Here is a 144179-nt window from a genome sequence, read left to right on the forward strand (position 1 = left end):
GCGACTTGATGAGACAATCTTCTAGGTATGCGAAGATTTGTACACTTTGAAGCCGGAGATAAGCCACTACTGGGGCCAAGACTTTTGTGCAGACACGAGTGGCAGAGCGTAGGCCGAAGTGTAGCACCCTGAATTGAAAGTGTCTCCGCCCCACTCGGACGCGCAGGTACTTTCTGTGACGAGGAAGAATTGGCACATGGAAATAGGCATCCTGGAGGTCGATGGTGGTCATGAAGTCGTCCTTGCAGAGAAGACATAAAATCTCTATCAATGTGACATGCGGAAGGACTGGCACTTCAGGTATTTGTTCAGGGCTCGCAAATAGAGTATTGGACGCCAGTCGCCTGTCTTCTTTAGGATGAGGAAAAACCGGGAATAAAATCCCATTCCGCTTTGAGAATTGGGGTACCACTTCGATGGCACCTTTCTGCATCATGACACGAATTTGCTGGAAAAGTTCTTTGAGGTGCGCAGGAGGCGGACCAGTTGGAGGAGTGTGAGGAGGGAATTTTACGAAGTCCAAGGCATGGCCCTTTGATACAATATCTCACCAATAATGTACCTGCCCTATCCGCCTCCGAGTGTGTTCGAAGTATGTAAGCATCAAAATACAACAGAAGCAATCGCTCTAACAATTCCAGCCATAACTGAGCTGACCAGATCTGAGTAAATTGATTCAGTGAGAAACAAGAAGTTACAACTAAGAGTCTGGTCACAGTGAAACTAGTACAAAAGGCAGTGCCTGTGAACATATTCACCAGATCACCGTTCAATAAAAGGAGGGACTGAAGAAGAAATTACATTGTAAAGAGAAATTAGAACAAGAGAAAATAGGGACTAACACTCTGATTTGTACAAGGAGTGAAAATGAGAGAGGCTGAGGTTACATGTAGTGCTGATGACCGCTCGCTCAGGAGTGTGCACATGCACTCTGTTGCATATTGAAGGATAGGCATATATGCTGAATAGACTGAAACTACTAATATGACAACACAGGAAAAAAAGATCACATTGACATTTGTGTTTAAAAAGCAGCCATGTCATGACAGGGTAAATATGTGCCCTTGTCCGAAAGTATGTAAATCAAGCAGGAGTGGACATGAGCATCTTCATCCCACTCTCCCCTGGGAAAGAATGAAGTGCATCCCATCCATTTATCATATTTGCTGTCACACACGAATGCTTGTTTAACACAGGGTAGTGGTGGTTCATCTGTTATCATTGACAGACTTGAAAACCCTCCATTGAGTTAAGAAGAATTATGTCAATCCTTTACCCATCATTCCTCTCTTCTTTCAGTTTTCAAACTTAAATGGGGTAGTTTCCTCTTCTGATGGTAAATGGTTTGAATGGCAAAACAAGTGCACATACTCTGTCACTATCTATACTTACATTGTTGATCATGGAGACTAATTTCCTCTTCAGAAAGATCATGGAAATACTTAAGGAAATGCTTACCTTGAATTCTCATCCGAGAATGGCATCACTTTCGCAGAGTGAATTTTATAAGGTCTGTTTAGAGAGTGAAAGAGAACAAACACAACTTTAACATGTAGTTTTATTTAGCAGTCAAAATACGAAAATAGGTTGTTGCTCATCGACTGCTGCTCCCTGACATAATGAAATTCATTCCCCGCCATGAATGGATTTATAGTATGAAAATCCTATAATTACGTAACTATGACCATCACACAATATTATTGTTTCTTTTTAAAAAAAATCATTGGTTGTGTTATTTGACCATAAAATAAGCCAATAAATTGACATTATGGTAATTCCAAGTGCTTGCAAACTCCCACTGACTTCATACAGTATCAGTATGTATCAAAAGGTATATGCCCTGCGCACACCTCTCCCTCTACCTGGAGCAATATGTTGCAACACATAAATAGCTAGTGCCCTTAGGCAAGCTATAAATAAAGTTTGTTTTAAACCCTTCACTCTTGTCATTCTTCTGCAACCCAGAGCACAAAGTGGGAATAACACGACTCATGTTGCATTTTGTTTCTTAAGCTTCAATTTCTGATGCTAATAAAAAGACAATGCCCATAAAGCAGTGCTCTTCAAAGTTTTTAATGTTGTATCCCTTTGTGTATATAATTATTCCCCCCCATTTGATGAGATTGTATTCTTCATAATTATTCAATAATGCATTAAGAAGTTCTGACAAATACAGACAAACTGATTTGCAGGATTGCTTTTAAATTTCTAACATTAGATTTATAACGACTATAAAATTGGAAGCAACCAAAACATTTCAACTAATGTCTCAGTGTACATGGGTATATTAAAAGAATTGACTAAAATCAATATTCCATCCTTCTTTTTTTCTTTCAATAAATCCCATATGTAAACTGATAAAATATTGCAAGCATAACAGCCAAAATGTGTGAGAAACTTTAGAGGGATTCACAAAATCGTGACAAATTTATTGATATTCATTTGCCAAAATGCCATCAGCACAGCCTTTAAAGGGCAGAGAGGAGAAGCACCTCAAATGCAAGGGTGCAACTGCATTTCTGGTCAGTTTCCTCCATCTCTCACCAATGCCAAATTGAAGCAGTGTTAATGTGAAGACACATTTCTTGCTCATCCACACATGTATTGATCACAAACTTACCTTAACAAAACCTGCACTGCGACATGGGGAAAAACAATTGTTACTTACCTGTAAACAGGTGGTTCTCCAGCATTGGTATCTTTCATAGATTCACATGCTTGAATATTCCCCGTCGCCAAAGTGGGAGCCTCACGGTAAATAAAATAGCAATAAAATCCCAAGAAATATACGTATGTAAAAACATAACACATAAAATACACAATAGAAATAGTTGCAAAAACCAGGCAATAATTTCCACATAGGAATACATGGAGAGAAAGAAAGAACTTTGCAACATATCACTGTCATTATGTTAGTCCAAACTACAGCCAATCAGGCGTAAGCACCCCTCCAGAACCTTCTCCTCAGAGGCTCAGGCCCTCAGATTTTCATAGCACAGAAGTGACAAAAGAGTCTAGGAGGAGAAGCGAGCCTCTGAGAGGAGGCGGGTGGGTCGCATGTGGATCTATGAAAGACCCCAATACTGGAGAACCACCTGTTTACAGGTAAGTAACAATTGTTCTTCTCCAGTATTAGGGTGTATTTCATAGATTCACATGCTTGAATAGAATAGTGATTCTTAAAGGGGGTGGTGATGGACAGAGCATCTGAATTAAGCAGAACACTCCTACCCAGTCAAGAGATCAGGGCTTGATCCATCACCATTTTTTAGCTCACTGCACCATCCCAGTTCAGAACCTTGCTACATGCAAATTAGTCTGTCCCTGGCCCAGTGCATCATGGGAACAGGGCAGACCAAACTACCAAGCCAATTCTTTACTGGAAAGGAAACAAGCTTCCGGGGACCGGTTTCTGGCATCACAGCCGTCTTCGGCCCGGCTTGCTTGAATCCTGATGGTGCAGTGAGCAAGGGACTCATGTCTGAGCATACCCTTCCACTCCTATAGTGGCCAAAACGATTCATAAAGGGGGTGGTGATGGACAGAGCATCTGAATTAAGCAGAACACTCCTACCCAGTCAAGAGATCAGGGCTTGATCCATCACCATTTTTTAGCTCACTGCACCATCCCAGTTCAGAACCTGGCTACATGCAAATTAGTCTGTCCCTGGCCCAGTGCATCATGGGAACAGGGCAGACCAAACTACCAAGCCAATTCTTTACTGGAAAGGAAACAAGCTTCCGGGGACCGGTTTCTGGCATTACAGCCGTCTTCGGCCCGGCTTGCTTGAATCCTGATGGTGCAGTGAGCAAGGGACTCATGTCTGAGCATACCCTTCCACTCCTATAGTGGCCAAAACGATTCATAAAGGGGGTGGTGATGGACAGAGCATCTGAATTAAGCAGAACACTCCTACCCAGTCAAGAGATCAGGGCTTGATCCATCACCATTTTTTAGCTCACTGCACCATCCCAGTTCAGAACCTGGCTACGTGTGTTACAACAGTTTTTTTTTACAATCCAGTATATCCAGTGATAACTGTTGTATTTTAGATAGTATTTTGGTATTCTTCGTTGGTTGATCACCAATTTATTTATTTTTTGTTAGTCGTTGTTTTTTGGGTTAGTCTTATCTTAGTTGATTGTGATTATATTTTCTTATCCTTTTGTGTCTGGTATGTTAAATGTATATTTATGTATATATATGTTTGTAACTCTTACAGCCCTGACGAAGTTCCTAAAAAGGCAAGAGGAACGAAACGCGTTGGCTGTGCCTATGCTTCATGAACAAAAAAATATTTTTGAATAAAGAAGAAGACACTTTAAATTACTATTTTTATTGACTTTGTTTGAGTGCACCTTCCGTTTCTGCTTTTTGTAAACCAAAAAGTGTGTTCATGGCACCTGTTTCACACAAGGTACTTGATACCTTTGAAAATCTCATCAAACATGATTTTGCTCAGCTTAACTTGCACCCTCACGTTCACTCTAATTTAAAGAAGGATGCACTCAACATCCTGAGACAACTAAGTAAGGATGAAACTGTAACCTTTCAAATGGCTGATAAGGGCGGCGCCCTTGTGATTATGGACACTAGTTTCTACGAGCAAAAAGTTCTAGAACATTTATCGGACTGCACCACATACATCAAGCTAGACTCTGATCCAACAACAATGATAATAGATACCCTTATTCAAATATTGGGTCACGCAGAGAGCATGTCCTGGATCAACAACAACTTACTTATTTTTCTAATTGTCTCACATCCTAGAAGACCGAAGCTGTATATACTTCCCAAAATCCATAAAAGTCTCAGCAGTCCTCCATTACGTCCCATTGTTTCTGGGTTCGATTCTATTTTCGCGCCCGCTGGACGTCTGGTTGATCATTTTTTGCAAAAATGTGTACAAACTTGGCATAGCTATATTAAAGACACTACTCATTTTCTCTTTTTTTAATTTCTTTTTATTGTTTGAAGAATGGAAACTCACACAGCGGGCCGCATTTTACACATATAACACATGCAGTATAGCCAGCAAAGATCTTACAATCGCAGTTTCAGAAACAAGGATGCATGTTTTGTAAACAGTATAACAACGTAGGCTGTCGGTCGTACCTCAAGAATGAAACATGTATAGCACATCTTAAATAGCAGAAACATGGTACAAAAAACTAGGCCATCAGTGGTCAAGTGTGCGGCATGACATCAAATAATCAAAGCATAGATATACAGGCTTGTCGGAAGGCAAGGGGGTATCCCATGAATGCACAAGACAGAGAAAGCAATGTAATCACAGGCAATGTAGTCAATATGTGAGTTTTTAAGACGGCCAACTCACCAGAAAGGTCAGCCTCGTCATTGTGCCCAGTCCAACACTCCACCCCCAGACAGCCCCACCAATCTATGATGTGCCAGCGGGCCCAGGAGATGTCGACATTTCTCTATCTCGCACCCACTGGAGGAATGGTTCCCAAATGTCTCGAGGGCGAGAGGCAGTCGGCATAGACTCTGTATGTATGTATGTATGTATAGGCATTTATATAGCGCACTACTTACCCGTAGGGTCCCAAGGCGCTTCGACCGCTGCGAAACCCTTCCTGGCTTCCCTGAGAGATGGTCCCTTAATGGGTATCTCCAGGGTGAGACCAGGCATCCCCGGCGGTCTGGTGGGGCCGTTAGTGAAGATGAGGCAAGCTAATGCCCAGAGTTGCCGAGTGTGAACGCTGATCAGAGTGGGCACCGAGGCGAGAGAATTATCGAGTCCGCCGACCCTGGTCCAGAAACATCTGACAACCAGTCTGCGAATTTGGTCAATAGATGGGAGCGCAGACTGGTAAAAAAGTGCTTTGTCAAGGCAGTCGGAATATTAACAAAGAGATACAGGAATTTCGGCAAAACCACCATCTTCACTAGGGCAATTCTGCCTGCAAGAGACAGCGGCAATCTTGTCCATATGGCAACCTTCCCCTCCAGCCAAGCAACCGCCCTGCCAAAATTAAGGGTCCAGATGTCCTGGAGTTTGCGGCTTATGCATATTCCTAAATATTTAACTTCATCTGCCTCCCAGCGCAGAGGGAAATCGGACTGCACCTCAGGGGTGTTGTCAGTTAGTGGAAAAATGACCGACTTGGCCCAATTTATTGCGATGCCTGACAGTCCAGCGAATTTTACAAATTCGCGAGTAGCGGGTTCAAGTTTTCAGCCGGTTTTGAGACATACAGGGTCACGTCATCAGCATAAAGTGAAATCAGTAGGCTGCGGGTGCTAAAGCTTATCCCACGCGCAGTGTGGTGTTGCCGCACTCTGGCCGCCAATGGTTCCATTTCAATGGCAAACAGGAGCGGGGATAAGGGGCAGCCCTGCCTCGTGCCTTGGGAGATAGAAAATGGGGCAGATATTATGCCGTTCCCCCTCACTCTCGCTTTAGGTGCCGTGTAGAGTGGGCGAATCAGCGCTATAAACATTGGGCTAAATCCCATGCGTTCCAGTATTCGGAAGAGATAGGGCCATTCAAGAGAATCAAAGGCCTTAGTGGCATCTAGAAATATCGCAGCGGCTTGCATGTCTGGATGGAGGTAGTGCAGCACTGAGAAAACAGTCCTCAAATTATGCGAGGTTGCGTGGCCCGGTATGAACCCCGACTGGTCGGGGAGGGCTATCATTGAGAGCAGTGGCAAGAGGCGGTCCACAATTATTTTCGCATATATTTTACCATCAACATTTATGAGAGACAGAGGCCTATAGGAGTCTAGGGATTTGCTGTCTTTGCCTGGCTTTAAAAGCGTAACTATGAGGGCTTCTCTCATTGATTTAGGCAATTTCCCCTCCACTAGGGTTTCGGTAAAGACAGCATGCAACCTCGGGGCCAGCTCATCTGCAAAAGCCTTGTAAAAGGTCGTGGTCAGCCCGTCAGGGTCTGGGGCTTTATTCAAGGGCAGACCCTTACTAGCCTTAGCTATGTCCTGAACTGTCACCGGGAGGTCCATATATTTGTGATGGGTGTCGTTAAACCAGACTAAGGCGATGGAGTCTAAGTAGGTTTCGAGCAGTTCACTAGTTTGCGACTGTGTGGATTCATACAACTTGGAGTAGAATGCGGCGAAAGTCGACAGAATCTCCTCTTGGCCCACAACCACGTCACCCTCGGGGTTAATGATGGTATGCACGTGGGTAGGCACTGCCACAGTAGAGATGAGCCTGGCTAGCGTCTTACTAGGCCTATCCACTTCACCATATCTGCACGCCTCTGCCTGTTTGCCTAAGAATTTAAGCTCACGTTGTGCTTCCTCGGCATAGTCCAATAGCTTGGATTTTATTTGTGTCGTGAGTTCAGGTGTAGGGCTGTCACAAAATGCTGTTTCGAGGTCTTTGATATCTTTTTCCAACTTGCTAAGGGTACCCCTAATAGCCTTAAGAACATCTGCCTGGCGTGCTATGCACTGCCCCCTAATCACCGCCTTAAATGCATCCCACAATACAGATTCCGTAGAGACTGACCAAGCATTATTATCAAAGTAACTAACTATATCCGCCCTTATTTCTTTGGTGAAGGCAGCATCCAGCAAGGTGTGTGGTGGCAGGCGCCAGGAGAAGGCACGGGTGGGGGCACCTGGGATTTTTAGTTCTAGCAGACAAGGGGTGTGGTCAGACAGTGAGCGGGCCATCCCCTCCACATTAACAGTCCAAGCAGCAGCATCAGGAGTGACCAGCCAATAGTCTAGTCTAGACCAGGCCCCGTGACGACTGGAGATGCATGTGCCTTCCCTCCCCATGGGGTGCCGCACCCTCCAAATGTCTATCAGCGAGCCCTCCTTGAGTATGTCATTTAGGGCCGTGCTTGCATGTGGGTGTGGAGGTCTAGGGGCACCTGTACGATCCAGAGAATCATTAAGCACCTCGTTAAAGTCTCCAATGCATCAGTGTAATCTGGGCCCATACCTTCCTGAAAAACTCTGGATCATCCACATTGGGGCCGTAAACAGCCGCCAGTACCACTTGTTTACCCAATAGAGTCCCATGCAACACCACATATCTTCCTTCCATGTCACAAATCACCGAGTGTTCCCTCCTATCAAGGCCTTTCCTTTCAAGTATCGCCACACCCCGGGCATAATTTGAAAAGTATATGGAGCCCCATCTAGTATGTTTGAGTCTGGGTGATGGAGAGGCATTCAGATGTGTCTCCTGTAAAAAGCATATGTCAATGTTGTGCCTTTGCAGATAACCATGCAACAGTCTTGCCTTCCTACTGTCCTGTAAGCCTCAGATGTTCCACGTTAACACCCTGGTAGCTCCCATTTGCCTATTTCAAAGTCACGGTGTTCATCTTCCAGCCCAACCACAATATGACCATGTATAGTAGCAGTGGAGCATATATCATCGAAGCATCGACCTACAGCCAAACTATCCCGTCCCCCAAGCCACCCTCCACCCACGCCAACCCCCCAATTAGGTTGTGATGAATTCCCCCCCAAATCGCACAAGGCGTTTAAACAATCAAACAAGTAAACAGTGGGAGACACCCCTCGGGGCTAGGCATCTCGAGCATACAACCCCATTTTCACAGGGTGACTGCGAAAATTCAAGTACGATCCAAGGCACTGAATCACAAAGAGTATTAATGTCCACAGTGGCGTAACAGGAGAGACACCCAGCTCAGGCACAGCTTAGAATAATTTCTATTGTATGCTATACGCTAAGCAGCAGCGGGATATCGCAATACAGGGTGAGGTTTACAGTAAAATATTGCGCCCAGATAGCCAACAGAGTCTTCCACACAAGATGCGCAACTGCAAGGGACTACTAGTGTTTAGTCATTATCGCTTAATCTCGCCTCCGTTTCCCCATCCGGCACAGTCTTCTTCCTCGATTTGGAGCCACATATGTGCTTCGCAAACTTGAGTGCGGAGTGAGCATCAGTAAAATAATTGACTGTCCCCTCATGAAAAACCCGTTGTTTTGCGGGGTATAGGAGGGAGTATGGAAGGCCCGCCTGCAGCAGTAGGCGCTTCGCCGGCACAAATTCTTTTCTCGCCGCTTGCACCAGGGGCATGAAGTAAGGGTAGAAGGAGAGATGATTACCTTTGTGTGTTATTTTACCTTTCTCTCGCGCCAGTCTGAGTATGCGATCTCTGTCTTGGTAGTTCAGCAGCTTTACGAGGATGGGTCTTGGTGGTTCGCCAACCGGCGGTTTCTTGCCCAACGCCCTGTGCGCCCTCTCCACAGTGAACACAGGCGATAGGTCAGGGTCGAATAGTTCATGCAGTAGGTCAGTGATGAAGACCTCCATTTTTCCGATCGCCGTAGTTTCCGGAATCCCTGTGACCCGGGCGTTGCATCTCCGAGACGCGCTTCCAAATCATCAGCTTTGGCGCGCAACTCCTCAATTTGTTTCTCCATGTTTGTGAATCGTACCTTCGAGTCACGTTGGAATTCGCAGCACTCAGTATTGCGATTTTCTAGGCAATCCAGTCTGGTCTCGTGCGTACTGACCTGCGCCCTCACCGAATCAAGCTGGGCGGTCATTGAGTCCAACTTCGCATCAATACTCCGCAAGCTAGATCGCACCTCCAACATCAGTGTTTTCACATCAATATCCTGTTCGACTCCATTCGCCCTCGACTCCGCACCACCAGAGTCTTCAGTTGGCTGCATGTTTTGGCGCTTTTGTTCAAAGGTGAGGCGCGGCTGTCGGGGGTCCCCTTTGCCCATCCTTCCGGTCGGCCGATGCACCAGCCCAGTGACCACAAAACCCTGCGCTCAATGACCTGGGGATATTAACAGGGCAATCAAGGATTGGCTGAGTTCTAGGTCCATAGGTCACAACCGGTCCACACGAGTACAGCAAATAGGCAAGTATGTGCTTCTCCGGACCCAACCTCTATAAATGACGATCTCTCGGCCCCGTAGACAGCACCACAACACATGCAGGAGGTCAGGATGCCAAGCCAGTGACATGCTTTCGCTTAGGGTCACAGCAGGCGGCCCGCGCAGGCCAAGAAAGTCCACAGGCCCCTCAACCAGACCCCAAAGGCGGCCTAAAGATTGAAGGCGCAGCGCGCAGTATAGTTAGCGTAGCGTTCCTCACCAGACTCCTCTCAGAGCTCACCCAACATTTCCTGGCCGCCGGTCCCTTCCTCCCGCCCGCAGCAGCTGACCGCCATCTTGACCAAGCAGCCCGGGCCAAATCAGACGCGTCGCGGCAGACGACAGTGCACCCCCTGGAATTCGTGGATCGTTACAGTCTCACTTGCACAAATGGTCACGGCACCACGGGGGTATTGCAAATGCCGGGGTGAGATATAGGCAGTCAGCGCGGCGTTGCCCCGCACCGTGAATGAGGGAGCAAAGGCCCCGGGCATGAAGATCGTCCCAATCCAAAATGGCGTCTCTCACCACACGGCTAACTCCGACGCTTTAACTTGCAGTTTTCGGGCAATTTACACCTTTGCGCATCACCGTTATCAGGTAGGAGGACCGCTGTGCCATCACCGCTTGTCCGGTTCGAGTCCGCCGTCTCTGCCAATCCAATGTGTGGCACTACCACTGCGGCCCTCTCGTCCCCGGGCTCGATTTGACACAGGCGCCCAGACAGGATGTCACTTCCCACAGCTCTCGCCACTGCCCCTTCCCGGTGTCGGCGTCCGAAGCATGTAGCCCCCAAACCGCTCACGCTGCAGTCGGATAAAAGGTACCTGCTGGTCCCTCTCGCCAACCGCAATCGCGTCGTGCAGATTTTTAAAGCTGTGCCTTAGGATCTAGTAGGATAAATACAGGATTATTGTCTCAGTCGGCGGAGCTCGCTTATGCAGCGGCCATCTCGCTGCTCGGCCAGCCACGCCCCCCCCCACTACTCATTTTCTTAATCGTCTCCAATCATTGCAAGAAACATTTTCATCTTCTTGGCTCATGTGCACAATAGATGTCACATCATTGTACACATCTATTCCATTGAACGATGGTATAGAAGCCTGCGAATGGGCGCTACTTCAGTTACCTGATGTTAATCTGAATAAAGTTTTTTTACTGGAGCTTTTGACATTCTGTCTCCAACACAGTTACCTACAATGGAAAGATGACTTCTATTTGCAAGTCAGTGGGACTTCAATGGGCATTTCTGGGGCCCCATCATTTGCTTATACTTTCATGTCTCATTTTGAGAACGAACATATTTTCAAAGAAGAACGTTGGAGTCGTAACTTGGCATTTTATTTGAGGTTTATTGATGACATTTTTCTGATTTGGAAGGAGTCTTGTGAATCTTTGGAACAACTCATTTCAGAATTGAACATGAAACATGAGAGAATTAAATTCACATACACTGTCAGCCAAGAGTGTATTCCTTACCTTGATGTCTTGATACACAAAGGCAATGACTGTTTTGACACTTCTGTGTACACGAAGCCAACAGACAAGAATAATCTATTACTGTTCTCCAGTTTTTATCCTCCAAAATTGTTACAAAATTTACCATACTCACAAATGTTTAGGATTAAGCGGATCACTTCTAATCCGGACAAACTTGTTGTCAACTTGGGTGAACAGTCTAATAAATTCAAACAACGAGGTTATCCACACGTGGTAGTGTCGGCGGCCACTACCAAAACAGAGTTACAAGACAGGAGTAACTTACTGAAAACCAAAGATAGGAGTGATAAACCTAGACATGTTTTTGTTAGCAAGTTCTCGACTAGATCTAATGTCATCAAAAACATCATCAAATCCAGATGGGAAGTTCTCCAACAAGAAGCAGACTTCAAGGGACTATTCTCGGATCAACCACTTTTTGCATACACATGCAGTAAAAACATCAAAGAATTATTGACAGCTACACAAACAAAATCACAAACATACCGCGGTATGCGCAAATGTTACAATAGCGTACATTGTAACAATGTGATTGAAGGGAATGTCATTCAACATCCACATTCTGGCAAGAATATTCTACTCAGAGACACAATGGAGACTGTAATTCCAATAATGTGATTTTCACCATCAAATGTCCCTGCGGTCTTTTGTACGTAGGTAAAACATCACGTAAAGTCAAAGTTAGGATTACAGAACACAAAAGTACGATTCGTAATCGCAGCACCAAGACTCACTTCACAACACATTGGACAGAACAACACCATTCTAATGCCCAATTACGATTCACCATCTTAGAAACAATAGTCATTAAAATAGGCCAAGATAATGACAAATTTCTATCTCAAAGGGAAGCTAGGTGGATCAAACACTTGCAAACTTTAACCCCAAGGGGACTCAATGATAGAATTGAACTGCTATTCTTTCTCTAAAGATGTCCTGTCCACACTGCAGTATTGTTGTTGTCAGGCTTTGTTCCCAGTAGTTTGTACGTGTGACTTTACTCAGTCAATAACAGTGTCACATTACCACTCTCCAATTTCTCTACTTGGCACTTTAATACTTATGTTTTCATTTCTGAATGTCTTCACCTTCATCCTTGTGTTTCATTTGGACTGAGTGGGAGGATTACTCTCCTTCTATTTGTGCCCTATTTCGTATTTCCATATTTATGTTTGGTGTGGTTTTGTTTTCATACACATTTCTACACTTTCAACTTTTTTCATTTTTCTATTCCATCCACTTTCCGGATTCTGCATATTTACCACGTTCAGATTTACATTTCATGCATCTTCAGATTTAAACTTAGCATTTGCACATTTGCACAGTCAAAGATGGCGATCGCGGTTGTCCACTTTCGCTCTCTACCTCAGCGTTTTTCATTCACCGCTCCTATCGGAGAGACTCACACGCTTCGCGTCTCGGCAGAACAGTCGCGTTTTTTATTGAGGCTGGTATCTCTAGCCGGTCAGTTTCGTGTTGAGGACTGTTCATTACGAACAGTTCCAGTGTCTTTTTTGATATCCATGTAAGACTTTGCTCTGTGCATTTAATTTTCACAGATGGCTTACTGAATCCAGTGCACGCCACATTATTGACGTCCATCTCTGTTTCAAACAGTGCACGTTTTTTCAACTCGGAGCACGTCACGCTTGCTCATTCTCAGGTAAATTTATATGGCACATAGCACACAGTACACAGTCACTTTTAGAGATTATATTGTACTAAATCCACACTCCCGATTTTTAACAGTGACTACGCGTTCCAGTTTACATTCAGTATCAGTACCAGAGGTCTCATAAGTAGTGGCACAGTAAGTTGAGCATGGCAGCAGCGTCCTTGTTTTTTCCAGTATGTTTCCTCCTATACATAGTCAATTTGAATACTTCTCTCCTTCTTCAGTGAGTGGAGTCACATGCAGAAGACTCTACAGATTTGCCCGGTAGCTTTGAGCTTCTGGATTCCTCGTGAACACATTTCTTTTCATTCGACTCAGTACACTAGTGAGTGTCTTCTTGTTCCACACATCACTAGAGTTTCTCACTCGCCCTGGTTTCTAAATCACAGAGTTTGATTCCACTTTCTCGTTGAATGTTCCACATGGTTGCTTACATTACTGTACTGTTTGTTTTCACACTCTGGATTCGGGTGCGCAGACCCTTTATAATTTTTCAACACGGTGGTGGCTGTTCTGATTAGCATGTTTTGTGTTTTATTGACTAGTAATTGGTACACCAGAATCTTTTCCGCACCCTGTAACTGAATTTTGGACATTGTCATTTTTTCAAGTTCATTGTTTGTATATTTAATGCATCACTATGCCAATGTTTTCTTTTCAATTCTTTCATCAGTGCATCTGAAGAAGGGAAACCCTCCCGAAATGCATTGGGCATTACTGAGTTTGTAGTATATTTGAACATACTTACGATGTAAATTTGGATACGATTTAATTATATTTGTGATTTGCAATATCTCACAGTGTTTGTATGTAAAGTCAATACAAACTGTTTTCTGATTCTTCATTTCGTGTCTTCAAGTAATTTGTGTACAGTGCAAAGCATCATAGACTTAAGTTTCCTGTTTTCTTGTCTAAACTATATGTTGAATTTTTTGTACTAATTGTTCAGCACAGAGAATTATTTATACTTTAATTCTGCAGTGCACCTGGTATACTAGTGGTGTTCCTCTAGCTTAATTTCTTTAATTCTGGGCTGGCAACCCTCCAACCAGGTTGCACGCAACCTTTGTGTACATTTAGATGATACTGGTCTTCATCGTTCAACAGGGTGTGCACAGATCTCCTAACTCACAGTAATTAGTACACATTCGCCATTTTTCGGTCAGTTGCACCCCGCACTTGAGCTAATTAATAATGTCTTTCAACAGTATTTCCAGTCTCACTGACAACAGGGCAGATACTCGTTCTTATACTAATGCACAGGTACAAGATATTTACTCTTTAATACAAGATGCACCATCATTCAATGCCCAAGGCAGTTCAGTTACGCAACAAATCAAACAGCTTGAGTTTATCACACATCGAGCTCTGAGTCAACGCCTGCACGCATCATCCCTCATACAGTACCACAAAGTGCAGAGAATCCCTTGTGGCTTACGTCTACCTATCAAGCCACTTTTATATAAATTCCAATTTAACAAGGCTTTTATGGAAAAATGGCAAGCAGTGCTCAACAAGTGCTCGCTTGATCTTATCCTACTATTGATTGAGAAGTTGTCCAAAACTATCAAAGAATTAGAGGAATAAATCAACGTTATTAAAGAAGATGTATCTAGTAGATTCGAAACAGAATTTTGGCAATCTATACTTGAAGACCTAAATACCAAACTTGAGAGTTATGGTAATGATATACAAGAAAGAAAGCTGAGAAAATACAGACGTGATACTATTGACTACAAGTTAAACGAGGTTTATACTTGGGCCGAGGTATACGCTAGACGTCGCCCATATCAGAAACCAAATACCTCTTCTCAAGAGTCAGTAGTGGCAGATGAAGATCTTGATCCATCTAGACCACCTGTTGTTATACCAACTGAACCTAGCACTTCCAGTTCCAAGGAAGGAACCGGTCTCTCTTCTAAACAGGCACAATCTTCACATTCACAACCTGGTCCTTTTTTAGAGAAGGGCCAATCGGGAGGAAGACTACCAGACCTAAAAAACAAGGAGGAGCCAGAGACAAAGGACAGGAACAGGAGGCCAGTGTTAGGGGTGGTCAGATTTGACCACATAAACGAGTGTTCAACATAGATTCTCCGGGGCTAAATAGGAGGTCTCCTTACCACATTCCTTATGAACTCCATGAGGTCTTTTGCGACATTCCCTAAATAGCATGCTGGATTGTGTGGCGAACTTCAAGACGCTCCCTAACTAAGTGAAAAGGGAGTCTCACCCGCGAATCAGTGCTTGGCTTACTGCTTGGTTAGTGACCACGCCCCCTTTACTCAGCGTCCTGCTTTGTGAGGTTCCCGTAGCGTTCTTGGTTCCTGTCTGCCTTCGTGTTCCAGTTTGTTCCTTTGAATTCCTGAGCCCGTGGTATTTGTCCTTGGTTCCCCGTTTGATTCCCGATATCCCTTCACTTTCCTTTCCCCGCCTTTTCAAAGTCTATTCTGTTCTCAATACTTAGTTTGCGAGCTCCCATCCACTTTCTCCTTTCTCCCCGGTGCCTTGCACCATTTTTTGCCTTTGCAACTGGTTCTGTTCCCCACGCCCCGTTTTCGTTTGGTTCGTATTCGAGCCATTCCTTCCGCTCTGTTCCACTCGGGCTTTTGTTATATGAGTGGACAGAGGTGTTCTTTGTGCATTAGCGTTGTTGTGTTTGTATTTGTCTACGCGCTCCACTCTGTCTTCAGTTTACGAGTTGGACGCCTTGTGTGTAATCAGTGGATTGTATCGTTGAGTGTACACCCGCACCGCTCCGTCATAAGTTTCAAGAGTCGGACGTGGTGTGTGTGTCTTTGTGCTAGTTGTGTGTTCCATGTTTACCCACTCCGCTCTGTCTTTAGTTTACGAGTCTGAAGTGGGAGTTATTGCTGTGTCACTTTGTTCTTAGCTCCATAAGTGATACGAGTTGCCATCTGCTGCTCCGGTGGCCCAGTCTTGCTCTGTTCTCAGTTCGAGAGCAGGACTGGAATTGTTTACCTTCTTGCTTGGAGGTATCTCTTGCTGAGTGGTCATCCAGGTTCCCGTCCTCCTGGTTCATGACTTTGACTGCTCGCTTATGCTCTGACGCTCACCTGGTGAGGTAAGTGGAATTCTATGTTGAACACTTGTGTACTAGTCCTGCTAACTATTAGTGAGTTTAGTATTGTTGTATGTTTGATTCCAGCTATCTCCTGCCATCGAGACTGCAGCTACATCGTCCCCGCTGGGGGAGAGTGGTATACTCCTTGGGAAATTCCCCCCACACTTTTAGGGAGCTTCTGACTTTGAGTGAGTTACATCTTCTCACTTGGGTCGGTGCTGTTTGCAAGTGTGTGGGACATTCATCTTTGCTCCTGTGGACATTCATCCTCCTCTACAGGGGAAAACCCTTGACAGCCTAAGACGCAAAGGGAAAATCTCGTAATCAATATATCATCTCGTGAACTTACAACAGCTCAAATTAACATTTTGAACAAAGGCACATCTTTCGTTCCGATTTACCATACTAATCATTTGGAATTGGAAGTTTCTACTTTCAAATTCATGCGGAATTTGAGGCTAAAACATTTTTTCACCAATGTTGTTCCCATTCTTGAGGATACCACGAGGCCTTTACAAGAAGTTGATCCTGAACTTCAATCCTTCAAACCAAAAAGTGTGTTCATGGCACCTGTTTCACACAAGGTACTTGATACCTTTGAAAATCTCATCAGATATGATTTTGCTCAGCTTAACTTGCACCCTCAAGTTCACTCTAATTTAAAGAAGGATGAACTCAACATCCTGAGACAACTAAATAAGGATGAAACTGTAACCTTTCAAATGGCTGATAAGGGCAGCGCCCTTGTGATTATGGACACTAGTTTCTACGAGCAAAAAGTTCTAGAACATTTATCGGACTGCACCATATACATCAAGCTAGACTCTGATCCAACAACAATGATAATGGATACCCTTTTTCAAATATTGGGTCACGCAGAGAGCATGTCCTGGATCGACAACAATTTACGTATTTTTCTAATTGTCTCACATCCTAGAAGACCGAAGCTATATATGCTTCCCAAAATCCATAAAAGTCTCAGCAATCCTCCCTTTCGTCCCATTGTTTCCGGGTTCGATTCTATTTTCGCGCCCGCTGGACGTCTGGTTGATCATTTTTTGCAAAAATGTGTACAAACTTGGCATAGCTATATTAAAGACACTACTCATTTTCTCTTTTTTTAATTTCTTTTTATTGTTTGAAGAATGGAAACTCACACAGCCGGCCGCATTTTACACAAATAACACAAGCAGTATAGCCAGCAAAGATCTTACAATCGCAGTTTCAGAAACAAGGATGCATGTTTTGTAAACAGTATAACAACGTAGGCTGTCGGTCGTACCTCAAGAATGAAACATGTATAGCACATCTTAAATAGCAGAAACATGGTACAAAGAACTAGGCCATCAGTGGTCAAGTGTCCGGCATGACATCAAATAATCAAAGCATAGATATATAGGCTTGTCGGAAGGCAAGGGGGTATCCCATGAATGCACAAGACAGAGAAAGCAATGTAATCACAGGCAATGTAGTCAATATGTGAGTTTTTAAGATGGCCAACTCACCAGAAAGGTCAGCCTCATCATTGTGCCCAGTCCAACACTCCACCCCCAGACAGCCCCACCAATCTATGATGTGCCAGCGGGCCCAGGAGACGTTGACATTTCTCTATCTCGCACCCACTGGAGGAATGGTTCCCAAATGTCTCGAGGGCGAGAGGCAGTCGGCATAGACTCCCAGTACGTTCCAAGCTGAGTGTGGCCACAGGTCACATCTGACAACCAGTCTGCGAATTTGGGAAGGGTTCTGCGCCCCCAACGGACAGCCACCTGGCGCTTAGCATATAGTCACAAGAGGGCATGTAGTTTGTGACATTTGGGTTCCGTGTCAGCCACCCCCCCCCCCCCCCCCCAATAGTCCCAGCAGCGGGGAAGGCGTGTCGGCTCTCTTAATTATCTGGTTTATTGCAACGAAGGCTGCCGTCCAATAGCTATGGAGGAATGGGCAGCTCCATGCAACATGGAGGAAGGAAGCACCCTCCGCGCCGCACTTCTAGCACCTGCTGTCTTCTCTGAGACCCATTCGATGCAGAGAAACGGGGGTTCGGTAAAATCTATGTAAAAATTTGAAGTGAATCAACCTGAGTTTATAATTAGGGGAAGGTCCAACAATTGCCTACAGCAAAACGCCCACTGGTCTTCAGATAGTTGCGGGTCGAGTTCAGCATTCCACAGTTGCATAGAGTTGGGAGTGACAAGGGGGGACTGCTCTTGCATTGCATTATACAAGCGCGATACCAACTTTTTCGGGGAGGCTCTTGCTAGTATGTTTTGGAGAGCTTGAAGTGGTGGAGGTTCCTCAGGGAAGTGGTCACCGAAGGCCTTCAGGAAGATTTCAGATTATGGTACATGAACTTGTCTGCGAAGGATAGGGCCGGACCATCTTCCGTCAATTGCATGTCACGGAACATGCCATTAGGATAGAGATCAGCAAATGTGTGTAATGTTTCACCTGCCAGAGAAATGTCTCCTTTACTTTCCGCTAGGCATGGCATCAGCGGGTTCTGTCCTAGAGAGATTGCCGGCACGTATAGGATAGAAAGACCTGCCCGCCTTCGCAATTCCTGCCACGCCCAGCGCAGCATGTTCGCAGTGTCCACGTCTAGTCATGGTCTAGGAGCCTTATGATATAGGGCCACACCCAGCGGAAGCGGAGCCACCGAGTCCATCTCCACCGCCACATGCGGTTGATAGGAAGTGGGGTAGGCCCAAAAATGTACAAACTGGGCCTGTGCGCACAGGGCATATAAGCGCATGTCGGGCGCACCCATGCCACCCTGTCGCAGCGGCAGTGTCAGGAGTGCCCATGACAGTCTTGCTTGTCCGCCTGCCCATATCAGTGTCAATAGAAGGGAGCGCAGACTGGTAAAAAAGTGCTTCGTCAAGGCAATCGGAATATTAACAAAGAGATACAGGAATTTCGGCAAAACCACCATCTTCATTAGGGCAATTCTGCCTGCAAGAGACAGCGGCAATCTTGTCCATATGGCAACCTTCCCCTCCAGCCAAGCAACCGCCCTGCCAAAATTAAGGGTCCAGATGTCCTGGAGTTTGTGGCTTATCCATATTCCTAAATATTTAACTTCATCTGCCTCCCAGCGCAGAGGGAAATCGGACTGCACCTCAGGGGTGTTGTCAGTTAGTGGAAAAATGACCGACTTGGCCCAATTTATTGCAATGCCTGACAGTCCAGCGAATTTTACAAATTCGCGAGTAGCGGGTTCAAGTTTTCAGCCGGTTTCGAGACATACAGGGTCACGTCATCGGCATAAAGTGAAATCAGTAGACTGCGGGTGCTAAAGCTTATCCCACGCGCAGTGTGGTGTTGCCGCAATCTGGCCGCCAACGGTTCCATTGCAATGGCAAACAGGAGCGGGGATAAGGGGCAGCCCTGCCTCGTGCCTCGGGAGATAGAAAATGGGGCAGATATTAGGCCGTTCACCCTCACTCTCGCTTTAGGTGCCGTGTATAGTGGGCGAATCAGCGCTATAAACATTGGGCTAAATCCCATGCGTTCCAGTATTCGGAAGAGATAGGGCCATTCAAGAGAATCAAAGGCCTTAGTGGCATCTAGAAATATCGCAGCGGCTTGCATGTCTGGATGGAGGTAGTGCAGCACTGAGAAAACAGTCCTCAAATTATGCGTTGTTGCGCGGCCTGGTATGAACCCCGACTGGTCGGGGAGGGCTATCATTGGGAGCAGTGGCAAGAGGCGGTCCACAATTATTTTCGCATATATTTTAACATCAACATTTATGAGAGACAGAGGCCTATAGGAGTCTAGGGATTTGCTGTCTTTGTCTGGCTTTAAAAGCGTAACTATGAGGGCTTCTCTCATTGATTCCGGCAATTTCCCCTCCACTAGGGTTTCGGTAAAGACAGCATGCAACCTCGGTGCCAGCTCATCTGCCTAAGCCTTGTAAAAGGCCGTGGTCAGCCCATCAGGGCCTGGGGCTTTATTCAAGGGCAGACCCTTAATAGCCTTAGCTATGTCCTGAACTGTCACCGGGAGGTCCATATATTTGTGATGAGTGTCGTTAAACCAGACTAAGGCGATGGAGTCTAAGTAGGTTTCGAGCAGTTCACTAGTCTGCGACTGTGTGGATTCATACAACTTGGAGTAGAATGCGGCGAAAGTCGACAGAATCTCCTCTTGGCCTACAACCACGTCACCCTCGGGGTTAATGATGGTATGCACGTGGGTTGGCACTGCCGCAGTAGAGATGAGCCTGGCTAGCATCTTACTAGGCCTATCCCCTTCACCATATCTGCGCGCCTCTGCCTGTTTGCCTAAGAATTTAAGCTCGCGTTGTGCTTCCTCGGCATAGTCCAATAGCTTGGCTTTTATTTGTGTCGCGAGTTCAGGTGTAGGGTTGTCACAAAATGCTGTTTCGAGGGCTTTGATATCTTTTTCCAACTTGCTAAAGGTACCCCTAATAGCCTTAAGAACACCTGCCTGGCGTGCTATGCACTGCCCCCTAATTACCGCCTTAAATGCATCCCACAATACAGATTCCGTAGACACTGACCCAGCATTAATATCAAAGTAACTAACTATATCCGCCCTTATTTCTTCGGTGAAGGCAGCATCCAGCAAGGCGTGTGGTGGCAGGCGCCAGGAGAAGGCACGGGTGGGGGCACCTGGGATTTTTAGTTCTAGCAGACAAGGGGTGTGGTCAGACAGTGAGCGGGCCATCCCCTCCACATTAACAGTCCAAGCAGCAGCATCAGAAGTGACCAGCCAAAAGTCTAGTCTAGACCAGGCCCCGTGACGACTGGAGATGCATGTGCCTTCCCTCCCCATGGGGTGCCGCACCCTCCAAATGTCTATCAGAGAGCCCTCCTTGAGCATGTCATTTAGGGCCGTGCTTGCATGTGGGTGTGGAGGTCTAGGGGCACCTGTACGATACAGAGAATCATTAAGCACCACGTTAAAGTCTCCAATGCATCAGTGTAATCTGGGCCCATACCTTCCTGAAAAACTCTGGATCATCCACATTGGGGCCGTAAACTTCCGCCAGTACCACCACTTGTTTACCCAATAGAGTCCCATGCAACACCACATATCTTCCTTCCATGTCACAAATCACCGAGTGTTCCCTCCTATCAAGGCCTTTCCTTTCAAGTATCGCCACACCCCGGGCATAATTTGAAAAGTATATGGAGCCCCATCTAGTATGTTTGAGTCTGGGTGATGGAGAGGCATTCAGATGTGTCTCCTGTAAAAAGCATATGTCAATGTTGTGCCTTTGCAGATAACCATGCAACAGTCTTGCCTTCCTACTGTCCTGTAAGCCTCAGATGTTCCACGTTAACACCCTGGTAGCTCCCATTTGCCTATTTCAAAGTCACGGTGTTCATCTTCCAGCCCAACCACAATATGACCATGTATAGTAGCAGTGGAGCATATATCATCGAAGCATCGACCTACAGCCAAACTATCCCGTCCCCCAAGCCACCCTCCACCCACACCAACCCCCCAATTAGGTTGTGATGAATTCCCCCCCAAATCGCACAAGGCGTTTAAACAATCAAACAAGTAAACAGTGGGAGACACCCCTCGGGGCTAGGCATCTCGAGCATACAACCCCGTTTTCACAGGGTGACTGCGAAAATTCAAGTACGATCCAAGGCACTGAATCACAAAGAGTATTAATGTCCACAGTGGCGTAACAGGAGAGACACCCAGCTCAGGCACAGCTTAAAATAATTTCTATTGTATGCTATACGCTAAGCAGCAGTGGGATATCGCAATACAGGGTGAGGTTTACAGTAAAATATTGCGCCCAGATAGCCAACAGAGTCTTCCACACAAGCTGCGCAACTGCAAGGGACTACTTGTGTTTAGTCATTATCGCTTAATCTCGCCTCCGTTTCCCCATCCGGCACAGTCTTCTTCCTCGATTTGGAGCCACATATGTGCTTCGCAAACTTGAGGGCGGAGTGAGCATCAGTTAAATAATTGCCTGTCCCCTCATGAAAAACTCGTAGTTTTGCGGGGTATAGGAGGGAGTATGGGAGGCCCGCCTGCAGCAGTAGGCGCTTCGCCGGCAAAAATTATTTTCTCGCCGCTTGCACCAGGGGCGTGAAGTCAGGGTAGAAGGAGAGATTATTACCTTTGTGTGTTATTTTACCTTTCTCTCGCGCCAGTCTGAGTATGCGATCTCTGTCTTGGTAGTTCAGCAGCTTTACGAGGATGGGTCTTGGTGTTTCGCCAACCGGCGGTTTCTTGCCCAACGCCCTGTGCGCCCTCTCCACAGTGAACACAGGCGATAGGTCAGGGTCGAATAGTACATGCAGCAGGTCAGTGATGAAGACCTCCATTTTTCCGATCGCCGTAGTTTCCGGAATCCCTGTGACCCGGACGTTGCATCTCCGAGAACGCACTTCCAAATCATCAGCTTTGGCGCGCAACTCCTCAATTTGTTTCTCCATGTTTGTGAATCGTACCTTCGAGTCACGTTAGAATTCGCAGCACTCAGTATTGCGATTTTCTAGGCAATCCAGTCTGGTCTCGTGCGTACTGACCTGCGCCCTCACCGAATCAAGCTGGGCGGTCATTGAGTCCAACTTCGCATCAATACTCCGCAAGCTAGATCGCACCTCCAACATCAGTGTTTTCACATCAATATCCTGTTCGACTCCATTCGCCCTCGACTCCGCACCACCAGGGTCTTCTGTTGGCTGCATGTTTTGGCGCTTTTGTTCAAAGGTGAGGCGCGGCTGTCGGGGGTCCCCTTTGCCCATTCTTCCGGTCGGCCGATGCACCAGCCCAGTGACCACAAAACCCTGCGCTCAATGACCTGGGGATATTAACAGGGCAATCAAGGATTGGCTGAGTTCTAGGTCCATAGGTCACAACCGGTTCACACGAGTACAGCAAATAGGCAAGTATGTGCTTCTCCGGACCCAGCCTCTATAAATGACGATCTCTCGGCCCCGTAGACAGCACCACAACACATGCAGGAGGTCAGGATGCCAAGCCAGTGACAAGCTTCCGCCTAGGGTCACAGCAGGCGGACCGCGCATGCCAAGAAAGTCCACAGGCCCCTCAACCAGACCCCAAAGGCGGCCTGAAGATTGAAGGCGCAGCGGGCAGAATAGTTAGCGTAGCGTTCCTCACCAGACTCCTCTCAGAGCTCACCCAACATTTCCTTGCCGCCGGTCGCTTCCTCCCGGCCGCAGCAGCTGACCGCCATCTTGACCAAGCAGCCCGGGCCAAATCAGACGCGTCGCGGCAGACGACAGTGCACCCACTGGAATTCGTGGATCGTTACAGTCTCACTTGCACAAATGGTCACGGCACCACGGGGGTATTGCAAATGCCGGGGCGAGATATAGGCAGTCAGCGCGGCGTTGCCCCGCACCGTGAATGAGGGAGCAAAGGCCCCGGGCATGAAGATCGTCCCAATCCAAAATGGCGTCTCTCACCACAAGGCTAACTCCGACGCTTTAACTTGCAGTTTTCGGGCAATCACCGTTATCAGGTAGGAGGGCCGCTGTGCCATCACCGCTTGTCCGGTTTAAGTCCGCCGTCTCTGCCAATCCAATGTGTGGCACTACCAGTGCGGCCCTCTCGTCCCCGGGCTCGATTTGACACAGGCGCCCAGACAGGATGTCACTTCCCACAGCTCTCGCCACTGCCCCTTCCCGGTGTCGGCGTCCGAAGCGTGTAGCCCCCAAACCGCTCACGCTGCAGTCGGATAAAAGGTACCTGCTGGTCCCTCTCGCCAACCGCGTTGTGCAGATTTTTAAAGCTGTGCCTTAGGATCTAGTAGGATAAATACAGGATTATTGTCGCAGTCGGCGGAGCTCGCTTATGCAGCGGCCATCTCGCTGCTCGGCCAGCCACGCCCCCCCACTACTCATTTTCTTAATCGTCTCCAAGCATTGCAATAAACATTTTCATCTTCTTGGATCATGTGCACAATAGATGTCACATCATTGTACACATCTATTCCATTGAACGATGGTATAGAAGCCTGCGAATGGGCGCTACTTCAGTTACCTGATGTTAATCTGAATAAAGTTTTTTTACTGGATCTTTTGACATTCTGTCTCCAACACAGTTACCTACAATGGAAAGACGACTTCTATTTACAAGTCAGTGGGACTTCAATGGGCATCTCTGGGGCCCCATCATTTGCTTATACTTTCATGTCTCATTTTGAGAACGAACATATTTTCAAAGAAGAACGTTGGAGTCGTAACTTGGCATTTTATGTGAGGTTTATTGACGACATTTTTCTGATTTGGAAGGAGTCTTGTGAATCTTTGGAACAACTCATTTCAAAATTGAACATGAAACATGAGATAATTAAATTCACATACACTGTCAGCCAAGAGTGTATTGCTTACCTTGATGTCTTGATACACAAAGGCAATGACTGTTTTGACACTTCTGTGTACACGAAGCCAACAGACAAGAATAATCTATTACTGTTCTCCAGTTTTCATCCTCCAAAATTGTTACAAAATTTACCATACTCACAAATGCTTAGGATTAAGCGGATCACTTCTAATCCGGACAAACTTGTAGTCAACTTGGGTGAACAGTCTAATAAATTCAAACAACGAGGTTATCTACACGTGGTAGTGTCGGCGGCCACTACCAAAACAGAGTTACAAGACAGGAGTAACTTACTGAAAACCAAAGATAGGAGTGATAAACCTAGACATGTTTTTGTTAGCAAGTTCTCGACTAGATCTAATGTCATCAAAAACATCATCAAATCCAGATGGGAAGTTCTCCAACAAGAAGCAGACTTCAAGGGACTATTCTCGGATCAACCACTTTTTGCATACACACGCAGTAAAAACATCAAAGAATTATTGACAGCTACACAAACAAAATCACAAACATACCGCGGTATGCGCAAATGTTACAATAGCGTACATTGTAACAATGTGATTGAAGGGAATGTCATTCAACATCCACATTCTGGCAAGAATATTCTACTCAGCGACACAATGGAGACTGTAATTCCAATAATGTGATTTACACCATCAAATGTCCCTGCGGTCTATTGTACGTAGGTAAAACATCACGTAAAGTCAAAGTTAGGATTACAGAACACAAAAGCACGATTCGTAATCGCATACCAAGACTCACTTCACAACACATTGGACAGAACAACACCATTCTAATGCCCAATTACGATTCACCATCTTAGAAACAATAGTCATTAAAATAGGCCAAGATAATGACAAATTTCTATCTCAAAGGGAAGCTTGGTGGATCAAACACTTGCAAACATTAACCCCAAGGGGACTCAATGATAGAATTGAACTGCTATGCTTTCTCTAAAGATGTCCTGTCCACACTGCAGTGTTGTTGTTGTCAGGCTTTGTTCCCAGTAGTTTGTACGTGTGACTTTACTCAGTCAATAACAGTGTCACATTATCACTCTCCAATTTCTCTACTTGGCACTTTAATACTTATGTTTTCATTTCTGAATGTCATCACCTTCATCCTTGGGTTTCATTTGGACTGAGTGGGAGGATTACTCTACTTCTATTTGTGCCCTATTTCGTATTTCCATATTTATGTTTGGTGTGGTTTCGCTTTCATACACATTTCTACACTTTCAACTTTTTTCATTTTTCTATTCCATCCATTTTCCGGATTCCGCATATTTACCATGTTCAGATTTACATTTCATGCATCTTCAGATTTAAACTTAGTATTTGCACATTTGCACATTCAAAGATGGCGATCGCAGTTGTCCGCTTTCGCTCTCTACCTCAGCGTTTTTCATTCACCGTTCCTATTGGAGGGACTCACACGCTTCGCTTCTCGGCAGAATGGTCGCGTTTTCTATTGAGGCTGGTATCTCTAGCAGCTCAGTTTTGTGTTGAGGACTGTTCATTACGAACAGTTCCAGTGTCTGTTTTGATATCCATGTAAGACTTTGCTCTGTGCATTTAATTTTCACAGATGACTTTCTGAATCAAGTGCACGCCACATTATTGACGTCCATCTCTGTTTCCAACAGTGCACGTTTTTTCAACTCTGAGCACGTCACGCTTGCTCATACTCAGGTAAATTTATATTGCACATAGCACACAGTACACAGTCACTTTTAGAGATTATATTGTACTAAATCCACACTCCCGATTTTTAACAGTGACTATGCGTTCCAGTTTACATTCAGTATCAGTACCAGAGGTCTCATAAGTAGTGGCACAGTAAGTTGAGCACGGCAGCAGCGTCCTTGTTTTTTCCAGTATGTTTCCTCCTATACATAGTCAATTTGAATACTTCTTTCCTTCTTCAGTGAGTGGAGTCACATGCATAAGACTCTACAGATTTGCCCGGTAGCTTTGAGTTTCTGGATTCCTCGTGAACACATTTCTTTTCATTCGACTCTAGTGAGTGTCTTCTTGTTTCACGCATCACTAGAGTTTCTCACTCGCCCTGGTTTCTAAATCACGGAGTTTGATTCCACTTTCTCGCTGAATGGTCCACATGGTTGCTTACATTACTGTACTGTTTGTTTTCACACTCTGGATTCGGGTGCGCAGACCCTTTATCATTTTTCAACACGGTGGTGGCTGTTCTGATTAGCATGTTTTGTGTTTTATTGACTAGTAATTGGTACACCAGTATCTTTTCCGCACGCTGTAACTGAATTTTGGACATTGTCATTTTTTCATGTTCATTGTTTGTATATTTAATGTATCACTGTGCCAATGTTTTCTTTTCAATTCTTTCAACAGTGCCCCTGAAGAAGAAAAACCCTCCCGAAATGCATTGGGCATAACTGAGTTTGTGGTATATTTGAACATACTTACGATGTAAATTTGGATACTGATTTAATTATATTTGTGATTTGCAATATCTCACAGTGTTTGTATGTAAAGTCAATACAAACTGTTTTCTGATTCTTCATTTCGTGTCTTCAAGTAATTTGTGTACAGTGCAAAGCATCATAGACTTAAGTTTCCTGTTTTCTTGTCTAAACTGTTTGTTGAATTTTTTGTAGTAATTGTGCAGCACAGAGAATTGTTTATACTTTAATTCTGCAGTGCACCTGGTATACTAGTGGTATTCCTCTAGCTTAATTTCTGAGATGGAACTGTACCAGTCAAGGTATTCTAAGGTGATTCAGTAAGATGAATAAAAGATAGTACAATGATAAAATAAAAAGTATCACAAATCTAAGCAATTTTCTACCTGTTTTCCCTGGGAATCCAAGGGACTATCAAAACGCTCCTGATATGCTACCAGCACAATGAACAACAGACAACTTCAGAACCTTCATGGGCAGCCATGACATCATAATCAGTAGGTGACAAGTTCTCTACATCACAAGGGAGTGCATTTGTACAGATCGACTGCAGTCTTCTCCCAAAGGTACCATTGTCCCAAATATCAGTTTATATTTAAGAAGCAGCATTTGGCTTTTCAAATATATGTTTTTAGAGTACACAGACTAATATTGTTTACCTCTCATACTTGCTTATAATGTTGTTCTGACTTAAAAAATACAAACACCAGTTCGCTCTATAATCAAGAGGTACCATCATTAAGGTACATCACTATCAATATTCTTATTTCATTATTCTTGTGAGTTTTTCAGTAGGAACCAGGACAATTCTGGTGTTAGAGTACCTCATACTTTCAGACAGAGGAGATGCCAGTGGTCTTGACTAGTATTGGGTATTTTCCCCCTGTGCTAGAGAAAAATGAACATAATACCTGTAATTACAGAATGAAGAACATTTATTAATTATATTTAAACAGAGCTGACGTAGCAACAGGGTCAATAAAGCACTGTACTTACAACCAGAGATTATATTATAATATCCTAAAAACTTGGGTTACATTGAGGAGAGGGAGAAGAAATAGAATCTCAGTTAGACTCTTTATACGTTTATGAAAAGAGTAGATTGTTGATAAGCTGGGCATTCTCTAGTAAGCATTTCCAGAGTCTAGGAGCTTCAGATGAGAAGGCTTGGTTGAGTGTACCAGACTTTTTCACAGTTAGGATTTCGAGAAACGGGCAAGATTGTATTCTAGTCTTTCTCCTCCTGTAACGTGTAACATGTTTAATGTGAGTGCTCAGTGACTGGTATATATAATTTTGAAGAACATTCTGTGTTCCAGGAGAAGAATCTCCAGGAAGGGGTGTGATCTGATTTTCTCGCTCCATGCATCAGGAAAGCTGCAACTGGGAGGGTGGCTTTCAAGGTAGCAGGAGTATATTTGGGGAGGTCATTTAGCTTCACATTGCAAAAGCATGAACAACTGCTTTGAAATTTGCTGGAGGGATGGAGGGCCCCATTTTCTTTGGAACATTAGTCAGAAGATGGTTGATTTAGTAATTCTGGACATGAGTGTTGTTATTAACATATTTTGGTCTATGACGAAGCCTACTGATTTGTCAACGAAACCAACAAGGAAGAAATGGCAAGATCTGAAAGGGTGCCAAGCCATTTTTAAATTCCATATTAAGATGTTTTAGAATGCAGTAGGAGGAGGATTTCCATTTTAGTTGGAATTGATTGAGAGAAAAAGTATATCTAGCATATCTGTTTTTCTGTTGAGTTTTTACAAGAATACTAGAACAGGATTTCAATTCTTAGGCAAAGTTGGGTATCATTAACTTTATAACGTAAAGAAATCCAATTACCCAAGAACAATGGCTCCAGTGTTTCATGTATAGACTGAACAGGAAGGCGATAAGATAGAACATTTAAGTACAGCACATTTTAGAAGCAAGTGTGAGATTTGTAGTCACGTAGTCATATATTTTACAAACTTGGATTGTGCACTAAAAGAGGATTTAAAGCATTTCAGGATTAAACCTTCTATTCCCAATCAGTGAGAGAGGTTGTTGAGAACTCAAAGATAAAACTAACTATTATCTATAAAGGAAAAAATGTTATGAGGAAACTGGAGGAGTGCTGTTTGAAGGCTGAATTGTGGATAGAAACCAGATGTTCACTCTTTCTCATAAAGTACAAATATATCTCCATATTTAAATGTCCATACTGTCCGTTATGTTAATAAGATGATCAGAGTTCAAGAAATGAAGGCAATCAATTTTGGGACACCAGGGGTCACAGCTATGACCCCCGACGTGCCCTGTGAGACCACGGGCACTGCCTTTGCTACCCCTGACCTCAGAGGTGTCAAAATCAGTGGTTAGATCACTAAGGTGCCTCTCATTATCACTCTGACAGTTGCTGATTGACTGGCCAGGGGAGAGCCACATATTTCTACTCAGGTTTACTTTATTCAATAAATAACTTATTTACTTCATCACTACTCCTGCCTTCTGATAACTTTATTACTTACTACAGTAATCTTATTTTGGGGTCAAACCCTCAATACTATATCACCTATTCTCATTCTTCTATTTTGTTTCTCACTAAACTTGCTTTTAATTACCTCGATCTCTCATCTTTCATTTTTGTTCTTCACCTCTCTCTTTTTTCCGCTTATCTTTCTCTTCCTATGTCAGTCTGGCCCAAAATTGGAATGTATTGTAGACAAAAAATGTCCATAGGTGTCACATATTTATAGCTACAATATTTCAGTCTGATTTAGTCAATTACTACCGTACACATTTTAAGTTAAAACAATGTACAATAAATGTGATGGACGGATGGATTTTGTGGATAGATGGATGGAGGAGGGGGTGGAAAGGTGGTTTGGTGTGAGGATTGATGGAATAAGCATAAAGAGAATGGAATGCATTGAGTGGTGTAAGAGGGAGAAGTAAATAGGGATGAAAACAATACATAGAGAAACATCTTGTTCATAGGCTGAAGCTGGTACAGTGAAAAATCCCTACACTTCATGGTCTGCCACAGATCTCAGAATCACTATGTTTTGGAGCTGCAAATCACCTGTGTGCCTTCCATAACATTATGTGCCATTGTATGTTTCACAATGGACAAATATTTCTGTGAAACTCTACACTTTCACCAAAGACCTTTTATCGCTTTCTATTATTTTTGCCTGAGCTCTCACAGTAGAGATTAACTATGGAAGGTACGAGCATGCTTGTAGCGGGAGATCATATTTTAAGCGAGAGTTTAAATAATTTTGATTGCCCAACATTTGAAGAAGAGGGGAGGAGCAAATCTGTTTTTAAACAAACATTAAATACATCAGCCAACCTATTATCGATTGTCATAGATAAAGATGAGCTCAGAATAAAGCATCATTCTTGGTCAATTCCAAACTCATTTATTAAAATAGAACCCCAATCATACTTGTTGACCCACCTAAAATCATTCTTACGGGAAAAATGTTTGTTATTGTGGTTTGGGAGATACCCCACTAAGGACTGAATACCTAAATGGGAAAAACATTGGTCCTCTAACCTTTGTAGGTTATGTGGTTCCTATGATGAAACTTTAATACACATTGTGACTACATGCCCCCATTTGCTAGAAGAACGGAAGACTCTGTTAATACCTATTTTTAATGAATTGGGGGTGAGAACATGTCGACACGCCATTATTACTTCTCTCATTGGGTCAACGCCTTGCCTGATCTCCCAATTTGTAAAGTTTATCTTTATAGCCGAAAAAACTACTAGCCGATACCGATTCTAATTGTTAGTTCAGTAATATGCTGTTAATGCAAAATGGTGATGAAAATGAAAAATGTGTTTTTAAAATCCACTTTTAATAAGCCATGCACAAATTTTACACTATAACTGTTACAGGATTGATCAATTTTAAGACTAAAGATGATGTGTTTTATAAAATTTTATGATAGGGTTTGGAAATTGTCTTCTAGCAACTTTGCACAAATGCATCTTATTTATTGTTGCCCTCTATTAATGCTGCTAAAAATTCTCAGTGTAAAGCTGTATACAAATATTGTTTTTTTTACATACTGTGTTTTGTCTCTGTTTGAAATTATTTTTATTAATCAACAAATAAAGCACTTACTTACTATGGCAATGGCCTTTCTTGTTGACTTCCAAATACCCATAGCCAGAACATTCCAGGTGCGTGCAGAGCCAGATAACAGGCAGAGCAAAAGTATCAGCAGCAACAACTTCACACACTCACAACAGCACAACACATTCAGTAGAATTGCAAGCTTCACAAATAAGAGATACAGTTGAAAAGCTGTGCAGGCTTCCTTCAAATAAACTAAGATCTCCATGGTGGCAATGCAACCTTCCAAACACCAAAACACGTAAAAGGTACCTACAATTAAATTTCCCTCACACAGATGAGGCAATACGAGGGCAGTTAAAATGCAAATGGTTCCCACGCGGAAAAGGCTCAGCTCTGGGAGAAACTTTGAACCTATCTCTGGTACAGCACAGGCAGCAGTTGGACAAGTCTTGCTTCCAAAATTCGGAAATCGGTTGTGAAAAGCTTGCTCACAAAACAGGTAGAGCTATCTATGCCTACCTTAGAAAACAATTATTTAACGGTAAAGACATGGGAGCACCACCCTCTCTTACACTAAACAAGAACAGTATATGGAGCATTTGTTTAGGCAATTCTCAGAAATGTGGTAACGCTTGGGAATACCTTACAAAATACATATTTACAAAAAGCAGCAATGCATTACTCCTTACAAAGTTGTATATAATGGGAATAGGTATCCAAACCAGGTGCAGCATGGACAGCAGTTGTGCAAGCTTTCATCAAAAACACACACTCCACAGGCAATTGCTCTGCACACCTTTATGAAGCCTGGACAGCAGCTTTAGAAACTACTGGAAACTACACTGCACTTTAAAATCCTGAGCAGCAAAGCTCCCTGCCTAGAAGCTGCCAGGCTTAACTTAATGGCACTGTGTTAAATATGTATGCAGCACACAAACAGTAATAAACGGAAAACACAACTGTTGGAAAGTGTGTAATTAGTGGTGGTAAATATGCATCCACCACTGGCAATAAGGCCACTAACACAGTCTAGAGCTCAGAACAGGTCTCAGTAAATTATTCCCATGCTCCACCCCTTGGTAGTTTGGCTGCAAGCAAGCAGGCTTAATTTAAGAGACAGGTATGCAAAGCATTTAAAAATACCTATTCAGTAAATAATTAAGACACAACACACAATAAAAATCCCACACCAATTTATACAAATAGGACACAATTTTTCTGCTGGGGTCTCCAATGCTCTTCACCAATGTAGTAAGGGGTCAAGAAGAATTCTGCATATTGAAGTAGAAAATATATCTTCAAGTTTATTAGATAGATACTCTCAATAAGAAGGAGACCACAAAGAGAGTTGTAGACTGAAAGCTGGCCAGTAGAGATCTCATCAATAGAAAGTTCTAAATGATATGCTAAAGTTCTAAGAGAAAGAATCTACATATTAAAGGTACATCACAACTAGAAACATAACATATTACATACCCCCCCTTATAAACAGAAATTAATTTAATACATAATCCTCAAATCTGACAGGCATTTTGCAAATACGATGGCCACGTATAATTGGACTGGCAGAAGAATTTTCTGAACATCTAAGAGAAATAGTCTGTTGTGAAGGAATACATTCAGAATCATTAGAGTGATTGACCACATCAAAACCAGGTCCAAAAGTGAAATCATTATCAGTTTCATCTCTTTTGTTAGCATAAACATCGTTGAAAATGTTTACTTGGTTGTCTCTAACTTTAACAACATTGTTTTTATTCCACCAACTTTTATTGTTCAATTGGACAGAAGATTTAGTGACTTTGACCACTTGAACAGGTAAAGTAAACTTTGATTGACGCTTAGGAACTTTGTGTGGTTTTTTAAAAAGGACCCAATCATTAATCTTGATGTCAGGACAAAATTAACTTGATGTATTGTCATAAGCCTTTTTCTGCATGTTTTGTTTGACAGCTACTCTATCTCTAATAGTTTGAGTGTCAATTTGAGTGTTCCTGTCTTTAACAAGTTTTGTACCAGCCATTAAATTAGAAAAACATTTTGGCACAAGTTTAGTTCTAGCTTCACGACCTCTAAGGGCTTTGAATGGCGAAACGCCAGTGGTTGAATGTAGTGTTGTAAGGTAAGCCCAAATTTTCTCTTGTATAAAATTCCCCACATCAATATTCATTGCTAATGCCGTTTGAACACCTTCTTTGATGAACCTATTTGCCCTTTCCACCAGTCCGTTCGAAGAGAGACTGTAAAGAGCAACCTGGCAATGTTTAATTTCATGGGTTTTCATAAAGTCAGTTACTTATTCAGATACAAAATGTTGTCCATTGCCAGAAATGATGCAACTAGGAGTGTCTACAATATTAAACAACTTTTGAAGGAAAGAAATTACAGTCACTGAATTAGCGGCTGGCACAAATGCATATTAAATCCACTTAGAGTAATAGTCTATAGCCACTAAACAGTATTTTTTGTCAGATGGAAGAAGGACAAAAGGCCCAGAAAAATCTAATGCAATATTCTCCCAAGGAGAATTTGGGAATGGAACAGGCAATAAAGGTTTTTTGTAAGTTCTCCAGTGTTTATCTGAGACAACACAACTGGGGCATTTGTCAATAAAAGATGTGACCTGTTTGTCAATCCCTGGCCACCAATAAACATCTTTAATCCTTTTACATGTTGCTGAAATGCCTAAATGACCTTCATGACCAAATGTAATGATTTTATTCTCTGAGCAAACTGAGAGGAACAAACAAACCATTTCTAATGCAGATCCCATTTTCAAAAGATAGTTGTTCACTAATTTGAGAAAATTGTCTAATTTCCTTGTTAGAGTGTTTAATGATGGGCTATTTACTCTTGATAAATTTCTCAACTTGTTTGAGAGTGTCATCAGCCTCCATTGCAGATAACTATTCTTCTTGCGAAATGGCCCCCTGAGATTTAGAGATCACATCAATGATGCCAACTACACAATCTTTGTTAACATCAGTTTCACCTTCACTAAAATAGGGTAGCGGAATTCGAGAAAGGCAATCTGCTCTAATGTTTTTTCTACCTTGAATGTACTTGACATTTAAATTATATTCTTGTAGCTTGGACAAGAGTCTTACCAACCTCGCTGATGACTTCCCTAAACTATTTCCAGAAAGTAATGATACCAACGGTTTATGATCAGTAAAAATATCACACTGTCTGCCCCAAATGTATGTCTTGAATTTCTGGACAGCCCAAACTATCGCTAAAGTCTCCCGCTCAATAGTGCTGTAATTGCACTCTGTGGAAGTAAGAGAGCGGGAGGCAAAAGCTATAGTGTTCTGTTGTCCACCCACTGACCAAATACTGCCCCCAAGCCTTGTTGACTGGCATCTACTGATACAAAGGATTTGGCATTAGAAATAAAAGGTTGTAATGTGGGAGCTGATATGACTAATGATTTAACATTTGTAAAAGCAGTGTTAATATTCTCATCCCAAACAAATTGTGCACCTTTCTTAAGTAAGTTCCTCATAGGTTGAACCAGTTGTGCATACCCCGAAACGAATTTTGCATAATATTCACCAAGCCCTAAAAAGGACCTTAGTGAATGTTTGTCCGTAGGATGTGGAGCATTCTGGGTGGCTTCTATGTTAGAGAACTTTGGTTTGATCCCTTTATCAGCAATTGTGTGGCCCAAATATTCGACTTTGTTTACTAGAAGTTTGCACTTATTTGCTTTGACTGTCATAACTTTGTCTTGAAGCGTTTTGAGAACTTTGTTGAGTATCATTAAGTGTTCTTCTTTTGTCTCCATGTAAATTAAGATGTCATCTTGAAAGGCTTGTACCTGAGCAAGATCACTGAAAAAACTGTCCATACGTTTTTGTAAATACGCTCCCGGCAGATGCAAGCCCAAAAGGAAGTTTCAAGTACTTAAAAGTACCAAAAGGTGTTAAAAAGGAGTCAGTGCTTGACAATCCTGGGATAGTGAGATCTGGTGATAGGCCATATGTAGGTCTGTTGTAGAAATTGTTTTTGACTTGCCAATATTAGCTAGCATTTCTTGTATTAGGGGTAAAGGGTGACAATCTACTAAAATATTCTGATTTAAGGATCTTAAATCAACACAAAGTCTCAGGTCACCATTGCTTTTTTTCCGTAAAACGACCGGAGAAACCCATCGGGATGAATCAATGGGAGCAATGGTGCCTTGAGACTGAAGATCTTGAAGTAAACTTTTGAGATCACATCTGATGCTGAGTGGTATCGGTCTAACTTTGTGTATGACCTGAACTGCATCGTTCTTTAAAATGATTTTGTGTTCATATCCTTTAACTGTGCCAATCTTGACTTTGAAAACGTCTGGGTAATGTCTAATTAAATTCTCAACAATGTCATCTGAGCTAGATTGATCAATAGACAAAACTGAAGGAGGTAGGTCACCTAGCACAATTGGTGGGTCTTGTCCAGGCCTTAAAATGATGCCTAACTTTGCAAGATCTTTCCAAGCAATGATGTCCCTGCCCTTTATAGCAACGTATATTTTGGTTTTAATGTATCTCCCCAAATACTCTAAAATGTCCCAAAAGAAACCTATGAGATCAATATATTGCTCTCCAAAAGCTTTGGGATTTATGTCAGGAGCTAATAATGTGAAAGTGGAAGGCCAAAATGTATAAAATGTAATATCTGCCAGTATAGTTATGGGAGCCCCTGAGTCAGCCATGGCTAAAATTGTTATTCCGTTGATTGAAATGTCAGTCAAAGGCTGTCATCCTGATCGGGGACTTCCACTGTGACAATCAAATTAGAGAATTTGGAGGTACAATCTTGAGTACTTTCAGTATCAAGAGTAACAGAAGAAATGTTTACTCTGTTAGTAGGTAAGAAATTAGAAGTACTCCTGATGAAGCTTCAAAATGTCTGAATTTCAAACATTGGGTGAATGTTTTCTCTAAAGCAGGGTAGCTGGGGTTGTTACTTATGTCATTTGAAACCACACCTGAAACAAAATGATTGAGATCTCTGCGATTGATTCCTGTATGACTTCCTATTGGATGGTTGTCTATTGTTAGTATTATTGGGGATTTGCTTAGTACTTATAGTACAAATATCATTCTCTTCCGAAATAGCATTCATATTTGTTAAATTTAAAGGTTGATTAGAAATCTCAGCAGTTTGGACAACACGAGTGGACAGGACTTTGGAAGTGACTATTGATCTCTCTATGCTTTTGGCAATGTCTATAGTTTCAGCCAATGTAGGATTAATAGACGTAAGGAGACGCTCCTGTATTTTGTTTGAGTGACACCAAAAAACAAATTGATCTCATATATATATATATGTATATATATATATACATATATATATATATATCTACATTCGTGCCAAAATGAGATTTTTCAGCCAATACTCTGAGTGATGCTATATAATCTTCCACTGATTCCTCAGGAAATTGTTTACGCAAGGCAAAATTAAAACGTTCTAATAAAACACTTGTGGCATCAGAGTATTGTTTGCCGATACGTAATTTGGCCTCAATATAAACGTTCCATGTGGCATTTTCCTCTAAAGTAGGCAGATAGTGTGGGAGGTTTTCGAAAACCCTCCGACCAGCTGTGCTCAAATGATTTAAAATTATTGCCATTTTCCTTGAAGCTGTGTATTCATTGGCATCAATGGCTGTGAGATAATTCTCACAATCTTTCAACCATTCTGACCATTTTAATTCTGGTTTACCTGGTTTTTGAAGAAAAGGTGACGGTTGAATGACTCCCTCAATAGTACCCCTTATGAAAAGATTATCTCACATATGAAAGTAATGAACAATATTCCCACCCTTTAAAATGTACTATAGTAATAATATATATATTGTATTCACTGTACAACTGTATTAAAGAAATGTCCTAATCTTTGTAATCCTGTAAAATTACTTGGTTATTAAAAGGTAAATATGTTAATTGCACATATCTATTTAATAACACACTAGTTGTGAAGGTGCAGGTAATTATAAACCAACTCAAAGTATAAGGTGTGCGGATCACCGAAGAGTGAACCGCATTAGTCAAATGAGAGTACTTGTAGAAGGTGTGCGAATCAACGAAAATGTAATAAAACCAGTGTCGAGGACACTTCAGTGTTAAAAGATGAGGTCAAATTCGCAAAAGCAGCAGGTGTGTGTATCACCAATGAAAACAATGTATAAAATTCACCGGGACTCACAGTTTCCAAATGCGCATAAGATTTAAGGCCGATGATATTAATCTGGACGAAGTCTCAAAAGTCGTCGTAGATCTCTGTCAAAATCCTGTAATGTAATGATTCAGGAGAAATCCCCGACGAAATACAGTGGAAACCGGTGTTGGAGCCTGATCCAAAATGGCCGCTGCTTGCGTGTGATGTCACGGCGTCACGACATCTTCCCAGCGTACCCTGGAGTTCCGACAATGACGACGAGAGAAATGGTCGAAGGGGAAGATCGCCAAGGTTCTGGAGCAATAGAACGTCTCCCTTGAGGCAGGTAGGCGATGTTTGAATCACAAACCAACGGTTGAAAGTTTTGAGGAGAGCAAATAGTCCAATTATATAGTTGAAGTTCAATAAAATATGACCGACCTTAAAGCCAGGCAAAAGTAGATCGATGACTGAGGTTGAGTCGGTAGTGTGGATCGATCCGGTGGGCTCCTTAAGAAAAAACGATTTTGCCAAGCCAGAAAGAAAAAAATGTATTTCCATTAAACCCCACTCCTGGTACCAAAATGTGTAGTAAGGGGTAAAGAAGAATTCTGCGTACTGAAGTAGAAAATATATCTTCAAGTTTATTAAATAGATACTCTCAATAAGACGAAGCCCACAAAGAGAGTTGTAGGCTGAAAGCTGGCCAGTAGAGATCTCATTAATAGAAAGTTCTAAATGACATGCTAAAGTTCTAAGAGAAAGAATCTACATATTTTGTTGCCCCAAGATTCAAAGATATTGAAGAAGGGTGGTGCAGTGTATGCAGGAGGTATGGGAGATGGAGATTCGCCCAGAGGCCAAGAGATGTCTACTCAATATATGGGAGCCAACGGACCTGCCGCCGAAAGGGAGACTTTGGGTTATGCTCGGACAAATGATAGCCAAGCGGAACATTGTCAGGCTCTGGGGTAGTCCTGATCCACCTAAACTTACAGACTGGCATAGTGATATGGACTGGTGTATGCTACAGGAAAAGACTGTGTATGTGGCGAGAGGGTGTCCCCGAAAGTGGGTGGAAGTATGGTCCAACTGGAACGACTTCAGGGGGGGCATTTGCGAGCCTCCATCCATCACGCAGGCGCGCACAGAAGATATGTAAGGACTTTTCCGACCTTTTGGTTCCCGATGCTCCGGAGTTGGGAACTTGAAATGCATCGCCAGTACAGAAATGGACTTCCCGTACTCTACGGGGTGACCATGTTGTTTGGGGGGGGGGGGTTGTTCGATTGTTGGGCCTCATTTACTACATACTTGAAACATGCCTTTGTCTATATGGCTATACAAAAGAGAAAATTAGACCTTCACTATCCTCCTCTAAAATGTGCGACACCTACACTTTATCACGCCGCCGTGCCCCCGGGATGACGGCAATGGGCTGTGTAATGTTTGAAGCAATACATGTGCTCCGTACCACGCAGCCAGCCCAGTGGGTTGTAGGCTGGAAGCTGTGTAACATGGAAGATCAAAATAAAGGTCTTTAAAAAACAAAAAAAAAAAAAAAAAAAGAATCTACATATTAAAGGTCCGTCACAACTAGAAACATAACATATTACAACCAGGCCGGGTTTGGTGAGGATTCACCAGATTGCTTTCCTGGGATCTCCCACTCAAACTCTGGAAGTCGTACCTCCTGAGATTTTCAGTGGTGTGAACCAGCATTTGTAAATCTAGATTCAGTCAGGTTAGTTTAGCATCCATTCTTTCTTACATATATCTAGTTCCAATCAGGCACCAATATTTCTCTTTGAATCATCTTTTCATCAGACAGAGGAAATATCTTGAGTCTTTCAATAATCCTCATAGTCAGGCTCTGTAAATAGACTTTTACAGTTCTTAACCAAATGAGGCTGCTTGCGTCTGGTATTCCTATTACTTCTTTTAATGCTCCTTTGTAAAAGGAGAGCTTATGATTGGACCAGGTCTATTCCCAGAAGACTAGTGGCTTCAGCGCCAGCCCATGAATGATACTACGAATTCCAGCATCCAACAAGAGGAGCAACAAGAAAGGTTACAATGGGTCAGATAGTGTTCACTTCAAAATCTGCCCCTCAGCGCTAACTAACACTGCAGAATTACTCAGCCCCACACCTCCGCTTTCTGAGAGATTGTTGAGACTACTGAGGCATTATGACAGTCTAAAGTGGCACCAACTTCTTCGCTGCCTCAGCTTCTTTGATATGTTAGTACTTTCTACATATGTATCATTTTAGATTTACCAGGCTGGTCTTTCCAGATGCTCTCATAATTAAACCCCTAACCCATCCAGTGATAAACATATATTCCTTCAAATATGCCACCTTTTAACCATAATGACAGTCTACTCCTTCTTTTTATCTACTATTCACCACCAGACGTTGCTACTCACTCATTAAGATGATTGGTGGCCACGTTTTTTGTGCAAGAAAACAAGATAATAGATTATAATTAACTGAAAATAGAACAAAAAGTATCAGGTCAACTTTGAAGAAAGGAGCATCATGCTGGATCGAAGTCAATAAATTTGAACTCAGAGTTAATAAAGAAATTAAGGAACTGCTCATCCTTCACGGATTTTTACAAACATGCAGAAAATTTAAAGGGTAAATTGAAAGATAGGGGATACCCAAGGAGACTAATTAACCATTCCTTTAAAAGAGCGAGATTTTATAATCGCGATAGTAAGTAAGTCACATGATAATGATACTGCAAAAGAAAAACCTGATAAAATTGTGTTTGTAAGTCAGTTTTCGAGCTTAATCAACAAGATCAAAAACATAATTAACTCAAACTGGGCTATACTTAATGACAATGAGCAAACTATACTGAATCTCCCCATGTTTGCCTTTAGAAGAAACAATAACCTTAAAATGAATCTGGTACAGACCTATAGGGAATCAGGTAACCTCAGACAATTAGATATAACAGGACAAAAAGCCGTGGGTAACTATAGGTGCGGCAATTGCATGATATGCGATTGCTGTACTGAAGGCAAGAGTATTATCTATAATAATCATACCATTATGGCCAAAGATCTCAACAATTTTAGAACTAAGAATTTAATCTACTTGCTTATATGTCCATGTCAAATGGGCTAAGTGGGCGAGACTGGCCGGGAATTAAGAACCCGCATGTCCGAGCATCAATCAGCTATCAACAATAGAAAAATAAACGCCCCTTTATTGAACACTTTACATCAAAAGGTCATACATTTGAAGACATCAGGTGGTTTATTATAGAAAGAATATCTGGAAGCAAACGCGGTGGGGATATCACAATGAAAAGGAAACACCGCGAACAGTGGTATATATCTATATTTAACACTGTAAGAAAGGGGTTAAACTCCAAAGAAGAATGGGAGCGCATTATAGGTACAGTTTAAATTGCAACATAGGTATAGTTCCTATTAGTTCAGAAGTAATTACCCTTTTTTTAAAAAAAGTATTGCCCGGGTGGAATATGGGGTGTTGCACCGGTTTACTGGTTTAAGGGATGTCGTCCGGCCGACAGTCCCGAGGGTCAGTGGTTCGGTGACACAACATAGCCACTATTAATTGATGACTTGTAGGTGATATACATAGAGAGATATTAGCTAGAAACAAAGTCACAATGGATAGTAAGTAGTAATAGAGGGGCACAATGTAGAATAAAGATGTTAAACTTATGCCAAGGTTCTATAACCAAACCAAAATTTTAGTAGTGACATAATAGGCCCTTTTTTCCTAGACGTATGTGGGAGGACTGTGGGCCCCCTGTTTGATGTGACACACGATCAGTGTGTGAGCATCAGGTATTTTATATCATGATTATATAGTCTGGAAATGTGACCAAATCGTGACATTCTCCTATATATACATATATATATATTCACTGAAAAAACCATAGGTTATAGACCATATATAGTTAGGAATTAGCATTTACAAAACCTTGAAAATTCACTGAAAAAACCATAGGTTATAGACCATATATAGTTAGGAATTAGCATTTAAAAAACCTTATTTTACTCACACAAAACCATTGAAATTCCATATATAGTTAGTTGCACTAACTATATATCGCGCACCCGCAATCCACTGCTGATCATGTCACATATTACATCATTCATGACATGGTCAGTGACATCACTGATGACATCACTGATGACATCTCAAATGACATCACTGATGATATCTCTTTTGACATCAATGGTCACATCAATGATGATATCATTAATGTGACAATACAATGCATCTCCTCACACTTTAATATAACCTCTGTTACACCCAGTGTTAAATACAGAGTATAATTTTTGAAACCATTGACACACCAATACTAGTTACTACATACGTACTCACTGATTCCTACGTCTACACACACATTCACTCATTCACCCATACAATCATTCATACATACAATCACTCATCTTTACAACACTATCATATGCACTCATACACCTATACAGACACTCAGACTCTGCCACTCATCCATGGAGTTACTCACACACCTAGTCAGTCCTGTAAAGAATCAATCACACTTCCATTTTCTTGTCTATACAGTTAAACATAGAGCACCTTACATTTTCAAACATATACTAACACATACTTACTTTCTTATACAATCATTGATACAAGTACACATTGATCTGCACAGAGTCACACACCTCTCAGCCAGCCACACACACACTCAGTCTCCCATACAAATACTTGGACAATCAATCAATAACCCATATAGTTAATCATATAGCTACTGATCAACACATGCAGCAGTTTACAGAACAACAGACATAATGATGCACAAATTAAGACAGTTTAGTCACTAACCCATGCACTCAGTGAGACACATTTAATCACTCACTCATACATTCAGTCATGCACCTACTAAATCCTTCGTCCAGACACTTATACATCTACTCATTCTTCAATATGTAAAACATATTTAAACTTTACAGAAACACACAGTCACTGGATGATGTCATCAGTGATCTCATCAGTGATGTCATTTGAGATGTCATCAGTGATGTCATCAGTGATGTCACTGACCATGTCATGAATGATGTAATATGTGACATGATCAGCAGTGGATTGCGGGTGCGCGATATATAGTTAGTGCAACTAACTATATATGGAATTTCAATGGTTTTGTGTGAGTAAAATAAGGTTTTTTAAATGCTAATTCCTAACTATATATGGTCTATAACCTATGGTTTTTTCAGTGAATTTTCAAGGTTTTGTAAATGCTAATTCCTAACTATATATGGTCTATAACCTATGGTTTTTTCAGTGAATTTCAATGGTTTTTTAATAGCAAATATCATAAGCTGTCGAATGTCAAGTACGTGGTAAGTGAAAACATTTTCGTGTTTATGCACACTGATCTGCTTTGAATGGTGCCCCCCCCCTCATTTCTATTAGGAGTACTCTCTCTTTGCACATAGTGAAGGGTAGTTAACGCAGGCCTTTGCCCCCGTTGTAATACGTCGTGCCTGCTTCTCTCTCCATTTGATTGATTGTTATCCAAGTATTTACTGTTTTAGAATTGGTTCTCTTTGGTTCATTCTCTATTTACAAACAAACACAGAGTCGCAATACTCTGTTTAGTCTTCGCAGATAACGAAAAATCGTGTAAAAAAAAAAGAAAAGGAATCGAGCAAAATCAGTAGGCCACTAATGGGATCTCTTTTTGACCTCGCTAAAATAAAAACATTAAGAACAACCCCTCATGACAAATACAAAACTAGTGAGATGAACTGAACTCCACACAATGATGGCTGCAAAACAGCTGGGCTCCGCCACCCACCCCGCCCAAAATAACGATAAAGAGCGGCTGCCATGATTGGTTGCGGAATGGCCACGACGGAGCTACGAAATGGTGCTGCTCTCATGCTAACCCCAGCTTCAGTCTGAATATCCAGAAACACTGTAGACTACCAATTCGATCAGTTCCGGTAGCGCCCCAATGTAACCCGGTAGAGAAGAACTAGCCCTCCCCTCTTTGACTGATGGTTCTTGTTGCCTGTCCCTTCTGTTGTCATTTAACAGAACTATTTAGCCTGCTGAAAGGGGTTGTGTTCCAACCGCTGGTTGGTGGAGACATTTTGACTATATTCTGGACCTGCGTTGTCGCGTAATGCGTCATATGACGCGCCGCGTTAGCGCATCCGGAAGTCATCCGGGGCGCGCAGCGCGTAACGTAAGCATAACAAGTCATGTGACTTGTTAATAAAACTTTTCATTGGTTCATTTTACTTTTCTTATTCTAATGATGAAAGGCTTGGTCATATGACCTAAAAATTACGCTTTTTATTACTTCCGAACATTATTTTTTCTTAAATATATGTTATAATGTTCCAGGCTAATGTACTTTCCCGGAAAATTTACAACTGTCCTGCAAGTAAAATATATTCTTTTTTCGAGAAAAAGAGCGTTTCTTCGTCCCATGACGGAGCCGTTGAGCAAAAGAGGGTCGACCTGCTGTCTTAGTCGCCGATACGCCTGAATATGAGATTCTTATCGATCACTTTATGTTGCAGGAGTAGAAAACACAACAGCCCTTGACCATTTATCTTTACTGCGTTCCTTCGAATTATACCTTTTACCCTTCATGTAATTGGTCTGCTTTATTTCACTTGCCTTTTACTGATTCTAAAACAGTGACTATTATTAAAAACTTTACCAATGTATATACTACTACCATGTTTTCTTTTAAAAACCTTTATTGTGAAAATTTCATTATACAAATACGAGCCTATAACCACGTGGGCCGGCCACGGAGCAAACTGTAATCGTATATGATGAGTAGACATTTACACTGTAGAGGAACGTAACGGGCGGGCCATTAGGTTGCAAGAACTAAGGTGTCTAACAGTTACGGAATCGGTGGACGTACATTTTATAATTAAAATACGACAGGGCCAGTTACAATAAAATTATCTAGATATACATTTGCGGGCAAGTACTATCGGTGACGTTAATTCGAACTTTCAATAGTACAGTAATCAATAACACATCAGAACTTAATATCAATAGGGATGTCGAAATATTCAATCAATTCTCGTCCCCGCCCGCCATGTGCTTCAAAACTGCATACGTATCTCGTGAATTCAAGGTTCTGCAACCAGTACACAACAAGGAGTTACGAGTCCCATTTATTCCGGCGCCATTTTGGGCGAGGACGGACAGGTCCAGGATATAGTCAAAATGTCTCTACCAACCATCGACTATGATGATGTTCATATGCTGTATTTATTAGAGTAACACTCATCTGTCCACATGAAATTAATTTGCCACAATCTAAACATGTCATTTTAATCTTTCCAAAGTTCTTCTAAATATTTGGGACCGTTTCCCTTGCCTCTGATGCTGTCAGTGCCACTTCTTTGATGAATGTACTAGCAGGTCAAGGGTTCTCCTCCAAATCTCTCTTTTATGCAGCACTATAATTAATTGGTGCCACCTCTCCATATGACGATGCATGGTATAGTTACCATAACTATATTTTTTTCGGTTCCTCTGGAGAGTTCATCGTGGCAGATGAAGCGTGTAACGTACCGGGCATTTACCTTTTTTTGCATGTACAGGAAAGGAAAAAAAAAATCGAGCGTCCGAGTTCTAAGGTGTCCCAGGGCCATTTTAGTGGACCAGGCCCAAATCCAAAGAACAGGCCGCCATTTTGAGAGTCCTCTTGCAGCCGCCTGTCGCTGTAGCATCAAGAGCAGCCGAAACTCAGCTGAATGGCAACTGAAACGGTAAAGGGGCGCCCCACTACAGCAGACGAGCCTCCACCTAGGAAGGCCCGTTCACGCCGCCTCCCCCCCCCCCCCTCGGGCACCCCACGCCGTTATTCGGAGCAGTATTGTAGGATGGCCACACCAGTGCGGCAACTTGCTAGACATCACCTCGGTGGTAACCGAATCTCAACGCCTTGTGGTGTCTTCTATTCAGAAAACATTGTTATGCTGCCTTCGACCTATTCGCCGCAAGTGCGCACACAACTCAACTGCATAGCTTCCTAGACACCACCTCGGTGCCATCCGGATCTTGGAATCTCAGCGCCTTTTGGTGTCTTCTCTTCAGAAAATATTGTTGCGCTGCCTTTGGCCCCATTCGCACATCGGTCCGCTACTGACGCCATCTCACAGGCTAATGGGGCGCCCCACGCCGACTTTCAGCATTGTAGGATGACCACACCAGTACAGCAACTTGCTAGACATCACCTCGGTGCCATCCGGATCTCGGCGCCCCCACTGCAGATGAAGTGCCTCTCAACTATGAAACCACCACGGTGACATCCGGATCTTGGCGCGTTGTGCTGCCTTCGGCCTATTCGCACATCGGTCCGCTACTGACGCCATCTCACAGGCTAATGGGGCGCCCCACGCCGACTTTCAGCATTGTAGGATGACCACACCAGTACAGCAACTTGCTAGACATCACCTCGGTGCCATCCGGATCTTGGCATCTCAACGCCTAGTGGTATCTTCCATACAGAAAATATTGTTGCGCTGCCTTTGACCCCATTCGCACATCGGTCCGCAACTTAGACATCACATCGGTGCCATCCGGATCTTGGCATCTCAGCGCCTTGTGGTGTCAGTCAGAAAATATTGTTGCGCTGCCTTTGGCCCCATTCGCACATCAGTCCGCTACTGACACCATTTCACAGGCCAACAGGGCGCCCCACGCTGACTTTTACCATTGTAGGATGGCCACACCAGTGCCACAACTTGCTAGACACCACCTCGGTGCCATCCGGATCTTGGCATCTCAGCGCCTTGTGGTGTCTTCTATTCCGAAAATATTGTTGCGCTGCCTTTGGCCCCATTCGCACATCGGTCCGCTACTGCCGCCATCTCACAGGCCAACGGGGCACCCCACGCCGACTTTCAACATTGTAGGATGGCCACACCAGTGCGGCAACTTACTAGACACCACCTCGGTGCCATCCGGATCTTGGCGCGTTGTGCTGCCTTCGGCCTATTCGCACATCGGTCCGCTACTGATGCAAACTCACAGGCCAACGGGGCGCCCCACGCCGACTTTCAGCATTGTAGGATGGCCACACCAGTGCTGCAACTTGCTGGACACCACCTCGGTGCCATCCGGATCTTGGCGCGTTGTATTGCCTTCGGCCTATTCGCACATCGGTCCGCTACTGACGCCGCCTCACGTGCCAACGTATTTTCTCCGCATTTTATACCCTATGCCGCATAACAGGTCATGTGACTTGTTTATAAAACTTTTCATTGGTTCATTTTACTTTTGGTTTCCTAATGATGGAAGGCTTGATCATATGACCTAAAAACAACACTTTTCATTGGATGAAAACTTTTTTTTTTTCCCAAACGATGAAAGCCCCACCTTGTTTCTGGATGTTTCAGACTGAAGCTGGCTTCAGCATGAGAGCACCACCATCTCGTAGCTCCGTCGTGGTCATTCCGCGAGCAATCATGGCAACCGCTCCCCACCAGAAGCCTACAGGAGTCGGGGGCCCCCAAAACTTTTGATAAATCCTCAAGGCGGATGGGACGCTTTCGAGAATGGGGTCCAAGACCTAGCAGACAAGCGTCCGATTTCCAAGGTGTCCCAGGGCCATTTCAGTGGACCAGGCCCAAAAAAGAAACAGCCTGCCGCCATTTTGAGAGTCCTGTGACAGCCGCCTATCGCTGCACCGCAAGAGTGGGCGCAACTCAGCTGAATTGCGGCTTTTGACACAGTGGACCAAAAACGGACGGAATGGCAACTGAAACGGTAAAGGGGCGCCCCACTACAACAGATGACACTCCACCTGGAGAGGCCCGTTCACGCCGCCTCCCCCGGGGCGCCCCACGCCGTTATTCGGAGCAGCATTGTAGGATACCAAAACCAGTGCGGCAACTTACTGGACATCACCTTGGTGCCATCGTTCTGCTGCCTTGGAACTATTCGCACAACAGTTTGCTACTGATGACCCACCCCCCGCGACGCCCCACGCCAGAAATCTGGACGTTGTGCTGCGTTGGGACTATTCGCACAGCCGACCGCTACTTCGTTGTTTTTCCCTAAAAATGTTTATATGTTATTACTGTTTTTGTTTTCTTGTATATATTTATAAGTTATTAAAGTTTTATAATCTTACTACTTTGTTGGAGTGCTATATATTTTTAATGTGACACATAATTGTAAAAACTTTGATGTACAAAGAGTCATCCCTGGAATCTTCCGCTTCAGGCTCGGTCCCCTCCCCAATCACAATACAGGATGGTTTTCAGATAATAGGAACGCGTCTGCTGTGACGGATCTCATCGAGTGTGGGCCTTGATCTACTATAACTCCTTTGAAGAGGGGTGATTCTTTACAGCTGGGGCCATAAACTACATCTGCAGGGCTAGCTGATACCCTAGGACCGGCCTGGACAATCGGACACAGAGGAAAAGGAGTGTCAGAGGGTGCGGTAGTGAATAGGGCGAAAGGGAGGTGTCGGGCGGGCACAGGGTGTGATTCTCAGGGAAGAGCAGCGCAGATGGGGGGTGGTTTATTACCCATGCATAAGACAGAGAGCGGGGGTGACCACTGCCTGGGGGAGATGCTTGCGAGGGTGGGGAGTCATGCTAAGGATCGACAGCGTGCACAGAGTGGGTCTGGTGAAGGCATCTAAAATGACTGCCGTGCACGACAAAAGTGTGGCATTTGAAAAAAGGCAAGATGGCGCAGACAATGTTTTTCAACACTTCCTGATTTCCTTCGAATCGAACGTTAACAGACGTTGGGGCATATTACCAAAGTTAAGCGATATTTATCCCTAACGATGCTTAGCAACGATTTTTTTACCGCTAAGCATCGTCAGAAATTATCGCAGATAAACCTTGCTATTATCAAGGTTTATCGCAAATACGATAAAAAACGACCGCAATGCATTAATATCGCTGAAAACTCAGCGATATTCATGCATTACCGAGCTAATGCTCTTAGCCATGTTATCCACCTCCCATTGGATAACATGCCTTAGAACTGCTCAGGGCAGGTGCTAGCTTTTGGAGATATTCGCGCTTATCGCGAATATTTCCAAAAGTTGATAATAGGAGATAGCGATGTTAGCGACTGTTTCCAGTCGCTAACATCTTGGCATGCCCACTTTGCATGTCATTAGTGATAAATATCACTCACATGCAAAGTGGGGCCCAAGATGGTCGCTATCTCCTACTAGCCGTCGCTAACTGGTGTTAGCAACAGCTAGGTAATACAGATATAATTTTATCTCCGCGAAGCGGAGCGCTGTTACAGATATATATCTTTTTTTGAACGTTAATTTCTCAAAATCCACTGGAGCACATATATTGAGACCTAGCAAAGGCACATCGGACTACCAGTCCCTACAATTTTGCCAAGTTTCGTGCAAATCCATTCAGCCGTTCGATTATTATTATTATTTTTTTTTTGCCTCGCGGGGCCCTTTTAAAACCTCCACATCAAACCTAAGAGGTCAAGGAGGATCTACTATGCCCCCTTATGGTCATTTGCCCCTTCGCTTTGGCCTCCTCTTGTCTCTCGATCCTACCGAGAGACAAGATGGCGGCCGCTACGGACTGTTTGGAATGTTTACAGACGCCGGAGAACCAATCAGCTTCGCTTCACAAAGCTCCGTTGCGCGAAAAGTACGCGAACAGGAGCGCTGCCCGGTCCGCTGTTACAGATATATATCTTTTTTTGAACGTTAATTTCTCAAAATCCACTGAAGCACATATATTGAGACCTACAAAAGGCACATCGGGCTACCAGTCCCTACAATTTTGCCAAGTTTCGTGCAAATCCATTCAGCCGTTCGGGCTAAAAGTGAGGCCAACCGCCCTATGGAAAACTCAATGTTAAAAACACGTTTTGGGACCCCCCTTTTTTCTCGGCCCCCCCTTGACGAACCCCCCCCAAATTTTCAAGGGCTGCTCAGAAACAAAATGTGCCATTTTCCTGAAAATTTCTGCCAATTCCGTCCACAAACGCCAAAGTTATTAGACATAGAATTTTCAAAAATCCCATAGAGAAAAAATCCTAACTATATATACCTACTGGCGACCGCCAGTAGGTAATATGAAAACATCCTTATTATGATAATGACAGGTTAAGGAGCAGCGTTATGCTTAAGGAAGCTATCATACACTGCTTTCACCTTAGTGTATTAGAGACATTACGGTAAAGGCACAGCAAGAGCATAATGATGCCATGCGCTGGTCACGTGTGCTTGAGGTGGAAGTATTGAGAGTGAAATAACACCGGCAGACAATTAAGGCCGGCGGTTTTCTCTGTATATAAGAGATTTTGTGGAGAATACGCCCGTTTCATTTTAAAAAAACGGACTCCGTGCAGCTCACCACTCGACCGAGATTCCAGGTATTTACAGGGTGTGGGACCGCGTACTAGGTTTAGAATACCGCGGATGTGAGATATAAAGGGTGGAACTCTTATATCACTCGAATTACGGGGGTGAGAAGTTAACTAAAAAAGCCCCCCTCGATATTTATATAGCAGTTTTATAGTTTTTTATACTAGGTTTAGAATACCGCGGATGTGAAATATAAAGGGTGGAACTCTTATATCACTCGAATGACGGGGGTGAGGAGTTAACTAAAAAAGCCCCCCTCGAGATTTTACGTAGCAGTTTTATAGTTTTTTATTTGATAGAGTGTATTTGAGAACCACTCAGAGGAGCTTTACCCATAATGACTACAGGTTTGGGTTTCACCATACGATATTGTGTATTTTATCACCCCATGCAGGGTCTTCCGTATATGGGGATTTTGTGTACATAAGGAGCAACTATCCTACGAAGTGGCGCTCAGAGCTTTAAGAGGGGCTACAGAATTTGGTGGAGCAATTGTGAATGATTACAACACGTACCCGGAGATCAATTCCAGGTACATAAATGAGCTTTATTTGATACATGAACTAGCTGATTTTGTTTACAAAAAATTACGATTATAAGGGTCTTTATATATTTTTAGGTTTAGCGGCTCATAGATTTGAGACCTGCAATCCGAAATAAGAGAACCCGATTCAGGAAATCATCAGTTGATGCCAAGAACAGCATAACCGTGCCCTTTCAGTGGGTTAGTTCGTGTTAGCCTCATGCAGGTAATTATATAATTTGATCACAAAACTAGGAGACCAACTACACTGAGACTGTGGTCTAATTTAAGTCTGTTAGGGGCAGATGTATCATTGTTCCCTTTTGCGATTTCTAAATAGCGATTTTTAAGGAATCGCTATTTAGAATTCTCAAAATGGAATGTATGTAAAAAATTGCATTTTTTTTTGCGATTTCTTAGTCTTCCTTATTTGCAAATTCACACTTTGCGAATTCGCAAATAAGGAATAATTTCCCATGCATTCCTATGGGCCAGGAGGCCCATGGGAATGATTGTGCATTATTTGTTAATTTGCGAATCGCATTTTGCAAATTCGCAATTAAAGAATAATTTCAAGGGTGCAGGGGTGTCTCAAAGACACCCTGCTGCACCCCTGAAATGTACATGTGTGCGCATATGGCGCACATACATGCCCTATGGGCATGTATGTGCCTCACATGCCACCTTCACAAATGTCAAATAGGGCATTTTCAAATGAAATTGCAAATTATCACCAACTACAAGTTAGTGGTAATTTGCGATTTCTTAACCCAAAATCGCAATTTTTAAAAGCCTCATACATCGCATTTAAGAAATCGCAAAATTTGCGATTCCTTAAATGCTTAAGCAAAATAAGGAATCGCAAATTTTTGCGATTCCTTATTTTGCGATTTTTTCATGCATTTCAGAAAATGCAAAAAAACGTTTGCGACTCGCAACACCCGAAATTCGCAGAATTTTGGCCTTTGCGAATTGCAAAAGGCTTGATACATCTGCCCCTTAATGTTTTATAGATGTTCGTTGGCTTGTCAGAAGGCATTTGGAAATCCTCTATATAGTGACCATTACCCGGCACTATGCAAGCTCTATGGTATGTGAATGTATGCGTGAATAATGTGTGGATAACATTTCTATGGTTGAGAACGTATGTGTGGGATGAATGGAGTAATAATGGTTATGAAGACAACTACTAAAATGCACATTGAACAATATGTTTTAATGGGGGTAAATCTGATTCAATGGTGAACAGGATGTAGAAAATAGTGTTGTACATAGCAAGACTTATTGAGTTGCAACCCTTTTCATAACACCCAAGTCCTTATATTGTCATTTGTTTCAAATGAGGGGTAAACCTGAATTGATGATTAATAAGATGTAGAACACAGTGTTGTAGAGAGTAAAAGTGAATAAGGTGCAAATGTGGTTTGATGACATCCAAGTTTTTGAATTACCATTTGTCACCCCTGGGGGGTAAACAATATGTGAATAAAGATGGGATGTAATGTAATGAAATACAATGTAGGATATAGCCTGAAGGTTTTTAGTAATGAAATGTAATGTAATGTATGAAGGTCATAGCCTGAAAATTGCTTATTAATCAATGTGTAATATTGTTTTTATTTTTTGTGTTTGTTTAGATCAATTTTAACCAAAATGTTGATTGAGAAAGAGACATAACGCAAATATTAGTCTTGATAAAGGTGGTGCGTATAGAGCAAAACACCGAAACGCGCCGACGCAACTTTTTCAAGTTAAATTCACGGAACAATCTGTCAGAACGGATCTATATGACTCTGACCTTCATGTAAAGATTCCCATGAATTAACATCCCGATGTGTTAGATCTAACATCACAGGCTTTCAGTCTCTCTCCCGTTTTAAGATTGTGAATATTTTCTTTATGTGTTAATGTACAAATTGAATTGTTTTTAATGTTTTTAATTGACACTGGATTAAAATAAATTTACACATTGTGATAAATAGTAATTTCAGGTTTTTATGATTAAGGGGTGTTTGTATTGATAACCATTGCATTCGTTTATGGTACCATTTAGGACCACAGAGTGGAGTGTGAATGAATGACCATAGAGTGGAGTGTATATGAATAAAAGTGATTATTGGATGAACCCAAGGGATTATTTTCTTTTTGATTAAGTATGTGAATCCGCATCTTCCTGGGATGATTCGGATTACAAGGTTGCGTACGTTTACGCGAGTTTGCAAATGTCTGTTTGCACTGAACGCAAAATTTCTGTGTGTTTTTGAGTCCAATTAGTTGTTTTAAAATCAGGTTTGAGTAGTTCGTAGAGAGGTTTAACCCTGTCTGCGTAATTTAGAATGTAAGTTCTTCCAAAATTTAGGAAACCTAAAATTGACTGTAGGTTTTCCAGCGTTTTTGGAGGTTGGAGCAGCGCACACTTTTCTAAAAAGTTGGCTGCCAGGCTTTTGCCTTCACTTAAAAGTTCGTATCCTAAGAATAGGACGTTGAGGTGGGCAATTTGTGATTTCTTAAAATTTAATTTGTACCCTTCAGATGTGAAGCCAAGTGTTATGGTGTTGACTCTGTTCAAGTGCCTGTCGAAGTTATTATCTGTTAGATAGATGTCATCGACATAAGATAATGCCTTATCATCATACGTTTATAGTAACTCTGTTACTCTGGCTGAGAATAACCCTGGACTATTCTTGAATCCCTGGGGGAGACGACAGAAGTGACGCTGTGCCCTCATAATTGAGAAGGCGGTCAAGTACCTGCTTTCTGGTGCAATGTTTTGACAGAAGAAACCGTTAGAAATATCTAATGTCGTTTTATATTTTTTGCGCATGATGTTATTCATCAGTGCTGCTGTGTGTGCATTTTGTACTGCAAACGTTTTGCAACAAGAGTCTAAGGGCCCGATGTAGGTAAATCTTTTTTACCACTTCTTAAATACCGATTCATTCCGAATCGGTATTTAAGAAGTGGTAAAAAAAGAGGAGGGGAGATGTAGGTATTTCAGATTCGGTAAATACCGAATCGTTAAGATTCGGTATTTACCGATTCTGTAAATACCGAATCGGTATTGCCCATTGATTCCTATGGGCATTGAAGCCCATAGGAATCAATGTGCATTACCGAATCGGTATTTACAGATTCGGTAAATACCGAGTTCAGCAAGGGTGCAGGGGGTGTCACTTTGACACCCTCTAGCACCCCCAATACAGGCATGTGTGCCATGTGACACACAGACATGCCCTTAGGGCATGGCACACATGGCACACATGCCCTTAGGGCATGTCTGTGTGCCACATGGCACAGGTGTGCATGCACAGATGTGCATGCACACCTGAATTCGGTATTTTACCACCCAATAGGATTGGGTGGTAAAATACCGATTTCTGAAGGCCTGTAGCACTGGAAACAGTGCTAGTTACATCTGGGTTTTACAGAATCGGTAAAATTACCGATTCGGTATTTTACAGATTCTGTAAATTTACCGTTTCGGTAAATTTACTGAATCTGTAAAATATTGGCCCCTACATCTCGAAAACCAATTACCGGTCGGTAACGACGGAAATCGGCCGTTACCGACCGGTAATTGGCGACCTACACCTGGCCCTAAATGTCTGTAGCCCAAAACTAGACAATATGTATTGTCTGGTTTGGAGACAGGAAACAAAGGATTGTTCATTGACGAGGTGCATGTTTCAATCATCCCTTGGTATTCAAGTTGGTCTAAGATCTCCCTGACCTGTTTTTTAGCTTCTTGTGTAACTGGGTACTACCTATGAGCAGTTGGTTGATTTTTTAACTGGATCTTATGGTAAGGAGAATCCTCATCCCATCCCACATGATTTTTATATAATGCTGGAGCTTAGGCTACAGCCCATTTTCTGGCATAGGTGTATTTTAAGTGAATTGGAATATGATCTGAGAAGGCTGGCATAATGATGTCTTCGCCATGTGGGCACTCCTGAACAAATGTAGGTGGCCAGTCTTTTTCAGCTAGAAGAATGTCATAACCCTTAGAAAGCTTTTCCCAAAAGAGTGCTCTTATTTTCCTAGTTATGTCCCCCTCCATCCAGAGCGTTATTTCATATAACTTATGAGGTACACTAACTCTGGTATCGGCAGTTTCAACTTGAATGTACTCATTCAAGTCCACTGTCTCCAGATGATCCTTCAAGATTTTGCGAGCTATGGTAACTTCTGCTGCGCTGTCCAGCATTGTTTGAGCCCACTCCCCGTTCTTGAGTTGTGTCCTCAAGATCCTCGGCATGTCTGATTTTTAGACCTGCTACCTTCTTCTTGGTGAATTGGTGTTTCTTATTTTTTGGAATGTGTTGATCGTCTTTGGACTTCACGCGTTCTTCCTTGTGTTCTGACCGTCCTCTTTTTTCCGATTTCTGTGAGGACGTCTGAAAGGTACGAGAGGAACATGTATCAGTATCTTGATATCTATCAGGTTTTCTCAAATTATCCCTGTTCCTGAGGTTATATCTCTTTTCAGAGCGCTCCTTTTGAGGAGACCTACCTCTGGACTGAGAACGCTTCTCTTTAGAAAATGTCTGTTTAGTGTTTTCCCACTTCTTTTTAGGAGTAGTGAGAGTGTTTTAAATAAAAACCTTATCAGGATTTTCTGTGAGTTGGGGCTTTACTGGTTTCCCACCCAAACTATCTCTTCCTATTTCTTCATAGGATTTTTCAATTATTCTGGCCAGTTCATACGGTTGCTAAGTTACATCAAGTTCTTTTAGTTTTTGGCGTATCGCCACAGATGCTGCTTTACCTTTAATATTAGCTAATATTATAGCTGAGACCTGTTTGAAATCTTTAAGTAATGTCATACCTAAATTCAAAGCAGGCTCTGCCCTGTATTAATTTTGAATCTGTTTCAGGACGTCTGGTATTACCGCCATAGACGGAACACCATGTGTTTTTGAGTAGATTGCAGCAAAGGCTGTACCCCAAGTGACGCAGTCCTCCAGGTGTGGTGCGATTCCCATTGGAAAACAGATTGTTAGAATCCTGTGTTTCTCATGAGGTGTACTATCAGGAAATACTGCCTCTATTTGAGTAATCTTTTGAGCTAACCAGAATGGAATTTGTTCCCGTTTTGTGGGTAATTTACCAATGACTGATTGTATAGTCTGTGGTGTAATTTTATTTGTGTTCCCCTGATGAGGGGTCTGCTGTGGAATCCTTATAGGAGGTTTGACTGTTAAAGTCCGCATGACATACTGAACCAATGGTCTATGTATTTTGATTAGGTGTTTCAGTTGAACTAATAGTTCTGGACCTGTTATTCCTTCAATAGCAGGATGTGGTGTTTAGCTGGCTAGTACCGGCCATGTTGCTCCTGGTCTACCTAGTGCACCGAGCCTGGTAATGTGATTTTGATGTTGCAGGGGCCTTTAAACCAGAGGGCATATTCTTGGTATGTTAATGGAATTTCAATGTCCTTGAAAGGAATGTATTCCGCTGGAGGTTCCTCTATCTTGTAGAAGTGGACCACGTGTGTTAATGGAATTGCTTCTGGGAAGATAGTCCATGAATAGAATACCTCTGTCTACCGATATTCATGTGCCTCTATGACAAATATCACACTACCACCTCTCGATGATAGTCCATTTGTTATAAGCTTCATAGTGAGGGTTTTTCTTAAATTTTCCGGGATGATTATAGCATCCGCCGCGTCTTCATTAAAACCTGTAACGTCAAAACCTGGTCGAGCTGCAGTTCCTGCAGCTCCACCGGTTGCGTTGTTGTTTCTTGTAGGTCTACCGATCTCGGTATCGCTATCCGACATTTTGTTGACTGAAAGTTGGCAGAGCAAGCTTCAAGGAAACAAAGATAAGGTGCACAATATTTTGGAACACTGTATCCTTCAACGTTGAACTAACCAAAAACTAATACATAAGATTTTCGTCCTACTCAGTTATAGCAGATATTATCCTTTCACCCACTCCAGACGTCTATTGGAGTATTTTATGGGAAAAAGGGGTCTCTGTGAAAAGCACGACTGAGGTACTCTAGTATCTAGCATTAAATTAGTGCCTTACCAAACATTGGGCGCCATGTAGTGTAGTTCCAATATTCACCATAGGCTCTGCGCATTGGAGTAATATATCCTATAGAATTGACGTAGGACTTAGGTCGACTGGGTCTCTATCGAATATATTAAACTTAATTGTGAGTGGCAGCTAGCTCAGAGGTCACTAGAAACTTTCTCAAATAAACAAGAAGGGATTCGTTTATGACAACCGCATAAAAAAGACAACTTTGTTTCCCCAAGATAAAACGTATCTTCAGAGTCGTGAAAACAATAGATAGATATTTAACTTAGTCAATCGTGCATGCTTCGTTTCATCAGAGGTGCAGAGAAATAGAGAGACGGGCGCTTTCAATAAAAGTATTTATTGAACAGTCTTCTTTCTCATGCAGAAGAAATGAACTGCTACAATCGTAATACTGGCTGTAAAGTATAATGCATACAGCAAGAAGAGTATTATAAAATAATACTGTAAAAGCATGGTATGGTTTCTAAGCCATAAAATACATACATAAATACCAAAGACTAAAAGTACTCAACTGGTGCTTCTAAAATACGCCTATCCCAATGTACCTAACCTAGGTCTAGTACGAGGGAAGAAGTAAGTATAGTGGAGCATAGGTTTAGTTTCTTTGCCAAGAATCTATCCAAGATTTCTCTTAGGGTCTAATCAGCTCCGTACCTTGGTTTAGAATGAAGGAGGTCTGGTATCTCTCTGTCTCGGGGCTCGATTTCCCAACACCCCGCAAGGGGAGCTTGGAAACACTGGAGCTGTATTTCTCGGCAAGAGAAAAGACAGTGTCTCTCTCAGTGCGTCAGCTGGAGGGTCGGCACTTGCTGTAGCGAGCTGCGTCCGGCAAGTAGATAGTCGAACTGCTCCATACCACTGTGTGTTTGCTAGGGCAATTGTGGGCTTATTTATACCTTGAAGGTGCCTGGTTTGATGTAAAGTTGGAAATAATAACGTCACCAAAGAACTCCAAGGAAATGGCAGTTCTTTGAAAACTCCATGAGTTCTTGGACAAATCAATATTCGAGCAAGGGGGAGTCCCTGACTGCCGAAGCCGAGTTTTTCAAGAAATTGTTGTGGCTTTTCGGAACTAGTGGATGTATCCATACCTGTATTTGGACTGCATGGGTTATGTCTAAATATGGTTATGATTTCTATGTCTATATAAGGGCAAGGTGATTTGTACCTATATAAGGGCATGAATCGGGAAAATTACACTAGGGTCCTAAAATGCTATACAACACATTCTGTTCGTAAAGTTCTATCTTCTCCAAGGACAAGAATCCACTGATTATCTCATCCACTTCTGCTTTCAGTCTCACTACGTCTAGTAATTTTGCCTTCACTGCAGCTTTAATCGTTCCCTGACTTGAGACGCTACTCTGTCCTTCTCTTTCACTACTTTAATTCCTTTGTCTGTTTTCCAGTGCTTGATTCTGCAAACTTGCTGCTCTCCAGAAGCTCTCTGGTCTGCTCTTACCTCTGATATCTTTCACATGGGTCCTCTAACTGGAACTTCCCACCTTCTCAAATCAAATTCCCCAATGACACACTCGTATTGTACAAGACCCAACATGGACCCTTGAAGGATCTGCAGTTGCTGGTAATGGGGTATTCGCTTCAGGGGGCACCAAAAATGGACTGTTTCCATTCATTGTCACATTCCCCCTTGGTTGACCCTGTCTCCCAATCATGATGTTGACTGACATTTTCCCCTAAGCTTGGATCATACACAGACGCTACAGGTCCGATGGTGACTGGTATCGTAAGGGCTTCTGGTAACCGTATAGCAGCATTGATGTCACTTGACTCTGCACCTCCAAATGCTGGTATCCCTGTCCCTTCAGCTCCTGTTGAAATCTTTCCTACTCCGAGTGTCTCCCTCCTTTACCAACTGTGGATACAATCTCTCTCCCTCAATGGTGTCTACTCTCTATTACTTCTACTGTGCATCCCATTGTGCATGCTGGAATGCTTTCATTGCCCTTCTCATCTTCCCCTGACATTTTTCTCTGTTCTTTGACTGAGCTGCTCGCATCCAAGCATCCAGTGCATCAAACTGTGTTGGTCTAGATGGTGGTCGTAATGAAGATATCACTCCCCTCAACTGATATCTTACCTCCAATTGAAATGAACCATAACGTGGAAAAGCCAAATCTCCCTCTTTCTCAGTGATCTTATGCCAATTTATAAGCCAAACAATGCTATGGAGTCCTATGTTCATTACCATGTAGTGTGCTGGTGTATCCTCGGGTGATGCTTCCTCACCCACTCGAATCACCACTCCCCTATATCCCATGCAGAGATCACACAATACCTTAAAACATCGCATGATCAAGCCAACATTTCTTTTCAACCGACAAGATTTACTCACTTCAAATTCGGGATGATCACCAACCAATCCCAGCGTGGTGTTACATCAACTGACCTATTGCAGCGCAGCACTCCATGAAGTCAATATTTCCACCTCGCAGCGGTTCATCCTCCTTCACTATCTCACCATACCCATAAGCTCTCGCAATCATCAAAACAAGTAATTGTCTGCCTGTCTAAAAGATCAATAGAAATCAATCACTCAAGCACGTTCACACACAGTGACTCTCGACCTGCGCTGGTCACTTGAATCAATATAGTCCACCTATGTGCACGAGTCTTTCCAAACGATCCTAACAAATCCAGTCACACAAAGTTCCCCGTCCCAGCCTTGAAGTCTCTGTCTATATCCCTCCTGCTGTGGGGTCAGGCTGCCATTTTAAAAACAGGCAGGTCGCAGCTCCCAGCTATTCTGCTTCTCTGCTCCGGTACCGGAGTCACCCACAATTGTGCCGTGGGCAGTCAGCAGTTACCGGAGCAACATCCCCAAACTGGTGGGACCCCCTCCCATTGTGGACAGGTGGGTAGTTTTGCCTGGGCACTTCAGGTCCTGATGCCACTTGTCAGCCGATCCGGTCCGTGTCCTCTGTCCCCACTCACTATCAGTTATCTGTGGCCACCAGTTTTCTCCTGTGGCGACAGTCAGTGCAAGGGCGATGAGCCCCAACTGGAGGGCAGCAGCGGGTCTCTGCAGCATGACCTGTTCTCCGAATCTCCAGCGATGGCACCCGGAAGACATTAGTTCCCCATCAATTCTCTGAAGGGGGTAGCGGAGCCGTCATGGAGCATGTTCTCATAGCCATCTTGGCTGCCAATGGCTCTCTTAAAAAATATGTTTACCAGTTTTGACTCACCTGAGCTTGGACTCCCTGATCCAGGGACCATTGAGCATTGGATGCAAAGAAGTAAGTTGCTAAATTCACTGTTTAGGAGAGAACTTTCAACTTGAAAGAATGATGAGTTGTTTTGGGCTCTGGAACCTTACTCTTGCCAACAAAGTTAGATACATAAAGGACTACCTAGCCACCAACTTGAATTTTGTGTAGACTTGAAGGAGACCAGGCTTGGCTTACAGCATAAGTAAGCATTGTTAGAGATCACTGGTTTACTGTCTTCTTGCACAAGCTGTGGACAAGCCTGGATTTATGAAGACCTCTGGGCAGTGACCTTTGGGGGAGGGAGCACAACTGCTATTTCTGCCAGTTTATTAGTTGTCCTGACTGATGGAACTGTGCACACAGGTGGAGAGTGATGGATCTGGGTGGAAAACATCTCAATGACCTGTAACCACCTTGGACCAAAGGATCCCTGCAGCACAGCTGACCTACATGAATTGCTTTGGTCACAGAGGTTCAAAGACACTTTTCTGCAAACATTACATGAGGGCCTTCAGGTCCTTCCCATTGTCCTTAATTTGTCTATTGCTGATCTTTAAATTCCCTTAAAGACTCACCCTTAACTCCTAACCCCTCCCCACCAACCTTCATACCCAAGTATCACACATACCTTCCTTTGAAGCCCTGGCCTTCCTTCCTAACCTTTTGCCTCAGCAGGTTATAATTATCAGCATCCAAAAGCCCCAAAAACCCTGTGTTGTTTTGGACATGTTAGGCTTCTTATAATTCCCATTGTGATTGGCAAGTACCAGGTCCTACGAATTGTTGAAAGTATTTGTGAGGTATAGAGTGCTGTGTGCCAATGTATCGTTGTCTTGGAGTGACCAACATCTCTGAATCCAGACCTCCTCTGTAGGTATCTGATCTTTCCCCCATAAAGCCAAGATCATTTGCCTTGCCACTAAATATAGATGTTAAATGGCTTTGGCATTTATAGAACATAACACATATAACTAATGGGGTGTTTACCCAAGGAAAATTGACTCTGAGCATCGCTCCTCAGATGGAAACACAGTAACAGAGTGGCAGGTAGCAGAATCGCTCCCCTTCAGCAAGAACATATTCCGCTTTCACTTCTTCAAAGGATTTAAATTTTCAGTTGTTAAACAGATCACGCAATCAACAGCAACCTCTTTCTCCCATGCTGAAAATCCATTCCTAGGCAACCAGAACTAAATGCAGTATGTCCAAATAAAGACAGAATAGTGATGGCATTGCAACTAGTCATCTTTTCTTGGCCACTTAGTTCCAAAGCTTGAATGTGGTTATTATGGCTGGGGAGGCACAGAGGCTGCACCCTAACCCCTGATATCTTAGGACCTAGGGGATCTCTTCCAGTGAGCGCAAAGCAAGATTCTGGTCAATAAAGCACCACCATTTATTTGATTCCCCAAGTCACCATTCAACAAATATCGAAGGTAGAAGCTTTGGTAGTAATGCAGCAGATGTGGTACACCCAACTCACCCAATCTGGTATGAGCTAAGCACCTTGATAGAGCACAGATTTTCCTCTGTCGGATGTAGGAGTGCATTATAATCCTGAGTAGCACCCGCATATATTCTTTTATTGTGCCAATATTGGGTCATTAGTTTATGTAATGTAATAACGTGAAAAGTGAAGTGTAGGTATATTTCAATGTCAACATCAAGAAATAATGTGAAATGACGTGGTTAGATGAAAATGGTAACGTGTAAAGCTCATACGTGTGGTTAGCAAAAACTTTCACAATTAATATGCTTATGTAACGTTCTAGTGAACATACTCGGTAATAATGTTCATTTATACGCGTGCTCTATGGAAAATATGTGTCATTTCTTATGTTGGCTGAATTCTGTAGGCCTAAAGTGTAGTTCTCCTTGAGACTCTCAGTTAAGATTTTCTAGTTCAATTCATGTGTATGCAGGATTTGTCTTTCTCATGTTTTTGTTGCATGTGGAAGAAATTCATCCTTGTTAGTTTGAATAATTCCTTTGCTTTAGAAGTTAGGCCTAGGGAGGGGAAGATACATTGAACGGCGATGCTGATAATGTGGGATGGTGTTCTTTGTCACCGGAGAAGAGCCAGGGAATCAAGATCATTGAGCCAAGGCCTGGGAGCATCGTTGCCACATGGAAACTTAACTAAGAGGAGGTTCGTTACAAGGATGGGGTGATGTTACGTAGATTTGTGTGACATCTTTGCACAGGTTGATCTATTCAGCCTAGGGGAAGAGTCCGGGGGACTTCTGACTTGCCATGAGAAAGAGAGCATCTTAGAACAAGCTCTGTAACTTTATGCTACTTGATCCATTCTAAGTGAATGGACTTCTTTGGAAGCCTTCATCTGCTACCACCTTTAATGAACTTGCTTGGGGAATGCTAATCAGGGATGTAATATTAGTAGTAGTATGGGGACAGATCAAATGCGTTTTACTTGCGAATTATTAACATCTGTGCCGTTATCTTCTGTGTTTGGATTTTGTATGCTGCACCAACTTAATTTCACTAGTAGGTTTGGCTTTGTATTAGTTCCAATGTATTTCTACACTCTCGTTTTGAGGTGTTTGTATGTCCAACTGTTTTTGGCTTTGTAATAAACTAACTGAAGTATAGATCAGACTCTGTGACTCTTGAGAGTCATGGTTCATTGGAAGTGTAATGTGTAATAGGCTAATGATTTTCCTCTCCTCACTTTCAAGCAGACAAAAAGAGTCATCGGCCAAGGGGCCCTGAGCAGATCTAGAACATTGAACGCAGCTCCTTCAGTTGGAAGCAGTATTGGATGGGTGTCTTTTGAAGTGAGGGGAGAATCTAAAAAACTCTAAAAAAAGATTTAGACCCATAGAGCCCCTAAAGAGGCCCCAATGATCGAGAGTGGAGAACAAGTGGCTTTTGCAGAGACCGACGGAGATTGATGCTGTAAAAAGAACAGCAGTGAATAGAGTGAGTATCAATAGGGATGTGTTGGGTGTTAGATTGTGGGAGTGTGTTGATCGTGTGATGTCTTGTGGAGCTGGGATGAAAGTTGAGTCAATGTGGTTTTCAGATTGGACGTGGTTCCAGCTCAAGAGTAGCCTAAGATTCCTGGATTTATTTGTGGTATATATAAATGTAAATGTACAGGAATTTATATAGCGCAAATCACAGAGCGGTTTCTAAGCGCTTGCTTAGGGAACCCGTCCTGGTATTCCCCTGTGAGATAACCCCGGCAGGGTATCCGCAAGGTGAAAGCCAGGCATCCCGCCGCGAGGGGCCGTTGTGGAGATTAAGCAAGCTATTGCCCAGAGTCGCAGAGTGTGAACCCGTGAATCGAGTAGGCACCGGAGCGAGAATTGTCAAGTCCATGGATATTTTAGGACTCAAGACCCCGCCGAGCCGAGAATTGAACCCTGGTCCCGGGCTGACCTCTGCTTCCAGGTCTGCCTCCTCTAACCAGTGAGCCACACTTCTCCACTGACATGTTGTAATTGTCTGTACGTTGGTTTGTTGAGAAGTCGTGAAGTGCTATCGACAACCCGCCTGAGACGGGGAACTTTGTGTGACTGGATTTGTTAGGATCGTTTGGAAAGCCTCGTGCACATAGGTGGACTATATTGATTCAAGTGACCAGCGCAGGTCGAGAGTCACTGTGTGTGAACGTGCTTGAGTGATTGATTTCTATTGATCTTTTAGACAGGCAGACAATTACTTGTTTTGATGATTGCGAGAGCTTATGGGCATGGTGAGATAGTGAAGGAGGATGAACCGCTGCGAGGTGGAAATATTGACGTCATGGAGTGCTGCGCTGCAATAGGTCAGTTGATGTAACACCACGCTGGGATTGGTTGGTGATCATCCCGAATTTGAAGTGAGTAAATCTTGTCGGTTGAAAAGAAAATTTGGCTTGATCATGCGATGTTTTAAGGTATTGTTTGATCTCTGCATGGGATATAGGGGAGTGGTGATTCGAGTGGGTGAGGAAGCATCACCCGAGGATACGCCAGCACACTACATGGTAATGAACATAGGACTCCATAGCATTGTTTGGCGTATAAATTGGCATAAGATCACTGAGAAAGAGGGAGATTTGGCTTTTCCACGTTATGGTTCATTTCAATTGGAGGTAAGACATCAGTTGAGGGGAGTGATATCTTCATTACGACCACCATCTAGACCAACACAGTTTGATGCACTGGATGCTTGATCTCTAACAATGCTTACTTATGCTGTAAGCCAAGCCTGGTCTCCTTCAAGTCTACACAAAATTCAATTTGGTGGCTAGGTAGTCCTTTATGTATCTAACTTTGTTGGCAAGAGTAAGGTTCCAGAGCCCAAAACAACTCATCATTCTTTCAAGTTGAAAGTTCTCTCCTAAACAGTGAATTTAGCAACTTACTTCTTTGCATCCAATGCTCAATGGTCCCTGGATCAGGGAGTCCAAGCTCAGGTGAGTCAAAACTGGTAAACATATTTTTTAAGAGAGCCATTGGCAGCCAAGATGGCTATGAGAACATGCTCCATGACGGCTCCGCTACCCCCTTCAGAGAATTGATGGGGAACTAATGTCTTCCGGGTGCCATCGCTGGAGATTCGGAGAACAGGTCACGCTGCAGAGACCCGCTGCTGCCCTCCAGTTGGGGCTCATCGCCCTTGCACTGACTGTCGCCACAGGAGAAAACTGGTGGCCACAGATAACTGATAGTGAGTGGGGACAGAGGACACGGACCGGATCGGCTGACAAGTGGCATCAGGACCTGAAGTGCCCAGGCAAAACTACCCACCTGTCCACAATGGGAGGGGGTCCCACCAGTTTGGGGATGTTGCTCCGGTAACTGCTGACTGCCCACGGCACAATTGTGGGTGACTCCGGTACCGGAGCAGAGAAGCAGAATAGCTGGGAGCTGCGACCTGCCTGTTTTTAAAATGGCAGCCTGACCCCACAGCAGGAGGGACATAGACAAAGACTTCAAGGCTGGACCTTGGCTAAAGGTCCTGCTGATACAGACAGAGGGCCTGAGCGGGGGGCACACTACTGAGGAAGGATTAAGACTGTGGAGGAGCGGCTCCTGATGCCTCAGCCTAACATGGCAGCCTGCTCTATGACCACGGGCCAGACAGAAACTATGGAGGGGGGTCCTTAGTGCACCCCAAGGGGACTTATTCATACGAGCGAGCAGTGGCAAGCATTGTCCAGAGCTGGGCTAGAAGTGCACCTTTTAAGCCTCAGATCGGTGGCAGACTTGAGGTGCGGTGAGAATTCACGCTGAGGCGGGGGTGCTGGAAGCCACCTACTGGGTCCTGATACGCCACATGTGACCCTTTAATAGCTTTCAACGGGGATCAGACGGTGATCGTAGGGCTGTTGGGGAGTAGGCCCCAATTTGAGTGTGGGCGGCACCATCTTCACGCCATCCACTGTGGGCCCTACCTGAGAATCACCTATTAGAGGATTTCCTAGAGTTGAGGTGCCCATCCTACGGACCTTAAACTCTCTTTATGCTGCTGAAAAAACAAAAAAGTATCCATTTATTTACCCCCATGGGCCGATCGACTGCAGAACAGAGCAACATCATGGCTCTCACAAAAGGAAACCTCCTTTACTCATTGCACGATTTTAAGAAGGAGTTACGAGAGGAACTCAAAGCTGATATGGCCACCTCCCTGGGGACATTAAAACCAGACTTAAATGGTAAAATGGTTCGCTCCATGGGTAGTAGAAAGCTGGGTGTGAAGGCTAAAACACGTGCTCTCAATCAACGCACGGAACAAATGAGATAACTCACGCAATCTCTCCAAACGCAATTACAAGCCTCCATATTCAAGAATGAGGTTTGAAAAACAGAGAGAACATTGCCCATGAGGTCAAGATAGGGAGAGGGCACAGGGTAGGGAAACCATTAACAGGTGACAGGCGGCGCACGAGGATGTATTGGCTGAGCATTCTTTTCAAGGGTCTACCTGTGCACTCTATCAAGATGTAGCTCCAGTGACTCTAGTTGTCGCCAACAATTCAGGCCAGTCACAGAGAAGCTACGACAAAAGAATGTCAGATATCACTGGGCCTATCCATTTGAGCTCGCCTTCGATCTGCACAACAAAGCCTATCATGTCACTAACGTGTCAGAGGACATGACACTATTGAGGATACCCACATCCGAAGGGCAGACCACGGCGCACGGATACCTCCAAAACCCGGAATAGGAGTCTTTGGCTCTCCCAGTGTTCCCAATAGCAGCAAAAGGAAACGTTAAATAGTCTAGGGCTCATAGCCATCACATAGGGACCTAGTCATCGATACATTGCAGACAGCAAAGACTTCACAGAGGAGATGAGAGAGAAGGACTTGGCATATTGACAAATACTTTGGAAGACTATATTTGCTCAGTGTATGAACCTCCCCTGTATCCTTTTATAGCAAACCTATCACCAGTTTGCCGACTGCTTTAGCATGAAGTATTGAAACTGATGTTAATGTCTCTTTTATATTTTTGCTAACTATAATGGAACGTAAGGGCTCTGAATGCTCTGGCTAAGAGCCATAATGTATGGAAAACACTCACTAGACCAGCACTATAATATTGTCACACTGCAAGATACCCACCTAAAAAGATTGGAGGACTATAGATTAAAGCATGAGGCATATCATCGGATATACAAATCCTCAGCCTCCACAAAACAGCGTAGTTCTGCTATTTCACGCCTCACTGAAATTCCAACCAGAGCTTTACAAAACAGATAAGAAGGCCAGAGTGGTGTTGGTGAAAGGGGAATCTGAGGGAAACTAACAGTTTGCTGACTTCATCAGGGCTGTGTGTCTCTCTGTGAACCAATATAAAGCACAGCCGTGATATATAAGGGAGGCCAATAGACCGTTCTGATTCCTTCCTCAGAGCCGTTTACATCAATATCCCAGGGCAATAAAATGAATTCCAATGGTCCAGGTTCGAGACCTGACATGGACGGGTCTGTCTTATGCCGAAAGTAAGTAGAATGATTGGTTCTCTATATAATCGCGCCAGGTCCTTGTGTGTCACCTCTTCGGCGTTTAGTGTAGCATTGTCGGTCCTCCGTATCAGCATCCTTATGGAGCACCGACAATGCTACACTAAATACCAAGCATTCTACTCACATGTATAGGTCGTGGCTCGGCAGAATACATGCAATCAAGATGCCGCGTTTACTGAAATTCCTCCACCTCTTTCAAAGCCTCCCTGTGGACCTTGACTGAGCCTATTTGCTTTCCCTGCCAACAAGGTAAACACAATTTATTTGGCAGAATAGGAGAGCTTGTTTGCCCTTCAAACTGCTTAGAAGGCCATAGGACGAGGGACGTCTCGCACTCCCGTATTGCAATTTTTATTACAAGGCAGCCAAATTAAGAGTAATTATTTAATTGTCCCGATGTGACCAGACAAGCACTGGATTCATATGGATAGGGCAGTATTAGGCAGAGTTATCTGGGATATTTTCTGGAAACCTAGGTTGGGTCGCCATCAAAATGCCTACCAAAGCACCCTTATGAGAACGACCCTCAAGACTTGGGATGAGGTAAATAAATTAACCACCGGGACGATGTTCCCTTCCCCTGATTTGTTACGATCTGGCATTCCCTCCGGCTACACAAACAATTTTTTGAACCGGCAATACTCAAACGTGAAATTCGGTTACATGGAGCACCCTTCTTAACGAAAGAATGCTGTAAACTGATATAGCTATTGGTTGGAATGTACATAGGCTACCCAACTATGGGGCCCATTAGGATGACAGGTGGATCACCCAGCCGGCGGCATTCACCGCTGTTCCAGCGGGGGCAATCCGCCCGCCATCCACATTTCAAAGACCCTGCGTCATATTAGGATGGCTGGGGGGTCCGCGATGGACGGAAAGACCGTCCGCCGCTTCTCTGTTGATCGACTCGTGGACCGGGCAGAAAACATGGTTAATAGACACCGCCATCCATATTATGATCACAGCAGAGATCAGCATTTCCATGGTGGCGTTGCCACCATGAAAAAGCATGCGGTCTTTGCCTTGTGGGACCCGCAGCGGGCCCCCAGGAAGTTGGGAGGGTGGGGAGGTGCACATGGGGTGTACCTATGGTACCCCCCTGCATTGGCATGGACAAAGTGGCAGGCCCCGCGTGGTGCCTGTCACCTTGTGCATGCCAATGCACAACATGCATTCCCAGCATTGTGAACACCGCCTGCCACAATGCTGACAATAGGCGATGCCACTGCCACGGTAGTGGTGGCATCGTAATTGCAGGTGCGGGACCGCCGACCCCTTGCGGACAGTCCCGCATACCTTTTGTCCGCCCGCCATTGTAATGGACCCCTAGGTGTATTGCTGACTCATGTAAGTTGAAAAAAATCAATCAATAGATATTTGAGAAATAGATTTTTTTGAGCCAAGCTAACCTCCCCAGCCAAAGACCACCATTACTGGTGATTTTATCCCAGCGGTGTAAACCTACACTAACCAATAAAATGCGATGGACTAGTTTTTGAGCATAGCAATGGCACGCTATTATTTCCACTATGAACATAGCAGAGCCTGCAGGGAGTCCACCCTCCTGCATTACCTTGCACATTGTGTCCCAAATGTGCTCCACCATTTATTCGATTAGAATAAAACCATTATATACAGTACAGACACTACCTAAACTTGACTTTACTGAAGGACCCCCCTTTTTTGAGGGACTAGATGGATCTTTAGCAGCATGGGCTATTAGGCAGTCTCCCACCAGACCACAAGTAGAAAGGCTTGGGCCAATAAGAAAATCGGGCTACCACAGCTGGCAGTTCTCCCCCAGCTAAAGGTAAGGCTACAGTAGTTTACCTGAGTGAGCTTTGGGTCACACCAGGGGAGAAATGCAGGCCCCTACAGTCCCTACGGTGCAGGGGGGCCCCATCACTCATGTGGCCACAAAGTCAATAAAGGGGCCCTTATTCAGCCTGAGGCAAGTATGTATCATGTTTGCCTGTTCTAAGTCATGCAGTTATTTTTTTCCAGATATTTTCAATCGATTATTAATTTTAGTCGCCTTCTGGGTGTTTTTCCATCTAGCCTTTTTCTTTTGCATTTTCATCACTGTTTGTAGTTACTCACTATCAGCAATTCTGAAGCTCAGCCACCATTTTGTTCCTTACAATGGATATATTTTCACTTCCGATCTTTTCTCATTGTTAGGTCTGGCGTACGTGGGATTTGGTACACCCTTCTTCAACCTTCTTTAACCACTTGCTGCATATTGTCAATCATATTTGGCTCAGCTCTCAGGATTCTATTTATTGATGGGGCAATGGTTCCACCCTCTCCAGCCATTGGTCTGGCTGCCATTGTCATTCCCTTTTTACGTCAACCCCTAGGACTGCCATTGGTACTTGAATTATCTGGCATTTTGAGTGACAGCATTTTTCCTAGCTGCATGGGCTTTAGAACTGTGTGAGTTCGCTTATGGAGCCATCAAAAGAGTTCCTGCAGTCAGTTTGCAAATGCCCTTTCTCCCACAAGTGCATTAGAGCTGGACTTTAGCTCCCCTGTATTTGCTTCAGCACCTGTGTTAAATTACCAGCATCCTTGCAGCTTGTTCGGTGTGCCATGAATCAGCCACTTTCTCCTCTGCTCCCACCAACTAAGATTGCCATATTTCCAAGAGAAAAATACCGACCATTTGCTGTTGTTTAATGATTCTGAAAAGGCTGGTACATGATACTAAATACATCATTTGGATTCATTTTCATCACGGCATTTCTGCCTTTGTTTAGTTATTAGTCATGGACCATTAACGCAGCTCTTCAACACATTTAAAAGTGCTTTCTGTTTTATTTGGTGTACGAAGTCTGTACAGATAAAGGCTAAAAATATTGGCTTTTGGTGACTGCATATTTTTGTACTGGCAGGAACATCAAAATGCCACTGGTGCAGGTAGAAACTGGGACAGGTGGCAACCGTCCCAACAGTTTGTCTCCTGGGTGTGCACTGCAGCCTCTGAAAACTGTGCCCCGCAATAACAAGCATTTGTCCCAGATCAGGATGCGGGTTGAGCAGTATAAATTAATGTGCTTAACTTCATCTGTTCAAGTAAAGACTCTTCCAAGATGTCCGCCAAACTCATTCCTCTTGTCTGTAAACTCCCAGCACAGCTCCTCCTGGAGATTTGTGAGCTTGCCTCTGAGTTGCAGGAGATGATTTTCTTTTTCTGGTTGCAGTTTTACACAGTGTGAACTTGACCCGAAGGTGTTGGAGCATGTTACATTAGCACTAGTTGTATTACACAACGTCGGTTCACTGACACAACAACGATGTTTTGAAATATCGATGTAAAAAAATCGATGAAAAAATATAGACTACAAAAATATCGACTCTCTATACTTAAACAGGTAAGTAAAAAAATATTGACTAAAAACTATTGATGTAAAAAATATAGATGTACAATATATATATATATATATATATATATATATATATATATATATATATATTGTCGCTCCAAGGTTGTCCACCTTTGAGTAGCACACGAGCAGCAGCTTGATTTATGTGTAGGTGAGGACGGGGATCCGCTTGTAGATGACACTCCGTAATGGATCTGCCCGACGCGTTTCGAAGCTCCATATGCTTCTCTTCAGGGGCTTTAACGGAAGCGGTGTGCGCAACCGCTAACCCACTTCTCTATTTTCCATATGACACACCCACCACTGGGAGGCTCAAATGAGACTGTGTATTATGGGAAGTGTGGTGCGGAAAGCACATAATCAAGTCCTATATGGACCCCACAAGTGGGCCCGTCCTCGATCCCGTGTACGGCTGCTGTTTCACTTCCGTAACCCCCAAGGATGACGGGGTGGTGCATGCTCAGCGGCTTGACGGCCGCGTATAAATTGTCGCTCCAAGATTGTCCACCTTTGAGTAGCACACGAGCAGCAGCTTGATTTATGTGTAGATGAGGACGGGGATCCGCTTGTAGATGCCGCTCCGTAATGGATCTGCCCGACGCATTTCGAAGCTCCATATGCTTCTCTTCAGGGGTTTTAGCAGTGTGCGCAACCGCTAACCCACTTCTCCATTTTCCATATGACACACCCACCAATGGGAGGCTCAAATGAGACTGTGTATTATGGGAAGTGTGGTGCGGAAAGCACATAATCAAGTCCTGTATGGACCCCGCAAGTGGGCCCGTCCTCGATCCCGTGTACGCTTGTAGATGCCGCTCCGTAATGGATCTGCCCAACGCGTTTCGAAGCTCCATATGCTGCTCTTCAGGGGCTTTAACGGAAGCGGTGTGCGCTACTCAAAGGTGGATAACCTTGGAGCGACAATATATATATATATATACATATATATGAAAAGAAGCTATGAGGCCCAATTACCGGTGACATGGCTAAGACACAGCAGCACACCATGCTTCCTTTTTCCCTTAAGCGTTTCAGTGTTCATTTGCCTTGCTCACAGGTGGAAGTAATTGGCAAAGTGCTTCCGTGCATGCTTTAAAAACCTATTTGGTCACATGACTGGTGAGTAAAATACATTTCCCAAAGTGCATTGTGAAGTCATTTTTAAACATTATAAACAGGAAATCCTCGTTTTTCACATAGTGCTTACTTTTTCCACTGCCTCAATAACTAGTGTTGGTATAAAATCCTGATGGAAACCAGTCATGTGAATTTGCGTGTTTGCGTAGTGCTTGAATACTACGATTGTCTTTCAAATTGCCAGTCCTCCGGATTGATCAGTGCAGGATATAATCCTCCCTGAATCCCTTCCTCGCAGACACATATTCGCTATGTTAGCATCTACTTGCAGGTATGCGAATGCATGTGGGTCATGCTCCAGATTAAATACATATAACTTCCTCCGAGCACAGGAGCCCCCAACCCTACAGGCGGCCTCAGAAAAATGGGCACGGAGAAGCCCATCAATTCACCAACATGAAAAGAAGCTATGAGGCCCAATTCTGGTGACATGGCTTTTAATAAAAGACAGCAGCACATCAATCTTCCTTTATCCCTTACGCGTCGCGCCGCCCACCCCCCCTTTCCCGGGATTCCTGGTTCTGGAAGCGGGACAACTTGTTGTCGGAGTTGTTCGACCTGTGGCTCTGACCTGCAGAGTCCTGCCTGCAGCCCTGGTGTCTGGCCCCTAGCCATCTCACCGTCCTCCTCCTCCCCTGGGCCCCCCCACCCCTAGAGACCTACTCGGTCCGGTACAGCAGACTTGGCCGCATAAATCGGGCAGCGGTGATCCGTGCTTGTCTGGGCATCGACGTTTTGGCTCAGATAATGGGGCACTGAGGGCTCGCTCTCCCCTTGGTTCGCGATTGAGCGGGCCCATCGGTCCCTGGCCCCCAAGTCTCCTCCGGGTGCAGCTCCCCGACTTATCATAATGCGGGTCCTTAACTTTAAAAACCGGGATGCTATCCTGTCGGAGGCCCGCAAGCAGCAGCGGCTCCTGTATGAAAATCGCACTATCGTGATTTTCCCGGACTGTAGTGTAGTTCCTATTATCCCAATAGGCTCTGCGCATTGGAATAATACCTTCAATAGTATAGGCCTAGACCAGACGTTAACTAGGTCTACTACTGTCGATATTAGACTTAAAGTTTTGGGTTTTGCCAGCTAGCTCAGAGTTCACTAGTAACTTTCTCGAATAGGCAAGGAGGAGTTGAACCTCCCTGGATAGACAAGAAGGGATTTAGTTTCTGACAACCATAGAACATGACAACTTTGCTCTCCCCTAATCAAGAGTGTATCTCTAGAGTCGTGTGAAAACAAAAGACGACTTATTTTACTCAGTCAGTACGTGCATTCTTAGTCTCACCAGATTGTAGAGAAAAGGAAGAGACGGGCGTGTTCAATAGAAGATGTTATTTATTGATCAGTCTCTTTTCTCATACAAGAGAAATGGATCGATATTATTGCAATACTTATGGTTAAGTAAAGTGCATACAATAAAAGCAGAAGTATAAAATAATACTGTAAAAACATTGATATGGTTTCTAAGCCATATGAAGGTTTAAAATGAATAAAATGAAAAAAAAGAATACATACACATTTACATTTGACTAATCGTACTCAACTGGTGTTTCTAACTACACCTACCCCGTGTACCTGACCTAAGCCTAATACGTGAGCGGGAATAGAAAGTAGCAGTTTAAGTTAAGTTTGTTTTGTCAAGTGACTGACTAAAGAATTCTCTGCAAGGGGTTATTCAGTTCTGTACCTGGAATCTAGGATGAATGAGGGATGGTATCTCTCGTCTCTGGTCTCGATATTCCAGGCTGCCTGCGAGGGCTACCCGGAAGCGCCGGAGCTGGATTTCTCGGCAGGAGAAAGCAGCGTCTCGTTCTCAGCGCGTCAGGAAGGCGGGGCTGCGCCAGCGGGGTCTGCTCTGCTCTGGGCTTCGGCAAGTCTGGCTGCTCCGATCTCGTCACCACCGCGTGTGTTTGCATAGGGCAATATCGGTAATATTTATACCTTTAAGGTGCCGAGATTGACGTAAGGATGGACATAGATACGTCAATAAGGATGTCATACGACCTGGTCGTTAGCACATTCTTTTGCTGAAGTTCTCGGTGAAATCAAAACAATGGCCGCAGGGTTTTTCCCAGGTCTGTCATAGGTTTGATTTGTTTTGAGAACTCCGTATGCCTTATCAGGGGCTGGAGGAATATCGCTTGTCTAATTAGATGGCAAGCGTTATGACTTAATCAGATAACACGTTCCTGTGCCGTAGTGTGGCTTTATCAGATAACGGTTCCTGCATCATGGGGGTTTTCTGCCTCATGGGATGGCTGCTAGTTAACTTGTTAACCAGAATAGGGTCAGGAATAGGGGGATCGATACAGAACCTATAGGAATACATCACACCCACTCCACGCTAACTATGGACATATTTACGAATCTATGCATAGTAAAACATACTGTAGAGTATCGTGTATACCTTACCACCCCAAAATACATAAATGCATTTTGAAATTATCAAATATACGGAAAAAACAGTCACATGTAATATATGCACTCAAGCTGTACAATAATGCTAAAGTAATCACGCATATCTATACATTATCACTAATTTGTATATGAGAATTTACACATGAAATGGCTCTTAATACAGAAAAAAGTTTCGAGACCATTCCATCACAAAATAATTATGAACATACCAGCGGGCAGCTAATGTCTATAAAGTATCTAAAAATAGAAATCTTAGTTCTCTAAGAATAGTTCTTACTTTAAGCAGAAAATAAGTGTCCCGAAAAATTCGTAAAAATATTTTGGGGCTGCTGAAAAAAAAATTGCTGTCCGTGAACTGGAGGGAAAATTGTTCATGGTATTTTGCTATTCTAGTTGAAGGCCAAATTCAGGGAACGCCGTGTGCGAGCTTGCTCAAAAGTCTCTATTTCTGCTCTGGTGAGAACATCATATCATTTAGACTCTCGAAAAAGTTGTCAACAGCTTCCTGGGAGAGTTCCACTAACTCGGAAAAAGGTGTAACCATGCATTCGTGCGCATGATTGTCTCCAATGACGTTTTGATTAGTATTGCTGACAGAAGGTCGTACCTGATCAATGCTGCTTTCATCATGAACTTCACTACCCCTTAATCGTAGTGGTGAAGTTTCCACGAATGCCGTCATCAGGATTGGTAGCCGTTGAGGGCAGCACAAAGCATGAGCCTTTATTGGACTCAACAATGTTTCTGCATCCATTGGCGCATCTGATTGTAGAGTCAGACAGGTGTCTAACACGCATTCTTCTCCGCACAGCAAGCACCTTAATACAGGTAAAACACATCCATGCCACATTGGTCGAAATGAAAGAAACCAAGTCATGTTCAGGTCTCTAAGCCGGGATAGTCCCAGGATTTTTGATATCCGGTCCCGGTATCCAATGGCTAGGATTGTTTCTTCCCTTGTCGCAGGTGTTTTGTCTGTGACATGGTTTGCCATAACGAAATATAAGGACTAAGAATAGGATTCCTGCAATTAGTCCCAAAATGAGGGGAAGTCCGCCAAAAATCGAATGGACGAAATCTGGAAAATACCCAGTATGGCTTTGAATGGTGTTAATGCCATCGAAAATACTGTCTTAAATACTTTTGAGACTCCACTGGTATCAGAAATATTTAAGATTTCATTCAGGATTTCTGCGAAATGTATGGGGGAATTAGTTGATAATAAGGAGTGAATCTCTGCAGTCGTCCTTGCGACTAGGAGATCATACGTTTCTTTTGATGACGTGAGTCTGGTCGGCGTCTGAAGAAGCACTGTTTTCATTCTGCTTAAAGTATCTATTCGAATAGAAGTAATTTTCAAGTTGGGCCATGCCCTTGCCTCCCTGTCTGGAAGGGAGCTGGGGAACAATAAGCGTCCACAGCACTTGACCTTCGCAGTCGTAGTTACTAGATAAGGAGTCCCGGGCATAAGACTACAGCATCTGCGATCTACAATTAGAATGTAACTCCCATTATAGAGTCTTTGAAAGAATGGTTCTATCTCTGTTGCAGGTGCGCCTAGCTGGTGACATGAAAGGTTATTTGAGTTCCCTTCACAGGCTCCATGCAAACTAATTCCATTACACAGAAGTGTACCGCTCAGTGAAATTGCACAATTATTGCCACTAAGAAACACTTTCTGTCCTTTATTACTGACACATGCATGTGAATAGGGCAAGTTCCATGTTGTTTTAATGTACCCCTTTCCCAATTTTTCGTACATGCCAGCCTGTATATATTTTTGGCAGTATTGAAACCTGAAGGTTGATATTGGAATATTAATTATCCCATGTATTATCCATTCACTGACAGGTCGTTCTGACATTGTCACTGGTAATCTCTTGAGTTTCTCAATGCTCAGGATTGTATAATCAGCACCCTTCTGGGCCATACTGATTTGTTTATCAGTAAGGTTAAAGATATTGAATAGTGACGTTGTGTTGATTAAACGCCAAGGCACATAGCCTGAACGCAGATTTTGTAACGTCCAGCCAAGCTGTACAATAGAACGCAATTGAGACTGACCGTGTTGTAACAACAGTAAGTCTTGCGATATTATGTCGATTGCTGAAGACACAATGCTGTCCAGAGAAAAAATTCTGGAGGACAGAGTCATTAACCCATTGTCCACTACAGAAAGTGATTTTTCCAAATTAATACGGTCAATTTCCCGTATTCTTTCTGCTGTCTCAATTTGAGTCACCTTCCAGGCCTCGTTGTATGCTGCATATACAGAGGCTGCTATGAAACGTTTCTGACGCTGTTTGCGCGGTCCCATAATGAAATCACGCAAGTCAGCACCATCAGTAAGTAAAGTTAGGTGTTGCTTAATTTCTGCCAGTGTGGAAGTCTGTAGCCATTGAAGGCATAATTTGCCCACACTGTAGGTGGTTATTATTCCTGGGTGTTGTCTTAGGGAATATCTAGGGTCTGGTTTGGTCATTTTGAACCCCTGTGTTTTGTTCAGGAATCTGTCTTGACAGTTATTAGTATCTGTGGGCCAGATCAACCACTGTTTCCAATCAGGATGTGTTCTGTTTTGGTTTAATACATAATTTACGTCTATCTCTTCATCTGTGGAGCTATTGCTGTTCATTGTTGGTTTTGGAATAGACGGTTTATTTAAGTCTTTGATTTTGGCTAAGCCAAGACAGGTAGTTTGTTGAACAGTGTCATTCAAAAATATAATTTGTTCTGGGATCATGCAGGCTCTAAACAAAGATTCTATACCCTGTACTTGCCATTCTTTTGTACCCCAAACACTTTTTACTTCAACATTTTTGTCCCAATAATCAAAACCAAAAGTATTCATTTGTTCAAAGAATGAGTCTGAATATATCAATTTTGTGTTTGTTATCATGGTCTTTGTCCCTGTCTTATTTGACAATTTGAAATAAAACGTTTCAGCATTACTTGTGTTAAAACCTGAAAAGTATGAATATTTGTCATAAACGGTTCTTGAGCTTCCTTTTGGAGGGGTTGCACAATGTTCCCATTGATTATAATTTAAAACATTTCTAGGTTGTGCAGATCTATGTAGAAAATGGTTACCATAGTGGTTATAACAGTACATACTATCATAATTTGTCGAACCCTGCAAATAATCATGTTTGGTAAATTTAGCAGACATCACTAAGTCAGACATCATATTATTTATACTTTCAAAGTCCCAATCATCAGCAAATGAGCTTGGTTTTACAAAGTCACTCAACGAGATCTTAATTTGGTGTGGATATTTCAGGATTTCAACCGGACCATAAATTTCGTAGTCAGTTTTGTCCCATGCTACCCCACCCGGTATAGGATTGGCTGTGAAGTTGACTGAAGAAAGTTCTCTTTTCTCGACGTGTGAAGATGTGTGTGGTTTGAGGATCAAGTTGATTTTCTGACTTGCTGTGTCCATTTTAGCATATTTTCCCTCAATGAAGCGTCCCAAAGTTAGTACCATGATGAGCCAAAGTATGAGGATAAATGCACCAAAACCCACCCAAAATTCCATCCATGGAGAAATCAGATATGTTTCTTTCAGTTGTTTCAAAAGTACTTTGACTTTATCTTTAAAGGTTTTTGTTGATGGCTGTGTTTTTGATTCAGTGACGCCTTCAGAGGAATCATCGAAGTTTATGAAGTAGCCGGATGCAGTTCTGTCAATTGTTCCAATTGCTTCAGGATTACTGTTTCTTGCATAGTCGTTTGTTACTTCATTATAGATTGGTGTGTCTCTGCTAAATGTTTTTATTTGGGTTTTCAGAGGTCTAAGTTCCATTGCATTGTTGCATAGTCCTTGTTGTAGTTCTGTAGGCGTTTCGAATGTGATTAGCCTCTTAGATTGAACCTCTGTGTTAGTAGCAAATCTTGGTGTTCTACTACTTCTCGGGAGTCCACTTGGCCTACTATTTGTTATCGGCCACATGTTGTGGTTTTACCAGGTCGATGGATACAACTCGGTTCTCCTTTTTACCAGCAAGCGGCGGTAGTACAACTGATCTTGTCCCGTTGACAGACAAGACAGGAACTGCTTTCCTGTAAGAAGGCCCAAATTCCTTCTTTACCGCGATCTTTTCTCTGACTAGATCCCCGACTTTTGGAATCCAGACAGGTCTTGCTGGGACAGGTGGTGGTTCTTCAGTGGTTGTTGGCTGCTGTTTCAACTTTATGTTGCTCAGGTCTTTTCTTGTTTCGTTTAAGTCCTGCAAAATAGCCAAACGATCTTTGATATCAAAGCATTTTTCCTTCACCACTGAAGTCTGACTGTCGAGATCTAAGACTAACATCCTAGTTCCAAATAATAATTCGTACGGACTGAATCCCTTCAGAGAATTTCTTGGCAAGTTATTTAGACTACGTTGGACACTTATTAGATGTTTGACCCACCCAGCTCCCGAACCTAATATCCTTTCTGTTATAGATAGCTTTATGCCTTGGTTTTTTCTTTACACCATCCCGTATCCCTCAGGAAGGAAGTGAGAAGAGTCCCGCTGTGCTATGCTCATTTGGCCATGTTTCCCCTCAGGCTGGAGGGCCAGATTGAAAACAATGGTCAAACGTAGCATGCTCTTAGCGTATATGCCATTTAGACTCGCAAATCTTTGTATAACAGTCCAGACGTCAGCCGAGTGCTGGTGATCTACATTATAAGTGGAAACTAGCCTGTATATGTTAATCGGACGCTTTGCTTTTTACTGTCGATCTTTTCTGGAGTGAAGCGACACGGTATTACACCGTTTCTCTCACCACTGCGATTTCTGTTACAGTTTGGGCAGTTCTTTACAAAAATGGTATGATGCAGGCTCATGCCTGGCCACCAGTACCTTGATTGTAATTCTTCCAGAGAATCTTTTAGTTTGAGGTGTCTGAGACCCTCGCCCATATGTGCGTCTGCTATTAACAAGTTTCTCCTGTCCATGTTTGGAATCACTCTATCCCCCACTCCAGGGATTCGAGCAAAAGGGACGGAGTTTGCATCGATTATGTATGTATAATTGAGTGGATAGTTGATCGGTAGCGCTGAGCAGTCGCCTTTTGATGACATTTTCACCGCCAGCACTGTTTCACCGTCAATATACTTCACTGTACTCTTTTTTCGAGCTACGGAAGCCGATTTAGTTGCTACCGCTGTGGCTGTCTCAGTCAATGAATTCCCTGCAACGTGAACGCCATCACGCTGATGACTCAGTGAGTGTGTCACGTGAGTCTTTGGTAGTTCTTTTTGTAAAAGAGCTATTTGTTCCCAAAGCAGTTTTTGCTTTATTGTTGCACCTGTGTCATCTTTGTAACCATTTTGAATCCATGTCTGCAAATCGTTGTTATATGTTTTGACGCAGTACTATGAATCGGACACTATAAGTGTCGGGAATTCGCGATCCGCATTATCTAGCGCCATTTTCAATGCTATTATTTCAGTCTGTTGTTCTGAATTAGTTTCTACTGAGTGTGTTTTTGTTAATAGAGGTCTTAGTTTACCTCCGCGCCACACTTCTTTTGTAATCTCACATGTGGGGTTGTATGCTTGTTCTCCCCAAACGGAGGGTTGAGCATGTCCGTCTGTATAGATTACACAAGCGTATTGTCGTAAGGGCAGAATGTCGATAGGCAGAGGGAATGTTCTTTCATATTCTAGATTTTTCAATTCCTTTAGTTCTGGATCAAAGTAGTAGTATACTTTGTCCGTTGTAATTGAATTCACCCATTGTATCCATTCCGGATTCAATGTTGTTGTTGGTAAATTACACGGTGTTGTTAATGCATCAAAGGCTGATTCTGCTGTTCTGACTGTGATGTGTCTACCGTCCGCTTGATCTTTTTCTCTAGCTATTGCGGTTTGAACTGCATGAACAATGTTTTCTTTAATGCTGAATTTCTTTTCAGCTTCTGTGTACAAGTGTGATTTGAATGCAATTGGTACCTTTTCTCCCTCATTAGAGGTCAGGTATGTGAATCCGCATCTTCCTGGGATGACTCGAATCACAAGATTGCGTGTGTTATCACGTGTTTCTAATTTTGTTTTAATTAACATGTCTGTTTGTAAGGATCTCAAAATTTCTGTGTGTATTTGAGTCCAATTGGTTCTTTTAAAATCTGGTTTTATTAGATCATAAAGGGGTTTGACCCTTTCTGCGTAATTTGCGATGTATGTTCTTCCGAAATTTAGGAAGCCTAGAATTGACTGTAGGTTTTTTAGTGTTCTAGGTGCTTGGAGTACGGCACATTTCTCTAGGAAATTGTCAGCCAGGCTTTTGCCTTCACTTGATAATTCGTATCCTAAGAACAGGACTGTTAGATGGGCAATTCTGGATTTTTTAAAGTTGAATTTGTAACCCTCTGCTGCGAACCCAAGTATTATGGTGTTCACTCTCTTCAAGTGAGTATCCAAGTCATCATCTGTTAAGTATATGTCGTCGACATAAGATAATGCTTCGTCATCATATGTTTGTAGTAATTCTGTTACTCTCGCTGAGAATACCCCTGGGCTATTCTTGTACCCCTGGGCTAACCGACAGAATTGTTTTTGAGTGCCATTTATTGAGAATGCAGACAAATATCTGCTCTCTGGTGCTATGTTTTGACAAAAGAATCCATTAGAGATGTCTAATGTTGTTTTGTATTTTTTGCGCACTATGTTATTCATTAGTGCAGCACTATGCAAGTTTTGCACTGCAAAAGTTTTGCAACATGAGTTAAGGTGTCGGTAATCCAAAACTAGACGATATGAATTGTCTGGTTTGGAGACCGGAAACAAAGGGTTGTTCATTTGTGAGGTGCAAGTTTCAATCACCCCCTGGTATTCTAATTGATCTAGGATTTCTTTTACCTGTTTTTTAGCTTCTTGCTTAATTGGGTACTGTCTTTGTGCAGTAGGTTGTGATTTTAACTGGATTTTGTGAGGAGGAGAGTCCTCATCCCATCCTACATGATTTTTATATAAAGCAGGAGCTTGAGCTACTGCCCACTTTCTGGCAAGTGTGTATTTTTTATGAATTGGGATATGATTTGAGAAGGCAGGCATAATTATTTCTTCGCCATGAGGGCACTCCCTGACAAACTCTGGTGGCCAGTCTTTTTCATCTAGAAGGATGTCATAGCCCTTGGAGAGATTATCCCAAAATAGTCCCCTTATTTTTCTAGTCTTATCCCCTTCTATACGTAAAGTTATTTCATATATTTTGTGAGGTTTGCTAACTCTGGTGTCTGCAGTTTCCACTTGAAGATATTCATTCGTGTCCACTGTCTCCAGATGATTCATAAGGACTTTGCGAGCTATGCTCACTTCTGCTGCGCTGTCTAGCATTGTCTGAGCCCATTCTCCGTTTTTCAGTTGTGTCCTCAGTATTCTCGGCATTGTTAACTACCTTGATACTGGCTACCTTCTTTTTTGGAAATTGTAATTTCTTTTTTAGATGAGCAGGTTCCTTGTCTTTGGACTTGGCGTGCTCTTCTCTTTGTTCTGATCGTCCTCTTCTTTCCGATTTCTGCGAGGAAGTCTGAAAAGATTGAGAGGGACGTGTATCAATGTCTTGATATCTATCAGGCTTCTTTATATTATCCCTATTTCTAAGGTTATATCTTTTCCCAGAGGGGTCACTTTGGGGTGACCTGTGTCTCTGGTTCGGAGATTTTTCTCTCCGCCGAGGAGACCTTCCTCTGGACTGGAATTTCTTTTCTTTAGGATTGGATTGTTTGTTTCCATCCCAGCTCTTTTTTTGTGATGTTGAATTATTATTAAAAAATATTTTTTCAGGACTTTCAATCAGTTGTGGTTTTACTGGTATTCCACCTAAACTATCTCTACCTAGTTCCTCATAGGATTTTTCTATAATTCTGGCAATTTCAGCTGGTTGGTCTGCTATATCTGTCTCCTTTAACCTCTGGCGGATCGCCACGTTTGCTGCTTCTCCCTTTATGTTGGCTAATAATATAGCCGAGACCTGCTTGAAGTCTTTTAGTAATTTCATACCAAGAGTTAAAGCGGGTTCTGGACCGTATTCGTCTTGAATTTGTTTTAGCACATCTGGTATTACCGAAATGGATGGAACACCGTGCGTTTTTGTGTAGATGGAAGCAAAGACTGTACCCCAAGTGTCACAGTCCTCCAAGTGTGGTGCGATTCCCATTGGAAGACAGATAGTCAGAATCCTGTGTTTTTCTAACGGGGTGGTGTCTGGAAACACCGCCTCTATTTGGGTGATTTTTTGTGCTAACCAGAATGGTATTTGTTCCCGTTTAGCTGGTACTTTACCTAGGCAGGATTGTATGTTCTGTGGTGTAATTTTATTTGTGTTCCCCTGGTGAGGGGTCAGCTGTGGAATTTTAATTGCTGGTTGAATTGTTGAAGTCCGCATCACATATTGGACTAATTGTCTATGTAATTTTATTAATTGTTTTAGCTGTGTTAAAAGCTCTGCTTGAGACATCCCATTGATGTCTGGATGTGGTGTGTATCCGGCTAGGACCGGCCACGTTGCTCCTGGTCTACCTAATGGACCGAGCCTGGTGATGTGATTATTATGTTTTAGGGCGCCATTAAATAAGAGCAGATGCTCTTGAAATTTAAGTGGTACTTCCACCTCCTCGAAAGGAGTGGACTCATTAGGAGGGTCCTCTGTTTTGTAATAGTGGAAGTACTTTGTTACAGCATTTGCTGCGGGAAAATGTATCCATGAATAATATACCTCTGTCTGCCGATATTCGTGTGCCTCAATTACGAATATGACTGTGCCACCTCTAGGTGTCAGTCCATTTTCTATAAGTTTTAAAGTTATAGATTTCCTCTTGATGACCGGGATGAGTATTATATCCGGGTCTGTGTCTAGCAGTGCATTATCAGCTGCTGCGAGTTCAGTTGCTATCCTAACTGTCTCTCTTTCTTCATCACTGTCTACCATTTTACCGACAGGAAGGTTATTTAGTTTGTTTGCAGATCAGGTTTCTTATGGAAACAAAGATTAGATGCACAATATTTTGGAACAGTGTATCCTTCATTGTTGACTAAACCAAGGACCATACATAGGAGTTTCCTCCTGCGAGGTCTGGCGGATATTACCTTTTACCCACTCCAGACGTCTTTGGAGTATTATGGGAAAAGGGGTCTGAGTGAAAAAGCACGACTGAGTTACTCTAAATGTCTTACGTTAGTTTTATCGCCCTTCCAAACGCGTTGGGCGCCATGTAGTGTAGTTCCTATTATCCCAATAGGCTCTGCGCATTGGAATAATACCTTCAATAGTATAGGCCTAGACCAGACGTTAACTAGGTCTACTACTGTCGATATTAGACTTAAAGTTTTGGGTTTTGCCAGCTAGCTCAGAGTTCACTAGAAACTTTCTCGAATAGGCAAGGAGGAGTTGAACCTCCCTGGATAGACAAGAAGGGATTTCGTTTCTGACAACCATAGAACATGACAACTTTGCTCTCCCCTAATCAAGAGTGTATCTCTAGAGTCGTGTGAAAACAAAAGACGACTTATTTTACTCAGTCAGTACGTGCATTCTTAGTCTCACCAGATTGTAGAGAAAAGGAAGAGACGGGCGTGTTCAATAGAAGATGTTATTTATTGATCAGTCTCTTTTCTCATACAAGAGAAATGGATCGATATTATTGCAATACTTATGGTTAAGTAAAGTGCATACAATAAAAGCAGAAGTATAAAATAATACTGTAAAAACATTGATATGGTTTCTAAGCCATATGAAGGTTTAAAATGAATAAAATGAATACATACACATTTACATTTGACTAATCGTACTCAACTGGTGTTTCTAACTACGCCTACCCCGTGTACCTGACCTAAGCCTAATACGTGGGCGGGAATAGAAAGTAGCAGTTTAAGTTAAGTTTGTTTTGTCAAGTGACTGACTAAAGAATTCTCTGCAAGGGGTTATTCAGTTCTGTACCTGGAATCTAGGATGAATGAGGGATGGTATCTCTCGTCTCTGGTCTCGATATTCCAGGCTGCCTGCGAGGGCTACCCGGAAGCGCCGGAGCTGGATTTCTCGGCAGGAGAAAGCAGCGTCTCGTTCTCAGCGCGTCAGGAAGGCGGGGCTGCGCCAGCGGGGTCTGCTCTGCTCTGGGCTTCGGCAAGTCTGGCTGCTCCGATCTCGTCACCACCGCGTGTGTTTGCATAGGGCAATATCGGTAATATTTATACCTTTAAGGTGCCGAGATTGACGTAAGGATGGACATAGATACGTCAATAAGGATGTCATACGACCTGGTCGTTAGCACATTCTTTTGCTGAAGTTCTCGGTGAAATCAAAACAATGGCCGCAGGGTTTTTCCCAGGTCTGTCATAGCTTTGATTTGTTTTGAGAACTCCGTATGCCTTATCAGGGGCTGGAGGAATATCGCTTGTCTAATTAGATGGCAAGCGTTATGACTTAATCAGATAACAAGTTCCTGTGCCGTAGTGTGGCTTTATCAGATAACGGTTCCTGCATCATGGGGGTTTTCTGCCTCATGGGATGGCTGCTAGTTAACTTGTTAACCAGAATAGGGTCAGGAATAGGGGGATCGATACAGAACCTATAGGAATACATCACAGGACTATATCCGCGAAGTCCAAAGCTAGCGCCGCTCCTTCGAAGAGGTGAAATAAAATCTGAGGGCACTCGGCATCCAATACTGGCTTCTCTTCCCGGCACACCTGCAGGTGGTATTCACCAACAAGGCCTTGTTCTTCGACAGTTCAACTGAGGCCTGGACTTGGGCGATGGAGGAATGCCCGTTGCACGCTGACGTTCGAGCTCCGCAGCGGGAGGGGACCGGGGGTGGTCCAGCTCACCTTTCGCCTCCCACTCTCCAGCCTCATCGTAAACGCTCCCGTAGGTGCCGTGGGTGGAGGCGGACACGCTTGGACTCTCCACCCGGCCGCCCCCTTCATCCGATGCTGCTATCCAATGACCCATCAGCTGCGAGACGCTCTGGATCATCTGGCCATTTGGCCCACGGGGGTGCTTCGCCCCGACCATCCTTGCAGGCTCTCCCGGACACAGACCTCTCATGCAGCCCCATGCTTCTGAAAGATCCCGCTTGAACTCACCACTGCCTGCCGGGCTTGGCTCTGCAGCCGGAGGGTACACCTGGTTCTACCACATTTCTTCCTTATCTGATGGTCTCGTTTAAGCGCATCCTGCAATGAGGAGGGGTCCTCCACGTTTTCCCATAACCAAGGTTGTTTACACTCTGGTTGTTGTTAGGGTGACAGATGCTTCAGTTCCTGAAGTGTAGAGTGGGGCGGGGGGGACCGTTTTCCTGAGTTTTTTTCTTTGTTCTGTGTTTCTTTATGTTTCTTGGTTCGACCACACCAGCAATCATGAAGCACCCTGATGTACACCCGGCAAGACACACAAACCGGATCTCTCCCCTCAGACTTGTAATCCCATTGTGAACCCAAACACCATGTTCGACACGCCATTAATAAACACCCCTCTGAGTATCATGTCCAGGAACATTAATGGCCTCCTGGACTGCTTTAAACGCATGGCCGTTCTCAAGTACGCGCAGCGCTCAGGGGCAGACATCTTACTCTTACAGGAAACCCACCTGCTGGGTAATCACTGCCCCTTCCTAACGCGATACGGCACTCAGGGTTTACCAGGGGTTCCCGTGGGGTGGCAATCCTGGTGAGACGCTCCCTTCCTTTGGTGACTATCCAAACGACTCTTGACGCCCAGGGCACTTTCGTGGCCATCAGTGGCACAATAAATGGCAATCCGATTAACCTCGTGTCCCTCTACTCTCCCCCCCTCGATGCTGACAACGACTTTAGCTAAAACTGTTGATCTCCTGGCATCGCTGCTCCCCGGTCCCAGATTCCTTGGGGGCAACTTTAACGCGGTCTCGTCCCCAGACCTCGACACAACAGTCCCGCCATCCTCAGGTAGAATTGCACAAGCCAAGCAGCTGCGGTCTTGGTCAGTCTCACTGGGTTTGTGCGACGCCTGGCGACTGTGGCACCCCCCACTCCAAACAATTTACACACACCTCAGCGGCGCACCACACACAGGCCCGCATTGATGCCATTTTTGTTCCCTCGACGGACTTCCTCCTGATTCAGGATGTCTCGCTTCTTCCGAGAGGTATCTCTGACCACTCGCCAGTGCTACTCCGTGCGGGTCCCCCCCACCTCTGCCTGACAAACATGGCGGTTAAATGCCTGGTTTCTTCAGGACAAGGTTTTTAGGAAAGTGGTGAGGGAGGAGCTCAAACAATACTTTCTCTCCAACGAGGGTTCTGTGTCCTCCCCTGGCACCCTGTGAGAGGCGGGCAAAGCCATGATTAGGGGGGTCGCCAAGGGCCAACTCAAGCTCCAGCGACAAACCCAACTGGAGCAGATGACCTAGCGAGAGGCGCAGGCCCTGCGCCTCGAGCGGGCAGCCGCCTGGTCCAGAGACGCTTCTGACGCGAGACTTCTGGTCCGGCTCAGATCGGAGATCAAGTAGCTTTCATTGGACGCAGCTAAACTCCTTTGACGCACCTCCGTGGCCAGAGTATACGGCTGTGGGGACAAGAATGGTGACCTTCTTCACCGCCTGGCTACATACCCGATGGCGAACCGTATAATCCCTGAAATATCGGCAGCAGACCGGTCACGGTGCCGCGCTCCAATGGAAATTGCGCAGGCCTTTGCCACCTACTACCATAGGTTGTACGAAGCCTGTGCCCCAATCCTGTCTCTCACGGACCTAATGGACATGGAGTGGGGCTGCCTTCCGCGTGTAGGTGCCGCCGTTCAGGCTGATCTGGACTGTCCCATTTCCCGGGAGGAGATTGGAGACGCAACCGTCCTAGTTTCATCTGGCAAGACGCCAGGTCCAGAGGGCCTTCCTCAGGAATATTATGCCAGCTACCGGGACGTTCTCATCTCCGATCTGGATGCACTGTATTGCAAAACTGTGGAGAAGGGCTCCTTTCCTCAGGAAACTGACATAGCCACCATTGTGGTCCTTCCGAAATCTCAGCCCCCATGGCTACAGTGTGCAGTTTATCGCCCCATCTCCCCCATCAACACTGAGGTCAAGCTGTTTGCCACCCTCCTTGCCCAGCGACTCAAGCCCCATCTGTCTACATTGGTCCACCTCGACCAATGTGGGTTTATGCCCTCCCGTGGCACCGACACTGTCTTCGCAGACTGCACGCTGCCTTGGCCCATCGCCATCTCCTCTCTCCTTACCTTGCGCTTCTCCTGGTGGACTTTGAGAAGGCCTTCGACTCGGTGGACTGGGGCTTCCTCCATGATGTTCTCGGCATGATGGGACTTGGTCCCCACTTTCGGGCCATGGTCAAAGTCCTGTACGCCCTCCCGAGGGCTCACGTTCTAGTCAATGGGGTCCTGTCAGGGCCCTTCCCAGTCTGCAGGGGAACGAGGCAGGGTTGTCCCCTTTCCCCCCTGCTCTTTGTTTTAGTAATGGAGCCCTTGGCGTCCCTGATGCGGTCTTGCAACCGGGTGCAGGAATGGCCCAGCGTTGAACCGGATAAAATCTCCCTCTATGCGGACGATGACCACATTTATTTGGCAGATCCAGCCCGGTCTGGCCCCCATTGTCTTCGTATCTTGCAGTCCTTCGAGCGGGCCTCAGGCCTACGTTTGAATCCTAAGAAATCGGTCCTGGTTCCTCTTCACCTCTCGCGGGAATGCTGTGACTGGCAGTCCGAAATACCCCTACGCCGTCAATCATTCAAATACCTGGGGATCTGGGTGACCCTACTGCCCGAGCTCAGCTGGGCCCTCAATGTCACTCCACTGGTGTAGCGAGCCAAGGCAGATCTCCAGAGGTGGCAGTCGTTGCCCCTCAACCCCATGGGGAGGGTGGCCCTTTTTAAAATGATGGTGCTCCCCCGCTTCCTTTATATGCTTCAGAACACCCCAATATGCTTTCCAAGGGCCTGGTTCCGAGAACTCAACGGCTTCACTAGCAAGTTCTTGTGGGGAAGGGTAGGTCCAGATTAGCACTCAATACCTTCAGGATCCCTTTGTTCGACGGGGGTTTGGGGATGACTCACCATTATCTATACTACTTGGCCACGCAACTCCTCTCCATTCACGACTGGTTCAATGGTGGGTGGTCTGATTCAGCCTACAGGTTGGAGCTTGAGGAGCTTGGCCTTGACAGGGTACAATCCTTTCTCTATAGGACCCCAATTCTATCCCGTCTTCCGGAGGTGACGCGCTCTGTCTTACTGGCCTGGCGGGCTGCACTGCGACACACCCACTCAGGAAGGTGGCCGGGCTTCGGGACTTCGAGTCTTGGGACCATATAGGCATCACACAGCTCGGGGACGTTTGGGTGGGAGATCATATGCGCTCCTTTGTTGATCTCCAAGCCAGGTACTCGCTACACCACTCTCAGTTCTTTCGCTATCTCCAGCTGCGGCATGCCCTCCATTCACACCTAGCAACAGGCACGCGGCTGCCAGATCATAGCCCGCCTGAGGCACAGATTATGTTTGGGGACCTGGGGAAGGGTGGCATTTCCCGCATTTACCGCACACTGATTAACAATACCCCGACTTCCTTGGTCCGACTGCGGACACAATGGAAGGACTAGGTGGGCCCCCTGGAAGAAGAGGACTGGCAGGATGCCCTTATGGCCCCTAGGACAGTCACTGCCTCTGCTAGGCTGCACTTAGTGCAGCTCTTCTACCTACACGCTGCATACCTCACCCCTGTACGCCTTCATCGCGCTGGACTTAGTCAGTCCTCCGCCTGTACCAGATGTGGCCAAGACCCCGCTGACTTCCTCCACATGGTTTGGGCCTGTCTCCTTCTGGCGGGATTCTGGATGGGCATTGAGGACGAGCTATCTGAGGTCCTGGGGTGGGGGGTCCCGCATGACCCGAATCACATGATTTTAGGCATCACTGATGGGCTAGACGGGTTGTGCAATGAAAAACTGTTCTTTACCACAGTGATGGTTGTAGCCAAGAAAGACATTGCAACCTCATGGAAGTGTCCTGACCCCCCAACTGTAGTGCGTTGGAGAAGTGGGATGGACTGGTGCGACACGCAGGAGAAAGTTATGTACACGGCACGTGGCTGCCCCAAGAAATATCGCAGAATTTGGGGGAAGTGGTTGGGGGAGGAGTCTAATCACGGGGGGTTTACTTGTTTCCAACATATCTTTGCTTTGTTAATGACTGTACATTGGGTGGTTGGGTTCGGGTTCGGTACTTGTCAATTATCGAAAGTTGGTGCAATTTGGCTGGTGCTCTCTTTCTGTAAAATTAATACAATTTGTTTATCAAAAAATAAATAAATTACTATTCCTACTCCAATCAGTGCAACAGTAGGGAAAGTGTTGGATTGCAGAGGGGTGACAATTAGAATTTCCACTCCAGTCACTTCAAAATTAAAAACAAACAAAATGTTAACAACAAATTTAAAATAAATAAAATACATAAATATGTTAAAAATGTAAATACAAATATATGTATTAAAAATTAAAACATTATAGTGTTAAATATATGACAAATACATAGAAATAATATAATAAATAAAATAAAAACTAATTTTCAAACAAATACATATTTTTAATTAGAAAATATTTTGGAAACAAAAACATTAATTATTACTTCAATTTCGTTTTGTGTATTTCCTATCCTATACCAATACATAATTCACAAACCACATCTAAATTTTAAAAAAAGTGCACTTCCATAATTAGTTACCAATTAAAGAAATATTATTAACTAAAAAATATATTAAATTAATTAACTTCCCACACTTTACCCCTATAATTCCCATATCCCACACCTAAAATTAAACTGTAAAAAAATGTATTACACAATTAAAACTTATTTTCAATTAAAAAACTAATAGTATAAACAGCTAATTATAAAGTAAGTAAAATTAATGTACTCATCACCCTTTACTCCTATAATAAAATAAACAATTACACTAATCAAATATCAATTAATTAATTAATATTAATGATACACAAATGTTTAATTAATTAAACACAAATTATTTCCCACCCTTTACCTCTATAAATCCCACAACCTACACCTAAATTACTTACACAATTTCCATATTTAATTTTTAATTATATACTTAATAATAATTAACAACTAATTAATTAAACATAAATTATTTCCCACCCCTTTACCCCTATAAACCCCACAACCCGCACCTAAATTTATTACAGAATTTCCATAATTAATTTCCAATCAATTAATTAATATCAATTAACAGCTAATTAATATTTCATCAAAAATAAATTACTTCCCACCCATTACCCCTATAAATGCCACAACCCACACATAAAAATTAATTACACAATTTCCATATTTCATTTTCAATTAATTAATCAATATTAATTACCAAATCAATATTAATTAATTAAAAATAAAAAATAAAAACGCCAACATTTAATTAAAATAAAATTGATAACTACTATTAATTCAACACGTATTAACATACATAAAAATTCTTATTAAAAAAATACATCACATACATTTAAAATATATACTAAAATGCATAACATTAATTGAAAAATCGATATTTTAAACAACTATATTTTTGCGAACAATATTAATGACTTTTACATTTTTTCAAACCATATTTCTTGCCTTAAAGTCGATATTCTTGACCAGGATATTCTTGCTGTCGATATTTCGGACTCACTATATTTAGGACTCGATATTTCTTTAGTTCGACATTTCCAACTTGATATTCGGTCTGCATACCCACACGCACAAATTCATTAGGTCTCACCTGCTCTCACTTGCGATATTCTATAATGGGCTTGGAACCCGTCCATTGCATGCCATTCCTTTGCAGAGTTGTCACTCTAATTGTCTGCATTTTAATTTGTCAGTACTTCACATGCATCTCTTCCTTTTCTGTCGATGGCACATAGATTAATTTAAATGTAATTAGTGTCTTTACGCTGCTCTCGTTGATTTAAATACTATTTCTTTATTTTTTATAACGAAATGACACAGTCAACGGTGGCGGCATCATACCACTTTTTTGTTTCCATCTACCCCATCTTGTTTTGCTTTGCACTTTTTCATAGTGCGAACATGATCAGAAGGTATCTAAGTGCATTACGTGCTTACCGGTCACATTGTTGTGGGGATTCTGCACATGCACAGAACTATGCGCAGGAAAGCAGGACTTCAGTGTATAAGGGTTGTATCTTCCTACCACCTCAGTACCCAAAATCTCAACACCGACTAGCTATAGTGTCTCATTCATTCTCCTACATAATCACGGAGACATTCCCTTTCGCTCACTCACTCGTACTTGTCCACAATAAGGATGGTCAGGGTCACTGTATAATTCAAAAGGTTTATTTTAACTAACATGCTCTATAAAGCAGTATAAGAGCCACTACCAGCAGCGAAATACATAAACCCAGTATAATTAACATTGTTACAAATCCATAGAATATATCAATCAATCAATCAATCAATCACGGCATTTGTAAAGCGCGCTACTCACCCGGGAGGGTCTCAAGGCGCTGGGGGAGAGGGGTATGTTACTGCTCGAACAGCCAGGTCTTGAGCAGCTTCCTGAAGGAGAGATGGTCTTGGGTTTGCTGAAGGTGGGTGGGGAGGGAGTTCCAAGTCTTGGCTGCCAGGTAGGAGAAGGATCTTCCTCCGGCGGTGGCTCTGCGGATGCGTGGTACGGTCGCGAGGGCGTGGATTGTCGATCGTAGTTGGCGGGTGGGCGTGTAGAAGGTTATGTGGTCGTTGAGGTACTTGGGGCCCAGGTCGTGGAGAGCCTTGTGTGCGTGGGTGAGGAGTCTGAAAGTGATTCTCTTGCTGACAGGGAGCCAGTGCAGGTCTCTCAGGTGTCCGGTGACGTGGCTGTGTCGGGGGATGTCCAGGATGAGTCGTGCGGAGGCGTTCTGGATGCGTTGGAGTCTTTTTTGAAGTTTGGCTGTGGTTCCGGCGTACAGGGTGTTCCCGTAGTCCAGTCGGCTGGTGACGAGTGCCTGGGTGACGGTCTTCCTGGTTTCAATGGGGATCCATCTGAAGATTTTGCGGAGCATGCGCAGGGTGTTGAAGCACGAGGATGAGACGGCATTGACTTGTCTGGTCATTGACAGGGAGGAGTCCAGGATGAAGCCCAGGTTGCGTGCGTGGTCCGTTGGCTTGGGAGCGGTGCCCAGGGCCGGGGGCCACCAGGAGTCGTCTCAGGCGGAGGGTGATGATCCCAGGATGAGGACTTCCGTCTTGTCTGAGTTCAGTTTAAGGCGCCTGTTCCTCATCCAGACGGCGACGTCCTTCATCCCTTCGTGTAGGTTGGCTCTGGTGGTGGTGGGGTCGTTGGTGAGGGAGAGGATCAGCTGGGTGTCGTCGGCGTAGGAGATGATGTTGAGGTTGTGTTGTCGTGCGATGGCTGCGAGGGGGCTCATGTAGACGTTGAAGAGGGTTGGACTTAGTGAAGATCCTTGTGGTACTCCGCAGATGACTTCAGTGGCCTCAGATCTGAACGGGGGAGGCGGACTCTCTGGGTTCTTCCGGCGAGGAACGAGATGATCCACTCCAGTGCTTTCTCTTGGATTCCGATGTTGCTGAGGCGCTTCACTAGTGTGCGGTGGCAGACAGTGTCGAACGCCGCAGAGAGGTCCAGGAGGATGAGGGCCGCTGTTTCTCCGTTGTTGATCAGGGTTCTGATGTCGTCGGTGGCTGCGATTAGGGCGGTCTCGGTGCTGTGGTTGGCCCGAAACCCGGACTGCGAGGGGTCGAGGGATCCGTTTGTCTTGAGGAAGGCGGCAAGCTGTCTGTTGACCGCCTTCTCGATGACTTTGGCCGGAAAAGGAAGGAGCGAGATGGGACGGTAGTTCTTGAGGTCGGTGGGGTCCGCCGTTGGTTTCTTCAGGAGGGCGGTCAACTCGGCGTGCTTCCAGCTCTCCGGGAAGGTGGCGGTGTGGAAGGAGGAGTTGATGGTGTCCCGGAGATGGGGTGCGATGATGGCGTCGGCTTTGTTGAAGACATGGTGTGGGCAGGGGTCGGTTGGTGATCCGGAGTGGATGGAGTTCATCGTGCGGGTGGTGTCTTTCGTGCTGATCGGGGTCCAGTTGCAGAGGGTGGTGGTGGCGGGCGTTGGTTCGGTGGTAGGGTGCGTGGTCTGTGCGTCGAAGCTGTTGTGTATGTCGGCGATCTTGCGGTGGAAGAACGAGGCGAGCGAGTTGCAGAGGTCTTGCGAGGGAGTGATGTTGTTGTTTCCGGAGCTGGGGTTGGAGAACTCTTTGACGATGCTAAAGAGTTCCTTGCTGTCGTGGGCGTTGTTGTCCAGTCGTTCTTTGAGTGCCGACTTCTTGGTGGCGCGGATCAGCTGATGGTGTTTGCGGGTGGCGTGCTTGAGGGCGGTCCTGTTGTCTGTGGTCTGGTCGAGCTGCCAGGCTTTCTCGAGGGTGCGGCAGTTCTTGGATTCCTTGAGTTCGTCGGTGAACCAGGGGGTTTTCTTGCTGCCGGGTCTGCAGGGAGGTTTCTTTAGTGGTGCGAGGTCATCGGCGCAGGCGGTCAGCCACTTGGTGAGGTTGCTGGCTGCTTCATTGGGGTCCGTTGTGCTGGTGGGAGTGTTCTGGCTGAGGGAGGCGGTGATCTTGCTCCAGCTCCGGCGGGGAACCTGTTGCGGGTAGTGGGTCGTAGTTCTTCTGAAGCTGAAGTGGACGCAGCTGTGGTCGGTCCAGTGGAGTCCTGTGGCGTGGCTGAAAGAGATGTGTTTGCTGGATGAGAAGACGGGGTCAAGCGTGTGGCCGGCGTAGTGGGTGGGGGTGTTCACCAGTTGCTTGAGTCCGAGTTTGGCGAGGTTGTCCAGCAGGGCGGTGGTGTTTCTGTCGTTGTTGTTCTCCAGGTGGAAGTTGAGGTTTCCTAGGAGGATGTAGTCGGCGGAGGGAAGGGCGTGCGGGCTGATGAAGTCTGCGATGTCTTCGCTGAATTGTGTGCGTGGTCCCGGGGGTCTGTAGATGAGGGTGCCTCGGAGGGTGGTCTTGGGGTTGGTGTGTATCTGGAAGTGCAGGTGTTCGGCGGCGGTGAAGGTTTCGTCGGAGTTAGTCGAGATGCGGATGGTGTTCTTGTGTATGATGGCGATGCCTCCTCCCATCTGGTTGACCCGGTCCTTCCGGGGGATCTTGTATCCGTCCGGGATGGCTATGGCGATGTCGGGCGCTGAGGAGGCGTTCATCCAGGTTTCGGTGAGGAAGGCGACGTCCGGTGCTGTCGCGTCAAGCAGGTCCCAGAAGGAAAAGCGGGAGCGAGGGGGCAACAATCACAGGGTCACCAGGGTAACAGAAGGCAAAGGGACACAATGGGAACCAGACCGAGGGTACAGACGGCGAAGGGGGGAGCAGGCACAGATGTACACAAGGCAAATGAGGGGAAAAACAACAGAAAACGGCACAAGTTACAATAATGGATACAGAAGGCAAATGCAGGGAAATAGACAATAAGGCAGAACGGCACAAGTTACCAGGAGGAGCAGTCGTGGTCAGAGCGAGTAGTGGACAGAGCGTCTCAACAGCGCAACAGCGCACAGCACGGGGAGGACCGTGTGGTGGCTAGGGGGCGACCTACCTGCAGGCAGGGTCAATGGTTGCTCCCTTTACCACCGGGCGGCCTCCATATGAGGGGCTGAGGGAGGGAGGAGCAGCTGGGAGGCGGGAGAGTGGAGCGAATGGGAACGGCGGGGGGTGGGGCCGCAGGGAGCAGCGGCGGGAAGCAAGGGCGAAGCAGGAAGCGGGGGGGCACAGAAGGAAAAAGGGGGAGCGAGGGGCAACAATCACTGGGTCACCAGGGTAACAGAAGGCAAAGGGACACAATGGGAACCAGACCGAGGGTACAGACGGCGAAGGGGGGAGCAGGCACAGATGTACACAAGGCAAATGAGGGGAAAAAACAACAGAAAACGGCACAAGTTACAATAATGGATACAGAAGGCAAATGCAGGGAAATAGACAATAAGGCAGAACGGCACAAGTTACCAGGAGGAGCAGTCGTGGTCAGAGCGAGTAGTGGACAGAGCGTCTCAACAGCGCAACAGCGCACAGCACGGGGAGGACCTCGTGGTGGCTAGGGGGGCGACCTACCTGCAGGCAGGGTCAATGGTCGCTCCCTTTACCACCGGGCAGCCTCCATATGAGGGGCTGAGGGAGGGAGGAGCAGCTGGGAGGCGGGAGAGGGGAGCGAATGGGAACGGCGGGGGGGTGGGGCCGCAGGGAGCAGCGGTGGGAAGCAAGGGCGAAGCGGGAAGCAGGGGGCACAGTAGGAAAAGGGGGAGCGAGGGGGCAACAATCACAGGGTCACCAGGGTAACAGAAGGCAAAGGGACACAATGGGAACCAGACCGAGGGTACAGACGGCAAAGGGGGGAGCAGGCACAGATGTACACAAGGCAAATGAGGGGAAAAAACAACAGAAAACGGCACAAGTTACAATAATGGATACAGAAGGCAAATGCAGGGAAATAGACAATAAGGCAGAATGGCACAAGTTACCAGGAGGAGCAGTCGTGGTCAGAGCGAGTAGTGGACAGAGCGTCTCAACAGCGCAACAGCGCACAGCACGGGGAGGACCGCGTGGTGGCTAGGGGGGCGACCTACCTGCAGGGGGATAAAGGGGGATGTCTTCATATACATACAGTGGCAAAGGACTATAACGCCTAACACCCTCCCCTTGGTAAGAAGGAGTTTATTATATAAAGGAATGTCTCTGGACTTTGTCAGCAGACCCCATACCTTAAAGCCTAGATGGAAGCTTTACATCATAGGAACAGTATAACTCTTCGCCATGGAAAGGTCTCTCTCCAAGTGTGTGTTTGAACAACATGCATCCCCGTAATATCAAAGCACGAGTTTCCAGCAATGCAGCTGTGTTTTGCGTGTTTTGTCTAGGTGCTAGGGACTGACCAGAACAGAATAACAAGGGGCATTGTTTATCAACCTTGCACATCGTGTTCAGACTAAACTCCAGGAACTAGCAGAGAATGTGAAAAGCATCAGTTCTCATGTAAAATGCACAGAGTCTTGCATAATAAAGTCATGTAGTAACGTGCGCAAAAGCAGCATCATTGCAGCAAAGCTCATGCTAACTTAGCAATGTCGACAATGACCCTAACGGCCATATGTAAGGTCATAGTATATAGACAATGGACCAAAACAGAGTTCAAAGGTAAGCAGACTGTATGTTGTTTTAAAATAGTCTTGTTTCCCAGAAAACGTGGTTAAGATGGAGGTGGAAAATCCATCACAGTACGTGAACTTAAGAATGCAATTCCTTCCAAAAGGTCATCCCTATCATTAGTAGAAAAAAGGGAAGCCATCCAATCAAGTAGGTCACAGAAACAGATGTGCTCCTCATAATCCGATGCTTCCAAGAGCATTTCCGGACAACTTGCGTGATATTCGATGAAACTCCATTGCAAAAGATTCTGCGCAGCCGCACAGATATCCCTTTCAGCCAAGATTCCAAGTGCAGCTACATGCGCCATAAGGCCAATCCCAGAACAGCCCTGCTCATGGGCCACTAAAGGACCCATTAACTGGGCAAAATCCGTGTCTGAACATGACGTATTGGAGAGGCATAAATTCACAGCCCAATAGAAGGGGCACTGCTGATAATAGAACACAGGTTGTACGCAAGTAAAGTAGGCAAAGCGAAAAGTCAGTGCATAACTCATGCTAAGTGTCGCTAATGGCAAGCATCCAAAAAGTTGTTGCATTTGATCACGGTACAGTTGCAAATGGCCTGGTCTGTGCATTAACACAGGATAGGCAGCCATTGCATATCAGGAACAGAAGAAGCAGCCAGTAACAAAGGAAACCCGCAGAAGATGCTAGAAAAAAGAGAATGAATAAAGCAGGTATTACTCCAAATATCGTCTCAAAAGAAGTCACAAGGCCAGATACCACAAGCTTAAACAAATGTGCAAGGCCTTTGGTGTCAGACGTATTAAATATTTGATGTATAAGCTCCCCAAAATGAAGTGGGAGGGTTGTATTCAGAAGTGACCGAATCTTGCTAGATGTTCTCGCCACCTGCAATTTGAAGGTCTCTCAAGCTTGAGTGAGAACCACTTCTTGTTGAAACGAAAGCGCTTTGAGTCTGCTTAATTTGTTGAAATCTGTTTTCAAAGTTGGAATGGAAGGCCAAATAGAACTATCTACTTTCCCATGAGGGGGCGTAAAAAGGACATTGCCACAACAAGTAACACGTTGTGAAATTGTTACTATATACCGGATTCCAGTCCGTAAACCACACCAGTCGTGGTTATTCTAAATAAGATAACTGCCATTAGTAAGCAATGTAAAAGCAGAAATTATTGTTGGGACGGGAGTTCCTTTAAAAAAACAAGCCAGATTAGGCGCAGATACATTACAAGCGCAGTGCAACCTAACATGTTTACAAACTAGGGAATGTCCCACTGTGGAATCGCAGTCATTCCCTGTTAGGAAAACTTCCTTATTGTCCCGTTGACATCTGTAAGTGAAATGTAGGGACCATAACTGATGGAGGAACACACTACCCAGGGGTTCAAAGCGGCCTATCAGGAAATGTTTCATATATGATTTAAATTGAAACAGCGAAAAAGGGAGAGAGATAAACCCATGAATTAACCATACAGCCGAATCCATCTCCGCTACGGAGAATGGCAAGTGTTTTAAACGTTAAATGTGCAACAACGTGTATGTAGAATCTTTCAAAGACATAAATCTCTGTTTATCAGTCAGATTAAATGGTAAAAGCAAAGCAGAAGCATTCAAAATAATCCCAAGAGACTTTCCACATTTTGAGAGTCTGTAACGTCCATGCAAACTGCATAATCGATCGTAATTGATTTTGACCATGATATAACACAGATACATCATTCTAAAAAATTTCAATGACCGATGAAACAATATTAGCCAGAGTATAAATACGCGAACAAAGCGTATTGATGGTATTGTTGGCTGCTGCAAGGACTTTTTATAAGTTTGCTTGATCAATTTGGCACAGGCGAAGCGCTGTCTCAAACTGCGAAAGTTTCCAAATGTCATTGTAAGCTACATAGATAAACCTCCTTGCTCTAGGAGTTCTAAGAACTAAGATAAAATCAGCTAAATGGATATGCCTCCACAAGAGTGGCAAGTGTCGTTTGACTGACAATAAAGTTGAGTGTTCCAACCATTGTTGGCACAATTTACCAACTGAGCATGTGGTGACCGAATGTGAATGTGGATAACAAGGATCTGGTCTAGTCTGTGTGAAACCAGGCGTTACATTATAAAAACGCAGCTGGCATGCGTTTGAATTGGTTTGCCACACTAACCATCCAGACGGGTCAGAGACATTGAAAGTGTCATTTTGAAACAAACATCGATTGTATAATTCGTTTGTGTAGGCCAATTGTCATATTCCGCTAAAGACGGAATGAGATGGGTTATTCAAATTTCGGCCAGTTGCCAAGCCAAAGCATGTAGTATGGTGCACTGTATCTTTTAAATATAACATTTGAGTCGGGATTAGGCAGGCATGATGCAAAGCTTCCGTTCCCTGAACCTGCCAAGCTTTAGTGCTCCAAATTGATTTCAAATCAATGATTTCCTTCCAGTGATCATAACCCTGCGTGGCCAGATCAGTTCTGAATGAATTGGAATAGGTCAGAATAATTGGGTTGGGTTGGGATGACGGCTGCAATTTAAAAAAATAGGATTCTGGATTAGACGTGTCATAATCTGTGAAATATGTGAATTTATCTCTAAGGGTTTTAGAACAATGAATGCACTGCTTGTATGTCCCAATCATCAGAATGTAGGTCCTGTGTTAGCACATCTCTTAAGGAGACGCGAAACACGCATTGTATCATGAGGACCTCCGTCAGGCTGTGAAGTTCGAAAGCTACAATGCCAAGTTTCATGATATGGGACTATGTATGAGGGGCCAGAATACCAACAACCAAGTTCACAGCAGAGCGTTATGGCAAATAATGACAATTGATGAGCAAGAAACATACTTTTAGAAATCCAATCGACATGAACAGGAAAATCAGAATAAGGACCAACCAGATGTAGGTCCACGGGGGGAACCAGGTAAGTCTATTTGAACCAAGAGATGAAAATATCTATTTTTGTCAGTGGAAGTGTTGAATTAGAATATCTGGAGGATGATTGATAAGAGAAGCTGGCATGGTCCCCAAAATAACCACTTGCACCTATGTCTATTGAAGGAGGTAGGGCAGCAGCCCCTTGATGTTGTCGAGGACTGTTCGGCACTTTGCCATGGGACTCATCAGCAGGGTATGTATACTCAGCATCTGTGTTGGAGGAGGATGTAGGCAGAACAGGCAAAAGGTCAATAGTTGCTTCCACCTCACCTCCAGTGATACATGCAGTAGTCAAAGAGGATGAATTAACTGGATTCAAAGAGATAGAGTTGCATGAACCTGCAGGTGTTACGCTTTATATGTGTTGTCTTTGAGACCAGGCAAAGGTGGTAAAATGGCTGTACGACTACCCTTCAATCCAAGTACTGGAACTGATGCAACAATAAGAGGGACCAAATTCCTTTTTGTTCTCCAGCTTTTCTCGTACCAGATCTCCAATCTTAGGGAGCCAGCCGGCGACCGGAATCAGCAGTGCTGCATCATCGGAAGAGTGTAAATTGAACGTTGCATAGCGGTCACTGGTCTTTTGTAGGTCCTGTAACATAGTAGAATGATTATCTACGTCAAAGGTTGCGGCAGCCGCCACAACGTCTAGACCATTAAGGTCTGGCACAAACATTTTAATGCCAAAGAGCATTTCGTATGGGGTCCGCCCACCCAGAGATCTTCTCAGGAGATTATTAAGTACAAGTTGAAATCCATACAAATGGGCCAACCAGTTCCTGCCAGTACCTAAGACTCTAGCTGTCAAAGATTGCTTTAAGTCACGGTGCATTCGCTCCACTATATAATTGCCCTCAGGCCTGTCTGGAGACGAAAACTGCACCAGCACCCCCATCGACTTCATCGCGTCCTTGTACGCCTTAGAGGCAAACGCTGGACCTTGGTCTGAATGGAAGGTGCCACAGGTAAACATCCCGACAAAGACATGCAAATCTCTAATGACATTTCGAGCGTCAGTACTGCGTTGTGGCCAAACCCAAAGGAATCTAGTGCACAAATCAACTGCAACAAAAATATATTTATATGCAGTATCAGAAGAGAATGGACCACAGCGATCAAGATATACACTGCCAAATGGTTGATTGGAAATACATAGCTGTGTTTGTGGCAGGCGTGAGACCGTACATTGTTTGATTTGCTGACAAATGTCACACAAAATTACATAACGTTGGGTCTGTTTACATAAACCACGCCTCCAGTAACGTTGCTGTAAAATAGAGATAGTTGCAGATGCCCCAGCATGCGCATAAGTCATGCCTTCATGTTCAGCCATGAGCAAAGCAGGTCTGTAGTCCTTGTTGGGAATCAGCCAATCCCCAACAGAAGGTATTTTAGCATAAGGAACTTGTTCGGGAGATAAATGATCAGAATACTTTAAAGGGAAGCCCTGCAGATAAGCAGTTCCATCCTTCGTAGCAGCTATAGCTCCCAAAATGTCATTATCTATCTTAGTCATGGACCTTGTAACTGCTGCAATGGAACAAGTGGCCACTGAAGATTTGACTGCCTTGTCAGCCAAAGAATTACCAACAGCATGTGCTCCCACACGCTGATGGCCAAGAGTATGTATAACCTGTATGAATGGCAGACATTCTTTAAGCTCCGCCACCCAAAGCATTTTATGCTTTATTGTGCCAAAATCAAATTTGAATGGACAAATGTAATACAGAGAGAATTTGAGTCAATTAAGGAGGAGTTAAGTAAGGCAAATACCTTTCATGGAGTTGACCCTAAAATGACGTGTAGTTACTACAGATGCGAGCTGCAAAGGAATTTGAGCTGCATTATTACAAAGAGATAATTATAGCAAGGAATTAACAGTGGCCTTAGCATCTAGAACACTTTCTCCAGATTAGGAATGTTACTCGGTGGTGTAAAGGAAGCACTGGTTGTGCTATAGGGACTGGAGCACTTATTCAAAACGTAATGCGTACTCTCACCTACAGCCAATGGCCGGTGAGGCATAACCAGGGACAGCAAGAGAAAGGTCCAGGAGGGGAACACACAGGAAGGAACGAACTAGAACAGTGCCAAGAGGAAGGTTAGACCAAAGTACCCTTGCAAGAGTTAAGATGGACCAGGTTTGATGCCATGGGAGGCAGACCGAGTAGTTGCCCCAGCAGCTCCGTCATCTGCACGGCTCACTTGGGTTCCTGGGGAAAGCTGAAGGATACAAAGGTAGGTCAGGCAGGAGAGTTCATGAAGCTCGTGGGCCACAAGGCAGAGACACGACCCCCAAATTTTATTAAATTGAGTCAACCTAAATTCCAGAAAGACAGTCAGTTTCTCCATTGCTATGATGTCCCACAGTTTGTGAAGCCAATCGGTAACAGCAGAGACAGAGTCAGTGCCCCACTTGGTGATGATGACCTGATTTGCTGCACAATGAGCCATTGTGATAGCTCAGCCCTTATTAGAGGGAGGAGGTAGGTTAGTGTGATTAGAAGTCCCAATAGTATGTAGCTGGGTAAGGCTGGAATGTCTGTGGCGAACATCTCATTGATGTCTCTGAATACACCTTCCCAGTACCACATATGGTTTGGGGTAGCACCACAGGAGATTTGTCAGGGTACCTGTTTGATCCCAGTTGTACCAACAGTTGTCCGTGCTGCCATCTTTCCATCTCGCCATCCTTGCAGGAGTATAACACCAGTAGTGAGTGACCTTGTGTAATGCTTGCCGACCTGCAGTCCTGCGGGAGGAGAGTTGTGCTCTGTGGAGAATGTCAAACCATTCCCTATCTGTGAAGTAGAGCTCTAGTTCTTTTTCCCATCGTACCTAGGATGGAGACTTCGCAGGATAAGTCGCTTTATTTACCTAGGCATAGATGTCTGAGGGGAAGCTCTTGTCATCTTGTTTTGTGAGCCGCTATTTCTCAAAGGGGTTCAAGGTTTTGCATGTGTGGGGCCTGATTCCGGGCTGAATGACCCAGTGCTGAATGTCATAGCCCTGTTGGAGTTGCGAGAAGTCTACGGATCCTGTATGATCAAAGAGATCACCCACTCTTTTGAGCATTGCATGCTGCCAGACTTGGAAGGCCTGCCTAGTGGCAGCAGGTGGGAATTTGGGGTTCCTTATAATGGGTGTGAGGAGAGATATGGGAGACTACAGCTCTTTAGGGATCATAACCTTGTCCCAGGCTCCTACTGTTGCCTGGGTGACCAGGGAAAGGTATACTCCTGTGGACGGTGTATTTTAAGGAGTCAAGGGCACTTCCAGATGTGTATCCCAGCAATGCTTTGATCCATAAAGCACCTATACTTCTCCGAAAGGTTGCTGTATCATTCCACCATATAGCGCAGTTGCGCTGTATGGTATTAGTGTGTAAGGTCAGGATCCCCAGTCCTCCATCTCCCACAGGTAGATATGCCCTCATGTGAGGCCTCCTGTCCCCAAAATGTAAGACTCATAGCATTTATTGTATCTTGCTGAGATCGTGTGGAGCTGGGGTGAGGAGGACAGTCTGCATAACATACAGAATCTTAGGGAGAGCTGTCATCTTTAAAGCTGCATTACGCCCCAACCAGGAGAGCCCCCTGCTCCCTCAGGATTGTAAGTCATCCATTATTGTGGTCAGGAGGTCTGCGTAGTTCCATTCGGGTGTGACCCCTAAAGACAAGCAAATCTTAAGACCTAGGTAAGGGACTCAAGGAAATGGAAATTAGTGTTCTACTTGGAGCTTATCCTGCGGTACTATTATAAGACTATTATTTCAGGAAGTTTATTTCAAAACCAGCCACCGAGCTGGGGCCCTGCAACATGACCAGCAGGGTGGGCAATGATGTAAGGGGCTGCATGAGGGTCACTATAATATCATCTGCATAAAGTGCTATTTTATGTTCCTGGCTCCCGAAAGTAACACCAGTAATCTGCCTACTGTCCGAATTTTGTCAGCCAGGGACTCCATGTAGGGTGCAAAAAGGAGTAGAGAGAGCGGGCATCCCTGCTTTGTACCCCTGGTGATGGGAAAGATTTGTAAAGTTGAGCCATGTGCAAAAGTGCGGGCATACGCCTATCTCTTACAGGACCTGTCAAAGGAATGGCCAAAGCACTCAATTGAATGCTTTCTGATTGTCCAGCGTCATGAGTAGTGTCGGCCTTTGGGATAGGTGGGCTTTATCCATGAGGTGCAACAGGTGTTTCATGTTGTTTCTGTAGGTTCTGGTATAAAACCAGCCTGGTCCAGGTCAAAAGGTCTCTGCATAAGCTGATTGATGTGCGGCGAGGATGCCAATAAATAGTTTGGAGCTGCATTTAGGAGAGAGATGGGGAGGTAAGCGAAGCATAGTATATGGTCCTTCCTGGGTTTGGGGATCATAGTGAATACCGCCTTATTCATGCTGTGAGGGAGCCTGTTTTGGCAAAGTAGTTGTAGAGGCATGTATAGAGGGGACTCAGCTGAGCTGTAAACATCTTGTAGAAGCTAGCACTAAAGTAATCTAGCCCTGGGGCTTTCCCGGGTTGCAGCTGGCCGGCCTATAGCTGAGAGAAACTCATCTAGGTGGCTATCTGCCTCCAGGGTTTGCGCTTCCACCTCTGGCAGGCATGTGATATGTTTGCCGGTGAGATACCTACCAACGTTTTGATTGTCTACTGCCTCAGTGCTATAGAGGTCTGTGTAGAAGCCCTCAAATGCCTGGGTAATCTCCACATCCCTGTGGAGCTGTGTCCTTGTCGTGAACAGATTTCAGTAATCCTGTTACTGTATGTGAAGTCAAGTCAAGTCAAGCAAGCTTTATTTGATTTCTTTTTAGATAATCCTAAAAGCACACAATATCACATAAACAAAATATTAAAACATCATATATAGAATATATTCAGATAGATTAGACTACATTTTCATCTTCGTTTCATATTCATTAATAACGGTAAGAATGTAAAAAAAATCATATTAAGATAGCTTTTCTATATTTGAGTACACTTTTTAAAAATAATTATAAAGTCCATGTAAAATATTCATTTTCGAGAAATTGTTGGGCTATAAATGCAGGGCGGCACTGCCTAAGACGAAGTGACTTTAAAAGTGGTCAAATCCATCTTAATCTTTGCACAGAGTAAAATGTACAAAATAAAACAACATTTGGGGGTCGATTCCGATTCGGGAAAAACGACTTTGAATAGCCGTTCGGAGCGTTTTTCCCGAACGAATCGTACCCTGCAACGTCCCGCATATGTACGTCGAAGTACGATTCGTACCAGGAGCCGGACTCCGTACGAATCGTACAGAGACCGTACGACTCGAATCCTCGTACGAGTCTCCGTCGGAACCCGCTGTACACAAGATATGTACAGCTCGCGGCTGGTTTATACGAGTCAGCAAGTACGATATGTGTCGGGTACGCACCGTACGGCCCTTTTTTTACGAGAGCTGAAAACAGCCGTAAAAGCAGAGTTCGCGGCGAAACAGGTACGGAACGCCTCCCCCCGGGTACGGTGCGTACCCCCCATTATCGCAGGGGCACGCCCTGTACACTCAGCGTACATGGGGTACAGTGCATACCCCCATGATCGCAGGGGTATGCACCGTACCCCATGTACGCTGGTTGTACGGGGCGTACCCCTGCGATCATGGGGGATACGCACCGTACGGTGTGTATGTGATTGTGCGCTTTTCCGTACGAATCGCCCTTACCTGACGTGGACCGTACGGATCGCGTCCTGATGCCCCGGTCCGGATCGTACTCGTCGGGTCATACGACGTGTGTACGAGTCGTACGGAGAGGGCTCCAGATACAATTCGAACTGACGTTTTTTTACCGGATCGGAATCGACCCCGAAGTGTTGATTGTTCAGAGACATCATCACTAGGGCACTTGTTCATCACTCTTGATCAATCTTTCATTGTTGGAAAACTTGTTAATCTATGTAAAATCCCTAGACTAAATCTGGTGAATAAAAATCTGTCATATCCAGCAGGAACAATTTTGAGATAGGGCTGAATACTATAGGTTGTTAAAATAATTTGATTTGCCAGTACTGTTGACTTCACAATTTTTGTAGATAGTCTGAGCGAATCCAATAATATCAGACACTTTTCCTTAAGATCTTTTCTTGTGACAGCAGTCTTTGTACTAGGCTCATTATAAAGATCGGGGTTGCCAAGGTCATACATACATTTTTTTTACATACTTTAGCCATGGTACAGTTGATAACAGTTCAAGTTTAAAACTATAATCTAAAATGTCCCGATTGAGCATAGTTTTTGATGATGTCCAGATCCTGTGCCATAATAAAATAGGTTTTATTTTTATGAGATCTGATATGTATGGCACATCTAATTCGAAATGGCATACATAAGAGGATGTACTAATCGGGACTGCTAATAAGAATCTTAAAACGCTTTCTCAACTAATTGTAATGGGCGGAAATCGGCGTGTCCCCAGATCCTGAGCAGTACATAGCTGTAGAAACACACTTAGCCTGGTAGATATGAAGTAGCTCTACCGGCGGTCGTCTGCCCAATTTTTTAGCAAAATTAGCTAAGGTAGCAGTGGTTTTCATAAACATTAATTTCTTTGCTTGAACTGCCTGAGTCCATCTTCCAGTTTGATCAAAGAGGATGGCCAAGTAAGAAAATCTTTTTGTGAATTCAACCTTTTTCTTATTAATATAGATATCTCTACATTTAGAACTACCAGCACCACATCTCATAATAAAAGCCTTTGACGAATTTACCCTGAGACCCAGATCATGCATAAATGAGGAGAAACTAATCACTACCCTTTGAAGTCCCACTTGGGTGCGTGACATCAAAACGACATCATACGAATATAGTAGGACTGGTATGGGCCGTCTGGCAATTTGTGGGAGGTCCTGACTCTGGTTCACCAGCACTTGGCCTAGACCATTAATATAAAGTGTAAATAAAAAGTAGGCCAACACACAGTCTTGCCTTGCCCCTCTCTGTGTTTTAGATAAGGCAGTGCACTCCCCCCCCCCCGACACCATGCTGCATCCTTGCCTTTAAGTCACTATATAATTGCCTTAAAAAATATATTAATGGGGATTCCACACCTAGGTCCTCCAAGGTCTTCCATAATTTGTCATGCATTACACAATTGAAGGCTGCAGTGAGGTCTACAAATGCTAAAAACAACCGGCCCTGCTTTGACAGCGTGTACTTCCCTACACTAATATTAAAATTTAGACTCTTATCAACAGCACCTAGACCCTCGCAGAAACCAAATTGTAATTCAGAAATTATCCTGTTGTCTCCAGCCCAATCCGGTAGTCTTTTGAGTATAATTCTCCATACTACTTTGACCAGGGATGATATGGGCGATTACAACTCGGGTCCTGGTGATCACCTTTTGTAAAAATTGGAACCCGGATTGATTCAGACCAACTTTCTATAAAATGAGAAGAACAGCTTGCTGTTATTACCTGAGTTAAAATCGTGCCCCTTAGCAGCAAATTAGATTTATATAGATCTACTGGGACCCCGTCGGGTCCTGGAGCTTTCCCACCTATACTTGCCATGATAGCACGAGTAACTTCTTCCAGTGTGAACTAGAGATCAGTGGGACACGAAGGAGATAACAATACGATGTCCTGTGGTGGTTGTGTTCCCGTAGAGTTTTCTTGCATGCTACATTTATACATAGTAGAATAGTGCGCCACCCATTGTTCCTCTGCAATTGCTGTCTCAATGGAGGAAACGTCTCAGGTGACCAGAAAAGGGACTTTGACTGCCTTATAAAATGCAGAACTGTCTCTTGATAAAGAAGCTTCATGCAAGACTATCCATGCTTCTTTCCTCAGCATTTCTTTGCACTCTTTAAGTGTACACTTATATGCCCCCCTGGCCATTCTAATATAGTTGGCATTTCTAAGTGATTTATGTTTCTCATGTGTTAATCTAGAATATGCCTGGGTGCATTTGGTATCAAACTACCCTTGATTTCTACTGCGCAGATTCTTTTTCTGCATAAATAGGGTTTCTTTTATAGATCCTGATATCTGTTGGAATGAATTTAAAGCATGATCATAGGTGGTTGTTTCATCTAGAGCTCTTGCTGTTTGTTGTTCCCTCCTGAGGCGGAAAGCCGGGAGGTGTGCTGTGTGATTTGCTAGATCAGCGTGTGTGCCTCTCTGTTGTGCCACTGATTTTAAAACGGCGATTTTTATTACAACTTCACCTCCTATACTCACCTTGCACTCTGCTGTTAGCTCGGCAGTTTTAATTTCTCTCCACACATTTTGGGCGGTCTCAGCAGAGTTAGGTGCTGAGAACCAAGGACCCGGGCGGTGGAAATCGGCAGCGGCCATCTTGGGTGTGAGACAGCACCTTCAGCATTCTAGTCGAAAGTACTTAAGGAGACGGGCATGTCTCCGCGCAGCGGATGCGATCAGCGGACGCGCCGTTTTTGCGCCGGAGTCGCGCCAGAGTCCAGCCCGTCTGCGCCCGTCAGCGCCGAGGATGCGCCTGGGGCCAGGGAGGCTGGTTCTATACATACTCAGGTTCTAGTCAACCCCTTATACTCTTTACGCGAATTTCAATCCCTTACACCCCCCGGCAGCCTTGTCACCCCACAGCTTCTCCCGAAAAGTTTCTTGATGCTCTCGAGTACCGTTGTAATAAGAGAGGAAGCTATCAAACCACCCCTGCCCCCAGCCCATAAGCGGGCCTTACCTAAGAAACAAGGACCCCTTCCTTTCATAAGGGACACCAGCTTTCTTATAAATGCACGGTCGCTAGTCAAAAACAACGTTGCGTTCAGGGAATTCATCTCGGACAGAAACCCCTCTTGGGCCTTCATTACTGAGACCTGGGCCTCTGACTCTACAGGGCCTGAACTCATTACCGCGATCCCTGAGGGATATACCTTGGCAAGAATGGACAGAGTAGGGCGCAGGGGGGGAGGGCTGGGCATACTGCACAAAAGCTCTATAAGATGTCAGACCGAACCCCTCCCTTGCCCGCTGGACTCCTTCCAGACCATGCACTTTGCGTTAAATTCGTCTCCTACCATGTCCTTCACCGGGATCTTGATCTATAGGCCTCCGGGCCCTAGGTCTGCTTTCAGTCAAGATTTACTTAAGCTTCTTGAGCCCTATATTGATCGTCCTAATATGACCATCCTCGGAGATTTAAATTTTCACTTGGAAAATTCGAATTCCTCCGACACTGTTCACTTGTTAGACTCCCTTGCCTCCTGTGGATTGCTACAGGGAGTAGGGAGCTCCACCCACTCAGCTGGACATACCCTGGATGGGGTCTTCACCAACGACTCCAGGTTAGAAATTGGCTCTCCCCTTCCCCTGTCCTGGTCGGACCATCTGGCCGTCCCCCTTGAACTCTCACCTCATTACCCTGCTATGTTTCGGCAGGACTCTATTATATGGGAACTGAAGAGGAGTTTTCGGGGGCTAAATAATGATACACTTGCACCTCTGATGGTTAGTCTCAAGCCCCCCCTTAGAAAGGGCACCGATGCAGCCGCCCTTGATTTGTCAAATACCATTACGAGCGCTGTGGACTCTCTTGCGCCGGTTAAGCAACATTATTCTGCCAGGAAACGGCCCTCGGCTCCCTGGTTCTCAGATTCCCTCAGACTGCTTAGGCAGGGGTGCAGGAAACAGGAAAGACTCTGGAGATCACATCTGGACCCTAAGTAGAAAGATAAACATAAATGTCTACTCAGGGGATATAAAACCGCGGTGCTGGGGAAAAAGAAAGCGTATTTCGCTAACTTGACTGCCTCACTTAGCTCTCCCAGGGAACTGTTTAAAATTTTCGACTCTCTATCCCTCCTTCAGTCACCCGACCCCACAGTGGCTACCCAAGAACTGTGTGACCAGATCTCCACTTTCTTTTACACCAAGATAATGGATATCCACACTGCACTAGAAGCCCTTAACCTTGGCCTAGAGAGCCTCTCCCTGCCAGTCTCACCTCCTTTGGAAAGTCAGGTTTATGAACCTCGTTGCAATCTTTCCAAGTTCCCCCTCCTCACTCTTGAGCAACTTGGTCAGCTCTTTGACAAACTTAAATCCGGATCCCCTTTGGATCCCTGCCCCCTGAGAATCTTCAAAGAGTGCAGGGAGGTAATGCTGCCTCCGCTCTTGGAGGTCATGAACTTGGCTATCTCTGAAGGCATTTACCCCTCATCGTGGAAAATGGCCATAGTCAAGCCCCTTCTAAAGAAGGCTGCCTTAGATCCTTTGATCCTGAAGAATTTTCGCCCCATTTCCCTTCTTCCTGCCCCCGCTAAGATGCTTGAGGCTCACCTCAACTGCCACCTAAGTGCCTTCCTGGATAGCTCCAGCTCCCTGGATTCCTCCCAGCATGGTTTCCGGAGGGCACATAGCACAGAGTCGGCTTTCACAGTGGTTGTCAATAACATTCGCACTAAGGTCGACAGTGGCCAGACCACCTTGCTGGTACTGCTCGAACTTACTGCCGCATTTGACACCCTGTCCCCCTCTATTCTGGCTACCCGCCTTAGTGAGTTGGGAGTCGATGGACCAGCGCTGAGCCTCCTGACATCTTTTCTTGATCAGCGAAAACAAAGGGTCAAGCTGGGTGACTTTCTCTCCCCTGTCCAGCCTGTGCAGTGTGGGGTCCTTGAGCCCCATGCTTTTTAACATCTATGTGGCCCCACTCGCCAAGCTTGTAAGGTCGTTAATATCACGGCCCAAAATGTTAGGAATTGTATGGAGGCAGTTGCAGGCTGGATGATTAGGAACTTCCTTAAACTGAATGGGGAGAAAACAGAGGTCCCTATTTTTGGAGGCTAGCAGGAGATCTGGTCGATGGACTGGTGGCCCTCTGCTCTCGGAGCCTGCCCTACGCCCTCCTCATCGGCCCGCAACCTGGGTGTTATCTTGGACACCACCCTTTCTTTGGATAAACAAGTCAGCAGGACGGTCTAAACGTGCTGCAGTATCTTGAGAATCATGAGAAAGATTTCTCATTATCTCTCGTTAGAAGCCCGAAAACAGGCTGCGGTGGCCCTTATATCCTCCAGGCTGGACTACTGCAACGTACTGTATCTAGGCATAAACAAAGGTCTGGTCCAGCGCCTTCAGATAGTTCATAATGCAGCTGCCCAGTTTGTTGCAGTTGCTCTGAGGCGCTCCTCAGGCTTCTCCCTCAGGAAGGATCTGCATTGGCTCCCTATGCAGGCTAGGATTAATTTCAAGATCCTCTGCCTCACGCACCGTGCTCTGCAGGGGTCTGGTCCCCAGGGTATTAGGTCCCTGGTGTCCTCTTATGCCCCTGGCAGGGCTCTTCGCTCTGCAAACAAAAATCTTCTCGCCGTCCCCCGAGTCTCCAAGGCCAGATGGGGAGGAAGGGCTTTCTGCTCTCTGGCACCGAGACTGTGGAACTCGCTTCCAGCTGACCCCAAGGGTCTTGATTCCCATGTGCTCTTCCGCAAAGCTCTTAAGACCTGGCTCTTCTCAGAAGCCTATCTGTAGCCGCCCGGTTTTTCCCCCCGCTCAAACAGCAATACCATCAACTGCGCCTTGATGCCTTTGGGTTTAGTTGCGCCTTACAAATCCTTTTTCATTTCATTTCATTTCATAGGCAAGCCAAGAAGGCAGATTTACATTTGGTCACTACTTTCTTTATAATTTCCATTTACTTTACTTAGGGCTATATTCTGTGCGGCAAGAGAGAATTTATCCTTAGAGTTTGAATGTTTATTTAATAGTGTAAACAAAACACTTAATGGAAAATGGTCACTCAGGGCATTTTTGTGAGTTGTAAAAGACTTAACTCTAGTTGAGTGTCTATTTGACATCAATATGTAGTCTATGATCGAAAAGCTTCCTCTTCCATTGAAAGTGTGCCTGAGGGGGACAGGCGGGTCACATAACTCATTGGCAAACCCCAAATCAAATCCAAACATTACTTCATGTAGGAGTTTCCCATATTTTGTGTGTGGGAAATGTGTGTAACTGTTCCCATCCTCAGACGTGAACCTGCACACTTCCCTCCCCCCCTTTTTGGGAATAGAACAGAGTTAAAGTCCCCGTCCCAAATTATAAACATGTCCAAGAGCTTAAAGACAGTTTGAAATCCCAAGACGTTAATGGGAAGTGTTTACAACATATATTCTTGTGCTCATTTACTTGTGCACTCACCTAGACTGGAGGGGTTGTGCTTCCACCTCTGGCAGGCACGTGATATGTGTGCTGGTGAGTTACCTGCCAATGTTTTGATTGTCTACTGCCTCAGTGGTATAGAGGTCTATATAGAAGCCCTCAAATGCCTTGGCAATCTCCACATCCCTGTGGAGCTCTGTCCTTGTCGTAAACAGATTTCAGTAATCCTGTTCCTATGTGTGTAGGCTCGAAGTTTATAGGTGAGGAGTCAAAATGACTTGTTCCTCCCAGCATAATGTGTTTGTTTTAACCGGAGGGGGGAGTATTACTCCCTGTCCTGGGCCGTAAGTTGTTTGGGTGCCAATGTCAACTCTTGTCGCACCCCACTGGAGCCTGATTGTTTATGAGCGTGTTCGAAGGTTCTCACCTGTGGGGGTCACTGTAGTCCCCCCAGTGTAAAGGCCCTGGTCTATCTAATTCTGTGTCAAGGACAAGGTTAAAATTACCTCCCATTATAATGTCTGCATCTGCGGAGGAAATGACGAGGCTCAGGGCATTTGTGATGAACTGCTATTGCCTGTCATTAGAGCAAAAGAGTGTACGAAGGGTAAGTGAGTGAGCATGGAGGCTGATCCATAGGGAGAGAAGCCTCCCAGAAAGCTCTGCTTGCGATTGTTTGACTTGGCCCTGAAATTTCATTGTTACCAACATTGCTATTCCTGCCCTCTTACTAGGACCGCCCTGTGGAGTAATAGTGTTGCTCATACCAGTCAGACCTCATTCTCGGCCAGTTCTTCTTCAATAAGTGCATCTCTTTCAGGAGACACATTTATTTATTTATAAGGTTTTATACAGCGCGAACATGACCCAAGAGGGTACCAGAGCACTTTACAAAATATCAGAAAGGAAGAAACAATAAAACAAACAAGAAGATCGAGAGCTGACCAAGATTCAGTGGGTCCCAAAAAGGCCAGCGGTCAGTGAGGGAGCCAAGCCATCACCGACATAATAACAATGGCTTTGTTAATTGATAAGGCTGAGGCCACAAGAACGCCATTACATTTATGCGTCATCGATTACCGGGCAGCCTTTGACCATGTGAACTGACAGCAACTCTGGTTGAAACTGGCAGGCTAGGGCATTCCCCAGGTTTTACTGAACCTGTTAATCAACTTGCACACTGAAACTTGGGTGCAAGTAAAGCTCGGCGACGGGTCAACACTATCCAGGAAAATTCCAACAACAAAAGGCCTCAAGCAAGGCTGTGTACTGGCCCCAACATTATTCAATCTGTTTCTTGCAGATCTGATTCTGTTATTAAATGCCTGCAACACACACTCCCCAAAGATTGGGAATCTAGTACTACCATGCCTGCTTTACGCTGATGACATAGTATTGATTAGTCAAACGAAGGTGGGTCTGCAGCGTCTTCTAGACATCACGTTCCAATACTCGGAGGCTAATGATTTAACCATCAACCTGGAGAAAACCAAAATCATGACAATTAAAAAGAACCTTAAGAAAATACCTGTCTGGTTTTGGATAAGATTCCAATAGAGTCAGTGTCAGAGTATAAATACTTGGGGGTGACCATTGATAAAGGCGCTCAGTGAGAAACCTAAACTCCAGATTAACAGGACCCTCACTCGCCCCTCTGGTTGAAGTTATACGAGCACAACTTCCCACAATAACCTACGGGAGCGAGGCACAGAGAGGAAGGGATTCAAAGCTCTTGGACGCCATGGTTGCAAAAGTATACAGAATGGTCTTAGGTCTCCCTACACGAGTCTCTCCAGCACTAATCAGGCTCGAGTTTGGTGTGCAAAAACAGACCATTGCAAGGAAAGACGCAACAGTTATTTTCTGGGACAGAGTAAGGAAATCTAAACCAGGTACCTGGCACTTGTGGACTGAGCTACAACAGAAACAGTCATCTCCAGCAGCAAAATATTTAGCTACTAGTGTGTCAATCCTGGGCCTTACCAAACTTTGGGCAACTCCGACAAGTCACTGTCTTCTCAAAAAAGCTACAAAGAAAATTGTAAAACAGGAATCTTGGATTGAAGATAAGGCAGCCCTAACAAAGAGGTTGCATGGCTGGATGATCCCTATTCTTCTCAGGCTGCACAAAAGTATTTAGCTATTGGCTTCGCCAAACATATAAAAATCAAAATTTTAAAATACAGACTAGGCTTGTTGCCACGCACAAAGCACTTTCCACATTGGCGGAAAAACCAATCTGATTCTAACTGCCGTCTGTGTGGGACAGCGCAAGACGATACGCTGCATCTCCTCTGTACGTGCAAAGATCTAACAGAGGAAAAGAGACAGCTTTTAAAACCACTTTTCAATCAGAGAGGCATCCATACATGGAGACAGGCCGTGTTAGCGTGCTTTGCACCTGGGGACACGCAGCTTAACTGTAGGTTTGTGAAATATTTAGCAAAAGTGAAGAAGAAAATGCTAAATCAGATCAGCATTGCAGCTGACAAGGAAAGAGACTGACGCTGCTAGAATAATTGCTTGCTTTTTTTAATGGACTGTAAATACTATATTGTCTTTTAATCGATTTTAATTTTTGAACTTGCAATGAGTTATTTGTAGCAATAGTTTTAAGTAACTCTGCTAAATAAAATAAACTTGAAACTTGAATCCGTCACAGAATATACAAGATCATAGGAGTCCATAACTGAACATAGTATGGCAAGTGTAATAACCGATGAAGACCTCTGAGGAGCATGGGCCCTAGAGCAAGAACTTGTTCACATGTCGCAGACAAAGTTGTGAAGCATGGACAGCAACACTGGGCTTTTTGTGGGCATGTTTAACCCATGTACGTTAAGGCAAGGTATCTTGGCCATGTGCAAAGCAAGGGTGTAGGCACTCAGAGGCACGGGGCAAGGTAGGAGGGGGTAGGCCCACGGACTCCCCTGAGGCGTCTGAGCTTACTAAAGAGCACTGGTAGAGGTATGTGATCCTGTGGGGAAGGGGAGATAAGCCAGGGGGTAACTATTAAACTGAGCTGTGGGTCTCGCTGCGCCTTCAGCACAACCAGGTGGTTGTGGCTATGCTGTTTGCTGGTGGCAGGCCACAGATGGATGATAGAGGGTATCCGGAAACAATAACTCAACAAGCACAACAAAGGACATTGTTAAAAACCCGAGAGGAATTGCTGTCATGCAACATACGAACAGAACAGCAACGGCTGACATGTGTGAGTAAATATTCTAATGTAAGCCAACAATATAAAGCCATTATTAAGAGACATTGGGCAATGATGACGGTTGAGCCGGATTTCAAAGGAATATTTTCAAATGAACCTATGTTTGCATACACAAGAGCAAAAAATGTGTCAGATTTTTTTACAACACCACATGAACTTAAGGAAGCAGTAAAGTATCGAGGCACGATCCCGTGCCAAAACTGTAGTAACTGCCACAATGTGATGAAGGGGAATGTTGTTACCCATCCCATGAAAGGAAATAACATCTACCTTAAAGTCAATGGAACATGTGATGCAGCCAACATAATATACATGTTGAAATGCCCATGTGTATGTGGGTCACACCGAAAGGAAATTCAAAATAAGATTGACTGAGCACAAGAGCAACATACGGACAGGTTCATTAAAATCCACAGTGGCAACGCATTTTTTGGAGGCAAAACACCATATCAGCCAGTTAAGAGCATGCATCTTAGAACAGGTCGTAAGAAAAGAAGGTTCCACAAATAAGAATAACCTCTTGAAGAGGGAAAATCATTGGATTTTTTATTTGAACAGCCTGAAACCGAACGGGTTAAATGACAGGACTGAATTCTTGTGTTATTTGTAATTATGTCATTTTGTACAACGGTATTAATGTGTACACATATTTTCACTGTATCGTGAAGATAAGAGCCGAATCGGCCACTAGGACCATGGAACTTCCATGTAGCGTTAAAAGGTTGTAGCGTTAAAAGGTCTTCAGTCTCACTCCAGGCATGTGAAGGTTCATCAAGTTAGTGCTTAGTAAGGTAGATTTTCACAGGATACTCATCGTTTACACACGGAAGGGATGTGAGCACCGTAATCTATAAAGTTAGCAACCGCCGTTTTTTTAACAAAACAGGCGAGCGCGGATCCTGAATTCGTCATACGTAAACACACGCATGCGCACAATACTATTTGAATCCGGAACCGCTAGCAGCGCGTAATTATGGCAGCATCGAGAAGACGCGATTAAAACCAGTGCAGGTGAGAGCAGAGCGCTAATGTGCAAAAGGCGTTTTAGTTTAAGAGCAGAAAACCGTTGTGGCATGCGTCATAGACATAAAAGCGGTGAATATAGAAGGGGGTTTGGTAGATAGCATTGTTTACATTTTAAACGTTGGCATAGGCACGTACAGTTTCATAGTTAACGGTCCACCCCGCATCTCGTAAGAATATGGGTTCCGAGCACGAAAGTATAAGAACGTTTTTAATAACTAAGTGAGTTTGTTGTGTATTTATCAACCAGTAAGACAGTGGATGCCAGCTAATGGATACAGTTAGTTGAGGTATCTCTTGTTAACTTCACATGTAATAAAGTTGAGTCTTGATAGCCTGTTTTCACCGTATAGCATGTTTTGATAATGTTTCAAACAGATAACTTAAAAAGCAATGGTTAAAAAATTGTATGCTCAGAGACTATTGTTTGTTATTTTCAGATGGATCCCCGATGAAGGTGGTCTAACCACCGAAATGCATTGGATATATAGCATTTTTTGGATGAAATTTGAATATTGATGAAATCAGCATGTAACAACTTTGAAATTCAATTAAATAAAATTGAACATAAACTATCAGAGGATAAATTTTTGATTTATAAAACGAGCTGGATTTTTTTGGTCACCAAAACACCTGTGCCCAAGGGGAGAGTTTTATATGTGTATATAACTGCTACCAGGCCACAGATGTCCACAGATCTCATCTTCCCCACCACCTCATTCCGCTGGAACATTATGGTAGGTGTAACTGTGGCAGGGGGTATTCCAAGCACAGTTCTTCCTGATACAATGCGGGGGACAGAGAGAGTGGCCGCAGTGCTTGTTGGTCAGGTGGAAGTGTGCTAGAAAAACACTCCTAGTCATCCGCCATCTTGCCCACGCTCCTTTATTGGGATTTTGAAGTCTTGATTAGATGTGATCATAAACCTCCATTAAAATTGTTTTCCACTGAAGGATTGTTAACATGATCACCCTGAATTGCCAGGTTATCCTTAAGACTTATGGATCATAACTCCAAGATGCAGTATGTACCAGGTGTAAAAAACAAGGTGGTGGACTGTTTTAGCTGACTACTTTTACTATTATGTGAGGTACCTGAAGAAAATGAAGAGGAGTTCAGAGTGGCTTGGACAGTAGATGAAGAAAAGAGTGCTATCACTAAAATAAATGGAATGAAACTCTGAATACGGATGCTAACCTAGAACGCGTAACGTTGTATATGATGGAAGGCTGGACAGAGACAAAATGTTTGGAGGAAGAGTGTCGTAAATTTGGCGAGGTTTGTGTGGGATGTTTTTTTTTTGCTAAGGGTAAGAGAATGGTACTACCACAAGGTTAGAGGAATAAAATTGTGGAATTATGTCCAAAACAACATTTAGGCATTGTGAAGAGTAAGAAAAGAATAAAGGAAAGATACTGGTGGCCAGCAATGGATGGTGATGTGGGATGGGTGGTAAGGGAGTGTGTGGAATGTGAATGTGTAGACAAATCTAAAACCGCACTGAGGCCACCTTTAGTTCCAGTGGAAGGTTCTAGTATGGCTTGAAAAACATTGGAGTGGATATCTTAGGTCATGTGACAAATGAGAGTGGTGATTGTGTCCATAATTTGGTTTCCATGGATTATATGTCGAAATGGCCGGAAGTGGCTTTTGTGGAAGTTGCCAATGCAGAAATTGCTCTTACATTTCTGGTTGACTTGTTCCAGAGGGAAGGTTTACCAAGGAATGTGATTACTGATAATGGGCCACAATTTAGGGCAGCAGAAGTCGAATAGTTTTTTCAACACAATTGTGTGGAGCATAAATGTAATTTGCTGTATTATCCAAAAGGGAATGGTAAAGTTGAGAGGTTCAACAGTGTGCTCATGGGTGCTTTTAAAAAGAGGAAATTGTTGTATTGCAGGTTACGGTCGCTTTACAGTCATGCATTCATTCACTAAGGATATTCAGGGGTGGATGGAGAGTTTCAAATAAGTTCAATGGTCACCAGAGGTGGTTAAGAGGAACATTAAAAAGGCGCAGGATAAGTATATGGGGCATATTTACAATAACTGGCGCATCCTTGCATATCAGCAGAGATGCGCCAGTTATTGTGCGCCATGCCTCCGCCACCATTGATGTGCCGCAGTACAACTCCCGAGATCCTTTGCGGACCCGGAAGTGCGTCATAATTCGTCTACACGCCAGGAGGAACGGTAAACAAGACTCAGCTCGCCTGCCCGGTCTAACAGGCGCCACCGAATAACGGAGCATTATTGCCAAAGAAAGCTTGTTGAATTGTAGCGGTTCCGTTCCCTGGATCCAGCATTCCACTCGACCCCGTTTTTTTAAACCAAAATGAGAATCGAGCGTCGGGGATTGCCTATGTGAACCAACCACACCTAATCTGAAATTTAGAGATTCTGGTCCTGATGAGAACTCTATCACCAACTTAGAGTTCGAAACGCGTAGACTATTATAGCCAGAAGTTATATCAAACTGTTTTGTTTAAATAGAAAAATGTATATATATGGCTTTCTGTGAATATTGAGATTCCAGTGTAAAATTGCATGTGTGTCTGTGGTTGTCTTAGATATAGGGTGATTGAGGTATGAATGAATGTTGATTATAAATGTATTGAACCTTTTTTGTGACTTACTATGGTTGTATTTATGTAAATGTTGTGTACATAAGGTCTTATAACTTGTAAAGTTGGTGAAATCACAAACTAAACTTACGAAAAAATTATTTGTTAAAAAATAAAGGATTAATTCTGCTCACATATGTGAGATTAAGACATCTTGTTTAGTTCGGATGTGGTTAGAACATTTAGCTTGAAATTATTCTCAGCATTGGCACTTTGTTATTTATTGCTTGTGGCTAAGCCTTGCTGTTGGGAGCCTTGACCCAGTGGTGGTTTTGTTGCATTTACAATGCGGCGCACCATGGGGCAAAAATGGCACAGATGCGTGACGCAAGAGTGTGAAATAGTATGAGCAAATAAAAACAGGGAAGGTGAGCGAGGAAGAACGCGCATTTTCAAAACCCTTGAGAATGGAGTAAGTTTATGTAAATACTGCTAAGTTGAGGGATGGACGAGTATGGCATATGAGCAGGATGGCAAGATATAGGGGATTGGGATGGAAAGTGATGATAATACGAGGAAGAAGCGGTATGGTTAACTGAGTGAGGAGTACACAAGGTGTGAAGAAAGGAATAGACAGGATGTAGAGGTTATCTACTGCAGTGGTGGTCGGGAGGCTAAGGGAAGAAATTAAACCTATTTCAGTGATCTAGGTAACCGGGTGCACAGCGAATCTGCTTGCAATAAAAAGAAACCAGTGAATTTAGATTATTTTATTGTGTGTTATATTTTAAGTTAGAAGTGTCAAGAAACTGTGCATTTAATTATTATATTATGGGTTATATTTTAAGTCTGGGGGTGTCGCCAGTTTTGTGGGCTAGGTTTTGTTGTGGGTATTTTATAATTAATTTGGATTGCAATTATGGAAAGGGGATGTGTTGTGTTCTTAATTGCTTTGTCACCTGCGTGAGACAGGCCTTCTAGATACGGGACTGCATAAAGAGAGATCTACTTACTTATCTGCTGTGGGGTGCCTTCTTGTGATACAAGGATGTTGAGCCGACACCGAGACACAATCGGTGTTGGTTCCCCAATTCCGGAGTTCAAGTTCAAGTTTAACATTTGGATAGCGCACTACTCACCCAGAGGGTCTCAAGGCGCTTGGGGGAGGGGGGTATTTTATTTATCGAATAACCAAGTTTTTAGTTGTTTTCTGAAGGAGAGGTGGTTCTGTGTGAGGCGGAGGTGGGTGGGGAGAGAATTCCAGGTTTTGGCCGCTAAGTAGGAGAAGGATCTTCCTCCCATGGTGGATCTATGGATGCGTGGAATTGTGGCGAGGGCTTGATTGGACGATCGTAGTTGGCGGGTGGGGGTGTAAAAGGACAGGCGCGTGTTGAGGCATTCGGGTCCAAGGTCGTAGAGGGCTTGGTGTGCGTGGGTGAGGAGACGGAACGTTATTCTCTTACTGACGGGGAGCCAGTGGAGGTCTTTCAGGTGACCGGAAATGTGAGCTTGGCGGGGGATGTCTAGTATGAGTCTGGCTGAGGCGTTTTGGATGCGTTGGAGTTTTTTCTGTAGTTTGGCTGTGGTTCCGGCGTAAAGGGTGTTTCCGTAGTCCAGTCGGCTTGTGACCAGTGCGTGGGTGACCGTCTTTCTTGTTTCGGTGGGGATCCAACGAAGATTTTTTGGGCATACGTAGCATGTTGAAGCATGATGATGAGACGGCGTTGACTTGTCTGGTCATCGAGAGGGAGGAGTCCAGGATGAAGCCCAGGTTACGTGCGTGGTCCGTAGGTATGGGTGCGTTCCCCAGGGCCGGTGGCCACCATGAGTCGTTCCAGGTGGAGGGGGATGAACCTAAGATGAGGACTTCCGTTTTGTCCGAGTTCAGTTTTAAACGGCTGTTCTTCATCCACTCGGCTACTTCTTTCATCCCTTCGTGTAGGTTGGTTTTGGCGGTGTTTGGGTCTTTGGTGAGGGAGAGGATCAGCTGGGTGTCGTCTGCGTAGGAGATGATGTTGAGGTTGTGTTGGCGCGCGATGGATGTGAGGGGACTCATGTATACGTTGAAGAGGGTGGGACTGAGTGATGATCCTTGTGGTACGCCACAGATGACTTTGGAGGCCTCTGATCTAAAAGGGGGGAGGCGGACTCTCTGGGTTCTTCCGGCGAGGAACGAGATGATCCAGTCCAATGCTTTTCCTTGTATTCCGATGTTGCTGAGGCGTTGTATAAGGGTGCTATGACAGACTGTATCGAAGGCTGCGGAGAGGTCAAGTAGGATGAGGGCAGCTGTTTCTCCGTTGTCCAGTAGTGTTCGGATGTCGTCTGTTGCTGCGATGAGGGCGGTCTCGGTGCTGTGTTTGGCTCTGAAGCCTGATTCGAGGAAGGCGGCGAGCTGACTGTTGACGGCTTTCTCAATGACTTTGGCAGGGAATGGGAGGAGCGAGATGGGGGCGGTAGTTCTTAAGTTCAGTGGGGTCTGCTGTGGGTTTCTTCAGAAGGGCGCTGAGTTCGGCATGTTTCCAGCTTTCCGGGAAGGTAGCGGAGTTGAGGGAGCAGTTGATGACGTCTCGGAGATGGGGTGGGATAATGGAGTCTGCTTTGTTGAAAATGTGGTGGGGACGTGGGTCGGTTGGCGATTCTGAGTGGATGGAGTTCATTAGGCGGATGGTGTCTTCAGTGGTGATTGGGTCCAGGCGCAAAGGTTGTTGGAGGGGGGTTTTAGTTCGGAGGTGGGTGGGGTGGACTGGTCTCCGGATTGGTTTTCAAAGCTGTTATGTATGTCAGCGATTTTGTTGTGGAAGAATGAGGCTAGGGAGTCGCAGAGGTCTTGGGAGGGAGTATTGTCGTTGGCGCCGGCGGTGGGGTTGGTAAATTCTTTGACGATGTTGAATAGTTCCTTGCTGTTGTGGGCGTTGTTGTCGAGTCGATCCTTGAATGCTGATTTCTTGGTGGATCGGATCAGCTGGTGGTGTTTGCGGATGGCGTTCTTGAAGGTGGTCAGGTTGTTAGTGGTTGGGTTTTTTCTCCAGGCTTTCTCGAGGGTGCGACAGAATTTCTTGGATTCCTTAAGGTCATTGTTGAACCAGGGGGCTTTTTTGCTACCTTGCTTGATTTTGTGTTTTTTCAAGGGTGCTAGCTCGTCAGCGCTGTGGGTGATCCATTGTGTGAGGTTGGTGGCTGCAAGGTTTGGGTCCGATGATTTTGCGGGAGGGTTTTGGTGAAGCGATGTGAGGAGTTGGTCGGTGGTAATTTTGTTCCAGTTTTTGCGGGGAATTGGTTGTGGGTGATTGTGGGTCGTAGTCTTATTGTAGTTGAAGTGAACGCAGCTGTGGTCTGTCCAATGGAGAGCAGTGGTGTGATTGAAGGAGATGTGCTTGCTGGAGGTGAAGATTGGGTCGAGCGTGTGCCCGGCATAGTGGGTGGGGGTGTTAACAAGTTGCTTGAGTCCGAGATTGGCGAGGTTGTCAAGAAGGGTGGTGGTGTTGCTGTCGTTGTTCTTTTCCAGGTGGAAGTTGAGGTCTTCCAGTAGAATGTATTCCACGGAGGGGAGGGTGTGTGGGCTGATGAAGTCAGTGATGTCTTCGCTGAATTGTGTGCGGGGTCCTGGTGGCCTGTAGATGAGGGTGCCTCTGAGTGTTTTCTTGGGGTCGGTGTGGATCTGGAAGTGAAGGTGTTCGGCGGCTGCGAGGTTATCGTCGGAACTGGTCGTGATGCGGATGGTGTTCTTATGGACGATGGCGATGCCTCCTCCTGTATGGTTGACGCGGTCCTTTCGGATGATTTTGTATCCGTCCGGGATGGCTATGGCGATGTCGGGTGCTGATGAGGCGTTCATCCAGGTTTCTGTAAGAAAGGCGACGTCCGGCAATGTGGTGTCGAGTAGGTTCCAGAGGTCAATGGCATGTCTGTGGACCGAGCGGGTGTTGAGCAGGATGCACTTCAGGTGGTTAGTGTCGGAGCTCTTTCCGGAGTTTGTGGATTTGGTGTGGGTCTTGATGCAGTCGAACTTGCAGGAGTGGCAGGTGAAGGGTCCATGGGTGTGTCCTGGGGCGGCTTGGTGGCAGTTTGTTGGTCGGCCGGGGTTAAGGGCTGAGAGGGTTGCGGCATCGTACGGTTTGCGGGTGGAGTGGATTTTGAGGGGGCCAGGGGGTATGGCGCTGGGCGCGGTCCAGGCGCGGACGGGCGCAGACGGGCTTACCTTTGGCGCACCTTCGGCGCGCATGGGGCGCGACCGCAGCGCGTGAACGCTGCGCATAAGCTCCTCTGACATAAGTGGATAGTGGTGGGGGGGCGGAGCGAGGGAGGAGCAGCTGGGAGGCGGGAGCGGGGTGGAGAGGCTGGCTACGAGGCACAACAACAAACAACTAAAATGGCAGCAGGCCAGAGGCTAAACAGGACGAGATTGGGGCACAACTCCGGAAAAACGCTATGAATGGGCAGTGGTACCGGCACAATAATCAGAACAGGCAAAACGAGCAAAACAGAGTGGGGCAAAAATTATCAAACAACGGTCTGGCAGTATAGCGCTACGATAACAGCAGATCGGTAATATACACTTTAAACAAACAGTGCCAACAAATGCGCAATAGTTGGAGATTAGCAGTCTGGCAGTAAGCGCTACGATACCAAGTGGAAAATCAGGGAGCAGCGTGGGGAGCGACCGCTTCTGAGGGGCTCAGGACGGTCAGCAGGAGTCAGCAGCTCTGCTGGTAGCGCCATTACTTCTCCATTAATATTCTGCCCACATGGCTGCTCATGGCAGACATTCACACAGCGTGCAGCTCTAGACACTGCCATAAAACCGCCACATTGGGAAAAAGTTCAAAATAGTTTAGAATCGCGTTAACCTAAACAAGGCAGCACTCTTCGCTCGCCTCCTTTTTCACGGGGTTCACGGCTAGAACTCAGCGCCTCAAATCTTCCCCCTCTGACAGGGCTTTGTGCACCCAGGAATATCCTGGAACACTTTACTAAATGAAAACCCCTCGTCTTCCCTTAATTTACTCCTACATTTAAATCAGGAAATTATTTATGCTCAGGAAAGCTAATTCGTTATATATGGATATTAAATAATATTGTTTTCCAAAGTCATTTTATAAATCAAGATATTGCACAATTTACCCGAAATCATATTGCAATGTATAACAAAACATTGGACAATGTATCAAAAAATAAAATACAATATATAAAGTGAATAAGTAATCTGCAGATCGCACACCAACTATTATTGTATCTCTCTAAAACCACTACATCGCACTCACTATTGCTCATCCAAAACACCAACTACCACTCCCATTCTTTGTATCCTTACACTTTTATAAAAACATACGCATCTAGGGTGGAACACTTTCTCAAATAGCAAGAATCAATGTAAATGATCTATGCAGTTACTCAAGTATTCTTTCTCAATGCATAGCTATTTCCTTTAATGGCTGTAACCCATATGCATGTGTGCCCTTTCCCTATCAAGCAGTCCAGCAAAGCTCATAAACGAGACTCCCAGTGTATATACTACAGCTCAAATATCAAACAATCATTCTGGTTTTGGGTTTATTGGTCTTTCTCTATTACTTAGTCAATTCCTCCATCTAGTGGTGTCCATATGAAATGCAATCACTCGCAACAATACTCACACATAAATGAATTGCAGAGCAAGGTTTGTAATCACACTCAAATTATAAATTAAAACAAGTCAGACTTCAGGGATGAACTTTCTGAGACGAACAGAAGTCTTTCAGATCACTGCACACATATCGTATAATGTCAACATTAATCTATCCCCAGATGCCCATTACAACACCCTTTCGACCTCCTACCAAGAATTTTTAAATTCACCAATAAGATTCGTTCAGGTAATCTTGGCGTTCCTAAGAATTGAGGGCAGCTGACTCACAGTTGACCCCGAGTAAACATACATATGTAGTACTATTTGTCATTCTATTGTATCGGCTGATATTTCAAAATTTGCGAACATATGTGACAAGAATTTTCAATTCTATTAAGGACACAGAGGAGAGGATTATGCTTCTCATTTCTTTACTAGGAAATGCTCAGCAGCCAATCAGATTACAGAAAAGAAAAATAACACTACAATACCCATGAACACACTGGGTATCACCTGACAACCATAGAGAATCCCCTTTAAAAGGTCCATACTAGAATACTGCATCCTCTTTCTTTGGTAAGCAACAGTTAATGGAAGAAACACAGTCCAACATTTGAAGAAACTTGGAAACCAAACAGCGCGATCACTGAAACAGCAGACCAACGGGATGGAACAGAAGACTTGATACTTGGATCAGGATAAAAACAGGAACCTGCAGGCATTCAGAACACAGACCATAGAGGCAGAACAACTTGCCTCACTTAGGATCAGAACCTGAAAAGAAAAATAGAGTTGTAGTACACCATTCTCTCATGGTAGAAAATATAGTCACAGGGAAGGGAAAAAACAAGGAACATATCCAAAGTACATAATATATATGGAATAAAAGCAAATAACGCAAACCATCATATGAAATACATAAACAATGGGTAGGATAATCCTCACCTCCATGTCCTTAATAGAATTAAAAATTCTTGTCAAGTATGTTCGCACATTTTTAATTCTATGGCAGGACCCGAGGCTCCGATTATGCTTGTTCAAAACTGCGCCACCACCACAGATGCAATATCCACAATTGGTTTATAATAAAAAGTCTTAAACATAGAATCAGTTGACCAATTAGCTGCCTTCATAATATAAAGTAAACTCACTCCCATTGAGAAAGCTTCGGAAGCCATAGCTCCATGTGCTAAATGCGTACCAAGTTTGGTAACATCAATACCTGCCTCACTCATGAGCCATCTCACCCATCTTGCTAAAGTAGCTGGGGAAACAGGTCGAAAAGCTTTTTGTAGAGCAATCAACAAATGACCATGCATATCTTGTCTAAAAGGAGCAGTACTTACCTCATAATCCTTAATATATTGAACTACACAAAGCTTTGGGTTATTGGGAAAACTCGGGTAAGTAACCAAGGCAGTATTACATTTAGTGCGTCTGGATATAGCAAAAGTGACCCCTTCAGGTGAAAATCTACGACCTGGAAGATCCAGAGCACGAATATCAGAAACGCGTTTACAGGAAACCAGGCATAATAACATAGTCAATTTTGCCGAAAGCTGTTTGTGGGATAGAGAATCATTGGAGGGCCAAGCCTCTAAGAATTGCAAAACAGTAGAAACATCCCATAAATCAGTATACTTTGGTCAAGGTGGTTTTACCAACCTGATACCCCTGAGTAACTTTCAAACTAATGGATGTTCACCAGCAGGTTTCCCATTGATTGTTATATGGCCTGCAGAAATGGCAGATCGAAAATTATTAACCGTTCTATAAGTGAGATCGGTAGAAGCAATTGATGCCAGAAAATTCCCAATCAAAGATTTATCTGCTGAAGCGGGATCCACCTCCCATTGTTCGCACCAACTACACCATTGTTTCCAAGCTGCAGCATAACGTTTGTGTATGTTGGGAGACCAAGACTTGCTGATAAATGTGGTAGAGTCTCGCAAAAGGCCTGGGATGTGCCAGCGATCCCCGAAACCCGCCATGCAACCAGAAGGAGGTGACCTGACTCTATCAGTGGATGCGGGTTGATGAGAAGGTCCAGCAACAGATTCCACTGCTGGGGAAGAAGGAGCGGCACTGCACAAATCATCTCCAGAAGAACTGGGAACCAAGCCTGAGCCCTGCACAGAGGAGTGATCAGAATCAATTCCGACTGATAATGCTTTGTACGTGCTAATACCCTGGGGATCATTACAAATGGGGAAAGGCTTAACACAGATGAGACGGCCAGACCTGCAGAAATGCATCTGTAGCCAGAGCTTCCGGATCCGGACACCAACTGAAAAACTTTGGAAGTTGGGTGTTGAGGCAAACAGATCAATCTGGCACTGACCCCATAACCGAGATAGGGCCCTAAATACCCAAGGATGAAGCTTCCAATCGCTGAAATCTCGGAGGTGACGAGAATTCCAGTCTGCAATCAGATTGTTGCACCTCGGAAGATACTTCACAATCACTGTGATGTTTCTCTGAAGACAAAAGTGCCAAAAATCCTTGGTGATTTCTGCCAGAATCTTTGACTTTGTCCCCCCTAATTTGTTGACATACCGGGCCGCTAACACATTGTCCATGCGGAGGAGAATGCAACAGTTCGTCATGCGTGGAGACAGACAATGAATTGCAAAAGACCCTGCCAGAAGCTCCAGACAATTTATATGGAGAGACAATTCCTCCTGAGATCACCGGCCTTCTGTGGATATCTGACTGCAACGGGCTCCCCATCCCCACCGTCGGTCTCTATCACCACTTCCGGGGACACTCGGAACTGGGCTCGACCCTTCCAAGACTCCATGTGTTCTAACCACCACAACATCTCCCACCTCGCCTCCTCCGAAAGAGGAATCTGATCTGAATACCTGAGGCCTTTCTGAAGATGACGGATTTTGAGTCGTTGAAGTGCTCGGTAATGGAGAGGACCCATGAAGATGGCTTGGATCGAGGAAGCTAACAGACCGACTATCCGAGCTACATAACTTAATAATGCAATCTATTTGTGTAAAATCAATCTCAACTCCCTCTTGAATGATCTGACCTTCTGATTGGGCCAGAGGAGTTTGCAAGAGAGGGAATTGACAAGAAAACCCAGGAATTCCATCGTTTGAGGGGGAATGAAAACTGACTTCTGAGGATTCACCAGAAATCCGAGTGACTGTAAAAAATCTAATGACCACTCCAAATGAGTCATTAACAGCCGAGGGCAATGAGCCATGATGAGAATGTTGTCTAGATAAATTATCAGACGAACACTTTGGGCTCGCAGAGATTCCACGACAGGCCTCAGAAGTTTTGTGACGCACCAAGGTGCTCACGAGAGGCCGAAAGGGAGAACTTTCTACTCAAACCAGGTTCCCTGCCATTGGAACTGAAGAAACCGACAATGAAGACCGTAAATGGGGATCGGCACATACGCATCCTTCAGATCGAGATTGACCATCCAGTCTCCTTCCTGAAGAAGGTATCTTAGAATATGGATGCCCTCCATCTTGAAGTGGCGGTGCACAACACAGCCGTTGAAGTCCTTGAGGTTGAGAACCAGTCGGGAACCGCCCCCTTTTTTCTGGTTTGAAAGACGTTGCTGGAGAAACCCTGAGGATGACGGGAGGTCTGAACTATGGCCCCTTTCCAAAGAAGAGAATCTATTCCCACGGAAATGATCGCCTGATCGTGAAGGGAAAAAACCAGGGGCGACGGATGATGGGGTTGAATAGGACAAGTGAAAAACTCTATCTTATAACCTTTGACAGTCTCCAACACCCATGCATCGCTCGAGATCAGTTGCCAACTTGGAAGAAAAAACTGAACTCTGCCCCCCAACAAGACCTCTGAAGCCGAGATCAGGCTCACCTGAAGTTGAGGAATCATGATGTCCTCCTTGATTTCCACCATAGTGTCCCTTCTTGAATTGGTTTCATCCCTTGCTGAAGGGGTGGAAGGAGGGCTTGTTGTTGTAGCCGGAATCCTGACCTCCTCCACGATGGGACTGATAGCCACGCTGGGTGTTTTGGTTAAACCCACGGCTGAACGATTGTCCGGCCTGTCCAAAAACCGGGTGAAAAGCCCACCTAAGGGAGGACTGAGCCTTGTCAAGTCCACTGAACGTGGCAACAAATTTAGTCAACTCTTTAGGAAAAGGTTGACCAAACAACAATCCCTGAGCCAAAGGGCCAGACTCAGAAGTGGACAATTATGCTAATTTTGGGTCCAACTTCAATAGAATAGAGCGTCTACGCTCACAGGACATGGCACAATTTGCGTTACCCAATTGACAAATGGCCCTCTGAGACCAACCAATTAACTCATCTGGGTCAATGGTGGTGGAATACTCTTTAGCTCGAAAATCTAAGTCCAAAATGTTTGCGAGGGGACCCAGTAAATCCAAAAATTTGTCCTGACATGAGCGCCAAGCTCTATCAATAAGTTTTTTAGGATCCTTAGCATATTTTTTAAGGTATGTAACCATAGTTGGATCCACCTACGGAGTATCAGCCAATTTGTCAGCTAAATCAGGCCGTGGACATTCCAAACGTAGATGGGTCTGCACCTCCTTGTCAAAAGGTTGACGAATATGTGACTGGACATACTCTGCCACTTCAGCAGATGGAAGCCAAGAAGAAGAGTTAGGGTGTACAATATCGGAGGGGTCAAAAGTAAGGAGTTGGGGATGAGTAGACGCATCCACAAAATGCTCCTTACGAGCCTTCTGAGTAGGAGGAGGAGAGACATCATGGTCTGAGGATGTGGTAGAAGAAGTGTCACCATTGTCTGCCTGGCAAGACTGAGAAGCCAGAGCCTCCTTAGAAGACTGACCATAGGAATGATCATTAGAAAGAGCCTTAGCTAATTTAACAAAGTCTGACCTGTGAGGATTCGCAACTTTGGAAGCCTGTGAGGAAGAACGCCCAGAAGAAGTAGGCAACCAGCCCTGCTGTAAAGCATAATTGGAAAGGTGACGTTTTAAAGGTTCAATAGCGCGAACCAGTGCCTTATTTACAGAATGCTGAACACCCACGTCAAGAGTTTCAACTAAATCCTGCTCCATGGAGCCAGAGCCTCCTTCATCATAATAATTTTCTTCCTCATCATAATATTCCACCATAGTCACACACCAAAGTGTTAATAATGCCCACAAGAGGAAGGAACAAAACACTGCTAGTCAAGTATGCCAAAGGCAAATAAAAGGGGGAGTGGCAAAAACCCCAAGGCAAGCCAACAGAAACAGGCACAAAGCAACCTGTATATATAATCAATTAAATGTGGAGGGAGGGCTTGCCAACAATGACACCACTCTAGGCAAAGCCTATGCACAATTCTTCAGCCCAAACTGAGTGTTTTTGGCAGCTGGGCGTAAAAATGGGGCTAGGAACAGGCTGTGGGCAGTGAGCAAGTTAAGCGCTGCTCCCGCACTGCAATTTGCGATGTGCGCAGTATTGTAAACAAAAAACATGGCCGCCGCACATGCGCGGTACGGCCGCCAGAACCACAATGGAAAAAGGACTACGCGACATACGCGGGTAGTCCTTTCAGCCCGCTCTCCCGCTCCACAAATGTAAGCGCTGGCGCAAGGCGCCCGAACTGGGTAGACGAACACACGCTCCCTGCAACGAGAAGGCACAGAACAAATACATGGGAAAACAAAGAGCGGAAAGCGCGATGAGCGCTCACAGCCACAAAGCCAAAAACCACAATGCAGCACTACAGTAGGGTACAGAGCGCGTACAAAGCACAGAAACATGCACAGGCAGCAATAAGGAGCAAACACAGCGCAATAAAGCGAGCAAAGGCAATGGACAGCAAAACAACAATGTAATATGGTAAGTAAAAAGGTAAAGCACTTAACTGGCTGCGGTGCAGCAAAGAAAGAGGATGTAGTATTCTCCTATGTACCTTTTACAGGGGATTCTCTATGGCTTTCAGGTGATAACCAGTGTGTTCATGGGTATTGTTGTGTTATTTTTTTTTCTGTAATCTGATTGGCTGCTGAGCATTTCCTAGTAAAGAAATGAGAAGCATAATTGGAGCCTCTGGTCCTGCCATAGAATCCATGACCCAACACATTACTTTCTCCCTCTCCTTGCTGGTCGAAGCTCCGCCTCCTCTCACTTTCATCCCTTCATACAAACGAGCACACCCCGCCACCTCACCTTCTTCTTGCACATGTCTCCAGTTGGGATAATTTGTATACTCAATTATGACAACTCCATTTTTCCACGTCATCAACTCCTAACTAGTTTCCTATGAATCCTCATCTCTTTCTTTTCCTCAGGCTGTCTTCAATCACCAGCATCTACCCCACACAGCTCAAGTATGGAGTAATGCTTCTAAAACTACTGCAAAACTTACACCTGCCCCCTGATCACCTTCCAAACAGTGTCTGGTCTCCCAACCGCGTTTCTGTTAAAAAAAACAGGGTTATTCTCTACTCAGCCACTAAAAACCGAGAGGGTAGCTGCAGCTATGTTTCGGTGCCCTTTATTCCACCAGCGGCTGCCTCATTCCTCAAATTGCCTCACTCATCTGAACAGCCAAACTCAATCTCCCCAACCTTACAGCCGCCTTCGATACAGTCGTCAGCTCATCATAACACTTCCACCTAGGGTTGCTACTTGAGCAGTTTTATACCGACGTTCCCAGCATTTTAATGCCTCCACCCAGCATTTTAATGCCTCAGTCGATACAAAAACAAAATTGAAAACTCACCTAAAGCCGGTGTTTTTCGATGTTATCAGTACATACTTTAAACAGTAAATGTAAGAAGGGAACACTTTAAGATGTGTTCTACAGCTCTAATTAGATTACTGACTGATAATTAAAGTATCGCAATTACAAAAGAATCTGGTGGTCTCAAAGAAGGGAGTAAAAAACAGGTTATCAGAGCAACTCATATTGCGAAGCATCCAGCGCATATCCAAAATGAAATGAACCTAGAAGAGTGTATAAGGAGAGACGGTCTACACAAGAAGATAGGGTGTCCATCAACTACAAAGAGAGGTCAGTGTCAACACTTGGATATCCTTCCTTCCTACCACAACTCTTCCAGATCACTGAGAGAGGTTCTGTGGATCGGATTGCGACCAGGCCACATAAATCAGCAACAAAAGGAAGTGCAAGAGAAAAATTACTTTAATGGAGATAATGCAAAAGCAGTTTTCAACAAATAGACCGCTTCACAATATGGATTGACCATATTGTGAAGCGGTCTATTTGTTGAAAACTGCTTTTGCACTATTTTAAACAGACTGGAAGAGATATCTCAATTGAAGTAATTTGTATCTCCTATATCCCTTTTTATTCTCACTCACTAGCACTGCACTGACTATTCCATCACCCATGCTATCGATATCCACTCTTAAAAGGAGATAATAGTTGATCAAATAATCTTCTTTTATTTGGTTGCACTTCCTTTTGTTGCTGATTTATGTGTGCTGGTCACAATCCGATCCACAGAACCTCTCTCAGTGATCTGACACGTGTGTCACTACCCATATCCTGGTTAAACCCACAGGCTCCCCATTAATGCCAGGATCAAATCCTCTACAGAAAAGAATGAAGTGGGACCAAAGGGTAATCTCCTCTTCTGATCGTGGAAAGCAAATCCGAACCCTTCTATCTTCACAGAGAACACAACCCAGAAAGAAACACGACCACACTCAAGAAAACCTGGGCAGCATTAATTGGGGGTAGGGCAGACTGGCCATAGCGGGCATCATGTATTTTCCCCGGAGGGTGGACGGGTGGGGGCCGATTTTGAAGTGGTGGGGGCTGTTTTTGTTACTGGGGGCAGATTTGCAGGGGTGCTGCTATACCGGCCCCCAGTGACAAAAGCAACAGGGGGGGCTGGTACGTCAAAATTGCCGGGGCTGCTTTGGGTTTCCAGTCCTGCCCTGATTGGGGGCTTCCATGCCGTACTAATTACTAGCACTTCTCAGATCAGAATGGGACCACCAAAGGGACCTTTCCACAACTCACGTTTTAAGGATACAGAACTCATAAACCCCTGCCCGCAGCCTCAGGCAATAGATCGACGACTGCACCAACACTCTCGCCCCGATCAAGAAACCCTTGAACAGACGCACCAACAGTAGGGCCATCGGGTTCACCGCCGACCTCCAGACATCCAGGCAAACATGCCGAAGACTCGAGGAGAAATGGCTCCTTGAGCAAACACTGGACAACCACAGAGCCCTCAAGAATGCCAGCCGCAGGCACCACCAACTCATTCGAACCGCCAAAAGACCCTGCTTCAAAGAACGCATTGACAACAATGCCCTTCAACATCGTGAAGGAACTCGCCAACCCCAGCTCCAGCTCAAATGACATCCCGCCGTCACAAGACCTCTGCGACTCTCTAGCCACCTTCTACCACCGCAAGATCACAGACATCCATGACAGCTTCAACACTCAGACCCCCCCCCGACACCCGCCAACACCTTAGACTCACCGACCCCAGTCACACCAGCCTTCTGACCTCAAGGAACCACCTCAACGACAAAGACACCATCCTAACAATGAACACAATCCACTCCGGCACACCGTCAGACTCCTGCCCCCACCACATCTTCAACAAAGCGAGCTCCATCATTGCACCCCAACTCCGAAAGTTCCTCAACAGCTCATTCGAGACCGCCACCTTCCAGGAAAGCTTTAAACACGCAGAGATCAACGCCCTATTAAAAAAAACAGGGCAGACCCAAAGGATCTCAAGAACTTCCGTCCCATCTTCCTGCTACCGTTCTCGGGGAAAGTCATTGAGAAGATCTTCAACAGACAATTGACTCGATTCCTCGAAGAGAACAACACCTTGGACTCATCCCAGTCTGGATTCTGCAGCAACCACAGCACCGAAACCACCCTCATTGCCGCCACCGACGACCCTGCTGGACAACAGCGAAACTGCGGCCCTCATCCTCCTAGACTTCTCGGCCGCCTTCAACACCGTCTGCCACCACACCCTACGGACACACCTTCACAATGCAGGGATCCTCGACAAAGTCCTGGACTGGATCACCTCCTTCCTCACCGAATGAACCCAGAGAATCCGCCTCCCTCCATTCCGATCCGAAGCCAAGATCACCTGCGGCGTCCCCAGGGATCATCCCTCAGCCCGACCCTCTTCAACGTCTACATGACACCACTCGCCAACATCGTCCGATCACACAACCTCAACATCATCTCATAAGCCGACAACACCCAGCTGATCCTCTCTCTCACCAAAGACACCCCGCCTCCTCCAAAACCAACTTTCACGAAGGAATGAAGGCCGTCGCCGAATGAATGAAGAACAGTCGCCTGAAACTGAACCCGGACAAGATGGAGATCCTCATGCTCGGCTTCACCCCCTCCGCTTGGGATGACTCCTGGTGGCCGGCCTTGCTGGGAGCTGCACCAAAACGCACCGACCACACACTCAACCTGGGTTCATACTAGACTCATGACTGTTAATGACCCAGCAAGTCAATGCCGTCTCCTCCTCCTGCTTCAACACCCTCCCTATGCTTCGCAAGATCTACAGATGGATCCCCACTGGAACCAGAAGGACAGTCAACCAGGCCCTCGTCACCAGCAGGCTGGACTACAGCAACGCCCTCTACGCGGGAACTACGGCCAAACTCCAGAAGACACTCCAACACACACAGAAGGCCTCCACACGCCTCATCCTCGACATCCCCGCTACAGCCACATCACTGCCCACCTGAGGGCCCTGCACTGGCTCCCCGTCAATAAGAGGATCAAGCTCCTCACCCACGCTCACAAAGCACTCCACAAAACCGGGCAGCATACCTCAACAAACGACTCACCTTCTATCCTCCCAACTGCCAGCTTCGCTCCGCTGACCTCGCCCTCGCCACCATTCCACACAAACACTGAATGACCACCGGCGGCATATTCTTCTCCCACCTCGCCGCTAAGACATGGAACACCCTCCCCATCCACCTGATGACCTTCAGGAGACTGCTCAAGTCCTGGTTGTTCGAGCAATAGCAGCTACCCCTACTCCCCCCTAGCGCCTTGAGACCCTCACGGGTGAGTAATGCGTTCTACAATTGTTTGATTGATTGATTGATTGATTGATAAACAGGAAAAGGAAATGTCGCTCGGCCAAAAGAATATACAAAAAGCAGAAAGGAACTCTCACAGAGAAACAACTAAAATAGGACAAGTGCGAACATAAAAAAATACAGGGGCCTTAAAATAAAAGCAATTGGAGGTAGAGTGGCCGCACCTTTTTAATCTCCTTACCCCGGGTAAATCACTGCACTTTTAGAACGGGAGACGTCCATTACAACGCAGGCATTACATCGTAATACCTTTACAACACAGGCACCATTACATTGCATGCTATTACAATGCATGTGTCAATAAAACGTATGCCATTACAACGCATGCTATTACAACACATTGGTAAGTATAGGTAGGTAAGTATGTATGATATGGTAATATTATATGTATTGGTAATATTGTAAGTTAATATTTATTGGTTGTAATAAGTAAAGAAAATACTCACGTATTTTTGAAAAGTAAGTTTAATATTTAATTGATTTGGTGATTATATTTAAGTATATGTAAGTATAAATTGAATACACAGGTATTATTGTAATTCTAGAAATTTATAATTTAAATATTTAAAAAATAAAGAGGGTATTTCTTTGTAATTTGAAGATTAAGAAGTATTGAAAAATATTATTTAAATTAACAGGGATGATTTATAGTAAATAAATTATACTTTTAAACTAGTTTTTAGAAGAAAATACTTTAAAAAATTAGAAAATTAACAGTGGTAGTTCATTTTAATACTCAGGTAATACAATTAATACTAGAGGAATTGGGGGAAAATAGAGTAAGTGTATAGTTTAATTGATTTGGGATTCATTTATCTTTGGGTTTCTAATTAATACTCAGGGATTATAAAAAATTATAAAGTAAGTGTAAAGTTAAAATGATTTGGGGTTTAATTTATAGTTGGTTTTCTAATTACTACTCAGGTATTAAAAAAAGAGTATTAAAAAAGTTAACTTGTATAATAAATCTATTATTACAATGTGGAACATTTCAGAAATATAAAAAGAGAGTTAAAATAGAATAATGTTAAACATAATATTTATGAAAAAATCATATTATCAGAGGATCGTCGCGCTACGGATCAGGTGCAAGGGAGAGCTCAGACAAGGTAAGACAAATTGAAATTATTTTAAAAAAATTGTGCTATTGTTTATTGTAAGGAGAGAGGAAGGAGGTAGTTAGATGTAGTAATGTTTTTTAACGAACAAATGCATTCCATAACAGGTTGCAGTAGTAGGCCTATTCTTTCATAAAAACGTTTGTTTAATAAAGTTTATAAAAATATATAGATTATAAATTCTAATAAACCAAAGTGTTTCAAAAGATATCTTTTTTCGTTTGGCGACAGTTTTTTTTTTTAAATAAAGAATGCGTTGTCGTGGTTAGATGTATTTTTTATATTATTTTAAAGAAAGGTTTTCTTTTTTTTAAAAAAGAGTTTGGATATTTTTAAACACATTGCATATTGGTTTTTTGGGAGATCGAATTGGATTTTTTTGAGATGGGATTACATCAATGGATTTTTGGACATGGATTGGAGTTGGAATTAATTTCGATCGAGAATGGTTTGCTTCATTGGATTTTTTTGTGTTTTTTTGCCAAACTATTTTTTATTTTTGGGATTCTTTTTTGGGTTGTGATTTTTGTAGGTATGCATAGATATTTTTTTTAACAAGAACTGTACACTTTTTTAAATGTTTTTTTTGGGTGAAGGACTTTAAATTGGATTGCGGATTTTGTGCAATGGATTAAACAACTACAAAGGAATCTTGGTGAAAAAGTGGATCCTAAGTAAGACCAACAGTTGAAAAAAGACGACAGCTGAAGGAAAGGAGACTCGACTTAAAACATTTTTTTATATTATTTTAAAAACAATGCCGATTGAATTAGGGGGTTTATTTGAGCAAAACAGGCAAGTAAGGACATAGTGGGGATTAGAAATGTAGGATGTGTGCAATATTATATAGGTGGTCTGAAGCCAGCATCAACGTATATTGTTGAATTGCACCCAATAGCCTTCTTTTGTTCTTTTTGATATTCGTGGGTTCAGACTACCAGTTGATGATTGCGACATTCTCATTTCTTGGAAACTTTGCTCCTTCCTTAAAATTTCCAAGAAATGATAGAAGTTAGGATGAGGTTTGTCAATTGATTTATTGAAGGAGCTGTGCCATCCCTCTATGGCATTGTTGGTTTTTGCTCCTGCCTCCAAGCAGGTTGAGTACCAGTTCCACCACTTCACATGGAAACATGGTTTCCTCCTGCGACCTGATCTGCTTAGTTGGCCAATCCATGTGTCTTTAAAGAAATTAAGAAGGGGTGCCAATTTGTCTTTGTTTGATGTAAAGTATTCCGATTCTATAATTGAAGGGTAGTATTCATCTACACTGTCAGGAGGAACAAAACAAAGGGCTGTTAGTTTTTTAAAATTCTAATTGAAGTTTGCTGTCTGATATATAATCCGTAACTAGGGATTCTTTTTAATTTTTCGTCAATAAGCCTGAGCAAAGTGAAAAAAACATCCTTGAATTTGGGTATCCGTGTACATTTTTGTAATAGTATTAATCATTCGTAATTCAAAGTCAATTAATACTTTTCTAGCACTTTTGTTTCCTGATTTAGCTCTTAGATCTGACAAAAAATCTGTGTATGTTGAGGATTGTTTATCAGGGAGTAAACTGTAAACTAAGGGAACAACTATATTATTCATATATGCATGAATTATGTATATTTGGGTGAACGGATGGGGTGTGGATTTAAACGTCCCATCCCATCCATCATCCAAATATCACTGCTCTCCAACTTAACAAGGTTATGGGGTGTGCTAAAGATCAGTATTATTTTTTGAGGGTTTTGGTTGTCATACAAAAGAAATTAGTAACTGATATAGAAAGTTCAGGAGGAGTGTTAATGTCAGAAAAGGTTTGGGGTGTTACTCTTTGTGGGTTACTTGCCTATTTTTTACATTGAATAATTCTTCGTAGGTTGGGTATTGTTGGCATACTACAAGCAACATGAGATGTAATGTTTTGGGATACCTCCCTCAAAACTGTGTCACAGGGTTCATTGGAGGTGGATGCAATAGCTTTAATTTTGTTAATATTTTCCCTTACTTCAATCTTCATTGTAGAGGCAGAGTGGTTATGCTCTGTGGTTCTTAAAACAGAGTCACCGAGAGTAACCGCTCTGGCTGTGCAATGAGACCTTGGCTAAGTTAGTCTCTCCTTACAATAAACATAACCACTATGTTTTAGAAGACGGTTCCCTCGGCTGGAGAAGATGTATTTAGCTTCTTGATTTGAAGACATTTTCTGTTACGGATTGACTTTTTAAATGATGGTGTTTACTAACTTCACAGTGATTTGCCGTGTTGCATTTGAAAATTTAAGTTAAATATAAATAGAAAAAATTACCTTGGAGAGAAAAATATTGTTATACAGTTTATTTAGTGTTGTATCTTACCTTTTTTTGCTGTTTTTTTATGCTTTTGGCCTTGCTGATGTTTTGCTACTGTTAGATGATCTGGTGTTTGTGAAAAGAATGAGTTCAACTTTTTAGTGGGATCTGGAAGAGTAAAAAAATAATAAGTCTTTTTTGGTGTTTTTGTTATTTGTTATGAATTAACCTGCAATGGAATAGATTAGTTATTTGTTATGGTAGAACAGATGCAAGTTTTTATTTTTCAATGGATATTTTGCTGCAGTTTTAATTTTTTTTTATTTATGATGTTTTTTGTACTTTTGTACTTTAATAATTTAAACATTATGTTATTTATTTACCTTCTAAAATTGGTTTTCTTGGGAATAAAAGTTTGCTTGGGAAAAGGTTCTGTTTGAAGGAAATTGTACCATTTTGTTTCTGCTATTAAACTTTATTTGCTAATATAATTCTTGTAAATCAACAAAAAGAGAGGTAGGCTAGACAGGGCACTCTTACTCCCCACTCTGACTAGAAAAATAACAAGAAAAGAGTGCTACTTGATGGAAAACAAACGGTAGCTGAGCACAAGAAATCAACAACACCCGTTCGGTGTGTTTAGAAAGCCCTCACTCACCGACCTAGTCGGTGACATGCTTCATCATCGGGCCCCACTGGGTGTGACCGAATGTCACCCCAGTGTGCTTCAACGCCAGATTTACTGCGGAGCGGGTAATGTGAAGATATGAAGGCTAGGTGATAGACTTACGTGAGTAAAGTGATGTGGTGACTTTAAAAATGGCTTGTGTGTATCAAAAATTGATTTAATGGTTGATCACCAAGGCCATATTAAAAAATGTGTTGGTAAACAAGGTCAACTACATTTAATGGCCTGTTTCCAATAACATTACGTGAGCGGTCAACATGTTTCTGCCAATGTTGGTGTAGTTAACCTGGCATCCGTCAGGACCTAGAGTGATTAAACCCAGGCGGTATGGGCACGCTAAGGCCCACCCTACCAAGGGACCTGAAAGTGAAAATATCTGTCGAAGTGCACTGAAAGGGTGGCTTCACTGAACAAAAAACAGGAGGCTCAACCCTTCTGGTCTCAGAATCAGAGACTCAAAAATTAGATGCACTTGAAAAGAGAGAAAATATCACCCCATAGACTGCGGGAGGGGGGTGACGGCGTATTTGGCACATCGCCCACGACGCCAGGCACCCGAGTGTAAACCTGACCAGCCCTCAAGACCGCGTCTCGGTGAGTGAGGGCTTTCTAAACACACCGAATGGGTGTTGTTGATTTCTTGTGCTCAGCTACCGTATGTTTTCCATCAATATAATTCTTGTAACATTTACCTTGGTACATTGGGTTCTTTGTGGTTCGAGTTTGAAATCCACAATGATTGTTTTGATGTTAAATATGGAAGGAAAAGTAGATGAAAATTGTTTTAAAAATAAAAGAGAATTAAACGACTATTTTGCCAAGTATATTCAGCTTGCATTACATTGCTTGAGTTGTCATATTTCTTAAATCTTGATGTTTACCTTATTTCTTTTTTATTTTTAGTATATCGTTTTTTATTCAGAATATGTCCTGTGTCCTTTATTTGGTGATGATGATTTTATCTGTGGATAAAAATTATGTTGAAAATGTTTTATGCATGAAACACCATCCTACACTTTCATTGTGGCAGGCACAGGTCGGAGTAGGAATAGTAATGTTCTCCCCACCACCATCCACAACTTTCCATGAGGCAAGCACATGTCGGAGTAGGAATAGTAATTTTACCCCACCACTATCTAACACTTTCCCCAAGGCAAACATCTGTCGGAATAGGAATAGTAAATTTGCTCCAACAACAATCCAGCAATTTCAGAGTCAAGCACAGCTAGGAGTAAGAATAGTATTTTTGCCTCCAGCACCTTTCCTGAGGCAATCACCTGCCAGAGTAGGAATATTAATTCTCCCCCTACCACCATTCAGCATTTTCCCTGAGGGAAGCACAGCTCCTATTAGGAATAGTAAGTTTGCGCCCACCACCATCCAGCACTTTCCCTGAGGCAAGCACCTTTAGGAGTAGGAATATATATTTTTTTGTTGTAACTTTTTATTATCACATAAAACAGAACAAAGAAACATCAACAAACAATCAAGGCAAGGTAATGATATTACATCAAGTAGACTTGTGCTCAATGAGGACGGGAGACACAGGACAACAGGAGAGAAATTCCTCGAATGTAGGTAAGGGGGGGGGTCAAAGGCAAAACTGCATATAAACAGCACAATGTACCACTGCTAGAGGGAATACAGGTCAGGGCGATTGAGAAGGACTAGGAATTTCCACAAGCGGGGGCGTACAAATATCACCCCGGTATGAGTTCCACTGGTTCCAAATCTTTCCCCATTTCTTGGGCCTGCCTCTCGCTATATATATACCGTCTTCTCTCTGAACATGCACCAGTCCACACTCTCTTTCCAGGCAGACACTGTAGGCGGCCTCGGGGACCCCCACAATTGTGCAATATCGCGTTTGGCAACCATATTAGCAAGAGTCACCCACCGAAGCTGCGACACGTCATAATCATTCGGACCCCATAATTTTTTTTTTTTTGTTAAATCTGTTTATTACACAGAAAAGCAATCCAATCATTACATACATTGAGGTGTTACACACATAAATGAGAAGCTGTCGGCAGTAAAGCGAGTGTGTGGCGTAATACATCGGGATTGCAAACTGTCCGATTGACTCGAAGCGATGACACAATTTCGCTTTTTTATAAAACAAGAAATCAAAAGGTAAATCATAAAAGAAATAAAGAAAAAGCGGTCACACAAGTACATAGAATGTTGGAGAACAATAAAGTTGCGAGCAGCAGCGAGCGCACCAGTCAGCACAACATCTTGACTTGGATACAGCGTGGTACATATCAAATAGAGCAACATGCCTGTTAGTCTCAGATCCATCATTTGTCAATTGCCAGCCAGAGGACGTCGGAACCACCTAGGAAGAAAGGCAACACTCAGTGTGGCCACAGAGAGTACACATAGAAGGACCAGTATAGACAGCCATGTGGGCTAGCAGTGCCAAGCAAGTATGCCCCAGTGCCAAACAGTGCCAGAAGTAGTTATCTAGTGTTGCTGTGACACTGTTCAGCCCACCCCCGTAGGAACAAAGGAATGAATAGATTGGGATTGCGCCTCACGGGTAATGTTCGCTATATATTTCCGAAATGGCCCCCAGATATCTTGCGGTCTGGAGGCTGTTGGAACCGTCTCAGAGTACTCAACGCTGTTCACATTGCAGTATGCCATGCTACGAAGCCAAGTGCGGACAGTGGGAGCTCGTCTAGAACACCATAGCAGTGCCACTTCACGCTTAGCTAGAAGGAAGCCAATGGATGCCAACCTCCGGAGCGGGCGCGGGAACTCGGCGACATACCCAAGTAGCGCAATTTCAGGGGTGGTTTGAAGAACCATTTCAAGCATGTCCCCTAAAACCCGATGCACCTGCAGCCAGTAGGCGTGTAGTTTCGGACAGGTCCAGGAAAGGTGGGCAAAGTCAGCCTGCGGGCTGCGGCATTTAGGGCAGGTGTGCGGTCTGCTTGGATCAATTTTGTGGGCGAGTGCCGGAGTGTGGTATGCCCTCCTGAGGAACTTAAAATGTATAAGTTTGTGTCTGGCATTAATGGACACATCCCTTGTGGTGGCACAGCACGCCGCCCACTGGTCGTCTGTGATTGGTATACCCAGGTCGCCCTCCCAGTCAGCGCGCACCTTAGTGTCGAGTGAGGGAACTGAGGCCAGACACAGTTTGTATAGCTTAGATACTACATGCGCCCCAGTCTGGTGCTGTATTACGAATGTGAGCGCGGGGGTGTCATCAGGAGGGAGCGGAAATGTGGGAAATTCTGCCCTAAGCATCGAACGAAGTCTGGTCAGTGTGAATGAGTCCATAAAGGTCCTGTCCGTGAAGCGGGGATCTTCAGTGAGGGAAAAGGCATGTCCGTCCGGGAAAAGGTCACCTACAGTGCATAGTTGATATTTGGAGAGCGTGTGTCGCACCACCGAGTCGCCTGTGATGGGGAGCCAGTGGGGGTTGGGCAACGGCAATGCTGGCGAGTATAGTTTCTCGAGCAGTAAGAGGCGTCGAAGTTTGTCCCAGGCCCAGCAGGTAGTGGACAATGGCTGTATGTCCTGTGGGTCGCGGGGAAGACCCTTAGGGAGGACGGAGGAGAGGCCACCGGGAGCCCCAAGTCAGCCTCCGGTCGCAAATGGGGTATCCTGGCATCAGGGTGAAACCAAGGGTACGCATATGCGCACTGCGCCACCAAATAATACAAAAAAAAGTCTGCCACCCCGAAGCCGCCCCGTTCGTAAGGGTTCCTGTCCCCCCATATCAGGCGCAAAAGGGAGGAGCGGAGTTGGGAGAAAAAAATCTTGGTGAGGGGGATCGGCAGATTGTTAAATAGGTACAAAAACCGGGCAAGAATGATCATTTTAATGATAGCGATCCGCCCAACCATAGACAGCGGGAGGCGAATCCAGCGCTCCGTATTATCCTCTAAAAAATCCAGGACGCAACCGTAATTCAGCCGGACCATGGAAACCGTGTCAAGGTGAACATGTATTCCCAAATATTTCACAGAATCCGTGCACCATTCCAAAGGGAACGAGCAGGTCCACTGCACGGTGGAGGGGGTGAGCGGGAAAATTACCGACTTATGCCAGTTTATTTTCAGGCCCGAGTAGTTCCCAAAACGGGAAAGCTCCGTCAAAAGTGGGTCCAGGTTGGACTGGGGAGTGCGTACGTACAGAACTGTGTCGTCAGCATATAGCGAGATCAGCAGTGGGCCGGTGCGAAATTGGAGACCACGGTGTAGATGTTTCTCCTGGAAATGCCGCACCAGGGGGTCCATCGCTATGATGAACAGGAGCAGGGATAGGGGACAGCCCTGTCTGGTGCCCCGTGAAAGAGTGAAGTTATCAGTGATGGTGCCATTTATCCGTATGCGGGCGGTGGGAGCCGAATACAGTAACTCGACCGTCGCCACAAACATAGCAGGCATCCCCATTCTCCTCATAATAGACAGAAAAAAGGGCCACTCCAGGGAGTCGAATGCTTTTTCCGCGTCTAGGAACACTGCTGCAGCCGGTGTGGAGGGGTCTATTGTGTGTAAAACCGAAAACAGTGTTCGAAGGTTTAGAGAAGTGGACCGGTGCGGTACGAAAGCGGACTGAGCCGGTGAGATTATAGTTTCCACTAGAAGCGCCAGTCGAATTGCAAGGACTTTGGCCAGAATTTTGTAATCGAGGTTTAAGAGGGACAGGGGTCTATATGAGCTGCACAAGGAGGGGTCGCGGCCCTGTTTGGGAAATAGAACAATGACCGCCTCACAGAGCGTGGGCGGTAGAGTGCCCGTCTCCAAAGCCTCTGCGTACACCTCGACCAGTTTAGGTACAAGTTCCTCTTTGTACTCTTTGTAGAAGTCAGCTGTGTAGCCGTCAAGGCCGGGAGCAGAAGAGCTACGCAAGGAATCAATCGCCTCAATAATAAAATCCGGTAGTATGGGCATGGCTAAAAACTCCTGCATGTGTTTTTCTAGGTACACCATGGCAATTTCATTCAAATAAGAACCCGGGTGGCAGTGATCCCCCGTGAGCGTGGAAGTGTAGAGGGTCTTGTAATATGACAGGAAGGTGTTGGATATCTCGGGGGTGGAGTGTTGGTGCGTACCCTGAGCGTCAATTACCTCCGTAATGTAAGCAGCTTGGCGTGGTGGGCGAAGCATTTGCACCAGCAGTTTGCCAGGCCTATCTCCCTCACCGTACTGTCGCGCTGTGTGGTATTTGCCCATGAACTTCACCTCCCTGTCCGCTGTGTCCCGAAACTCCAAAAGCAGTTCCAGGCGCTTAGCCTCGCGATCCGCCGAAGGATTATCAAGAATCTCTTTCTCTAACTTGAGGATATCCGCGTCAATGCGGGTCAGGGTGGAGCGAATCTCCCGCAAGGAACCCACACTCTTAGCGATGCAGACCCCACGCAATGTGGCTTTAAAGCCTTCCCATAGCGTGGACCAGGAGGCAACAGAGCCAGTATTTATGTCAAAGTAGTCGTCAATAGCAGTTCGTATGTCTTCCTTGAAAGTCGGGTCTAATAAAGCCCTGCCGGGGAATCGCCACTGTCTTTCATAACCTCCCAATCTGGGGATCTCTAGGGTCAAAACAATGGGAGAGTGGTCCGAGAGAGTGCGAGGCAACGTGGAAAGGCCCACAACCCAGCCCGCGACACCCGGGGACAGGAGCCAATAGTCAGTTCTAGTGCTGGTGTTGTGGAAGCCTGAGTGATGCGTGTAGGCCGGGGTGTGGCAGTGCAGTCGGGCCTCAATGTCCACTAGGGAGAAGTGGGAACAAATGTCCGCCAGTACAGCACTGGACTTTGGTTTGCAGTCTGGAGAGGGGGAAGTGCTGTCTCTGTCTGGATTCATCAAGATGTTAAAATCCCCTCCCAGAACCAGCAAGTCAATGTCAGAGTGAAGCAGTGTCAACTGTAGCTCCTGAAAAAAACCAGGGTTATCCACATTCGGACCATACACAACCACCAGTGCAATCCTGTACCCGAATAGCATTCCCATGACAAGCGCATACCTGCCCTCCCCATCCGTCTTGCCACCAGTCATTATAAACGGGAGTCGTTTGTGCACCAGGATCGCTGCGCCTCTAGCAAATCTGCTGTAGGAGGAAAACACTCTGTGTGACCCCCATCCTCTAGCCACCGATTTCACATCCTGTTGTAGCAAATGAGTTTCCTGCAGAAAGAGGACGTCCACCCCATGTCGCGCCGCATAAACCAGCACCTGTTTGCGCTTCCTTGTGGTATTCAATCCCCGGACATTCCAAGACATCAAGGACAGTTTGGAAGGACCAGTCTGCAGATCTATCCTGGCCATAATTCCATCGTCAATATTGTCTGTAGCAATCGTGCACATGACTGAATGCTCAAACGGCACCCGCCGCTGGGTATGAACCTACATGACCAGTGAAATAAAACAAACCCCATCCCCCACCCGCCTCCCAGCCTCCCAGAACCCCACGAGAGGCAATCCCCAGACCATCGCTGAACAATAATGCAAAGTAACAAAGGTGATAACATTTCAAAGAAAGAATAAAACTTTTTTCGTTTGGCGACAGTTTTTTTTTTTAAAATAAAGAATGCGTTGTCGTGGTTAGATGTATTTTTTATATTATTTTAAAGAAATGTTTTCTTTTTTTTAAAAAAGAGTTTGGATATTTTTAAACACATTGCATATTGGTTTTTGGGAGATCGAATTGGATTTTTTTGAGATGGGATTACATCAATGGATTTTTGGACATGGATTGGAGTTGGAATTAATTTCGATCGAGAATGGATTGCTTCATTGGATTTTTTTGTGTTTTTTTGCCAAACAATTTTTTATTTTTGGGATTCTTTTTTGGGTTGTGATTTTTGTAGGTATGCATCGATATTTTTTTTAATAAGAACTGTGCACTTTTTAAAATGTTTTTTTTGGGTGAAGGACTTTAAATTGGATTGCGGATTTTGTGCAATGGATTAAACAACTACAAAGGAATCTTGGTGAAAAAGTGGATCCTAAGTAAGACCAACAGTTGAAAAAAGAAGACAGCTGAAGGAAAGGAGACTCGACTTAAAACATTTTTTTATATTATTTTAAAAACAATGCCGATTGAATTAGGGGGTTTATTTGAGCAAAACAGGCAAGTAAGGACATAGTGGGGATTAGAAATGTAGGATGTGTGCAATAATATATAGGTAGTCTGAAGCCACCATCAACGTATATTGTTGAAT

The 144179-nt window shown here is 44.3% G+C and overlaps 1 long non-coding RNA gene across 3 annotated transcripts; it reads left to right on the plus strand.

The window, feature by feature from the left end:
• The first annotated feature begins 49481 nt into the window (after nt 1-49481).
• Nucleotides 49482-115208, plus strand: LOC144771630 (uncharacterized). Of its 3 annotated transcripts, none has more exons than XR_013599401.1 (5): nt 49482-49519; nt 49906-50043; nt 50131-50260; nt 62023-62266; nt 115117-115208. It is a non-coding gene; the product is annotated as an uncharacterized LOC144771630 (long non-coding RNA). The 3 variants fall into 3 exon arrangements; XR_013599402.1 differs by having other exon boundaries at nt 62026-62266; XR_013599400.1 differs by lacking the exons at nt 62023-62266; nt 115117-115208 and adding an exon at nt 51672-51978.
• Nucleotides 115209-144179: the final 28971 nt, after the last annotated feature.

Source organism: Lissotriton helveticus, chromosome 8, assembly GCF_964261635.1.
Source record: "Lissotriton helveticus chromosome 8, aLisHel1.1, whole genome shotgun sequence".
In the NCBI taxonomy this organism is placed as follows: Eukaryota; Metazoa; Chordata; class Amphibia; order Caudata; family Salamandridae; genus Lissotriton; species Lissotriton helveticus.